The following is a 144,179-nucleotide window of genomic DNA, read 5'->3' as shown; positions in this document are numbered from 1 at the left end:
TAAATAGCCTCTGTGTATGTCTGTATATGTTTGTATGTCAAAAATTGGCATTGAATGTTTGCCATATATGTGTACACTGTAATCCATCCTGAGTCCCCTGCGGGTGAGAAGGGCGGAATATAAAAGCTGTAAATAGATAAATAAATAAATATGGCTCTAATTAAAAAATGGGACATGGAACTAATAAAGTTCATTTGGAGGGGGAAGAAAGCAAGAATAAAATTTACCAATTTGACGGATGATAAAAGCAGACTGGGGTTGGGGCTACCAGGCTATGGGCTGGCTTAAAGTCTGGATATTCTTAAACAAAACCAGAATATTAACACTGGAAGGCTTTGATCTCAGACTAGGGTGGCATGCATATCTTTGGCATAATCAAAAGGAATCAGAGAAAAACTTCGGAAATCATTTTATTTGTTGTTGTTCATTCGTTCAGTCGTCTCCGACTCTTCGTGACCTCATGGACCAGCCCACGCCAGAGCTCCCTGTCGGCCATCACCACCCCCAGCTCCTTCAAGGTCAGTCCAGTCACTTCATCCATCTTGCCCTTGGTCGGCCCCTCTTCCTTTTGCCTTCCACTTTCCCCAGCATAATTGTCTTCTCTAGGCTTTGCTGTCTCCTCCTGATGTGGCCAAAGTACTTCAGCTTTGTCTCTAGTACCCTTCCCTCCAGTGAGCAGTCGGGCTTTATTTCCTGGAGGATGGACTGGTTGGATCTTCTCGCAGTCCAAGGCACTCTCAGGACTTTCCTCCAACACCACAGTTCAAAAGCACCTATCTTCCTTCGCTCAGCCTTCCCTAAGGTCCAGCTCTCACATCCGTAGGTGACTACAGGGAATACCATGGCTTTGACTAGGCGGATCTTTGTTGTCAGTGTGATGTCTCTACTCTTTACTATTTTATCGAGACTGGACATTGCTCTCCTCCCAAGAAGTAAGCGTCTTCTGATTTCCTTCATTTTATTAGGGCTGCCCTAATTAAAATCTGGAAAAAAATATAAAAATAATTTTATTCAACCCCCCCCCCCTCTGGATTTTCCCTATGGAAGCCTGTCAAATAAGAGAATTGGGAGGAGAGAAGTGGCCCACCTATAAAGAAAAAAGATGGAATTGTTATAATGAAAACACAAGAAGAATTACATCAAATAAATAAGAATATCTCGTGGTACCGATACTTACAAATAAGGGAACAATTTAAGAAAGACAAAGAGTTGGGCTTTATGGGAAAAGATTCCTCTTAGGACAAATCTCTACAATTACAAAATAAATTTATTACAAGAATATGTAAGGAATTATTAGAATGGGAAAATAGAAAAAGAAATTATGAAAGATTAGATGGCAAAATGGGCGGCAAATATATATTGGGACACTCCTGGGACAAGAACATTGGAGGAGCACTAGCATAAAATTATGTGGCTACTCTTCTAAATCGCGACGGCAGAGCCAGGTATTTTTAAAAGTTTCCAAAGTACGGCCTTTCCTAATCTCTCCGGGCAGTGAATTCCAGAGTCGGGGGGGGGGGGGGGGCACAGAGGAGAAGGCTCTCTTCCTTGTACCCGCAAGGCAAATCTGAGAGACTGGCAAGGGCGAAAGGAGGGCCTCGCTCGAAGATTGAAGGGTACGAAGGCTACGGGTTGGTTCATGGAGAGATATACGGTCATGAAGGTAGGTGGGTCCCAAACCGTTTAGGGCTTTATAGGTAAGAACCTGAACCTTGTATTGGGACCGGAAGATGAACGGCAGCCAATGGAGCTCCTTAAACAGGGGGGTTGACCTCTCCCTGTAAGTTGCCCCAGTTATTAATCTGGCTGCAGACCGTTGGACAAGTTGTAATTTCTGGGCTGTCTTCAAGGGTAGCCCCACGTAGAGAGCATTGCAATAGTCCAGTCTAGAGGTAACTAAGGCATGGACCACCATGGTCAAGTCTGACTTCACGAGGTATGTTCGTAGTTGGCGCACGAGTTTTAATTGTGCAAAGGTTCTCCCGGCCACTGCCGACACCTGCGCATCAAGCAACAGCGCTGAGTCCAGGAGAACCCCCAAACTGCAATGAGTTATACCCTTGTGCCGTGCAGGACTATTGACTGAAAGGTTGGTGGTTCAAACCCGGGTGAACTCCTGTCTGTCAGACTCAGCTTCCCATGTGGGGACATGAGCATAACCTCCCATAAGATGGTAACATATCCGGGCAATGTCCACTGGGCAATGTCCTTGTAGATGGCTAATTCTCTCTTACTTACTTAGGCGATCCCTCGTTGGACGAGTAAGATGGTCTTCCATTATGGATTTCTCTGTGGGTCAGTATGTGGCTGTGGAGCCCGTCGCTCCTGACATGGAAAAAAAATGAAAGCACTCCCTCCACTGACATTGCAGGTTATAGTGAGCACCACATCCCAGTGTTCCTTTCTCTCTCCATTTGTGTGGAATTTGCATGACCCCACCCACTGCCTACCCTGAACCCTTTCCTACCCTTTTCTATGGTACAAAGCAACCAGAGTGGAATTGATCAGTAACTGAACATACTGGAGGAATTTGGGGGATTGACTCAACAGGAACAAAGTTGTAGTTCACCCCGCATCAAGACACAGCACTGTGACCCCCACCGACAATGTCAGATGTCGACCAAGTGTGGCACACAGACGCAACATGGCCCACTGTGCATACAGGTGGGGTTTGGGGTGATTGAGCTTGGCATTTGGGAGTTGTAGTTCACCCTTATCCAGACAGCACTGAACTCAGCCGACGTTGGATCTGGACCAAACTTGGCAAACAAACCCAACATGGCCAACTTTGAATACTGGTGGGGTTTGGGTTGATCAGCCCAAGATTTTGGGAATTGCAGTTCACCCACATCCTTATGCATTTTCTAATGGGAGCATTAAAACGACAGGAAAGACTGCCTTTTTTCTAATATGTAGCGTTACACATTACTAAACGGGTATCACCAAACTTTGCAAAACAAACAGTGCCTTTCTCAAATAACCCGGGCACTGCTGTGTCCCCAAGCTAGTAAATAAATCAATGTAAATCAACGAAAAAGAGGCTAATCCTCAGGCTGGGCCGGCGGTGGTTTCGCGGGTGGAGGCGCAACTCACCTGTTAATCCCATGGATCCATCGCTGAAACGCCTTCACTCATCTTTCGCAACAAAATGATCAGTACTTTCCTATGTATCCATTCAGATCCATTGTGGATTAAAATGACAGGTTGCCCTAGAGAGAATAATGTTAATCCGTCATTAGGTTTCTGCTGTATCGATAGCACAGTGAAAGACTGATATGTATGTCATGAACATAGATATACCGTAAATTATATATATATGAGAGATAAATATAATCAACCAAAGGCCATCTGGTCCAGCCCTGTTCTTAAGTGTGAGTCATTTGTAAATCGGATGTGTGTAACCCAGGGATGACCCGTGTATGTGTTTGTAACTAAGGGGTGGGTTGTGTATGTATATGTATGTGTGTGTGTGTGTATGTGTGTGTGTATATATCCTAGATTTGGAAGGAGCCCCCAAAGGCCGTCCAGTCCAGCTCCCTTCTTAACTGTGAACTGTTTGCAAGTCAGATGTTTCTACCTCAGGGATGGCCTGTATATATACATATACAGATATACATATACATATATTATTATTACTAGATATACATATATTTTTATTACTAGATGAGATATATATAATATAATATAATAATCCCAAATAAACAGCTCAGGGGAAGATCTCAGGGGCTCACATGTCTTTACACCAATGCACAGAGCATGGGAAATAAACAAGACGAAATCCAACTTTTAGAACAACACCACAATTATGATGTCATAGGCATCACTGAAACCTGGTGGGATGACTCCTATCACTGGAATGTGGACCCAAACAGGCACAAAGAAGAGATATAGTAGTCATGGGTGATTTCAACTATCCCAATATTTGCTGGAAAATAAACTCGGCCAAGAGTACAAAGTCCAACAAATTTACTGCTTGCCTTGCAGACAATTTCATGGTCCAGAAGGTAGAAGAGGCAAAAAGGGGATGGGCTACTCTTGATCTCATCCTAACAAATGCGGAGGACCTGATCGATGCAGTCAAAGTGGTCGGAGCCTTAGGGGCAAGTGACCATGTACTCCTGCAGTTTACGATACGAAGGAAGGCCAAAACTAAAACAAGTCACACCAGCATTGTGGAAGTTAGGAGAGCTGACTTCCAAAAACTGAAGGAACTACTGAGCGGCATTCTGTGGACACAGATACTAAAAGACAAGGGAGTTTTCCAAGAGTGAAATGCTCAAGGCACAATTGCAAACAGTGCCAACAAAGAATAAAAATAGGACAAGTGCAAAGATGTCTAAAGAACTTCTAACTGGGCTAAGACTCAAAAGAGACACGCAGAAGAAGTGGAAAAAGGGAGAAATCACCAAAAAAGAATTCAAACAAATAACCAAGTCGAGGAGGAGGACAACACTTTACACCTACACAATTCACATCAACAGGATTACTTTTCTGGGGACCTACACACTACATTGCACAAAAGGGACCTTGTCAATCCTGAAAGTAAACAGGTCTTGGTAGTAGGCGACTCCCTCCTTAGAGGAATGGAAGCCATCATTTCCAGACCAGATAGGATGGCTCGAGAAATATGCTGCCTACTGGGGGCAAAAATACACCATATCACTCAGAGGCTAAAGCACAAAACGAGCTCAGGCTTGCCAGGGACATTAAAAACAGTAGAAAAAGGAAGAACAAGGAGGCAATAGGGCCTCTGCGAGAAGAAGATGGGGCAATGCTGACAGGGGGTAGGGAAAAGGCAGAACTACTTAATGCCTTCTTTGCCTCGGTCTTCTCACAAAAAGAAAGTCATCCTCAACCTCAGCATGATGGAGTGGATGGGGGATTAGAGGACATCCAACCCCAAATAAGGAAGCAAGTCATCCAGGAATACCTGATCACTCTAAATGAGTTCAAGTCCACAGGACCAGATCAACTACATCCAAGAGTATTGAAGGAACGAACGGAAGTCATTTTGGAACCATTGACAATAATCTTTGAGAGTTCTTGGAGAACGGGAGAAGTTCCAGCAGATTGGAGGAGGGCAAACGTGGTCCCAATCTTCAAGAAGGGAAAAAAGGACAACCCAAACAATTACTGTCCGATCAGCCTCACATCAATACCAGGCAAGATTCTGGAAAAGATTGTTAAGGAAGTGGTCTGCAAACACTTAGAAACAAATGCGGTCATTGCTAATAGTCAACATGGATTTATCAAAAACAAGTCATGCCAGACTAATATGATCTCTTTTTTCAATAGAGTTACAAGCTGGATAGATGCGGGGAATGCCGTGGATGTAGCGTACCTGGATTTCAGTAAGGCCTTCGACAAGGTCCCCCACGACCTTCTGGCAAACAAACTAGTTCAATGTGGGCTAGGCAAAACTACAGTGAGGTGGATCTGTAATTGGTTAAGCGAACGAACCCAGAGGGTGCTCACCAATGCTTCCTCTTCATCCTGGAAAGAAGTGACGAGTGGAGTGCCACAGGGTTCCGTCCTGGGCCCGGTCCTGTTCAACATCTTTATTAATGACTTAGATGAAGGGCTAGAAGGCATGATCATCAAGTTTGCAGACAACACCAAATTGGGAGGGATAGCAAATACTCCAGAGGACAGGAGCAGAATTCAAAACGATCTTGACAGATTAGAGAGATGAATGGCCAAAACGAACAAAATGAAGTTCAACAGTGACAGGAAAAACAATATGCAAAGATACAAAATGGGGGACAATGCCTGGCTCAAGAGCAGTACGTGTGAAAAAGATCTTGGAGTCCTCGTGGACAACAAGTTAAACATGAGCCAACAATGTGATGTGGCGGCAAAAAAAGCCAATGGGATTTAGGCCTGCATCAATAGGAGCATAGTGTCTAGGGAAGTCATAGCATCTAGGGAAGTCATGCTACCCCTCTATTCTGTCTTGGTTAGACCACACCTGGAATATTGTGTCCAATTCTGGGCACCACAGTTCAAGAGAGATATTGACAAGCTGGAACGTGTCCAGAGGAGGGCGACTAAAATGATCAAGGGTCCCTATGAGGAACGGCTTAAGGAGCTGGGCATGTTTAGCCTGAAGAAGAGAAGGCTGAGAGGAGATATGATAGCCATGTATAAATATGTGAGAGGAAGCCACAGGGAGGAGGGGGCAAGCTTGTTTTCTGCTTCCTTGGAGACTAGGACGCGGAACAATGGCTTCAAACTACAAGAGAGGAGATTCCATCTGAACACGAGGAAGAACTTCCTGACTGTGAGAGCCGTTCAGCAGTGGAACTCTCTGCCCCAGAGTGTGGTGGAGGCTCCTTCTTTGGAAGCTTTTAAACAGAGGCTGGATGGCCATCTGTCAGGCGTGATGTGATTGCAATATTCCTGCTTCTTGGCAGGGGGTTGGACTGGATGGCCCATGAGGTCTCCTCCAACTCTTTGATTCTATGATTCAGGGGGAGTGTAACCCCATTCAACACAGGCTGTAACCCTATGCCCTGTTCGGCCTTTCGACTGACCAGGAGGACCTCTGTCTTGTCTGGATTCAATTTCAATTCATTAGCCCTCATACAGTCTGACACAGCAACCAAGCACTGGTTCAAGTCTGAACAGCCTCCTTGGTCACAGGTGGGAAGGAGTGACAGATTTGGACATCATCTGCGTACAGATAACATCTTACTCCAAAACTCCGGATGATCTCTCCCAGTGTAGATCATCCACTGGGGGTGATCATCGGGGACAATACTGAGCCCTGAGGAACCCCACGAACCAACGGTTGTGGAATTGAACAGGTGTCACCCAATAACACCTTCTGGGACCATCCCTCCAGGAAGGATTGGAGCCACTGCAAAGCAATACCTACAAGGCCCATCTCTGCGAAGCATCCCAGAAGGATACTGTGGTCAACGGTATCGAAGACCACTGAGAGGTCCAGCAGAACCAACAGGGACACACTCTCCCTGTCTAGCTCCCAGCGTAGATCATCTACCAAGGTGACAAAGGCTGTTTCAGTTCCATGTCCCGGCCTGAAGCCAGACTGTGCCGGATCTAGATAATCAGTGTCTATAAGGAACACCTGGAATTGTGAAGCCACCACACGCTCCATGACTTTGCCCAGGTAGGAGAGACTGGACACTGGCCGATAGTTAACTAATTGAGTGGGGTCCAGTGATGGTTTTTTCAACAGCGGTTTTATAACTGACTGTTTTAGGCTTGCTGGAATCTTACCCTCCCGTAGGGAGGCATTAACCACCACCTTAACACATTCTGCCAAACCTCCTCTGGCTTCTTTTAACAGCCAAGGTGGACAGGGGTCTAGGATGCATGTGGTTGGCCTTGCCTCTCCAAGGATCCTGTCCACATCCTTGAGCTGTGGACAGGATCCTTGGAGAGGCGAGGCCAACTACAAGTTAAACATGAGCCAACAATGTGATGTGGCGGCAAAAAAAGCCAACGGGATTTTGGCCTGCATCAATAGGAGTATAGTGTCTAGAGCCAGGGAAGTCATGCTACCCCTCTATTCTGCTCTGGTCAGACCACACCTGGAATATTGTGTCCAATTCTGGGCACCACAATTGAAGAGAAATATTGACAAGCTGGAATGTGTCCAGAAGAGGGCGACTAAAATGATCAAGGGTCTGGAGAACAAGCCCTATGAGGAGCAGCTTAAGGAGCTGGGCATGTTTAGCCTGAAGAAGAGAAGGCTGCAAGGAGACATGATAGCCATATATAAATATGTGAGGGGAAGTCATAGGGAGGAGGGAGCAAACATGTTTTCTGCTGCCCTGGAGACTAGGACGCGGAGCAATGGCTTCAAACTACAAGAGAGGAGATTCCATCTGAACATTAGGAAGAACTTCCTAACTGTGAGAGCTATTCAGCAGTGGAACTCTCTGTCCCGGACTGTGGTGGAGGCTCCTTCCTTGGAGGCTTTTAAACAGAGGCTGGATGGCCATCTGTCAGGGGTGATTTGAATGCAATTTTCCTGCTTCTTGGCAGGGGGTTGGACTGGATGGCCCATGAGGTCTCTTCCAACTCTTTGATTCTATTCTATGATTCTATATATACATGAGATAATATTAGAATCATAGAATCATAGAATCAAAGAGTTGGAAGAGACCTCATGGGCCATCCAGTCCAACCCCCTGCCAAGAAGCAGGAATATTGCATTCAAATCACCCCTGACAGATGGCCATCCAGCTTCTGTTTAAAAGCTTCCAAAGAAGGAGCCTCCACCACACTCCGGGGCAGAGAGTTCCACTGCTGAACGGCTCTCACAGTCCGGAAGTTCTTCCTAATGTTCAGATGGAATCTCCTCTCTTGTAGTTTGAAGCCATTGTTCCGCCTCCTAGTCTCCAAGGAAGCAGAAAACAAGCTTGCTCCCTCCTCCCTGTGACTTCTTCTCACATATTTATACATGGCTATCATATCTCCTCGCAGCCTTCTCTTCTTCAGGCTAAACATGCCCAGTTCCCTAAGCCGCTCCTCGTAGGACTTGTTCTCCAGACCCTTGGTCATATTGATTTTGAAGATGTCCCCAAAGGCCATCCAATCCAGCCTTCTTACCTAGGAGTCATTTCTCAGTCAGATCATAGAATCATTGAGTTGGAAGAGACCTCGTGGGCCATCCAGTCCACCCCTATTCTGCCAAGAAGCAGGAAATGTTTGTAACTTGTGGATGGTCTGTATATTCTTATATATGAATGAGATAGACATAGTAACCTAGGCTTGGAAGGGTCCTCCAAAGGCCATCCAGTCCAGCCCTATTCTTAACTAGAAGTCATTTGTAAGTCAGATGTGTGTAAGTCAGGGACAACTAGTATCTTTCTGTCTCTTTATGAGATATCTATGATACTGTAGACTTGGGAGGGGTTCTCTCCATTGCAAGGAGGCGTTCTCTCTCCCTCAGGCCTGGGAAGGAAGAAAGGTGATGTCGAGGCCAGGAATCCCCAAAGCGTTTCCTGAAAGGTATTGCACAGAGGAATTGCCCAACCTTGCTTCCGCCACTGTTGTATGCAAAAGACATGCCTGAGTGTCATAAAGCATAATCCAGTGATAAGAGGTGGCGAATCTCTGCGTCAAAAATGTCCTTCTCTCTTTCTCTCTATTGATCTTGGCCTCCAATCAATGACTCGGTTGAGGAGGAAGTGGCCCAGTGCCTTCTCTCTCCCCTTTCCTTCTCTTCTTCCCCAGTTTCCCCTGAATTTTCTATGATTCAGCCACTTTTAGGACTTTCCACAGAAAGGCAAGGGCCAGGCTAGGTGGCCTCTGAGGGACCCTTCCCTCCCTCCCAGGGAAAGGAAGGAAGGAAGGAAGGAAGGAAGGAAGGAAGGAAGGAAGGAAGGAAGGAAGGAAGGAAGGAAGGGCCAGGAAGACAGAGGAAAGGGCCTGGCAGTAACCATCACTAGGAGACAGATGTAATTCAACCCACTTTGAATGCAAACTGGAGAGATAGGTAGAGGTAGAGGTAGTGTTAGAGTTAGAGGGAGAGAGAGGGGGAGAGAATAGTGATAGATAGATAGATAGATAGATAGATAGATAGATAGATAGATAGATAGATAGATATCACTGTGACAGTAGCAATAGATAGATCATAGTGATAGATGGATAGATAGAAAGTAAATAGATGAGTACATACATAATAGTGATGGATGGCAATAGATAATATAGATAATCATAATATATGGATAGAGATAGATAGAGAGATAATAGTGGTAGATGGACGGTGAGATGGCAATAGATAGACAGACAGATAGAGATAATAGTGATAGGTGGACGAATAGAAAGTAGATAGATGAGTACATACATAATAGTGATCATAGAATCATAGAATCATAGAATCAAAGAGTTGGAAGAGACCTCATGGGCCATCCAGTCCAACCCCCTGCCAAGAAGCAGGAGTATTGCATTCAAATCACCCCTGACAGATGGCCATCCAGCCTCTGCTTAAAAGCTTCCAAAGAAGGAGCCGCCACCACACTCCCAGGCAGAGAGTTCCACTGCTGAACGGCTCTCACAGTCAGGAAGTTCTTCCTCATGTTCAGATGGAATCTCCTCTCTTGTAGTTTGAAGCCATTGTTCCATGTCCTAGTCTCCAGGGAAGCAGAAAACAAGCTTGCTCCCTCCTCCCTGTGGCTTCCTCTCACATATTTATACATGGCTATCATATCCCCTCTCAGCCTTCTCTTCTTCAGGCTAAACATGCCCAGCTCCTTAAGCCGCTCCTCATAGGGCTTGTTCTCCAGACCTTTTATCATTTTAGAAGCTCTCCTCTGGACACATTCCAGCTTGTCAATATCTCTCTTGAATTGTGGTGCCCAGAATTGGACACAATATTCCAGATGTGGTCTAACCAAAACAGAATAGAGGGGGAGCATTACTTCCTTAGATCTAGACACTATGCTCCTATTGATGCAGGCCAAAATCCCATTGGCTTTTTTTGCCGCCACATCACATTGTTGGCTCATGTTTAACTTGTTGTCCACGAGGACTCCAAGATCTTTTTCACACGAACTGCTCTCGAGCCAGGCATCCCCCATTCTGTATCTTTGCATTTCGTTTTTCCTGCCAAAGTGGAGTATCTTGCATTTGTCACTGTTGAACTTCATTTTGTTAGTTTTGGCCCATCTCTCTAATCTGTCAAGATCGTTTTGAATTCTGCTCCTGTCCTCTGGAGTATTGGCTATCCCTCCCAATTTGGTGTCGTCTGCAAACTTGATGATCCTGCCTTCTAGCCCTTCATTTAAGTCATTAATAAAGATGTTGAACAGGACCGGGCCCAGGATGGAAACCTGCAGCACTCCGCTCGCCACTTCTTTCTTGATGGATGGATAGCAATAGATACAACGAGATAGAGATAGATAGATAATAGCGATGGATGGGTGGAGAGATAGCAATACATAGATAGACAAATAGATAGAGAGATCATAGTGATAGATGGATAGAAAGAAAATGAATAGATAAATAAGTATAGATAATAGTGATGGATGGAGAGCAATACATGGATAGATAGAGAGATAACATAGTGATAGATGGATGGATAGCAATAGATAGATAGAGAAAAATAGTAATGGATAATAAAAATAATATTAACATTTTTTTTTGTACGCGGCCACTATCTCCCCAAAGGGACTCCAGGCAGCATACAGACCGCACCAAAGTGCCTAAAAACAGAGCATAAAAATGAAGCACAATACAATAAAATACAATAAAATGAGACACATGCGCATATAAAAACATTACCTTGGGAAGTCTGACTTGGCCACGGTAGTCCACGCTCTGGTTACATCCCGTTTAGACTACTGCAGCGCTCTCTACGTGGGATTGCCTTTGAAGACAGCTCGGAAGCTCCAACTAGTCCAACGCTCGGCAGCCATGATTTTAACAGGAGCGGAGCGCAGGGAGCATACAACCCCCCTGGTTGCGTCAACTCCACTGGCTACCGATCTGCTACCGGGCTGAATTCAAAGTGCTGGCGTTGGCCTTTAAAGCTCTAAACGGTTCGGGCCCAAGCTACCTATCCGACCGCATCTCTGCCTATGAACCCACCAGGACTTTGAGATCTTCCGAGGACACCCTGCTCTCGATCCCGCCTGCTTCTCAAGCTCGGCTGGCGGGGACGAGAGATAGGGCCTTCTCGGCTGTGGAACGCCCTTCCTACGGACATTAGGCTAGCACCATCTCTAATGGTATTCCGCAAAAAAGTGAAGACCTGGCTGTTTAAGCAGGCGTTCGAATAATTAGTGCAATGATTGGTTAATGAACACTGGAATGGAACAATGGATGACGAATCTGGAACATGTTTTTGATGACGAGACGACAGTGAATGGGTATTGTAGTAACTGTTTATTAATTGTGTAATGTGTTAGGTTGTTAACTGTTTCTATACTGTAGCACTGAATTTTTGCTGTTCGTATTTGTTGTGAACCGCTGTGAGTCGCCTTCGGGCTGAGAACAGCGGTATATAAGTAAGGTAAATAAATAAATAAATAAATAAATAAAGTGAGGTCATCGACCAGTGGCAGAAGCCGCTGTAAATATGTCCATGCTGTAAACAACAGGCGTCGGATAAGTACCCGCTGCAACAATGAACAGAGGAGGGCGTGGGATAAAGCACAAGGGTGTGCGACTAGGGACTAGGCATTCTCAAAGGTCTATTTGAAGGGCCACGTCTTCAGGTCCCTATAGAAGGAGGACCGTGTGGGGCCTGCCTAGCATTCCAAAGTCAGGGGACCACCACCAAGGAGGAAGGAAGACCCTCTCTTTCTCTCCCTCGTTTCCACCAACCGGAGGCAGAACTAAGCGGGGGGGGGGGGGGGGCCTTCCCCGGCAGATCTTAGAGCCCGTGCCAGTTCATAGGGGAAGATGTGATCACGAAGATAGGCAGGGCCCGAACCATGTAGGGCTTTGCAGGTCATGACCTGCACTGTGAATTGGGACGTATCGGCAGCCAGTGGAGCTGCTTTAGTAGGGGTGTTGTGCACTCTCTATAGCCAGCTCCACTTCGTAGCCTGGCTGCTAACTGGAGCTAGCTATAGATAGTAGATAGCTAATAACAATAGTTGGCTAGATTATAGTGATAGATAGATGGATGGATGAAAGGATGGATGGATGAGTAGACAGGCAGAAAATATATATTAACAAAGAGCGTGAGATAAAGGGGTAAAACTAATTGTAGGGAGAACTCATGGAGAGATGGGATAATAAACCTACGTATAAGGGGGGGGGGGGGGAGAAGAAACTCCTGGGACAAGAACGCTGAGGGAGCGTTCATGCTATTCATGTTATTGCATGAGCGTTCATGCTTTTGCATGAAGTTGTGTTACTACTCTCCAAAGGCGATAGATAAGTAGGTGGATGAAAGAATGGATTGGTGGATGAGTAGATAGACAAGATACATAATAACAAGAAGTTAGATAAAGATAGATGATAGAGAGAGGGAGAGAAGAGAGAGAGATGATGGATGGATGAATAGACAGACAGAGGATATATAATAACAAAAGATGGATGGATGGTAGGATAGATAGATAGATAGATAGATAGATAGATAGATAGATAGATAGATAGATAGATGGATGGATGATCTAGGGACAGATAGTAGAAAATAACTATAGTTGACTTGATTATATTGATAGACAGATAGATGGATGAAAGGCTATATGGATGAATAGATAGAAGATCCATCCATCTATCTATACATCCATCACTATTATCCATCAGAAAACTCTTTCCATCTATTACTATTGTCTGTCTACCTATCCATCCATCCGTCCATCCATCTTTTATTATTTTATTATAGATAATAGGGATGGATGGATGGATGAATAGACAGAAAATATATAGTAGCAAAAGATGGATGGATGGATAGATAGATGATAGAGATAGATCGATAGGTTGAGGGTGGTGCTGTTGAATGCCAGGTCTGTCAATGGAAAAACATCAATTATACAGAAGAGCAGGCAGACCTGGCATGCATAACTGAGACTTGGTTGGATGAGGCTGGTAGGGTCAATCTCACCCAGCTTTGTCCTCCAGCCAAGATCAGGCAGGCGGGGAGGTGGGGTAGCAGTGGTCTATAGGGACACCATCTCCCTGACCAGGTGTCCCATTCCGCAGTCAACCTTGTTTGAATGTGTCCAACTGAGGATAGGAGACTGGAACAGAATAGGGATTCTGTTAGTGTACCGTCCACCCCGCTGCCCTACAGTCTCCCTACCTGAACTAGCAGGGGTGGTCTCAGGCCTGGCATTGGAGTCCCAACGGCTTGTGGTGCTGGGGGCTTCAACATTAATGCAGAGACCTCCCTTTTTTGGGAGCGGCTCAGGACTTCATGTCTTCCATGGTGACCATGGGGCTGTCCCAACTAGTAACTGGCCCTACCCACAGTGCTGGACACACATTAGACTTGGTTTTCTCCCAGGGATGGGATGAAGGTGGTGGTGTCAAGGAGCTGACCATCGCTCTGTTGCCATCGACCGACCACCACCTGATCAGGTTTAGACTCACTGCGCCCCCTAACCTCTGCAGGGGTGGAGGACCCATTAAGATGGTCCGCCCCAGGAGGCTTATGGAACCGGATGGATTCCTGATGGCTCTTGGGGAATTTCCCGCCGCCTCAGTTCGTGATCCTGTTGACACTCTAGTCACCCTCTGGAATGGGGAGTTGGCCAGGGCAATAGACATGTCCAGAACGTCCCCTCTTAAATAGCTGAGCTAAACCTTCTCCTTGGTTTATTGAGGAGTTGGCAGCGATTAAGCGAACAAAGACTAGAGTGCGTGTGGCGGAAAAAGCCTAGCGAGTCTAACTGAACATGCCTATGCCTTTATTTAAGGGCATATGACGTGGCAATAGAGGCTGCAAAAAACTCTTTCTATTTGGCCAATATTGCATCTGCAAAGAACCGTCCGGATGAGCTGTTTCAAGTAGTCAGAGGGTTGTTGAACCCCGTTTCACAAGACGGGTCCCCTGTCGACTCAGCAGCCCGCTGTGAAGCATTTGCTCAGTTCTTTGCAGACAAAGTCGCTTCGATCCGCTCAGGTTTTGACACCATGTTAACGGCAGTCTCTGAGGATGTAACGAGAGCACCTGCTTGTCCAGTTTTGATGGATTAGTTTCACTTGGTTCAGCTTGAGAATGTCGACAGGATTCTCCAAGGAGCGAGAGCAACCACATGCGTCCTAGACCCCTGCCCATCCTGGCTTCTAAAGGAGGCCAGAGGGGGATTGGCCGAGTGGGTAAAGGTGGTGGTTAATGCCTCCCTGTGGGAAGACAAGATTCCAGCAAGCTTAAACAAGCTATAATCAAACCGCTGTTGAAAAAAACCATCACTGGACCCTACTCAATTTGACAACTTTCGGCCTGTTTCCAATCTTCCCTCCTTAAGCAAAGTCTTGGAACGTTTGGTGGCCTTGCAACTCCAAGTATTCTTGGAAGACACAGCTTATTTAGATCCGGCGCAGTCTGGCTTTAGGCCGGGACATGGTACTGAGACAGCCTTGGTTACCTTAGTGGATGATCTACGCTGGGAGCTCGACAGGGGGAGTGTGTCCCTGTTGGTTCTGCTGTACCTCTCAGCGGACTTCAATACCGTCAACCACGGTATCCTTCTGGGACACCTCGCAGGAATGGGCCTTGGAGGTACTGTTTTACAGTGGCTCCGGTCTTTCCTCGAGGGTCGCTCTCAGAAGGTGTTGCTAGGGGACACTTGCTTGACCCCATGGCCATTGTACTGTGGAGTCCCGCAGGGTTCAGTATTGTCCCCTATGTTATTTAACATCTACATGAGGCGGTTGGGGGAGATCATCCGGAGTTTCGGGGTGCGGTGTCATTTGTACGCAAATGATGTCCAGCTCTGTCACTCCTTTCCACCTGCTACTAAGGAGGCTGTTCATGTCCTAAGCCGGTGCTTGGCCGCTGTAATGGACTGGATGAGAGCGAATAAATTGAAACTTAATCCAGACAAGACAAAGGTTCTCCTGGTCAGTCGCAAGGGCGAACAGGGCATAAGGTTACAGCCTGTGCTTGACGGGGTTACACTCCCCCTGAAGGCGCAGGTTTGCAGGTTGGGAGTGGACTCATTGCTGAGTCTGGAACCCCAGGTCTCGGCAGTGGCCGGGAGAGCTTTTGCACAGTTAAAACTTGTGCGCCAGCTGCACCCGTACCTTGGGAAGCCTGACTTGGCCACGGTGGTCCACGCTCTTGTTACATCTCAAATAGACTACTGCAACGTACTCTACGTGGGGTTGCCTCTGAAGACTGCCCGGAAGCTTCAACTAGTCCAACGTTTGGCAGCCAGGCTGCTCACTAGGGCTGGGTACAGGGAACGCACAACGCCCTTGTTACGCCAGCTCCACTGGCTGCCTATCAGCCTCCAAGCACAATTCAAAGTGCTGGCTTTGGCCTATAAAGCTCTTAACAGTTCTGGCCCAGTTTACTTGTCCGAATGTATCTCTCGCTACAATCTACCTAGGGCCGTAAGATCATCTGAGGAGACTCTGCTCATTGTCCCCCCATTGTCACAATCGCGTCTGGCAGGGACAAAGGACAGGGCCTTTTCTGTGGTGGCCCCGTGGCTATGGAACTCCCTCCCGAGTGAAATTAGATCTGCTGCATCCCTCTTGACCTTCTGGAAACAAGTAAAATCCTGGCTATGGGATAAGGCCTTTGGAGAACAGGCTGACCTACTGACATGTTGACTTATTTAGAACTGATGGACTGCCCTTGGATAATGATTTAAATTGGTGATCGCTGACTATTTGTTGTCTGTTTTTATATTGTTTTTATATTGTTTAAACGGTTTTATACTGTTTATACTGTTTTATATTGTTGTTATTATCATATTGCTGTTAATTGTATATTTATGTTTTGATGTGGGCGCCATGGGATGCCACTTCATTAGCCGTCCTGAGTCCCTCTGCGGAGGTTGAGAAAGGATGGGATATAAAAGCCCTAAATAAATAATGACAGGATGGATAGACTGATTGAGAGACAGACATCGAACAGGATGAAGGGAGAGAACATAATTCCAATAAACAATAAACAATACTGCAGCCTCAAGGCAGAGGGAAGATAGAAACACCTAATGGCGGTGGCAGCAGAGGGCTCCTCGAGTCTGGGAGGCAAGAAGGAGAGCCTGGGCTTGGGCCTGGGTGGCTTTCTGGCTAAAGAGGACAAAGAGGAGGAGTACAAAGGCCTCTCCCCGGATGACCAGGAGAGCCTAGAAGCCGAGACTGGGCTAAACAACTCAGAAAGAGACGGACAAAGGAAAAGGAGCAGGAGTAGGAACAGGAAAGAAGAAGGAGATGTGGGATTAATACATCTCCTACTTATGGAGTATGATCAGCTGGTGTGGCGCTTTGGACGTTTTGGCAAATTGCTGAGTCGGCTAAGCAGTCTGCCGTTGCTGCACCCTGATTGGCTACAGGAGATGACCCCTAGAGACACCCCAGACCTTGGCCAAGGGTGCGTGTTTGGTGATTGTCCCTTCGGCTCTGATTTGGCTAGTCCTTGCCATGGTCTGTGAGGAGGGGCGATGGGACTGCGGTGCGCGGTGTGTGTCAATGAGCCTGAGAGGGAGGTGTTAAACATCTGAGATCTTGGGTGGATGTCTTGATCGGCCCGGAGTCTCGCATGGTGGAGAGCATCATAGACGGCGGCGATGTTTGTCCCTTTCTGGCCGACGGGCATTGGAAGGTATGCCCAAGATGGTGGCTGGGCTGGAAAAGGGAGAAACTTGGATCCAAGAGGGGGATGAGATCCTACTCCAGGAAATAACATCTCCAGGTTATGTAATCACTCACCAGATGCAGACTGGGGGGTGGCCATGCTCTCCCGAGAAAGCTTCTCTCTTAGGGCAGTTCCTGTGCTGAACATTTCTGGCATGGAAAGTGTTGGCCTAGTGTGGGATTCCTCTGAGAGTATAGCCTTTCTGCTGGTGTACCGTGCGCCTAACGCACCAGCGAACAGTCTATCCCAGCTATCCCAGCTCAAGGAGTGGTCATTGAGGTTCCCCAGACTTATTGTCTTGGGGGAATTCAACGTCCACGCTTGTTCATCAGCAGAGACTAATGGAACCCAGTAGGTTACGGAATGCTCTGAGGGATCTGGAGCCTGCCAGTGACTCGATCGATGTGCAGGTGGACACATGGAACATTAGGCTATCCAATGCACTCGACGAGATTGCCCCTAGACGTCCTCTCCGACCCCACCGAAATCGGTCTCCTTGCTTCACCGAGGAACTTCTACTGATGAAGCGGAAAACTCCATGACGGAGCATCGAGATCAGCTTATGAGTAATTTAGGGAGTCCCATGAGCATGCTATCACCGAGGCAAAGCGAGTATATTATGCTTCTTTGATAGCGTCTGCTAGCTCACGCCCGGCAAAATTATTCAAAATAATTCAATCTCTAACGACGGTGCCTACTGTCCCAAAAAGTGGTAATCAGGCCCCTTCAGCCGAGGTTTTTCAGAGCTATTTTGCAGACAAGATCTTGCTACTTCGCCGGGACCTCCCCACCACAATTGATACAGTGAGAGAACTTGAGACTCTGTGGCCACTTGCTGGGCCCATACTCGACCGGTTCCTTCCGCTGGACGCAGAGGCTGTCGATAGGCTCACAGCTGCAGCTAGACCGACCACTTGCTCCCTCGATCCGTGTCACTCTTGGTTGGTGAAATCCTGCTTAGAGGGATTACATGACCCTCTGTTGAAGATTATAAACAGCTCCCTTGAGCAAGGAGTTTTTCCAGAGGGTTTAAAAGAGGCGGTGGTCTCTCCCCTGCTGAAGAAACCAGACTTAGATCCCTCGGTTCCCTCCAGTTACCGCCCAGTTTTGAATCTCTCTTTCCTGGGCAAGGTGATTGAAAGGGCAGCAGGAAAGCAGTTGCAGCAATTCCATTTGACACAGTCAACCACAATCTTTTGACCTACCGCCTTGCTGTTGCTGGAGTCCGGGGGACAGCTTTAAATTGGCTGTCCTCCTTTCTTCACAACCGTGGACAGCGAGTGGAGAGGGGAGGCCTGGTCTCTGAGAGGTCCCTTCTATCTTGTGGGGTTCCTCAGGGGGCTATTCTTTCCCCTCTGTTGTTTAACATCTATATGTGACCACTTGCTCAGCTGGTTCGAGGTTTTGGGCTTGAGTGTTACCAGTACGCTGATGACACTCAGCTGGTGCTGAAGATGGAAGGCCGACCGGACTCTGTACCCAATTATTTCCATCAGTGCCTCGAGGCCGTGACTGGATGGCTGCGTGCCAGCAGGTTGAGGGTGAATCCAGCAAAGATGGAGATCCTATGGCTGGGTCAACCAGGCAGTGGGGATATCCAGCTGCCTACCCTGGATGGCGAGGCACTACGCCCGTCATCATTGGTAAAGAGTCTGGGAGTCCTTTTGGACCCTCTGCTGATGATGGAGGCCCTGATCTCCGCCGTTAGTAGAACCGCCTTCTTTCATCTGCGGCAGGCTAGACGGCTGGCCCCCTACCTGTCCAGGGACGACCTAGCTACGGTGATCCAGGCTACGGACATCTCAAGACTGGACTACTGTAACGCCCTCTACATTGGCCTTCCTCTGTTAGTGATCCGGAAGCTCAAGTTGGTACAAAATGCAGTTGCTCGGCTTCTTGCGGGAATTCCGATGAGATGTCACATAACACCAATCTTACTACAGCTGCATTGGTTACCACTTTCAAAGTGATGGTACTCACCTTTAAGGCCTTGCATGGTCTGGGGCCGATGTACCTGAGGGACTGCCTCACCCCCTACCAACCCCAGAGATCCCTCCGTTCTGAGGACCAAGATCTATTGGAAATTCCCAGTGTCAAGACCTTGCGTCTAACAGCAACCAGGCACAGAGCCTTCACAGCAGTGGCACCATCACTCTGGAATACTCTGCCACCTGAAGTCCATGCCTTGTGGGACTTATCAGCTTTCTGCAGGGCATGTAAGACATATCTGTTTTGACAGGACTTTGATCTTTGATATTGCTGTTTTTAAATTGTTTTTAATTGTTTTAAAATTGTGTTAGATTTTAGCCTGTTCTTGTAAGCCGCTCCGAGCCCCAGGGGAGTGGCGGCATATAAGTTTGAATAATAAATAAATAAATAATAACTAAAGATGGATGACTGGATAGGTAGACACAGAGAGAGAGATACATGATAGAGAGAGGGAGAAAAGTGAAGGAGATGATGGATGGATGGACAGACAATATGTAATAGCAACAAATGGATTGATGGATGAATGGATAGAGAGATAGACAGATGATATAGACAGTAGATAGATAATAACAATAGTTGGCTAATTATAGAAATTGATAGATGGATGACGGGGGGATAAATGGATCGATGAATAGACAGATCAATAATATATAATAACAAAAGATGGATGGATGAATAGATAAATAGATGATAGAGATGGATGGACGGACGGATGGACAGACAGACAGACAAATGACAGGATGGTTGAATAGACAGACAGATGGTATATAATAACAAAAGATGGATGGATGGACAGACAGATAGATTGAGATAGACAGACAGACGATAGTGATAGATGGGAAGAGTTGTTGGATAGATAATAGTGATGGATGGATGGATGGATGGATGGATGACACGATGGATGGATGACAGGATGGATGGATGAATAGACAGACAGAAGATATATAATAACAAGAGATGAATGGATGGGTTGGTTTGGATGGCCTTGTGGCACCCTGCCCCCACATGCGACCTTTGACCCCCCAGCCTGTCTTCCTCCACTCTCTGCCTTTTGACCTGTTTCCCAAGTCAGTGAGTGAGTGAGTGAGTGAGTGAGAGGCTTTGATTCCCGCAATTTTTATTGTTTGCCTAATAAAACAATAAAGCAAACCACTGTAGATGATGACGGGCCAGCTGGGTGGAGGTGTGTTTTCCCTCTCAGCCGCAGAATAATTAGGGAAACAGGAAGCTGAGTAGAGAGGAGAGAACAGAGGAGAAAGAACACTCTGGGATCTGTAGTTTGGAGCATGCACTTAAAAGTCCTATGGAGAGAGAGGGTCAGACTAGATGCCCTTTGGGGGATCCCACTCTCAATACAGTCCCCCCTTTTGGGGGGAACTCCACTCTTAAAATCCTATGAATATAAATATATAGGGTCAGACTAGATGCCCTTTGGGAGTCCCACCCTTAAAAGAGCCTATGGATAGAAATGTAAAGGAACAGACTAGATGCCCTTTTGGATTATATATATATGTGTGTGTGTGTGCGTGTGCATAGTATATTATATTTATATTATATTATATTATATGAAGTAGAGAGTCAAGCTAGATGCCCTTTTTGGCATATATATATATCTATATATATGTATATATATATAATTTATTTACTTTACTTATATACCGCTGTTCTCAGCCTGAAGGCGACTCACAGCGGTTCACAACCAACAAGAACAGCAGAAATTCAATGCCAGATATAAAACAGTTAACAATCCACACAATTAATAAACACTTACTACAATAACTAATCACTATCATCTCATCTACAAAAACATAATCCAGACTCGTCAACCATTTGCCATTCCTATGTTCATTACCAATTATTGCTCTAATTATTCGAACGCCTGCTCAAACAACCAGGTCTTATTTTTTTTACGGAATACCATTAGCTAGCCTAATGTCCGTGCGAAGGGCGTTCCACAGCCGAGGGGCCACCACCGAGAAGGTCCTATCTCTCGTTCCCGCCAACCGTGCTTGAGAAGCAGGCGGGATCGAGAGCAGGGCCTCCCCGGAAGATCTCAAAGCCCTGGTGGGTTCATAGGCAGAGATGCGGTCAGATAGGTAACTTGGGCCGGAACCGTTTAGGGCTTTAAAGGCCAACGCCAGCACTTTGAATTGAGCCCAGTAGCAGATCGGTAGCCAGTGGAGTTGGCGCAGCAGGGGGGTTGTATGCTCCCTGCGCTCCGCTCCTGTTAGAATCATGGCTGCCGAGCGTTGGATTAGTTGGAGCTTCCGAGCCATCTTCAAAGGCAACCCCACGTAGAGAGCATTGCAGTAGTCTAAACGGTATGTAACCAGAGCGTGGACTACCGTGGCCAAGTCAGACTTCCCAAGGTACGGGTGCAGCTGGCGCACAAGCTTTAACTGTGGAAATGCTCCCCTGGTCACCGCCGAAACCTGGGGTTCCAGGCTCAGCGATGAGTCCAGGGTCACACCCAAGCTGCGAACCTGAGTCTTCAGGGGGAGTGCGGCCCCATCCAACACAGGCTGTAACCCTATGCCCTGTTCGGCCTTGCGACTGACCAGGAGTACCTCTGTCTTGTCTGGATTCAATTTCAATTTGTTCGCCCACATCCAGACCGTCACAGCAGCCAAGCATAGCGGCCAAGCACCGGTTATTACTAAATATAATATTTAGTAATAATAAATAATACACTTTAATTATACCCCACCACCATCTCCCCAACAGGGACTTGGAGCGGCTTAGATGGGGCCAAGCCTGAACAACAAACTACAATATAACAATACAAATTGCAGTAAAATAAACAACATAACATTAAAATGTAAAACATCAAAACATATAAAACAATATACACAGAACATAGGAACCAAACGTAATGACAGAGAGTGGGCCGCATGCACATAGAATGATTTATCCAGGTGAGATAAGGGGGCAGAACTAATTGTAAGGGAGAACTCAGAGAGAGATAGGAAAATAAACCCTCGTACATGGGGGGACGGGACGGGGGGACTCCTGGTACAAGAACGTTGAGGGAGCACTAGTATAAAGTTATGTGGCTACTCTCCGAAAGCGCAATGGAAAAGCCAGGTGTTAAGATTCTTTTTAAAGGTTTCTAACGTAGGGGCTTTCCTAATCTCTCCGGGCAATGAATTCCAGAGTCAGGGGGCCACAAAGGAGAAGGTTCTCTCCCTTGTACCCACAAGGCGAGTCTGAGAGACTGGCAAGGGCAAAAGGAGGGCCTCACCCAAAGATCGAAGGGTTCGGGCTGATTCATGGAGAGAGATACGATCACGAAGATAGGTGGGTCCCAAACCTATTTATAGGGAAGAACCTGTACCTTGAATTGGGACCGGAAGGTAAACGGAAGCCAACGGAGCTCCTTAAACAGGGCGGTTGACAGCTCCCTGTAAGAAGCTCCAGTTATTAATCTGGCTGCCGACCGTTGAACAAGTTGTAATTTCTGGGCGGTCTTCAAGGGTAGAGAGCATTGCAATAGTCCAGTCTAGAGGTAACTAAAGCATGGACCACCATGGTCAAGTCAAACATCACAAGGTATGGTCGCAGTTGGCACACGAGTTTTAATTGTGCAAAGGTTCTCCCGGCCACCGCCGACACCTGTGCTTCAAGCATCAGTGCTGAGTCCAGGAGAACTCCCAAACTGTGACTTCAGGGGGAGTGCAACCCCGTCCTTGACAGGTTGCCATCCGATACCCCGATCAGATGGGCAACTGACCTGGAGGATCTCTGTCTTATCAGGATTGATCTTCAGCTTGTTCCTCCTCATCCAGTTCATCACAGCAGCCAGGCACTGGTCCAGTATCCTCGGGGCTTCCTTGGAGTCTGGTGGAAACGAGTAGTGGAGTTGGGTGTCATCTGCATAGAGATGGCATCGTACTCCAAAACTCCGGATGACCGTACTCCAAAACTCCGGATGACCTCTCCCAGCGGTTTCATGTAGATGTTAAAAAGCATGAGGGACAGAATGGATCCTTGCGGGACCCCACAGGTCAATGGCCAGGGGTCCGAGCAGGAGTCTCCCAGCTTCACCGACTGGGAACGCCTTCCAGGAAGGACCGGAGTCACAGGAGAACTGTGCCCCTGAGTCCCATCCCAGCGAGCCTCCGCGGAAGGGTACCATGGTCGATGGTATCGAAAGCTGCTGAGATGTCCAAGAGAACCAGCAGGGTCACACTCCCCCTGTCCAGTTCTCTGCAGAGGTCATCCACCAAGGCGACCAAAGCCGTCTCGGTACTGTGCCCAGGCTGAAAGCCAGACTGCGAATGATCTAGAAAATTGGTTTCATCGAGGAATCCCTGGAGCTGCGAGGCAACCACCCGCTCCAGAACCTTGCCCAGAAAAGGGAGGTTGGAAATTGGTCTATAGTTGTCAAATATAGTTGGGTCAAGGGAGGACTTCTTCAGCAGTATATTATATTTATATTATATGAAGTAGAGGGTCAGGCTAGATGCCCTTTGTGTGTGTGCGCGCGTGTGTAATATTTATATTATAGTAAGTATATTATATAACAGTATATGAATCATTATATTTATTTTTTGTTTAGTATATTATATTTATATTATACTAGCTGTCCCCTTCCACGCGTTGCTGTGGCCCAGTCTGGTGATCTGGAAAATAAAGTAATGAGAGAAAGTGTTGGTTTCTAATATATGTAATTCCTTTTTGCTTGTGGGTAAACAGTATTTCTTGTTGTTTCTTTGTCAGTGTTGATGTGGAGAGTGTCTGGTTTGCCTACTCTGGAACATGCAACATATCATTGCCCTTCTTTAGGGGTCCCTTTCAAATCTTTGATACTGCATCTGTCATATACATATATATGTGTGTGTGTGAATGGCTGGATGGCCCTTTGTCAGGAGGGCTTTGATTATGTTTTCTTGCCCTGGTGAAGGGAGTTGGACTGGATGGCCTTAAGGCAGCATTTCCCAACTTGGAGTTTGTGACCCCTGGGGGAGGGTTGCGAGGGAGTGTCAGAAGGGTCGCCAAAGACCACCAGAAAACACAGTATTTTCTGTTGGTCATGAGGGTTCTGTGTGGGAAGTTTGCCCCAATTCTGACATTGGTGGGGTTCAGAATGCTCCTTGATTGTAGGTGAACTATAAATCCCAGTAACTACAACTCCCTAATGTCAAGGTCTATTTCCCCCAAACTCCATCTGTGTTTATATTTGAGCATATTGAATATTCGTGCCAAGTTTGGTCTAGATCCATCATTGTTTGAGTCCACAGTGCTCTCTAGATGTAGGTGAACTACAACTCCAAACTTAAGGTCAATGCCCACCAAACCCTTATAGCAGTGTTTCTCAACTGGGGGTCGGGACCCCTGGAGGGGTCACGAGAGAGTTTCAGAGGGGTCGCCAAAGACCATTAGAAAACACATATTTCTGATGGTCTTAAGAATCCCTTTGGCATAGTTGTTTGGGTTCACAGTGCTCTCTAGATGTAGGTGAACTATATCTCCCCTAAATCACCGTCAATTCATCCAAAATCCCTCCAGTATTTTCTGTTGGTTATGGGGGTTCTGTGTGGGACATTTGGCCCATTTCTATCGGTGGTCTGATTCAGAGCGCTCTTTGATTTTAGGTGAACTATAAATCCCAGCAATTAGTACAACTCCCAAATGTCATGATCTATTTTCCCCAAACTCCACCAGTGTTCACATTTGGGCATATTGAGGATTTGTGCTCCAGATCCATCACTGTTTGAGTCCACAGTGCTCTCCAGATGTAGGTGAACTACAACTCCAGAACTCAAGATCATTGCCCACCAAACTCTTCCAGTATTTTCTCTTGGTCATGGGAGTTAAGTGTGGCAAGTTTGGTTTAATTCCATCATTGGTGGAGTTCAGAATGATTGCAGGTGAGCTATAAATCCCAGTAACTACAACTCCCAAATGACAAAATCAATCCACCCCAACTCCACTAGTATTCAAATGTGGGCGTATTGGGTATTTGTGCCAAATTTGGTCCAGTTAATGAAATTACATCCTGCATATCAGATCTTTACATCACGATTCATAACAGTAGCAAAACAGTAGTACAGTTCTGAAGTAGCAGCGAAAATAATGTTATGGTTGGGGGAGTCACCACAACATGAGGAATTGAATCAAGGGGTCACAGCATCCGGAAGGTTGAGAACCACTGCCTTATAGTGTTTTCTGTTGGTCAGGGGAGTTCTGTGTGCCAAGTTTGATTCAATTCTATCGTTGGTGGAGTTCAGGGTGGCGCAGTGGGTTAAAGCACTGAGCTGCTGAGCTTGTTGATCGAAAGGTTGCAGGTTCGATTCCGGGGAGCGGCGTGAGCTTCCGCTGTCAGCCCTAGCTTCTGCCAACCTAGCAGTTCGAAAACATGCAAATGTGAGTAGATCAATAGGTACCGCTCCGGCGGGAAGGTAACGGCGCTCCATGCAGTCATGCCGGCCACATGACCTTGGAGGTGTCTATGGACAACGCTGGCTCTTTGGCTTAGAAATGGAGATGAGCACCACACCCCAGAGTCAGACATGACTGGACTTGATGTCAGGGGACTACCTTTACCTTTTATAAATCCCAGCAACTACAACTCCTAAAGGACAAAATCATAGTTTTTTGAGTGAAGGTCACTCCTTGTGTTGTGAGACGTTTTGTTGCCAAATTTGGTGTGATTTCGTTCGTTGGTTCTTTTGTTTTTAAGGTACTCAATATGCACAGAGCATTTTATATATATCATATAAAAGTATATACATTATTATATTCTATTTAGCATATTGTATATTGTATTTATATTACTTATATGAAGTAGAGGGTCAGGCTAGATGCCCTTTGGGGCTCCCCACCCTGAAGACTTCCATCTACCTGCCAAGGTGTGCAGGGATGGGAAACAGAAGGTGTTTCTCCAAGGTGGGGAACCTTGGAGTTTGTGCAACAAAGCTTACGTTCATGTGCTTTCCTTTTGGCAGAGAGAGAAAGAAGAAAAAAAACCCTAGAGGCTCACCTGTTTCCTGATGGATCTCAATCTCTTTCTTTCTCTCTTTCTTTCTCACTCCTCCTCTTTCTTTGGGCCAGCCTTCTTAAAAGCAGCCCTGCCAGGCGGGACAGCCCAGAACTCAATTTGGGATTGAAGCAGAAAAGTCTGGAGACCACCTTGGCATAGGTACAGCACTATTATATTATATACTACATTCTTATATTTAGCATATTTATGCTATTTAGTTTATTCTATTAATATTATATTATATTTAGTATATTTAAGTATACAAATTATTCCATTTAGTATACTATATTAAGTATATTATATGTATTCTATTCTATTTAGTTATATTATATTAAAGTATATACATTATTATATTTTGTATATTATATATTTAGCATAGTATATTAAAGAATGTACATTATTTAGAATATTCTATTTAGTATATTAAAGTATGTAAATTATTATATGTGGTATATTTCAAATATTATATTCACATATTATTGTATTGTATTAAATATATGTATTGTACTAAATTAATTATATTATTGTATTATATTTGTATATTATATTTATATTATATTATATTTATTATACTATGATAGTATAATAGTCACCTTTGTGCTGAGAAAGTGTAATAGTAAAATAATATTAATATAAATTATATTAACATGCATTATAAACAGTAATTATTATTATTATTATTATAAATTATAACTGATATTAATAAATTATAAATTATATTAATATATATTATATAATTATATTAATGTATATTATATAATTATACATATTTATGGAGCCCCCAGTGGCACAGTGGGTTTCTTTTTCTTTGGTTGTGTCAGGAGCAACTTGAGAAACTGCAAGTTGCTTCTGGTGTGAGAGAATTGGCCGTCTGCAAGGATGTTGCCCAGGGGACGCCCGGATGATTTATGTTTTTATCATCCTTGTGGGAGGCTTCTCTCATGTCCCCGCATGAGGAGCTGGAGCTGATAGAGGGAGCTCATCCGCCTCTCCTCGGATTCGAACCTGCGACCTGTCGGTCTTCAGTCCTGCCGGCACAGGGGTTTAACCCACTGCGCCACCGGGGGCTAAATTATATTAATATTATAATTAATATAATATATTAATAATTAATATAATATATTAATATTATATAATTTATACATATTTATGGAGCCCCCAGTGGCAGAGTGGGTTAAACTGCTGAGCTGTTGAGTTTGTTGACCAAAAGGTCACAGGTTGGAATCTGGGGAGCGGCATGAGCTTCTGCTGTCAGCCCCAGCTTCTGCCAACCGAGCAGTTCAAAAACATGTAAGTAGATCAATGGTACCGCTCCAGCGGGAAGGTAACGGCACTCCATACACTCATGCTGGCCACATGACCTTGGAGGTGTCTACAGACAACTCCAGCTCTTCGGCTTAGAAATGAAGATGAGCACCAATCTCCAGAGTCAGACATGACTGTACTTAATATCAGGGGAAAACCTTTACTTTTAACTTTATACATATTTATACTATATTATATAAATTAAATTATAGATTAAATTATTTTTATTAAATTATATAATAAAATAATATTATATTATTTCATATATTTATATAATATAGTACAAATAGTACAAATATATGCTATAATTATATTATATTATATAATTAATACAATTTAATATATAATATTAATAGAATTTATATAATTATATTAATCACATTATATTATGAAATTGTATTAATTATATTAAATTAAAACAATACTATGATTATATTCTATCTATTTGCCGCTTTCTCTCTCTCTCCATATTTCCTACTCTTCTTCACTTCTTCCCATCCTTTCTCCATGGCTTTGGACCCAAGCAATGATCTGATCCTTCTTGTATTAATTCCAGGCATTAATCTTCTATTGATTCAGGGTGTTGCTTTTATCTTATTTGCTCTTGATTTGGGGCCTTGTGTTCACCTGGCTTTACTTCACCCGACATGCCTTCTTTCCTGGTTTTATCTTATTTTATTATTGATCCAAGTTATCGCTTGATTTGGTATCAATTACTTTATCTCAGCTCAATTTGAGGCAATATTATTATCTCAATTTATCTTATAAGAGCCTTTATCGCAATGCAGGGCAGGATGATCTCCATCTAGGACATGGCTTCCTTTTCTTCAGCGCATTACAGATAAGAAGGGCTAAACATCCCATGAGTTTCCCAGACTTGCAGGATTCATATTTTGTTTTATAAGGTCAATCTCTTTGGCTTGTTTGCCCTCCAATAAAACTATATTGTTTTAAAGCAACGAGAAAAATTTCCCTGCGGGAAGGAAATGTTTGTTTGCTTTTCCAGCACTGATTTGCTTCCATTTTTAACTTCGAATGGAAAGGATGGGATTTATCGTTCAGCCAGAGGCTTCCACACTGGGGAACTAATGCAGTTTAGAACTGGAACTGCTATAGCATCCCGGGAGGTGTAGTTTGACATAGCCTTTTCTGCAAGAGTGCAAACTACAAGTCGCATAGCATTGAGACGTGCTCACTTCAAGGGCTGCCATTGTTTTCTACTAAATTTATATTATAATATTATATGTATTATTGACCTTGAAGGAGCTGGGGGTGGTGACGGCCGACAGGGAGCTCTGGCGTGGGCTGGTCCATGAGGTCACGAAGACTCGGAGACGACTGAACGAATGAACAACAACATATGTATTATATTATACTACATTATATTAATTATATTGTTTTATACTATACTATCTTGGGGACCCGACGCTGCCCGGGTTATTAGAGAAAGTGGGTAATGGTGGTTCTGTATGCCAATTTTGGTCTTTATTGGTCATTGGATAATGGCTGTATTGTTTTCAAGAAGTGAGTGAAGGTCCCATCATCCATGGTCCACACTCCTCCAAACAGCAGCAGGATATAGAGTGGGCCATGAGGGCTCTGTGTGCCAAGTTTGGTCTTTATCAGTCATCAGATGAGGGTGGCAGTGGTTTCAGTAAGTGAGTGAAGGTACTGCAAGTCCCATCATCCAAAGTCCACCCTCCTTCAAACTGCAGCAAGATGTAGAGTGGATCATGGGGGCTCTGTGTGCCAAGTTTGGTCTTGATTGGTCATTTGATGAGGTTTGCAGCAATCTTGGGAAGGGAGTGGAGGTACTTGAAGTCCCATCATCCATGGTCTGTCCTCCTCCAAACTGCACCAGGATGTAGAGTGGGATGTAGAGTTTTGTTCTTGATCAATCATTGGATGAGAGTTGCAGTGGTCTCAGAAAGTGAGCAAAGGTACTGCAAGTCCCATAATCCATGGTCCATCCCCGGCCAAACCACACCAGGATGTAAAGTGGGTCATGAGAGGTCTATGTGCCAAGTTTGGTCCTGATCAGTCATTGGATGAGGTTAACAGCGGTCTCAGAATGTGAGTGATGGTACTGCAAGTCCCATCATCCATGGTTCATCCTCCTCCAAACTGCAGTAGGATGTAGAGTGGGTCTTGCGGGCTCTGTGTGCCAAGTTTGGTCTGTATTGGTAATTTTCTGACGCAGCTCCTGGCCTTTTCCTTTCCTCTCTTTGTCATCTCGGAATCTTGGAATTGTGGCTGGCCAATCAGAGACCATATGTAAATTTCTTTCTCTCATGTTTCTGTTTCTGTCATGAACCCTTTTCTCCACCAGGGCTCCTGTTGTAGCTGGCCAATCAGAGACCATATGCAAATCGTACCACAGTGGCAGCCAATTGGAATCTTGGAACTTTCAGGCTGGCCAATCAGAGACCATATCCAAATAGCACCACAGTGGCAGCCAATCAGAAAGCTGGCACATACCCTATCGCACCGCCACACTTCCGTCCACCGCATACAAACTTTGACTTTTATTATATACATAGATTACATTGGATTATATGCCATATTATATTATACTATACTATATTATATTATTATTTACATTATATTATTAAGTATAATAATAAATTATTGTTCTTACCATTTCCTGCAGGCTTGACCTCTTGACCGGGGCGATGTCCAGTGGGGCTGAGAATGTGCTGCTGCCCTTCCCAGGGGAGCCCCTGTCCTTTGGGGCGGGGGACTATGGGGTCTTTGGCCTGATGCTGGCGGTCTCCACAGCTATTGGCCTCTTCCAGGCCCTGCGCAAGGGGGGCCGCAAGGGGGCCAAGGGCCAAGATCAGGCCACCACCGAGGAGTTCTTCACGGGGGGCCGCCGCATGCCCGCCCTCCCCGTGGGCCTCTCCCTCTCTGCCAGCTTCATGTCCGCCATCCAGGTGCTGGGTGTCCCCGCCGAGGCCCACCGCTATGGCCTCAAGTTCCTCTGGATGTGCCTGGCCCAGGCCATCAACACCCTCCTCACCGCCACACTCTTCCTCCCCGCCTTCTACCGACTGGGACTCACCAGCACATACGAGGTGAGTAGGCACAACATCCACGCATTCCTTCTAGCCATCCATTCATGTCTCTCTCTCTCCCCCCCCCCCCCCCATCTATCTATCTATCTATCTATCTATCTATCTATCTATCTATCTATCTATCTATCCATCCATCCATCCATCCATCCATCCATCCATCCATTTGGCTATCTATCTATCTATCTATCTATCTATCTATCTATCTATCTATCTATCTATCGGGTAGATACCAGGTCAGTCCATTCATCCATTCATCTATCTAGTCTTTCATCTATTTATCTACTTATCAATTTATCTATCTCTATCTATGTATCCTCCCTTTTATCCAACCATTCATCCATCTATCTATCTTCTCTATCTATCTTTCACTCTCTCTATTCATCCATCCATCCCTCTATCCATCCATCCACCCATCGTCTCATCCATCCATCCATCCAGTCTCTCATCTATTCATCTATCTATCTATCTATCTATCTATCTATCTATCTATCTATCTATCTATCTATCCATCCATCCATCCATCCATCCATCCATCCATCCTCTCATCTATGTATATATGTATGTATGTATGTATGTATGTATGTATGTATGTGTCTGTCTGTCTGTCTATCTATCTATCTATCTATCTATCTGTCTGTCTGTCTGTCTATCTATCTATCTATCTATCTATCTATCTATCTAGCCAAGTCTCTCACTCATCCTTCCACCTATCTATCTGCATACCCCTCCTCTATATCCCTTCTCCAATGCCTTTGGGGTCTCCTCGGTATTGCAGGGCTGGCCAGGCAGGAAGGAAGGACACCCCAATACCTCCCAACAGATGGCCAGCCAGGCTCTTCAAGGCAGGTGGATCTTCTCTGCCCTCCGGCTTGGAGGGTCTGAAGAGGACTCTCTGACCAATGGAGCGTGGCCTTGGCTCCTCTCCTTAGGTCAGTGAAGCATCTGCCTCATGCTCGCTTGGAGTGACCCTCAAGGGCTTCCAGAGAAGGCACTGGCTCAGAGCCCAGCAGGGAGGAGAGGGCCAACTCCAGCCCTCCCTCCAAGGGTTTTGGACCCCAACTCCCACCATTCCTAAGAGCCAGTATTATATTATTATTGTTGTTGTTGTTGTTATTTTATTATTATTGTTATATATTATTATATTATAATAGTAATAATATTTTTTATTTTATTTTATTATTTTATTATTAGTATAATATAATATTATTTTAAAAATATTTTTATTATTTTACTATTACTACTATTATCATATTTTATTGTGCGTATTACTAGCTTGGATACCAGGCAATGCATGAGTTATTTATTAGGAAAAAAGCCAGTTTTTGATGGTTTTTTAATGAATGTTCCCATTAGAAAATGCATAAGGATGTGGGTGAATTAAAATTCCCAGAATCGTGGGTCAATCCTCACCAAACTAGGCCTGTATGCACAGTCGGCCATGTTTCATCTATGTGTCAAGTTTGGTCCAGATCCGACGCTGGCTGGGTTCAGTTCTCTCTGGATGGAGGTGAACTACAACTCCCAGATTCCCAGGGCAATCACCCCTAAACTCCGCCTGGATTCACAGTTGGGCATTGGATCTGTGTGCCATGTTTGGTCCAGATCCATCATTGGTGGGGTTCAGAGCGCTCTGGGTGCAGGCTGAACTACAACTCCCATGTGGGTAGGTCGGACCTCCACAAACACCTCCAGTATGTTCTGTTGGTCACTAGGGTTCTGTGTTTGAGGTGTGGTCCAGACTCATCATTGGTGTGGTTCAAAGTGGTCTGGATGCAGGGTGAACTAGAACTCCCACGCGGGTGGGTCAGTTCCCCAAATCCCATCAGTATGTTCTGTTGGTCATGGGAGTTTTGTGTCCCAAGTTTGGTCCAGGCCTGTCATTTGTGGGGGCCACAGTTCTCAGTGGATGAAGGTACTGCAAATCCCATCGTCTGTGGTCCATCCTCCCCCAACCCTCACCAGGACATAAAGTGCATCATAGGGAGTCTGTGTGGCAAGTTTGGTCCAGGTTTGTCATTCATGGAGCTTGTAGTAGTCTCTGGATATAGATGAAGGTACTGCAAATCCCATCATCCACAGTAAGTGTGGTCTAGATCCATCATTGGTTAGGTTCACAGGGCTCTCTGGATGTAGGTGAACGACAACTCCTATAAATCATGGTGAATTCTCCCCAAAGCTCTTGTTCAGTTGCTGATCAATTCCTGTTTGCTGTGTGCCATAGGAAAGGGTAGGAAAGGATTAAGGGAAAGGCAATGGGCAGGGTCATGCAAATTCCACACCTATGGAGAGAAAGGAACCCTGAGATGTCCATTCTGGAGGAAAAACAGAATATTTAGGATGAAATTGTCCCTGAATGAAAGCATTTCTTGGGTGCTGGGCAGTATGGTGTTTGGGGAGGACATTGGCAGGGTTTGGGAGACATATTCATGGTGGAAAGGAGTGGTAGAGTTGGACATCATCTGTGTACTCCAGATTATCTCCCCTAGCAGCTACATGTAGATGTTAAACAACATGGGGGACAATAATGGACCCTGCAAGACACCACAGAACAAAAGCTGAGGGGTCAATAAGGGGTCCCTCAGCAACACCTTCTGGGAATGACCCTCCAGGAAAGAACAGTGCCTCCTACCCCCATTCCCATGAGGGATCCCAGAAGGATACCATGGTGGATGGTTTCGAAAACTGCTGAGGGGTCCAAGAGAACCAGAAGGATCACACTCCTCCTGTTGAGCTCTCTTTGTAAATCATCCACCAATTATTATTATTATTATTATTATTATTATTATTATTATTATTACCAGCTGTTACGAATTGTCAGGGGCGGCTCGTCCATTACGCGAAGTAAGCGGTCGCAGAACACTTTTTTTGCCAGGGGTGCCGAGGCGCCTCTGTAAATGCCCCTCGACCGCCACTTGAGGAGCGTCCCCTCAGCTCACAACAGCCCTAGCAGTCTGGGGGGAGCCTCGGCTTTCTTGCCTCGCTGCTGGGCGATCCTCTTCCCAAAGGGGCCTCTTCTCCATGACCGGCTCCCTTTCCTGATCCCCCGCGCTCCACCCGCCTCCTCTCCTCTCCCCAATCCACAGGTGGGCCAAGGGGCGGAGCCGCCGCGTCTGCCCCGCTTTGGGTCCGGAGGCGTGTCTGAAGACCCCAGCGTGCGCACCAAAAGTCGCCTCTTCTCCTGACTTTCTCTTCAGCCATTGGGACCAAGAGAGAGAGAGAGAGAGTCCCTCCGGCTGGAGGTATCTCCCACCTCCGCTCCCTCCTTTGTTTTTGCACCTACCTTCAGGAAAGGTGGGCATCTCCACCTCTCTCTCTCTCTCTCTTGGTCCCAATGGCTGAGGAGAAAGTCAGGAGAAGAGGTGACTTTTGGTGCACATGCCGGGGTCTTCAGGCACACCTCCAGACCCAAAGCGGGCCAGGCAAGGGAGCAAGTGCGGCAAGTGTAGTTACTGGGATGTATAGTTCACCTACAATCAATGAGCATTCTGAACTCCACCAATGATGGAACTGAACCAAATATGGCACACAGAACTCCCACGACAAACAGATAATATATATCAATGATTGGTTGGGGGGGTGCCAAAATACTGTTTGCTTACCGTTGAAAATTACCTAGGGCCGCCTCTGCGAATTGTGGAAGTCCAAAATACCTGGAGGGAGGGCTGAAGTCTGTCTGTCTGCCTGACTGTCCATTTCTCCATCCATCCATCCATCCATCATATCATATCATTTCTTTCTTTCTTTCTTTCTCTCTCTATCCATCTCTCTCTTTCTCCATCTTTCTATCTATCCACCACTCTACCTATCTATCCATCTATCTGTCTGTCTGTCTGACCGTTCTGTTTTATCTGTCTCTCTCCCCCCGTCCTCCCCAATCTCTCTCTTTCCGGCCTGAAATGTGCCGGACCCCCTTTGGGGAAGAACGAGAGGCCAAGGCGTCTGTTTTCCTGCTCTGGCCTTTTGCTGTGATTGTGAGCAGGACACAAACAAACAAAACCCTCAAGGGGTCAAAGGCCAAGGGCTGGCCAACAGGCACCAGCTGGGTCCCCTGTGGCCATTTTTCCATTCATTCCATTCCTAGGGAAGAACAACACAAGCCGGAGTCCACTCCTCATGTCTTCTTTCTTTCTCTTTCTCCACAGTACCTGGAGATGAGGTTCTCCAAAAAGGTCCGTCTCTGTGGGACCATCCAGTACATCCTGGCCACAGTGAGTCCAGCAGCCCATTTGGATGCTGCTTGATGGCCTCAAGGGGCCCCAAAGCACTCCAGTTTGAACGGAATTATTATTATTATTATTATTATTATTATTATTATTATTATTATTACACAAAAGCACAGTATGTCACAGCAAACGAGATCTATATGCTGGATTTCGTATCAAAAAATCACAAGTCGAACACTTCCCAAGCGTCTAGGACTGTGTGATGTATTTTCGAATGATGAACGCAGATCCAAGTAAGGTGGCCTTTTGCAGTTGACAGATTGTGATTTTGTCGATGTTTATTGTTTCCAAATGCCATCTGAGATATTTTGGCATGGCACCCAGTGCGCAAATGACCACTGAGACTACCTGTACTGGTTTATGCCAGAGCCTCTGCAGTTCGATTTTGAGGTCTTGATAGCGGCTGAGTTTTTCCTGTTGTTTTTCCTCAATGCGGCTGTCACCTAGTATGGCGACATCAATAATCCAGACTTTTTTCTTTTCCACAATTGTGAGGTTGAGTGTATTGCGTTCCAAAACTTTGTCAGTCTGGATTCGAAAGTCCCACAGTATTTTTGCATGTTCATTTTCCATGAGTTGTGTCTTTGTTTGTAGTCCATCTGTGCGACTTTCTTGCAACAGCTTAGGATATGGTCCATGGTTTCCTCAGCTTCCTTGCACAGTCTGCATTTTGGGTCATCAGCTGATTTTTCAATACTGTCCTTAATGCCACTTGTTCTGATGGCTTGCTCCTGGGCTGCAAGAATCAGGCCTTCTGTCTCCTTCTTCAGGGTTCCATTCATGAGCCTGGCAAAATTGTTCAAAATAATTCGATCTCTAACGACGGTTCCTACCGTCCCAAAAAGTGGTGATCAGGCCCCTTCAGCCGAGGATTTTCAGAGCTATTTTGCAGACAAGATCACGCTACTTCGCCGGGACCTCCCCGCCACAATTGATACAGTGAGAGAACTTGAGACTTCGTGGCCACTTGCTGGGCCCGTCCTCAACCGGTTCATCCCGCTGGACGCAGGGGCTGTTGATAGGCTCATAGCTGCAGCTAGACCGACCACTTGCTCCCTCGATCCGTGTCCCTCTTGGTTGGTGAAATCCTGCTTGGAGGGATTACGTGACCCTCTGCTGAAGATCATAAACAGCTCCCTTGAGCAAGGAGTTTTTCCAGAGGGTTTAAAAGAGGCGGTGGTCTCTCCCCTGCTGAAGAAACCAGACTTAGATTGTTCGGTTCCCTCCAGTTACCGCCCAGTTTTGAATCTCTCGTTCCTGGGCAAGGTGATTGAGAGGGCAGCAGCGGAGCAGTTGCAACAATTCCTAGACGACACAGCTGGACTAGATCCCTTCCAGTCCGGCTTCCATGCAGGGCACAGGACAGAGACTGTGCTGGTCTCCATCACGGATCACCTTCGATGCCAGCTTGACCAGAGCGGGTCAGTGCTGCTTGTGTTATTGGATCTCACAGCAGCATTTGACACAGTCGACGACAATCTTTTGTCCCACCTCCTTGCTGCTGTTGGAGTCAGGGGGACAGCTTTAAACTGGCTGTCCTCCTTTCTTCACAACCATGGACAGCGAGTGGAGAGGGGAGGCCTGGTCTCTGAGAGGTCCCCTCTATCTTGTGGGGTTCCTCGGGGGCCATTCTCTCCCCTCTGTTGTTTAACATCTATATGCGACCACTTGCTCAGCTGGTTCGAGGTTTTGGGCTTGAGTGTTATCAGTACGCCGATGACACTCAGCTGGTGCTGAAGATGGAAGGCCAACCGGACTCTGTACCCGATTGTTTCCATCAGTGCCTCGAGGCCGTTACTGGATGGCTGCGTGCCAGCAGGTTGAGGGTGAATCCAGCAAAGACGGAGATCCTATGGCTGGGTCGACCGGGCAGTGGGGATATCCAGCTGCCTACCCTGGATGGCGAGGCGCTACGCCCGTCATCATTGGTCAAGAGTCTGGGAGTCCTTTTGGACCCTCTGCTGACGATGGAGGCCCAGGTCTCCGTCGTTAGCAGAACCGCCTTTTTTCATCTGCGGCAGGCTAGACGGCTGGCCCCCTACCTGTCCAGGGACGACCTAGCTACGGTGATCCAGGCTACGGTCATCTCAAGACTGGACTACTGTAACGCCCTCTACATTGGCCTTCCTCTGTTGGTGATCCAGAAGCTCAAGTTGGGACAAAACTGCTCGGCTTCTTGCGGGAATTCTGATGAGATGCCACATAACACCAATCTTACTACAGCTGCATTGCTTACCAATTGAGCACCGGATCACTTTCAAAGTGATGGTACTCACCTTTAAGGCCTTGCATGGTCTGGGGCCAATGTACCTGAGGGACCGCCTCACCCCCTACCAACCCCAGAGACCCCTCCGTTCTGAGGACTAAGATCTCTTGGAAATTCCCAGTGTCAAGACCTTGCATCTAAGAGCAACCAGACGCAGAGCCTTTACAGCAGTGGCACCATCAGTCTGGAACACTCTGCCACCTGAAGTCCGTGCCTTGCGGGACTTATCAGCTTTCCGCAGGGCATGTAAGACATACCTGTTTCGACAGGCTTTTAATGTTTGATATTGCTGTTTTTAAATTGTTTTAAATTGTTTTTAAATTGTGTTAGATTTTAGCCATTCGTGTAAGCCGCTCCGAGCCCCAGGGGAGTGGCGGCATATAAGTTCAAATAATAAATAAATAAATAAATAAATAAATAAATAAATAATCAGGTCTTCTCCCAACCTTTCCTTTAATTTTGTCATGGAACTGCCCATGCAATGCTTTGTTGTGCCAGCTGGTTTGTAGTGCAGTTTTCTTGTACTTGTATCATCATCTTGTTGTTATCAAGGCCTCTTTGAAGACGTAAAAGGGTCAAAGGTGGAGCTCTTTCTTTCTCTTTGGCCCAAACAGATGCTGTACACGGGGATTGTCATCTATGCTCCGGCCCTGATCCTCAACCAAGGTACCTTCAATCAAGTTCTCCTTGTTAGGGATCTTTCCCCATTTAATGCATTTCATTAAACAAATTACATTAAATTAAATGCATTTCCATGCTTCCTTCCTAGTGACGGGTCTGGATATCTGGGCCTCCCTGCTCTCCACTGGCATTATCTGCACCTTTTATACCACCATAGTGAGTCCATTTTACTCATTATTGTTGTTGTTGTTGTTATTCTGACATAAAAACATAGTATGACACAGCAAACGAGATCTATATGCTGAATTTCGTATCACAAAATCACAAGTCAAACACTTCCCAAGCATCTAGGACTGTGTGATGTATTTTCGAATGATGCGTGCAGATCCAAGTAAGGTGGTCTTTTGCAGTTGACAGATCATGTCATGATTTAGTCAATGTTTGGTGTTTCCAAATGTTGATATCTTTTGGCACAGCACCCAGTGTGCCGATTACCACTGGGACCGCCTGTACTGGTTTATGCCAGAGTCTTTGCAGTTTGATTTTGGTCCTGATAATGGCCAAGTTTTTCCTCAATGCAACTGTCACCTGGTATGGTGACATCAACAATCCAAACTTTTTTCTTTTTCACAATCGTGATGTCTGGTATATTGTGTTCCAAAACTTTGTCAGTCTGGATTCGAAAAGTCCCACAGTATTTTTCCGTGTCCATTTTCCACTACCTTTGCAGGTTTATCATCCCTTTACAAGTTCTTTACTACTGACAGGTGGTACTTGTGACATAAGTCCCAATGAATCATTTGGGCAACAGAGTTTTTCTTCTGTTTGTAGTCTGTGCGATTTTCTTGCAGCAGCTGAGGATATAATCAATGGTTTCATCAGCTTTCTTGACCAGTCTGCAATTTAGGTCATCTGATTTTTCAATCCTGGCCTTAATTGCATTTGTTCTGATGGCTTTTTCATAGGCTGAAATAATAATAATAATAATAATAATTATTATTATTATTATTATTATTATTATTATTATTAGTCCACAGCAAACAAGGTCACTCTGCTGGCTGCTGTATTGGATCACATGTCAGACACTTCCCAATAATAATAATAATAATAATAATAATAATAATAAAAACAACAACAACAACAAGCTGGAAAAAGTTGTGATGTATCGGCAAATAATGCGTGCAGATCCCAGTAAGGTGGCCTTCTGCAGCTGGCCAATGGTAATTTTGTCAGCGCCGATTGTGTTTAAGTGCAGGCCAAGGTCTTTAGGCACTGCACCCAGTGTGCCGATCACAACTGGGACCACCTTGACTGACTTGTGCCAGGGTCTTTGCAGTTCGGTCTTTAAATCCTCATATCGTGTCAGCTTTTCCAGTTGTTTCTCTTCAATCCTGCTGTCACCTGGGATTGCAACATTGACGATCCATACTTTTTTTTTTAACATGATAGTGAGGTCAGGAGTATTGTGCTCCAAAATTCTGTCTGTCTGAATTCGGAAGTCCCAGAGGAGTTTGATGTGTTCATTTTCTGTAACTTTTTCCAGCTTGTTGTTGTTGTTATAATAATAATAATAATAATAATTATTATTATTATTATTATTATTATTATTATTATTATTTTCTCTGCACAAAGGAGACCCAAAGTGGCATTATGAAATTATTATTATTATTATTATTATTATTATTATTATTATTATTTTCTCTGCACAAAGGAGACCCAAAGTGGCATTATGAAATTATTATTATTATTATTATTATTATTATTATTATTATTATTATTTTCTCTGCACAAAGGAGACTCAAAGTGGCATTATGAAATTATTATTATTATTATTATTATTATTATTATTATTATTATTATGGCTATTTATTCCTCTCCGTCAGGGCGGGATGAAGGCGGTGATCTGGACTGACGTCTTCCAGGTGCTGGTGATGCTATCAGGCTTTGTGGCCATCCTCATCCGCGGGACCATCCTGGTCGGCGGTCCCAAGCGTGTCCTGGACATCGCCTACAATGGCTCCCGAGTCAACCCCGCCGAGTACGCAGGCAGGGCAGGGCAGTGCGGAGGGAGGGCACCCCAAAGGACATCAAGTCCACCCCCTTTTGCTAGAATAGAATTAATATGTTATTATTATTATTGTTGTTGTTGTTGTTGTTGTTGTTATTCTGCTAGAGTTGGAAGGGGCCCTCAAAGGGAATACAGTCCAACCTCCTTCTATCTAAACTGGGTGCCTCCCCTTGGATTTCTGCGTGTGTCCTGGACTGACCCCTGTCCGCTCTCGTTTCCAGTTTCGACCTGGACCCGCGCAGCCGCTACACCTTCTGGACGTTCCTCCTTGGGGGGACCCTGGTCTGGCTCTCCATGTATGGCGTGAACCAGGCCCAAGTCCAGCGCTATGTGGCCTGCAAGACAGAGAGGCAGGCACAGCTGTGAGTAGAGGAAGGAGGAAGGAAGGGGATGGAGGAGGGGGGGGGGGGGAGAGGAGAAGGGAGGGAGGGAGGAGAGGAAAAAGAGGGAGGGAAGGAAGGAAACAAAACAAGAAAGCGGGAGACAGGAAGGAAGGAAGGAAGGAAGGAAGGAAGGAAGGAAGGAAGGAAGGAAGGAAGGAAAGAAGGGAGTGAACCAGGCTCAAGTCTAGCTATATGGCTTGCAGGACACAGGAGCAGGCCCAGCTGTGAGGAGAGGAAGGAAGAAGACGGGAAAGAAGGAAGGAGGGAAGGAAAGAAGGAAAAAAAATGAGAGACAAAGAGAGAGGGGGGAAGAAAGAAGGGAGGAAAGGTGGGGGGAAGGAGAAAAGGAGAGAAGGAGAGGGAGAAGAGGGAGGAGAGAGGGAAGGAAAGAAGGAAGGAAAGAAAATGAGAAAGGAAGAAAGGAGATTCCATCTGAACATGAGGAAGAACTTCCTGACTGCGAGAGCTGTTCAGCAGTGGAACTCTCTGCCCCGCAGTGTGGTGGAGGCTCCTTCTTTGGAAGCTTTTAAACAGAAGCTGCATGGCCATCTGTCAGGGGTGATTTGAATGCAATATTCCTGCTTCTTGGCAGGGGGTTGGACTGGATGGCCCATGAGGTCTCTTCCAACTCTTTGATTCTATGATTCTATGGATGGAAGAATGAGAGAGGAAGGATGGAGAGGAGGGAAGGAGAGAGAGAGAAGAGGGAGGGAAGGAGGGAAGGAAAGGAAGGAAGGAAGGAAGGAAGGAAGGAAGGAAGGAAGGAAGGAAGGAAGGAAGGAAAGGAAGGAAGGAAGGAAAGGAAGGAAGGGAGTGAACCAAGACCAAGTCCAGCACTAAGTGACCTGCAAGACAGAGAGGAAGAAGGAATTGAGAGAGAGAAGGAGAGGGGGAAAGGAAGGAGGGAAAGAGGGAAAGAATGAATGAAAGAGGGAGGGAGGGAAGGAGGGAAGGAAGGAAAAAAATTGAGAGAGGAAGAGGGGGGGGAGTGAGAAAGGGAAGAAAATGAGAGAAAGAGAAAGAGAGGGAGAGGGAAGGAAGAAAGGAATGAAAGAAAGAAAGAAATTGAGCAGGAGAGAGAGGGAGGGAGGAAGGACGGAGGGAGGAAAGAAAGAACTGAAAATTGAAAGGACAGAAGGAAGAACTGAAAGAAAGAAATTGAGAGAAAGAGAGAGGGGGGGGAAAGAAGGAAATAAAGAAGAGGGGGAGAGGGAGAGAAGGGAGTAAAGAAATTGATAGAGGAAGAGAGAGAAGGAAGGAAGGAAGGAAGGAAGGAAGGAAGGAAGGAAGGAAGGAAGGAAGGAAGGAAGGCTGGGAGAGAGAGAAAAGAAAAAAGGGAGGAAGGGAGGAAAGAAGGAATGAAAGAGGGAAGAAATTAAGAGGAAGAGGAAGGAAGGAGGAAAGAAAGGGAGGGAGGGAGGGAAGGAAGGAATAAAAGGAACTGAGAGGAAGAGAGAGAAGGAGGAAAGAAGGAAGGAGAGAAGAAGGGAAGGAAGGAAATTTACAGAGGCCTTGCCTTCCCATGCAGATGCAAGGTGCTTTAAAGTGAGCCTTTGGCCCATCCTGGAGGCCCAGGGCATTGCTTTGAGCCAGCAGTTGCTTCTATGTCTCCTTCCTTGGCTCTCTATCTCTCCTTCTCTCCTTCCTTCCTTTCTTGCAATCTGGGTGGCCTCCTCCCTCTCTCTTATAGACTTAAGCCCTGTCCTCCTCACCCTTCACATGCATCCTTCTATAATATAATCACATAAAATAATATACATAATATAATATTAATGTATAATAATAATAATAGAATAATAATAGAATAATAGTATCACATAATAATATAAAATAATATACATAATATAATGATTTATAATAATGATACATTGATGTATAATAGTATAATATAATATAAAAATATAAATTATATAATATTTTATTATAATAATCACGAATGCATAATAAATTATAATAATCAATTAATGTATATATTAATGTATAATAACAATACTATATATATATATATATATATATATATATATATATATACTAGCCGTACCCTGCCACGCATTGCTGTGGCACACATGGGGGTTCTGTGTGGGAGGTTTGGCCCAATTCTATCATTGGTGGGGTTCAGAATGCTCTGTGATTGTAGGTGAACTATAAATCCCAGCAACTACAATTCCCGAATGTCAAGATTCTATTTTCCCTAAACTCCACCAGTGTTCACATTTGGGTATATGGAGTATTCGTGCCAATATCCATCATTGTTTGAGTCCACAGTGATCTCTGGATATAGGTGAACTACAACTCCAAAACCAAAGGACACTGCCCACCAAGCCCTTCCAGTATTTTCTGTTGGTCAGGGGAGTTCTGTGTGCCAAGTTTGGTTCAATTTCATTGTTGGTGGAGTCCAGAATGCTCTTTGATTATAGGTGAACTATAAATCCCAGCAACTGCAACTCCCAAATGACAAAAATCATAATTTTTTGAGTGATGGTCACTCCTTGTGCTGTGAGACGTTTTGTTGCCAAATTTGCTGTGATTTTGTTTGTTGGTTCTTTTGTTTTTAAGGTACTCATTATGCACAGAACATTTATATATATATATATATATATATATATATATATATATATGAGTAATAATACAATAGAGTCTTGCTCATCCAACATAAACGGGCCGGCAGACTATTGGATAAGCGGAAATGTTGGATAATAAAGAGGAATTAAGGAAAAGCCTATTTAACGTCAAATTATGTTATGATTTTGCAAATAGAAGCACCAAAACATCATGTTTTACAACAAATGGACAGAAAAAGCAGTTCAGTACACAGTAACGTTATGTAGTATCATTTTATATGTATATTAATATATTATTCTTGTAATATACATTAATTCATTATAATAAATTATTATATTGTGTATATTATTTTATATTTAATTTTACTTATTATTTAATGTATTATTATACATTAATGTATTAATATTATAAAGTATTTTATTTTGTATATTATTTTATCTTAAATTATATTACAGTAGAGACTTGCTTATCCAACCTTTAATATATTTACAAATTTAGCACCAAAACATCACAGTGTATTGAAACATCTGTGGATCTTGGCGGGAGGCAGACTGCGTTGGATAATACAGAATGTCGGATGAGCGATGGTTGGATAAGCGAGACTCTACTGTAATATAATTTAAGATAAAATAATATACAAAATAAAATACTTTATAATATTAATACATTAATGTATAATAATACATTAAATAATAAGTAAAATTAAATATAAAATAATATACATAATATAATCATTTATTATAATGAATTAATGTATATTATAAGAATAATGTATTAATATACATATAAAATGATTTATTATAATACGTGAATGTATAATATTTATAATATTAGAATTATAGCAGTATGATATAATAATATAAAATAATATACATATAATGGTCCAACTTACCTGTCCAACCGCATGAGCCAAGAAGAGCTTTAGTTTGCAGACGCGACTGGCCAGGAGGAGGGGCAGGGTCTTCCTTCCTTCCTCCTTTGTGGTAGCCCCTCAGTTGTGGGTCTCCCTCCCCAGCGACACATCAGACAGGCCCCCTCCCTCCCTTCCTTCTGGTCTTCAGGAAAAGACTAAAGACTAGGCTTTGCACACAAGTGTTTGAAGAATGCTATGACGGATTTTGACATAGGCTGAAGAAGGACTTGTAGCATGGATGATGGGTGAATGGTCTCATGCACTTTATATGTTCTTGATCGGTTATTATTCTACGTGTTTATTGGATTAACTGTTTTAATTGTTTAATTGATGAGGCTTGTTTTAAATGGCATTGAATCTGGCTGGAGTTGTGAGCCTCCTTGAGTCCCTCTTGGGAGGGGGTGGTGGTGAGAAAACCAGGGTAGACCTGGAGCAAATAAATAAATAAATAATCACATCCTAAATGACGGGATCAAGGGACTCACGCAGAGGGAGGACACCACCCAACCCCTCTCGACAGAGGGCCATCTTTCTCAATTCCCCCCCCCCCCCCCTTTCTCTCCCAGTGCCCTCCTGCTCAACCAGCTCAGCCTCTTTGTCATTGTGGGCTGCGCCGTCGGCTGCGGCATCGTCATGTTCGCCCTCTACAAGGACTGCGATCCACTGCTGGCCGGCCTCATCTCCGCACCTGACCAGGTACTATTATTATTATTATTATTATTATTATTATTATTAAGCAGGGGCTGGGGGGACATCTGTTGGGAGGGATCGGATGGTTCTTTTCCTATATATTTACCTATCCATCCATCTCTCCTATCTATCTATCTATCTATCTATCCATCCATCCATCCATCCATCCATCCATCTATCTATCTATCCATCCATCCATCCATTCCTCTCATCTACCTATCCTCTCATCTGTCTGTCTATCTATCTATCTATCTATCTATCTATCATCTATCTATCTATCTATCTATCTATCTATCTATCTATCTATCCTCTCATGTATCTGTCTGTCCATCCATCCATCCAATCTGGTTGTCCGTCTGTCCGTCCGTCCATCCTATCTATCCATCCATCCATCCATTCCTCTCATATACCTATCCTCTCATCTGTCTATCTATCTCTATCTATCTATCTATCTATCTATCTATCTATCTATCTATCTATCCTCTCATGTATCTGTCTGTCTGTCCATCCATCCATCTAATCTGGTTGTCCGTCCGTCCGTCCATCCTATCTATCCATCCATCCATCCATCCATCCATCCCTCTCATCTACCTATCCTCTCATCTGTCTATCTATCTATCTATCTATCTATCTATCTATCTATCTATCTATCTATCTATCCTCTCATGTATCTGTCTGTCTGTCCATCCATCCATCCAATCTGGTTGTCTGTCCGTCCGTCCGTCCATCCTACCATCCATCCATCCATCCATTCCTCTCATATACCTATCCTCTCATCTGTCTATCTATCTATCTATCTATCTATCTATCTATCTATCTATCTATCTATCTATCTATCTATCTATCCTCTCATGTATCTGTCTGTCCATCCGTCCATCCATCCTATCTGCTTGTCCGTCCGTCCGTCCATCCATCCTATCTATTTATCTATCCATCCACCCATCCCTCTCTTCTATCTTCTCTTCTATCCCTCCCTCTCATCTATCTATCTATCTATCTATCTATCTATCTATCTATCTATCCTATCTTCTATCTATCTCTCCATCCATCCATCCATCCATCCATCCATCTCTCCACTTCTCCATCCTCTCATCTACCCATCCTCTAGCCAAGGGGCTAGAAACTGGATCCCATTAACTTCCTGCTCCTCCTTGCAGTACATGCCATACTTGGTGCTGGACATCTTTGAGCAATACCCGGGCGTGCCGGGCCTCTTCCTGGCCTGCGCCTACAGCGGGACCCTCAGGTCAGTGCAAAGCTTCCCCTACTCCTTTCCATCCCTGCGAGGGAGACACGCCTGGTGGGAGCCAGGCTTGGAAGTGGATCTAAAGGTCCTTGGGTGGCCTGGATGGAGGTCATTGTCTTCAGCTGGGCTCCGTGGGGTCTTCCTGGGGCCCACTAACCCTTTGGCGGGCTCTGTGACCCTAACAGCACGGCCTCCACCAGCATCAACGCCATGGCTGCCGTCACCGTGGAGGACCTCATCAAGCCCAACCTGCCCAACCTCTCGCCGCGCAAACTCACCCTCGTCTCTAAAGGCCTCTGTGAGTATCTCCTTGGCATCTCCAGCCACATCCATTACTTCTTTGTGCCTCCCATGGACCATTTTGGTTGCTCTGTCAGAAAACAGTGGAAGTGGTGCACAATTTGAAGTTTTCTCCTTCTTCCACCATGCCCTCTCTAAATACACTGCTGCGCACCAGACAGATGGTCACCAGGGCAAGCTAAGAAAATCAATCCAAACATTGCAGTGTCTTTATCAGTAGTTAGCAGCATTTTTACTGCACAGCTTCTGACCTTGTTGCCGCTCCCTGTTTAAGTCAGGCCTGAGGCAACTATGTCCTCCCTCCCTCCAGGTGTTTTGGACTTTGACTCTCACAATTCCTAACAGACAGTATTTTATTATTATTATATTTTATTATTATATATTATTATTATTTTATTACAACATTAATTATTTTTAAATATTGTTGTTGTATTATATTATTTAATTAACATAATTTTATTTTTTATTTTAAAATATTTATCATTATTGAATTATCAATCTATATTATTATGTAATTGTATTATTTTTAAATATTTTATTATATTATTTTTGTTTTATATTATTATATTATTTATATTATATATTATTATTATTATTATTATTATTATTATTATTTATATTATTTTCCCCCTCCTCCTTGCAGTACATGTTTTAAATATTTTAATACTTAAATATTATTATAATATTATTGGGGAAAGTGGAAGGTAAAAGGAAGAGGGGCTGACCAAGGGCAAGATGGATGGATGGCATCCTTGAAGTGACTGGACTGACCTTGAAGGAGCTGGGGGTGGTGACGGCTGACAGGGAGCTCTGGAGTGGGCTGGTCCATGAGGTCACGAAGAGTCGGAGACGACTGAACGAATGAACAACATAATATTATTATTACCAGCTATTAAGAATTGTGGTAGTTGAAGTCCAAATCACCTGGAGGGAGGGCCAAAGTGAGAGAACTCTTTAAGAGAACTCTTTAACTCTGGTTTCCATCCACACTCACAATAGAGGCTTTCAATCTTGATGTATAGCTTTATGTACAGCTATATACACACATATCAAAATCCCCCGATCTCCTATCGGTATGCACAGAGATAGAGGCGGCCCTATCTAATTTTCAACGGTAAGCAACGGTATTTGGTTCAATTCCATCATTGGTGGAGTTCAGAATGCTCTTTGATTGTAGGTGAACTATACATCCCAGTAACTACACTTGCCACACTTGCTCCCTTGCCTGGCCCGCTTTGGGTCCGGAGGCGTGCCTGAAGACTCCGGCGTGTGCACCAAAAGTCACCTCTTCTCCTGACTTTCTCCTCAGCCATTGGGACCAAGAGAGAGAGAGACAGAGGTGGAGATGCCCACCTTTCCTGAAGGTAGGCGCAAAAACAAAGAAGGGAGCGGAGGTGGGAGATACCTCCAGCCGGAGGGGCACTCTCTCTTTCTCTCTCTCTTGGTCCCAATGGCTGAAGAGAAAGTCAGGAGAAGAGGCGACTTTTGGTGCGCACGCTGGGGTCTTCAGGCATGCCTCCGGACCCGAAGCGGGCCAGGTGCGGCAGCTCCGCCCCTTGGCCCACCCGCGGATTGGGGAGAGGAGAGGACGCGGGTGGAGCGCCGGGGGATCGGGAAAGGGAGCCAGTCATGGGGAAGGGATCGAACACGGAGAACGATTGAGTGCCGGCTCTGCTCGCGCACCTGGTGGCCGGGTGGAGCAGGAATGAGAGGGGCTAGGTGAGGCTCAAGGGCCCGGCCCCTTTGGGAAGAGGATCGCCCGGCAGCGAGGCAAGAAAGCCGAGGCTCTCCCCGGACTGCTAGGGCTGTTGTGAGCTGAGGGGGCACTCCTCAAGTGGCAGTCGAGGGGCATTTACAGAGGCGCCTCTGCGCCCCTGGCAAAAAAAAGCGTTCTGCGACTGCTTTACTTTGCGTAATGGATGAGCCGCCCCTGCACAGAGATATACTCATGAGAGATACAGATATCAACTACGGATATATGACAAGAAGTGAGATAATCATGCGGAGAGAGAGAGAGAGAGAGCACATGCTTGCTGTCCATTTGGATACACATTGCTTTTAATCTTCAAACAGAGACAATAGTTAATGATGCAACCCTCATCATGCCTGTCACATGGTCAAGACAGTGAATGATGTATTACTTGTCATGCCACTTACATGGTCACGACTCAGCTTCTTTGCCTTTCCCTCCAGTTCCACATCACCCACTTAACCCTTCAGTAGGTGTGTGTCCACATGTCCCTTAGAACTGTATTTTTCCAACCAGTTTTGCACAATGGTTTTACAGCCAAAGCATTCCTATCTAACTGTGCATTATCTACCTAACATGCTCCATTGCAGCCCCACTTTCCCAGAAACTGTCAGGTAGATAGAAATGCATTGTCTGTAACATCAGTGTGTGAAAAAATACAGTTCTAATGGACCTGTGGTCACAGCACCTTCCACTGAAGGGTTAAGCAAACGGAGATGTCGACCTAGAGGGACAGCTGAGCCATGACCGTGTCACAGGCACAACAAGAATCATATCATTTCCTGCAGTCCCTATGGGTATAAAAGGAAGTGGCAGGCATGTGCATGTTCTCTTTGCCATGATGATGTATTGCCTTGTGCGTGTCTTGCTTTATAGGATGGTTTTTATTGCTTTTTATAAATATTTGTTTTACACAATTTAAATTGTATTTTATTTAAACTGTACTCCTTAAATTGTACAAGGCATTGAATATTTGCCTTTTTATGCCTGGGAACCACTTTGGGTCCCCACGGGGAGATGGGGTGGGATTTCAATAAAGTTTTGTTGTCATTTGTTGCTGTTGGCATGGTCGTCGCTTCTCGTTTATATATATACTAGCTGTCCCCTGCCACGCATTGTTGTGGCCCAGTCTGTTGATCTGGAAAATAAAGTAATGAGAAAGTCTTGGTCTCTAATATATGTAATTTCTTTATGCTTGTGGGTAAATAGTATTTCTTGCTGTTTCTTTGTCAGTGTTGATGTGGAAAGTGTCTGGTTTGCCTACTCTGGAACATGCAACACATAAGGGGTCCCTTTCAAACGTATGATACTATATCTGTGTGTGAATCATATATATCTATCTATATCTATGGCTGGATGACTTTGTCAGGAGGGCTTTGATTACGTTTTCTTGCCCTGATGAAGGGAGTTGGATTGGATGGCCTTAAGTATTTTCTGTTGGTCATGAGGGTTCTGTGTGAGAGTTTGCCCCAGTTCTGTCATTCGTGGAGTTCAGAATGCTCTTTGATTGTAGGTGAACTGTGAATCCCAGTGACTACAACTCCCAAATGTCAAGGTCTCCCCCCCCCTCCCGCCCCCCAAACTCCATCTGTGTTCATATTTGGGCGTATTGAGTGCTTGTGCCAAGTTTGGTCCAGATCCATCATTGTTTGAGTCCACAGTGATTTCTTGATGTAAGTGAACTACAACTCCCAAACTCAAGGTCAATGCCCACCAAACTCTTCCAGTATTTTCTGTTGGTCATGGGAGTTCTGTGTGGCAAGTTTGGTTCAGTTCCATTGTTGATGGAGTTCAGAATGCTCTTTGATTATAGTTGAACTATAAATCCCAACAACTACAACTCCCAAATGACAAAATCATAATTTTTGAGTGATGGTCACTCCTTGTGATGTGAGGCGTTTTGTTGTCAAATTTGGTGTGATTTCATTCATTGGTTCTTTTGTTTTTAAGGTACTCATTATGCACAGAGCATTTATATATATATAGATAGATAGCATATACCAATAGCAGACCCAATGTGTAAACAGCTGCATATATAATCCAGCGAGTGAATATTTAAGCCTCCAAGAGGGGTTTGCCTGAAAGCCAGAGCTTGAGTGCCTTATTGAACAAGGCCAGAGGGTGTGCAGTAAATCTCTGCTAACTACAGATAAAGACTCTGCACTGTTTAGGTTGGATCTAACAGCCTGCTGTGAAACAATCAGTCCTATGTGTGGTTCGAAGAGGATGTGAGAAAAGGAATTAATCCATGTACCTGTCTAGCAGGTGTTTCATTTGTTTGTTGTTTCCCTATCGGTCCAAGGCAAAAGCAAACCTCTGCAGCTCATCCTAGGTTGTAACTTGGGCCTTTTTGACCCCAAAAAGCCCAATTTTTAAAACACTGAAAGGTATATTAAAAGGATAAACCATATCTCCTCTTTTATGTCTCTCTTCCAGCACTGATTTATGGCACGTCCTGCATCACGGTGGCAGCCCTGTCCTCCTTGCTGGGCGGAGGGGTGCTCCAGGTCAGTAGCATCATCATTGTCATCATCATCATCATCGGTAGTAGTAGTAGTAGTAAAACTGTTGACACAACTGTTGTATCATTCCTTATATATTGAAATCTTAAATATGTGGCAATGCAGTGTAGTTATCATGATGATCTGTCTCCTACTGCAAGGGATGCTTTTCAAGGGCTGCCTATGGCAGTCTCCAAGGGCCGTGCCACAGACAGTGCACAGCAGTAATCAATCCCGAGTGATTTCCAGCCCTGGTGCTATCTCTGGGCGTTTTCCCGGTCCCAGACGAGTGAAATGCGAACCCGTTGTACACAAAAGGGGAGAGAGAGAGAGGGCACAAACTCTTTTAACTGATGAAATTGTGCAAACAGGAGGTGCCCAGTTCACACACAAACGTTGCACGCCTTCCTTAACTTGTGCAAATGGGCTGCTTATCGCTTCCCCTCAATTCCCACTATCATACCCGGGTGGCTCAGTCACTGATAATAATAACAATAATAATAATACAGCCATAGTGTCCTAGTGTTGGAAGGGACCCCAAAGGCCATCCAGTCCAACCCATATTATATGTCGGTAAGGCAGCATTAAAGCTCCCCCAACAGATGGTTATCTAGCCTCTTAATAATAATAATAATAATAATAATAATAATAATAATAATAATATACCAAAGTACCCCTCTAATAATAATAATAATAATAATAATAATAATAATAATAATATATTGAATAAATAAAAATTATGTTGGAGCTCTTGGCCAGGTTAGCTTGCAGTTCCAATCTTGCACTTCCCTTGCTAAGCTCTAATAATAATGATAACAACAACAACAACACTGGAGCTCTTTGCCAGGTTGTCTTGCAATTCCCTTGCTTAGCTCTAATGATACTGATAGTACTAATAATACTACGAATGTGTTTTGACTGCCTTCTCCTCCTTGCAGGGCTCTTTCACGGTCATGGGGGTCATCAGTGGGCCGCTGTTGGGCGCCTTTGTCCTGGGGATGTTTGTCCCCGTTTGCAACACCCTGGTAAGGCTAAGCGCGATGTAAACACGAAGAAAAACAATGAAACGATAATAATAATAATAATAATAATAATAATAATAATAATAATAATAATACACTTTATTTATATTCCGCTCTATCTCCCTGAGGTGACTCAGAGCGGATTACAACATACACAGATAGGCAAACATTCAATGCCTTTGTTACCTTACTGCCAAAGCGGTATCTATTGATCTACTCACATTTGCATGTTTTCGAATTGCTAGGTCGGCAGAAACTGTGGCTAACAGTGAGAGCTCACCCCGACCCATGGCTTTGAATTGCCAGCTTTTAGGTCAGCACATTCAGCAGTTCAACGGTTTAACCCATTGTGCCACCCGCCCGTTGTGGGTTAAGGCAAAAAAAAAAAAAGCCAGATTCAAATATAATAAATATTATTATTAATATTATTTTTACAATATTATTATTAGACCTTATTGTGTTGTCATTAATATTTCAAATTCAAATATAATAAATCCACTTGACATAGACTGTAAGCACATTGGGCGACAAGAGAGCGATTGTGCAGTGGGGTTGTGTGTTGGGCACGCACTTCCTCCTTTCCTTCCTTCTTGCTTCTAGGGGGTCTTTTGCGGCCTGGGGGCCGGCTTCGGCCTGTCCTTGTGGGTGGCGGTGGGGGGCACCCTCTACCCACCCAGCCCAGCCACCATGGGTGTCCTGCCTTCCTACGGACACTTCTGCCCACTCTACAATGCCTCCGAGGGCGCCAATGCCACCCTCCACTTTGGACCGCTACCCAACACAGACACCCCGGAAGACCCCCTCGAGAGGTGAGTGGTGGGCCATGGCCTGGTGGGCCCCCACTGTGCCCCTTCCTTCCTTCCTTCCTTCCTGACCTCGCTTCCTCCCACCCTCCCACTGCAGGCTGGCACTGGTGGACGACTTCTATGCCATCTCCTACCTCTACTACGGGGCCCTGGGCACCCTCTCCACCATCATCATCGGCGCCCTGACCAGCCTCCTCAAAGGTCAGCAAACTGTGCTGCATTTCATCCTTATCATATTACGTAATTATTACTATTATTGTATTATTATTACACATTCACGTATTATTAAAATATATTATCATACGCTATTATATTATTATGCAGTAATGTATTATTATAATAAAGTATATAAAATTTATTATTATATATTATATACTATTATTATAATAAAGTAATTTATTAAATTATACTATTATTATTCTAAAATTATACATGAATGTATTATTTTAAATTATATTACGTATATTATTTTATATTATTCTATTACTATCATACATCAATGCATTATTATAAAGCATTATATTATTTTATATTATTATATTATTCTAATATAATTATCATACATTAGTGTATTATTGTACATTATTATATTATTTTATGTTATGATATTATACTATTATTGTTCTAATATGATACCTTCATGCATTATTATAAATTATATTATTCATATTAATTTATATTATACTATTATTCTAAGATTAGTATACATTCATCTTATTATTTTATATTATTCTATTATACTGTTATTATTCAAATATTATTATACATTCATGTGTTATTATATATTATATTTTATATTATTATACAGGGTTAGTCAAAATGCATAGGCCAAACATACATACAATTGTATGTATGTTTGGCCTATGCAGTTTGACTAACCCTGTATTATACTATTCTAACATAATTAACATAATTATGTAATAGTATGTTATTGTATTAGATTATTTATGTTATTATTATTATTATTATATTACAATTCATATATTATTATTATATTATTTAGATTATTTTATATTATACTATGGAGCCCCCGGTGGCGCAGTGGGTTAAAGCCCTGTGCCGGCAGGACTGAAGACCGACAGGTCACAGGTTTGAATCTGGGGAGGGGCGGATGAGCTCCCTCTATCAGCTCCAGCTCCTCATGCGGGGACATGAGAAACCTCCCACAAGGATGATAAAACATCAAAATCATCCGGGCGTCCCCTGGGCAACGTCCTTGCAGACGGCCAATTCTCTCACAACAGGATACTCCTGACATGACAAAAAAAATTATACTATTATTCCAATATCATTATACATTCATGTCTTATTATTTTATATAATTACATTAAACAATTATTCTAATATCATTATACATTCCTGTCTTATCATTGTAATTATTATATTTTATATTATTACATAATATTCTCATGTATATTCATGTATTATTATAAATTATAAAATATATTTATTATTGCTATCGTTATTACTATTATTATTTCCCAAGTAGAGGACTCAGAGCAGCTTTTAATGTTATTGTTCTATTAGTACAAATTAGCATATTATTATTTACAATATTATTATTAGACCTTATTGTATTGTCATTAATATTATAAATTATTACCAATACTTATATTAGCCTGAAGAAGAGAAGGCTGAGAGGAGATATGATAGCCATGTATAAATATGTGAGAGGAAGCCACAGGAAGGAGGGAGCAAGCTTGTTTTCTGCTTCCTTGGAGACTAGGACGCGAAACAATGGCTTCAAACTACAAGAGAGGAGATTCCATCTGAACATTAGGAAGAACTTCCTGACTGTGAGAGCCGTTCAGCAGTGGAACTCTCTGCCGCGGAGTGTGGTGGAGGCTCCTTCTTTGGAAGCTTTTAAGCAGAGGCTGGATGGCCATCTGTCAGGGGTGATTTGAATGCAATATTCCTGCTTCTTGGCAGGGGGTTGGACTGGATGGCCCATGAGGTCTCTTCCAACTCTTTGATTCTATGATTCTATGATTCTATTCTGGTCTCAGAGATCCCAAATCTATACTCTCCTTAACTCCTGTTATATTGCAGGGTCAGCCTCTATCACTCTTCTGCCTATTATAAATACTTGTATTTCAGTGTCAGTCTGTCCCTAAACCAGACTTTTCGTACTTTCAGGCCCTGCAAAAGGCAGCGAGAAGCGACCTGGAATGCTCTGGTGGGACATCATGAAGAGGCAGGCCTCCTCTTCCACTTCCGTCTTCCCTGATGAACTCAAGCAGACCTTGCACAAGGTAAGAGGTCTACCAAAGCAAAGGAACCATCACCATGAATATGATTAATAATAATAATAATAATAATAATAATAATAATAATAATAATAGACAGATGGGCTTGATCTGTTTTCCTCCCAGGCATTATTTTGAGATGAAAGTCCCAGGTGTCAGGAAGGACATAATAATAATAATAATAATAATAATAATAATAATAACTACTACTGCTTAAAGTGCAAAAAAGAAAGAGGGAATACCGTAAAAATCCAATGCAGTGCAGAAGAGAAAACTTGCCAAAGAACGCTCTCCATGGACAGTTCTTGGGAAAAACGGAGAGCAAAACTGAGAAGGAAAAGACATGGATGTGGCTCATAAATGAAACTCCGAAAAAGTAGACGGAGGGCCTGATTCTTGCAGCCCAAAAACAAGCCATTAGAACCAATGCCATCCAAGCCAGGATTGAGAAGTCAACGACAGATTCCAAGCGTAGACTCTGCCAGGAAGCAGGCGAAAGAATGGATCACATCTTCAGCTGCTGCAAGAAAATCATGCAGACAGACTACAAGCAGAGGCACAACGCCGTTGCTCAGATGATCCATTGCCACAAATACCATCTGCCTGCAACAGAGAACTGGTGGGATCACAAGCTGGGAAAAGTTACAGAAAATGAACACGTCAAACCCGTCTGGGACTTCTGAATTTATACTGACAGTTTCGGAGCACAAGACTCCTGACCTCACAATTGTGGGGGAAAAACAAGTATGGATCATCTATGTTTCAATCCCAGGCAACAGCAGGATTGATGAGAAGCTGACACAATATGAGCATGTAAAAGCCAAACTGCAAAGACTCTGGCACAAGCCAGTCAAGCGGGTCCCAGTGGTGATTGGCACATTGGGTGCAGTGCCTGAAGACCTTGGCCTGCACTTAAACACAATCAGTGCTGACAAAATTACCATCTGCCAGCTGCAAAAGGCCACCTTACTGGGATCTGCATACATTATTTGCCAATACATCACAAAGTCTTAGACACTTGGGAATGGTTCGACGTGTGATCCAATACAACAGCCAGCAGAGTGACCTTGTTTGCTGTGGACTCATCTTGTTGTGTATCAAATTCTTAATGAGCTTGCTTTCCTCTATAGACGTAATTTTGAGATGCGATTCCCAGGCGTCAGGAGGGACATAATAATATAATTTTGTTTATTCGTTCAGTGGCTTCCGCCTCTTAAAGAATACCATCCATCCACCTTGCCTTTACTAGTTGGTCCCTTTTCCTTTTTCCTTCCCATTTCCCCAGCATCATTCTTTTCTCCAAGCTTTCCTGCCTTCTCATGATGTGGCCAAAGTGCTTCATCTTTGCCTCTAATCTTCTTCCCTGTAGAGGGCAGTCGGGCTTTCTTTCTTGGAGGATGGACTGGTTGGGTCTCCTTGCGGTCCAAGGAACATGCCTTGGTCACCTCTAGATTGGACTACTGTAATGTGCTCTGCGTGGGGCTGCCCTTGAAAATGGCTCGGAAATTTCAGTTAGTTCAACGGGCGGCGGCCAGGATGTTAACTGGTGCCCCTTACAGAGAGAGGTCAACCCTCCTGTTCAAGGAGCTCCATTGGCTACCGTTCATTTTCCGGTCCCAATTCAAGGTGCAGGTGCTTACCTACAAAGCCCTAAACGTTTTGGGACCTGCCTACCTGCGTGACCGCATCTCCGTTTATGAACCCACGCGTTCTCTTCATTCATCCAAAGAGGCCCTGCTCGCGATCCCACATGCGTCACAGGCACGTCTGGTGGGGATGAGGGACAGGGCCTTTTCTGTGGTGGCCCCCCGACTTTGGAATACCCTCCTCAAGGATATCAGACAAGCCCCTACACTGGCAGTCTTTAGGAAGAGTTTGAAGACCTGGTATGCCTTTCCAGAATAGGAAACTCCAGCAATATGTCCCAGAAGCACTTTACCAGAAATTTAAGATTGTCTGCACATTGCACTTACCCCAAAATCCTATATTCCACCTGTCATACTCAGCACTTTTTAACCTGTACCCATTACATTCGGCCAGCCCTAGTTTTATTGTGTCATGGTGTATTGTTTTTATCATTTACTGTTATTGCTTGTTGTTTGACTTGCTTTATAATTCTATATGTGTTGTTATGTTGTTGTTTTTATTGAGGCCTTGGCCTTTGTAAGCCGCATCGAGTCCTTCGGGAGATGTTAGCGGGGTACAAATAAAGTTAATAATGAATAACTTGACAGCATCCTCTTTCAAGATTGTAAACATTTCAGCTGGGATCTCGTCATCACCTGCTACCTTGTTATGAGCAATGCTTCTTAAGACCCATTCAACCTCACTCCTCAGGATGTCTGGTTCTAATTCACTCACTACATCATCAAAGCTATCTTTGATATTATTTTCCTATACAGATCTTCTGTGTAGTCTTGCCATGTTCTCTTGATCTCTTCAACTTCTGTTAGGTCCTTGCCATCTTTGGTTTTGCCTGAAATTTACCTCAGATGTTTCTAATTTTCTGGAAGAGGTCTCTTGTCCTTCCTCTTCTATTGTCTTATTCCAATTCCATGCATTGCTTGTTTTAAAATAGTTCCTTCTCTCTTCTGGTTAACCTCTGGAATTGTGCATTTAATTGGGCATATCTCCACCTATCACTGTTTCAATGTATTGTCAAAGGTTTTCATGGCCAGAATCACTGGAAGGAAGAAACCATGAAAATGAACAAAATCTGGTTACTGGTATTTTAAAACTCTAAAATCAGGACAGTAAATAAAAAACAACACTCAAAAACAGGGGGACTCCAGACAAGAAACAATCAGAGATAGGTAATCACCTCTCAACAAAGGATTTCCCCAGGCAGTAAGCAGCGACACCTTGAAGCTGTAAGGTCTTCTTTGTTTTCTTTTTCTTTGGGACATACTTTGTTGCTGCCTCCTGAACAGTGTTGCGGACTGCTTTCCATAGTTCTTTTGGGACTATTATCTATTAAATCTAGTCCCTTAAATCTCTTCTTCACCTCCACTGCATATTCACTAGGAATATTAGTGAGATCGTATCTAACTGATCTTTGTGTCTTCCCTAATCTCTTTAGTCTGATTCTAAATAATAATGATGATGATAATTATTATTTTGAAAATAAATTTTCAGCGAACAAAATGAGAACCTTGGAAATAACAACAGAAATGATCACTGAAAGAGTGAAGAAAGTCAAGAACTGGACATCACCTGGCAATGATCAACTGCATGGATTTTGGCTTAAGTATCTGATTAGCCTGCACTCAAAAATGGCCGAACAATTCAATGAGATGCTGCAAACTGGAAACATCAGCAAATGGATAACAACTGGGAAGACATATTTGATACAGAAAGATCCAGAAAAAGGGATAATACCAGGAAGCTACAGGCCAATAACATGTCTGCCTACAATGTTCAAACTGCTCACAGGCATAATAGCTGATCAAATCCAGGATTACTTGGAGGAAAATAACATCTTGCCAGTAGAACAAAAAGGCAATAAAAGAAGAAGTAGAGGCACGAAAGATCAGCTTCTGATTGACAAAATGATACTGGAGAATTGCAAAAGCTGAAAAACAAACCTCTATACAACTTGGATTGATTACAAAAAAGCATTTGACTCACTGCCACATTGTTGGATTATCAAATGTCTAGATGTCATCGGGGTTTGTGAAAATATTAGAAAGTTCACTGAAAATGCAATGAAACAATGGAAAACTGTGTTGTTTGTGGGCAATGAAAGCTATGGAACTGTTAACATCAAGAGAGGAATTTTCCAAGGCGACTCACTGTCACTACTGCTGTTCGTCATTGCAATGATCCCACTGTCAGTGATTCTACAGAAAACAAACCTAGGCTACCAAACAGCAAGACATTCTCCTAAAATTTCCCACTTACTGTACATGGATGATCTAAAGCTTTACGGAAAATCAGAAACTGAAATCCAGTCACTGACCAACACAGTCGGAATCTTCAGCACTGACATCAGTATGGAGTTCGGCCTAGAGGAATGTGCCACAGTGGCATTAAAGAAAGGGAAAATTGTATTGTCGAAGGCTTTCATGGCTGGAATCACTAGGTTCTTGTGGGTTTTTTCGGGCTATAGAGCCATGTTCTAGAGGCATTTCTCTAGAAAGGGAAAATTACTCACAGCGAGGGCATAGAGATGCCAAATGGACAAACCATAAAATGCAATCAGCCTGAAGCCTATAAATATCTGGGCATACTACAGCTGGACAATATCAAGCATGGGCATGTGAAAAGTGTGGTCAACAAAGAATATGTCCAAAGAGTCAGAAAGGTTTTGAAGAGCAAATTAAATGGTGGAAATACGATCAAGGCTATCAACACCTGAGCCATCCCCATCACTAGATACACTGCTGGAATTGTGAACTGGACACAGGCAAAGCTGGATGATCTGGACAGAAAAACAAGAAAACTGATGACAATCCACTACTCATGACACCCATGTAGTGATGTCGACAGACTTTACCTGCCCAGAAAATTAGTAGGCAGAGAGCTTCTGCAAGTGAAACAAATGGTAGAAGAAGAGAAACATGCACTGGCAGATTATGTGAAAGGCAGTCAAGAACCAACATTGAGGAAGTAAATAGTAGTAAACTGCTTCAAGTGCAAAAGACAAAGAGGAAATACCGTAATGCAGAGCAGAAGAGAAAACTGGCAAAAGAAGGCTGTCCATGGACAGTTCCTGGGAAAAACTGAGAGCCAAATTGACAAAGAAGAAACATGGCTGTGGTTCACAAATAGAACTTTGAAAAAGAGACAAAGGGCCTGATTCTGGCAGCCCAAGAACAAGCCATTAGAACCAATGCCATCAAAGCCAGAATTGAAAAGTCGATGACAGATCTCAAATGTAGACTCTGCAAGGAAGCAGATGAAACAATAGATCACATCCTCAGTTGCTACAAGAAGATCTCGCAGACAGACTACAAGCAGAGGCATAACAGTGTTGCTCAGATGATTCATTGGAACTTGTGCCACAAATATCATCTGCCTGCCACAAGCTTGTAGGATCACAAGCTGGAAAAAGTTACAGAGAATGAACATGTCAAGCTACTCTGGGACTTCCGGATTCAGACAGACAGTGTTTTGCAGCACAACACTCCCGACCTCACGATCGTGTTAAAAAACAAAGTATGGATTGTTGATGTTGCAATCCCAGGTGATAGCAGAATTGAGGAGAAATAACTGGGGAAGCTGACACAATATGAGGATCGAACTGCAAAGACTCTGGCACAAGCCAGGCAAGGTGGTCCCAGTGGTGATTGGCACATTGGGTGCAGTGCCTAAAGACCTAGGCCTGCACTTAAACACAATCAGTGCTGACAAAATTACCATCTGCCAGTTGCAAAAGGCCACCTTACTGGTATCTGCACGCATTATTTGCCAATACATCACACAGTCCTGGACACTTGGGAAGTGTCCAACATGTGTTCCAATATAACAGCCAGCGGAGTGTCTGCTGTGGATTCATCTTGTTGTGTTTCAAATAATAATAAAGATAATAATAATGAGTGGGCTTGATGCTGTGGGCCTGTTTTCCTCCCAGGTGCTACTTTGAGATGCGATTTCCAGGCACCAGGAGGGACGTAGAAAACATAATAAATACAACTAGAAGTCCCCTGCCACGCATTGCTGTGGCCCAGTCTGTTCATCTGGAAAATAAAGTAATGAGAAAGTGTTGGTTTCTAATATATGTAATTTCTTTATACTTGTGGGTAAACAGTATTTCTTGTTGTTTCTTTGTCAGCGTTGATGTAGAAAGTGTCTGGTTTGCCTACTCTGGAACATGCAACATATCATTGTCCTTCTTTAAGAGTCCCTTTCAAATCTATGATACTATATCTCTGTGTGTGTAAATCATATCTCTATCTATCTATCTATCTATGGCTGGATTGCTCTTTGTCAGGAGGACTTTGATTACGTTTTCTTGCCCTTATGAAGGGAGTTGGATTGGATGGCTTTAAGTATTTTCTGATGGTCATGGGAGTTCTGTGTAGGAAGTTTGTCCTGATTCTGTAGTTCGTGGGGTTCAGAATGCTCTTTGATTGTAGGTGAACTGTGAATCCCAGTGACTACAACTCCTAAATGTCAAGGTCTATTTTCCCCAAACCCCATCTGTGTTCATATTTAGGCGTATTGAGTGCTTGTCCCAAGTTTGGTCCAGATCCATCACTGTTTTGAGTCCACAGTGCTCTCTGGATGTAGGTGAACTGCAACTCCCAAACTCAAGGTCAATGCCCACCAAACCCTCCCAGTATTTTCTTTTGGTCATGGGAGTTCTGTGTGCCAAGTTTGGTTCAATTCCATCGTTATGGAGTTCAGAATGCTCTTTGATTGTAGGTGAACTATAAATCACAGCAACTACAACTCCCAAATGACAAAATCATAATTTTTTGAGTGATGGTCACTCCTTGTATTGTGAGACGTTTTGTTGCCAAATTGGGTGTGATTTCGTTCATTGGTTCTTTTGTTTTTAAGGTACTCATTATGCACAGAGCATTTATATATAGATAGATAGTAAATATAATAATGATGATGTTGATGCTATTGAACTGAGATAGCCCTTTCCTCAAGTGGCTTGCTTCCCTCCCCTCTTTCCTGTCCTTGCAGGACCCCTACATGTGTGTGCAGGCGGCCCCCATGGAGGAGGACAATGGGGCGTCTTCTCCCCCGGCCACTGAGAGCAGGCAGACTCTCATTCGGGGCGAAGAAGGTGAGGAGGAGACCCTCTGCGCTTGTGCCTTGGACCCTGGCTGCTTCCACCGGCTCAGGGAGACTGACGTCTAGGACGCCCCACCTTGTGTCCCAATGGGATCGTCGCATTTTGGGGAGAGGCACAAATGGGGAAGCCTCCTTAAGCAAGTAGCCATTGCCATAGTCTACCTAGGATGCTGCAAACCTCTCCTGTGATGTCTTCCCAATGGGGTGCTAAGGGGCTGAGTGAGCATATTAGGCTTGGGACTACCAGGCTCATCATCACCCCTTAAGGGCGTTGGGGGCACAGAGCTGTCAAGGCACATCTCACGCACCATCAACCCTCATGACGTGCATCTAATGCACAACCTAATTCTTGCCTTAGAAAAGGTGAGCATTAGATTCAAGTCCATAGGTTATTTGGAGAGGGATGCCAGGAATGGGATCCAACCTCTCCCCCCTTTCTGATGCTGAGGGAGATGAGATTTGTAATCCAGGTTTCCAAAGCAAGCCCTTTTCCCACTAAGTTTCCCTATTTGTTTATATTTATAGTTCATCTTATTATATTATACAAGGGTGGCTCAAAATGATTTGCCTCCTGTGCCATAAATATGTGTGTGTGTGTGTATGTGTATAGGTGTACTAGCTTGGGTCCTTGGCCTTGCCCGGGTTATTTGAAAAATTCATTTTAATTGTCCAAATGCATAAGGTTGTGGGTGAACTACAACTCGCCTCATGCCTAGTTAACCCTGAGAAACTCAATCAATACTCAAAGTTTGTGATATTGGGCAAGTTTGCTCCAGATGCATCATTGGGGTAAACTACAACTCCCACTACAAACCTCTCCAGTAGGTTGAGTGAGTCATGGGGGTTCTGTGTGCCAAGTTCCATCTTTGGTGGAATTCAGGGTGCCGTTCTTAGATTGCAGATGAACTATACATCCCAGTCCCTACAACTCCTATAAATCATGGTGAAATCTTTCCAAACCTCTCTAGTATGTTCCATTGCTGATCAATTCCTCTCTTTGCTGCGTGCCATAGAAAAGAATAGGAAAGGGTTAAGGGAGAGGCAGTGGGCGGACTCATGCTAATTCCACATCAATGGAGAGAGTCAGAAACACTGGGATGCCTGTGGTGGAGGAAACACACGAAATCTAGGATGGAATGGTCCCCATGTGAAAGCCTATGGTGTTTGTGGAGGACACAGGCAGGACATGTTCATGGTGCTTTCTATAACTTGCAATGCCATTGGAGGGAGGGCCATTGGTGTCTCCTGAGTGTTTCGAGATATAGCTATTTGTGGAGGCCGGAGCCTGTGTAAGTGCCCCTTCCCCCACATACATACACACACACACATATATATATTCACTTTTATTATGTATATAGATATAAGTCTCTTGGATTTGGAAGGCCTGCCCACAAACTTCCTTTTTTTAGGACTGAGAACAGGGTATGTTGTTGTTTTTTTAAATATATATATATAAATAAATATTAATAAAATAAGACAACTTTGTCTCGGGAAATTCCATCCGGTCCGATGTAGACATTACGCATTGAAAGTATTTGGTTTTATGGGTAGAAAAACATGCTCATTTGCACTAAACGCACCGTGCTGGCTTTTGGGTCGAGAGCGGGCCGAGTCCGTCACACAGGTGGGGAGGCAGTGATGCCGTGACTTGACTCGGCCGCTGAGAAGGAAGTCCTTTCCGATTTCCAGGAATAATCAATCACGGGGCAAACGGTCCTCTTCTTGTGGAGCCAGCCTTGAGCAAACAGGCACCGAGTGTCAACATCAAGGCGGAAAGAGATTCTGATCCGGCGTCAGGAAAACCCCCGTCATCGAAGATTAGGACAAACACTCCTGCGTTTTTGTGCCTGCCTTTTCCTTGTGGGTTTCTGGGCGGAGGAGAGGCTGGCAGCAGGCTGGGAGCGTCCCATTCATCTATAGAAAAGCCAAAGTATTCATGTCTGTATGTATCACCAAGGTGGAGTGGCCCTCTGGGATGCCACTGGGAAAGGAAGTTACCCTATGCAGGAGGGGAAGGGAGGAAGGAGGTAGGTCTTCTCCAGAGGCGGCCCTAGGTAATTTTCAAAGGTAAGCAAACAGTATTTTGCCCCCCCCCCCCCCCCAACCAATCATTGATATATATTTTCTGTTCGTTGTGGGAGTTCTGTGTGCCATATTTGGTTCAATTCCATGATTGGTGGAGTTCGGAATGCTCTTTGATTGTAGGTGAACTATACATCCCAGTAACTACACTTGCCGCACTTGCCCCCTTGCCTGGCCCGCTTTGGGTCCGGAGGCGTGACTGAAGACCCCAGCATGTGCACCAAAAGTCACCTCTTCTCCTGACTTTCTCCTCAGCCATTAGGACCAAGAGAGAGAGAGACAGAGGTGGAGATGCCCACCTTTCCTGAAGGTAGGCGCAAAAACAAAGGAGGGAGCGGAGGTGGGAGATACCTCCAGCCGGAGGGGCTCTCTCTCTCTCTCTCTTGGTCCCAATGACTGAAGAGAAAGTCGGGAGAAGAGGGGACTTTTGGTGCACATGCTGGGGTCTTCAAACACGCCTCCGGACCCGAAGTGGGCCAGGCGCGGTGGCTCCGCCCCTTGGCCCACCCACGAATTGGGGAGAGGAGAGGAGGCGGGTGGAGCGCCGGGGGATCGGGAAAGGGAGCTGGTCATGGGGAAGGGATCGAATGCGGAGAATGATTGAGCAGCGTCTCTGCTCGCGCACCCGGTGGCCGTGTGGAGCAGGAACGAGAGGGGCTAGGCGAGGCTCAAGGGCCCGGCCCCTTTGGGAAGAGGATTGCCCAGCAGCGAGGCAAGAAAGCCGAGGCTCCCCCCGGACTGCTAGGGCTGTTGTGATCTGAGGGGGCGCTCCTCAAGTGGCGGTCGAGGGGCATTTACAGAGGCGCCTCTGCGCCCCTGGCAAAAAAAAAAAGTGTTCTGTGACCGCTTACTTCGCGTAATGGACGAGCCGCCCCTGGTCATCTCATAATCGGAGATGGGAGAAAATGGGACTTCCTTCTTAGAGGCAAATAAGGGGGAAAGGATTCTCCCTCCTTCGCAGAGCCGGAGGAGGGAGAATGTAGACATTCACAGAGCTGGAGAATGGGGAAAGCAGGACTTCAGAGCTGGAAGAAAACAGGACTCCTTTGCAGAGCCACAGAAGGGTGAAATTTAGGTCTTCTTTTCAGAGCTGTAGAAGGGGAAATGCAGGCCTTTATTTCAAGAGCTGAAAAAGAGAGGAAGCAGGACTTCTTCTCAGAGCTGGAGAGGGGAGAAAGTGTTGGAAACAGCAACCTTCTACAAGCCTCCTATGTTGGAGCATGGAGAAATCACTTGGTGAGCGTGTTAACTGAAAAATGCAAAGCATGAAGCTGATTCATTGGACCACATCCCGAAGCTAGCTGAGCCTGGGAGTTTTGGCCATTTACATGTTTTAAGTTTTCTGTGCAGGAGCTTGCCAAGACAGTGTTAGTATTTTTGCTTCTTGGCTGCTGGAAGATCTCTCATATGGACACCTAAGGAACATCTGAATCTCTCTCAAAGGACAGTGTGAGCCAATGCAACAGTTCACATGACTGTATATATGTTGCTCTGCGTAACAAAAACACCTTGTTCTTTACTGATCATCTGCATGGCATATCTTTTCTCTAGCAAGACTGGTAAGGACGTGAACTACATGTGATTTTCATTCCATCACATCCTCCACTAGTTATTTGTTATGTATATAATTTGCTTACTGTATTGTATATGTGTGTATTGGTATGAAGTTTTCCTTAACTCCATGTTGTGGGAGGGGCTGCAGACCATATGATCTGCTCTGAGATCAGCTCAACAAAAGATTGCCCCAAGCACCGCCAGGCCATCAAATGCTAATCAAGGTGGTCAGGTGAAACATTCACACCTAGCTCCAGCAGACAAGAGTCCTTTGCCCCATCCTGGTCATCCCACAGATATATAAACCCTTTTTCCTAGTTCCAACAGACCTCACTACCTCTGAGGATGCTTGACATAGATGCAGGCGAAACGTCAGGAGAGAATGCCTCTAGAACATGGCCATATAGCCCGAAAAAACCTAAAACAACCCAGCTCTGAGATTGTTCAGGACTCCACTTTTGAAACTTTTGAAAGGGACTCTATTCGACTCTCAGACGGGAGAGATGCTTTATATTTTGAACCGTAACAATTCTAAGAAAGATGCCCTGTGTTATCTCCACAGAGAAACTACTTCAAAACCTATATTTAACTGGATTGATAAGCAATGTACCTCTATGCTGAATACATGATGTGTTTGAGTAAACCAACTATGTTACTTTTGACAAAGACTTATTTTTGTCTGTTGAGAGTATGATTAAAAACCAAGAGGTTTTAAGGGAGAGTTGTTTTTTGGGCAACAGAAAGAACATTACTTAAAATGTGCTCTCTTTCTCTCTCTATATATATGTGTGTGTGTGTGTGTATATGTTTTTTGTGCATTGGCATATCTTTGTCTCTAATAGTTCAAAGAGACGTCTAGGTATATCAGTCTAACAACTGAGAAACTGAATGGCCTTGCATGAATGCTAGTGGGTATATTTACCACTAAGGAGAAGGTTGACTCAAGCAAGTTTTTAACTCTTCTCTGGGAGATTCCAGATTTTCCCAAATGGTAATGAATGCCATTTCCCCAAAAGGTTATGACTTCTAACTTTGCAAAGATCATAATTTCTCCAAAAGATTATGGAGATTTCCATTTTCCAAAAGGAAGCAGGACTTCTTCACAGAGCTGGAGAAGGTGGGCCTTCTCAGAGCTGGGAATGGGGAAAACAAGACTTCTTATCTGAGCCGGAGAAGGGAACATGCAATATTCCCAGGGGAAAGCGGGCCTCCTATCAGAGTTGCAGAAGGCCTTCTTCTCAAAGCTGGAGAAGAGGGGTAAGCAGGCCTCCTTACAGCCAGAAAAGGGGAAATAGAGTATATAAATATAGTAAATAAATAAATAAAAGTAGACCTCCTTCTCAGAGCCGGAGAAAGGGGAAAGTAGACCTTCACAGAGTTGGAGAAGGGGGAAAGCAGGAATTCTTAACTGATCCGGAGAAGGGAGAAAGCGGGCTCACGAGTCAGGGAAGGAAGCAGGACTTCTTCTCAGAGCCGGAGAAGGTGGAAAGCAAGGCTTCTTACCTGAGCTGGAGAAGGGAGGAAGCCCACCCCGCCCCCCTCCCACCAAGTGCATTCAAGGGCAGCGGAGACGTCTGGGTAGCAGCAGCATCATACTTTATTGAAGAAAAAAAAATAAGTAAATCCCCAGGCTTAAAAACAAAGTCCGAGACGGAAAAGAAAAAGTCCAAAGATGTGGTCCCTGAAAAATAAATTATCTCGGTAGGTAGGTAGGTATAAAATGAAACCAATAACTTAAAAACACACTCAATATATATACAAAAATTATATGTCTTAAGCATATGGGACTGTACATTTTGAGAGAAGGGGAGGAGTGCGAGGGAGGCTTTCTTCCTTCTGTGGCACAGGCAGATGGGGGGAGGGGGCTTGACGAAAAGGGAAACTGGCCCAACGCCCCCATCTTGAATGGTTTCACGGGAAAAGGGAACTTGGTGTGTATTTTGTACCTTCATCTCAAAAAACGGAATGATGATTCTCACGGAGAGTCAATGTCCAGCCGACAGAAAAACAAAGTGACTGGAACCAAAACAAGCCAAGCAAACGAACAGAAAAATGCCCAATATGATAAACCCATGGTATGGCCTCAATATGTGTGTGTGTGTGTGTGTGTGTATAGATATTCACCCAGAGTTTGGGTGTTGCTGTGACTCATCGGTGGGTTATTATAACGCTATACAGATAAGCAGGGAGGAGGGGATATGGCAGAGCTGGCTCTAAAAAAGGAGCTCGTTTTGCAGATTGACATCCTATACAAAGTTTGGTCCAGGTCCTTAGAAACAATAGTAATAATAACAATAATAATAACAATAATAATAAACACAGAGGAAGAACAGGGCAGGAAATGTTTGCAATGGAATGAAAAGGGAGGAAGAATCTGTTGTATTATCCAAGTTCTGCCCTACAAAACTGGATCGAGCAGCAAAATCTTCAGAGCAAAATCCATTCCTGGAAATGGTTGTAATATAAGATCCTTTTTCCCATTTTGGGTAACGCTGCGTGTATATATCTATATTATATATAGATGTAAATATATACTGGCACATGATGGGTGGATGAACAGGGAGCCTCCAAATGGCAGTCAAACGCTCTGGGAATACATACCAACCTTTGTCTGAGCATCGCTTTTTCTGCAACAGTGAAAGGAGGGATGTGCAAAGGATGAGGAATGAAGAACGAAAGAAACAGTCTCTCCGTAAACCGACAAAAAAGTTGGGCGTCCCTCTTCGTCAGAAAAGGGAAAATTTGGCATTTATAGTTTTGCAAGGGCTGTCGGCTGCTGGGCAGAATGGATTTCCCGACTTTATAAAATATTCCTTAGGGTGAGAACCAAGGATGCATTGCAAGCATCTCCAAAAGAAAGGTGTTTCCCTGCAAATAATATGCTTGCGTTCACTCTCAAGGCATTGCTTACATTGGACACTGAAGCTGGGTCCGTCTCTGGGCCATAAACAGCCCGTCTGCATTCCTTGTTCATCTGTAATTCCATGGAATGGTAGATCCATCACAAACGGAAAAGAAGGTGAGGCAGAAACACAAGGCTCCTTCCCTGTGTTTTCAGGATGCATTCTTGCAGCATTTTCTTCCAGAGTCCTGGCTCTTTAATCACTCGTATCAAAGGTTCTTCTGTGTAGACGAAGGCTTTCCCAGCTGGAATATGCAGCGAGTATTTCAGGCTATACAGCCAGTGTGTTCCAACAGCATTCCCTCCTGACATTTTGCCTGCGTTTGTGGCTCAAGGCATCTTCAGAGGTATGTTGTAAGTGAAGCAAGTTCTCTCCCCCACCTTGGAATAATGTCCAGGGTGGGAGGAAGAACCCTGGTCTGTTTGAAGCAAGTGTGGATGTTGCAATGTGCAAGCTTGAATAGCACTGAGTAGCCATGAAGTTTGCAAAGTCAATCAGTGAGGGTTGAAATAGCAAGCAGCTTATTGAAGATAGTAAAAGACAAAGCAATAAAAGTAATCCACAGTAAAAAGGCAATACATCCAAAGAGAAACAGTCCAAGAAAGTCTATTAACCAAAGGTTTGATTTCATAGGCATGGAGGTAGCCTGGCCTTTGTTGCCTGGAGGCATCCTGTTAGTGTGGGTTTCACTGGCCCTTGGTTGCTTGCCATCTGGACACCTCCCAAACAGAGGGTGCCTCCAGGAAACAGAGGCCAGGCTACCTCTATGCAGATACTCTCACAGATTGACTTTACAGCTTCATGGCTACTGAATGCGAATTCAAGCTTGCCAATCGCAACATTCACACTTGCTTCAAACCAAGAACGGTTCTTTCTCCCACCCTGGACATCATTCCACAGGGATATATACACTCCACTTGCTTCAATACCTCTATGAAGAGACCCTCGTCAATTGGCTTTCCAGCTGCAAGTCTACTCCAATGCTATTCAAACTTAATATTTGCAACACCCACAATTGCTGTAAACAGACAAGGGGCTGTGGAATGATGTCCATGGTTTGAAGCAAGCGTGGATGTTGCAGTGAGCAAGCTTGAACAGCATTGCAAAGTCAATCAGTGAGGGCATCTGCATAGATGTAGCCCAACCATTTCAACAGAAAGGAGGAAACCATGAAAATGAACAAAATCTGGTCACCAGTATTAAACACCAGATTCAAGACGGTAAATAAGAAACACAGGGGACTCAGGGGAACTCCAGACAGCAAGCAATCAAGTGCCAGTGAACACCTCCCAAATAGAGGGTGCCTTCAGGCAACAGAAGCCAGGCTACCTCTATGCAGACACCCTCACTGGTTGACTTTGCAGCTTAAAGGCTACTCAATGCTAATCAAGCTTCATTCTTGTGGGTTTTTTCGGGCTATATGGCCATGTTCTAGAGGCATTTCTCCTGACGTTTCGCCTGCATCTATGGCAAGCATCCTCAGAGGTGACCTCACCTCTGAGGATGCTTGCCATAGATGCAGGGGAAACGTCAGGAGAAATGCCTCTAGAACATGGCCATATAGCCCGAAAAAACCCACAAGAACTGAGTGATTCCAGCCATGAAAACCTTCGACAATACTAATCAAGCTTGTTAATGGCAACATCCACACTTGCTTCAGACAGACAAGGGTTCTTCCTCCAACCCTGGACATTATTCCACAGATATATATACACCCCACTTGCTTCACTGCCAACAGAACCTCTGAAGATGGCAGTAGCCACAGATGCAGGTGAAAGGTCAGGGGAAAATGTTGCTGGAATAGGGCCAGACAGCCTGAAGAACTCACTGCAAGACAGTGATGATTTTTCATGTCAAGCAGCACTAGTGGGTGCGAAGGCTCAAGACGAGGTTGCCTCCGCTGTTTGGCGAGTGATTTGCTCTAAAAGGCCAACTCAAAAGAGATCCTAAAGTTGAGATCAAGGCCCTAAAACGGATGCATCTCCTTGTTCTATAGGAAAGTCTGCGCTTTGTCAACGAAGGCCTCTCGTTTCACAGAAAAGTGGTAAAGACAAAGCAGGTGGAGCTACAGAAGAGTGAGATACTCAAAGGACTTTGTTACGTTTGTCCAGGTCACTTCTAAGAAACCTCTGGCTCTTACCAGGTCTCTTCAGGAAGCCATTCGAGTCAAAGGCCGGACTCTGGAATAGCTCAAGGCACAAATGAAGCAGGATTTGGGGGAAAGTAATGCAAAGTCAATGGGAGAAGGAGGGAACAAAGGCAGGGTTGAGGGAGGGATTACATTGTAGTGTAATGCTTTTCATGTTAACCGCTTTTGAGTCTCCTTATGGAGAAAACGCATAATAATAGATATATAGCTGCTTCAAGTCTCCTTATGGAGAGAAAAAGTGGGATATAAATAAACACAATAGTAGTAGTAGTAGTAGTAATAGTAGTAATAGTAATAAAGGCCTGGCTCAGAAGCCAAAGCAAAGTGGCTCCTTCCTACGGAGGAATGAATGGGAGAAGCCTGGCTTGTTCTCTCAGCTCAAGTCTGAAAAGTCCATATTCATTCAAAGAGGAAATGTTCTGGGAATGGATGCTTTGAGAAAAGGCAATGGAATAATAATAAGAGGTTGCAGAGAGGACAAGCAAAAAGCCAGGAAGAAAAGCAAGCTAAAGAAGAGCCTGCAAGATGGGCTTGGGATCCAGAGAGCAGCAGTTGTGCCATTCAATGGTGCATCTAGCTTCCTTGCCCAGAAGAGTTCAGTTTGCTTTTTAGGAAAGGTTTCTTCTCTCCTAAATGGTTGGATGCAAGAGAAGGAAGCCTTCCTTTTCTGTGGCGGCCCCCAAGGCTTCCTCTTTGCGCTCAGAAGCCCTGCCTCTTCCTGTCTGGAACGCCAGGCCTTTTTGTGTTGTGTGCATGCGTTGGGAAAGAGAGGTGGGTCGGGAGAGAGAAAATTAAAATAACAAACAAAACAAAACAAAACTCGAGCAAAACCAAAATCAAATTTAATTGGGTCTTCAAATGCAAAAGTAAAAACAAACAAACAAACCAAAAAACACCAAAAAATAAAAGCAAAAGAACAAATTAACAGGAAACAAGAACTTTTTTTAAAAAAAAGGTTTCAAGGCAGCCTGACGATAATAACCTGTTTGCTTTTGTTAAGGGGAGGGCTGAATTCAATTCAAACAAAATCATCAACGTTGGCTTTCTTCCAGTCTCCGAACTCGTTCAATATGTAACGCTACTCTATTATTATCAGATTCGGTATTATTAAAATAAGAGAAGAAGAAGAAAAAAAAAAAGAACAACAATGTTAGGAGGGATGCCAAAAAAAAAAAAAAAAAACAAAACCCCAAGGAGAGTGAACGATGCTCAAATGCTCAGAATGGATTCTGATAAAAAAGAAAGTGGCGCAACAAAGCGAAGGTCAATCGATCTGGCCAAAAATCGACGTGCTGCAAAAAAGGGCAAATTGTGGGTTCCGAGTTTCGCTTTTTGTTTTAAAATAAAGGCTCCGGAACCTTCCCAGAGCTCCTTGGAAGCACTTTGGTCCTTTGACATGGTAAATATAAACTAAAAACCATTGCAGGATTATGGGATTTTGACCTATAAAGTCAACGGAACGCCGTGCGGCACAACTGTCTTCGCTAGAAGGAAGCCTCCCGACCAATGCAAACGAAGGGCAAATGTTTGGCCCCCAATTTTGCAAGGAAAGATATCCACCATTGCAACTTTGGGGAAGTGTTGTTGTTGTCTCGGGAGGAATAATTATAATAATAGTAATAAAATAATAGAATAAAACATAAAAATAAAAAATAAAATAATCATAATTGAATAGAACACTTCGAAAACATTTGAACATGTTGGCATCCCAGAATGCAACCCCCCCACCACCACCATTTTTAGATCTAAAGACAAACAACTTGGCGCAAAAAAAAAAAGGCAGAAAAAAGGAAGGGAGGAAGGAAGACTGATAGTAAACTAATAAAAAGGTTTTTGTTTTTTTTATCTTCCTCCAAACTTTTTTCTGTCACTCTCGATATCTATATTCCATACAAAACAAAACAAAAATTAATATTAATCATTATCATCGTCATCCAAAATAAAAATAAAAATGAAATGGAGGAAGCCAGTTATTTGTGGGACTTGTTGGTTTTGAAGGAAACCTGTAAGATTTTGTCCCCCAGCTGGTAGCCATTAAGACTGGCAATGGCCATGGCGGCCTCTTCATAGTTTGTCATGGTCACAAAGCCAAAACCTTTGCACTTGTTGGTGTTGAAGTCGCGGATGACTTTGACATTAGTCACCGCCCCAAAGGGCCCAAACATCTGCCAGAGGATTCCCTCATCGGCATCTTGGCCCAGGTTGTAGATGAAGATACACCAGCCCGAGGAGGAGTTCCCCGGGACATTTACACCGGAGAGCCCACTCATGTGATCTACACCCATGGGGGAGAACCTAGCAAATAAAAAGCACACAAGAGTGGTTCAGGGACACGGCAAAAACAACAAAACAACAAACAAACAAACAAAACAAAAAAGAGAGGCAGTTCAATCAACCCGCCCACCGCACCAGCCCCCTCCCAATGGTGTTCTAGGGTTCCAGGTCAAGGGGGAGGAGCGCTCTTTGCCCCCCATGTAGGGTACATGGCCAGCCATGGCTTCTGGCGGGAGGGATCAGATTGTGCTTTTCCTACTAGACACAAACAGGGTTGGACTGAAGGGGTCTTGGGGTCCCTTTTCACTATAGGATTCTATGAGAAGGGATACTCGTCAAGTAAAGTGCCTGGCCATCTATTAGGAACGATCAGATTGTACCTTTTCTGCTTGACACTAATACGTTCCAACTGCAGGACCCATGAGGTCCCTTCTAAGTATAGGATTCTATGAAAGGGAAGACTTATCAAGTAAAGCATCTGGATGGCCATCTGTTGGGAGGGATCGTATTGTGCCTTCTGGCTTTACACAAACAAGGTCGGACTGGACGGCCCTGAGATCCCTTTTCACTACAGGATTATATGAAAGGGGAGACTTGTCAAAGCGTCTGGATGGCCATTTGTCAGGAGGGATCAAATTGTGCCTTTCCTGCTTGACTCTAATATGGTAAGACTGGAGGACCCCTGGGGTTTCTTCTAACTATTGGATTTTATGAAAGGGGAAACTTCTTAAGTAAAGTATGAAGAGCCATCTGTTGGGGGGGAATTAATTGTGCATTTCCTGCTTGACATCTTTCAATTCTATCTATGGTCAGGCGGCCATCTGTCAGGAGGGATTAGATTGTGCTTTTCCTGCTTGACACTATTTACACCTATTTATTTATTTATTTATTTACTTACTATGCTTTTATATACCACCCCTCTCAGATAGATATACACAACCATAACTATGGTTGGGTGGCCACCTGTAGAGAGAGATCAGATTGTGCGTCTCCTGCTCAACATGAACAGGGTTGGACCAAAGGACCCTTGGGGTCTCAGATTTGGATGAGATTTTATGGTATTCCTATCACACACACATACACACACACATACAGAGCAATCTTATATATCTTATCTATAGCGGGATGGCTATCTGTGGGGAGGGCTTGGATGGTGTCCTCCTGCCTGGCTGAAAGGGGTTGGACTGGAAGGCCCATGGGGTCTTATCCATCTCTAAGATTCTATGGTAGACCTATCACACACACACACACACACATATACATACATACAGTATGTATTATACACACACACAAGAGCCATCTAGCCATGTCTCAGAGTAGCTGCTTTGAGTCTCCTTATGTATGTGTGTGTGTGTGTGTGTATCAACCATACGAAATGGGGCTACAAAGTGGAATCCACGACATGCGAGTGTGGAGAAGAGCAAACTACAGATCACCTGTTGCAATGCAACCTGAGCCCTGCCACATGCACAATGGAGGACCTTCTTGCGCCAACACCAGAAGCACTCCAAGTGGCCAGATACTGGTCAAAGGACATTTAATCAACTACCAAGCTTGAAAACTCTGTGTCTTTTGTATGTTTGTTCTGTCAAAAATGTAATACAACTGTTCGGTTGCCTGACACAATAAATAAATAACCATATGTATCCATCTTTAGCTCTGAATCCTATGTATGGCTGGGTGGCCATCTGTTAGAGGGCTTGGATTGTGCTTTTCCTGCCTGGCAGAAAGGGGTTGGGCTGGATGACCCTTAGGGTCTTGTCAAAATCTAAGACCAATCACACACACACATATATAGCTATATAATATGTATGCATCTTTAGCTCTAAATTCTATGTATGGCAGGGTGGCCATCTATTGGGTGGGATTAGAAGGGAGACACTACAGAGGACCTTCGCTGGACTGTGAGGCAGGGAAAGGAACTGCTTCCTGCTGAGGTTGGTGGGCTTCCTGCTTGTGGAAGAGTGGGAACAGACCCTGGAAAGGCCCAGGTCCCTCCCACATCCCATATGAACCCAAGGTCGGCTTCCGGGATGGGAAACAAGAGAGAAAGTTGGGATACCACAGGCTTCCCCCTGGATACCTGGGACGATGAGAAAACACACTGGGAATGGGCAGGCCAAGGGCAGGCCTGAGTATCGTCTGGCATGGAAGAGGCGGAGGACAGGCAGATAGAGAAGAACGTGTATTTATTTCACACAAGTGACAAGAATTCCCAAGGCAAGATAATGGGAGAAACAAAGAGCCCTTTCCCGGCCCCATGCTCACTTTGGAGAGAATGGAAATTATCATCATCATCATCGTCATCATCATCATCAAAACATGCAAGAGGTCGTCCTGTCCCCCCCAACTAGAAGGAGGTTACAACAAGCGTGTGGAAATGAGAGAGAAGACTTGGAAATAAAAAAGGAACTAGAATAATAATAATAATAAAAAGACACATAAGCAAGTGAGATAAGAAATCCCAAACCCAGGTGAATAAGGAAGGGAGTAGTGCTATGTTTCCCTGGGCGAACTATGGTGGGTCTGTCCGGGAAGGACGAGGCTTTAAATTATGGGAGGAAGAGGCCCATTAATTCAAGGTTGCAAAAAAAGAGTCCTTAAATCAATAAGAAAAGATGGCTCAGTCCATCCCAGCTCCTCCCATTGAAAAGTTTAACAATCCCAATCTAATTACATTCCCCATATTAGATATAGAAGGAAGGCCTAGCTTTCTGAGTTAACTACACTTACCCCATTGTTTTAGGTCATTTGGCGAGGAGTGTTATAGGTCCCTTACTGTTGCGATTAATTACTGTGTTATTCTCCATTATATCTAAAAGCAGACACGAATGGAGTTCCTGTTCAACTGAGGCCTATCTCCTCCACCTTTCATTTGTATTTGCTTTGTTTTGGGTGAGAGAAGCCAAGAAGCAGCATTCAAAGTGATAGCAGAGAAGAACCTTTCTACAAAAAATAAACAAACAGACCCCTTTGGCAGGTTTGGGAAGAAAACAAGTCTTACAAGGTATATTACATTGGGCTGCTGTGAATTTTCTGGGCTGACTGGCCATGTTCCAGAAGCATTCTCCCCTGACGTTTCACCCACATCTATGACAGGCATCCTCAGAGGTTGTGAGGTCTGTTGGAAACTAGGAAAGTGGTGTTTATATATATCCCTGTGGAATGGTGTCCAGGGTGGGAAGAAAGAACCCTTGTCTGTTGGAGTGGGAATGTTGCGATTGACCAGCTTGATTAGCATTGCAAAGTACAATCAAAGTCCTGGCAGATCGTGCAAAAAGAATCTGTGAAGCCCATCTAAACTGGGTTCTCCAGGCCTATGGAGACTCCACTACAGGCATCAGAAGAGCTGCAAGGCCAAGAACAAGCCATAGGAGTCAAGACAAAGACCCACCCAGAGGAAAAGTGTTCTTACCAGACATCAAGGGAATCACTGACTGCAGCGGGAAGCTGAGGAATAAACACAACCTACAAACTATCTCCAGACCCACTAAGAACATTCAACAAATGCTCCATTCAGCTAAGAACAAGAGGGATCCTCCCACCTCTGCAGGAGTCTACCATATGCACTCCACTTGCTTCACTACCTCTATGCAGAGACCTTCACTGACTCTGCAGACTTCATGGCTACTCAGTAAAGCAGTGGTTCAACCTTCCTAATGCCGTGACCCCTTAATACAGTTCCTCATGTGTTGGTGACCCCCAACCATAACATTATTTCCGCTGGTACTATGTAACTGTAATTTTGCTACTGTTATGAATCGTAATGTAAATAACTGATATGCAGGATGTATTTTCATTCACTGGACCAAATTTGACACAAATAGCTAATATGCCCAATTATGAAAACTGGTGGGGTTGGGGGGGATTCATATTGTCATTTGGGAGTTGTAGTTGTTGGGATTTATAGTTAACCTATAATCAAAGAGCATTCTGAACTCCACCAAATTTGGCACACAGAACTCCCAAGACCAAGAGAAAGTACTGGAAGGGTTTGTTGGGCATTGATCTTGAGTTTTGGAATTGTAGTTCACCTACATCCAGACAGCATTGTGGACTCAAACAATGATGGATCTGGACCAAACTTGGCATGAATACTCAATATGTCCAAATGCAAACACTGGTGGAGTTTGGGGGAAAATAGACCTTGACATTTGGGAGTTGTAGTTGCTGGGATTTATAGTTAACCTACAATCAAATAGCACTCTGAACCCAGCCCAAAATGGATCTGCACCAAACTTGGCACACTACTGACATGGACAACATTAACTACTGGTGGGGTTGGGGGGGCTGTGTTTGAATTCTGGGAGTTGTCATTCACCAACACCAAAAAGGATGAGGACAGGCGGAAAGATCTTCAGCCTTCTCTGCCAAAAGGGTTCCTAAGACCATCAGAAATATGTGTTTTCTGATGGTCTTTGGTGACCCCTCTGAAACCCCCTTACGACTCCCCCAGGGGTCCCGACCCGCAGGTTGAGAAACACTGCAGTAAAGTTTATTTATTAGTTCACTGACCATATCAATAGTATCAATAGTAAAAGACAAAAACAAAAAAAAAATACACAAACAGACACTAATCACTGCTCTAAAACTCCTGTAATAGTGAACATACTCCCCTCGTACATAAAAACACAATTAAAACTTGATTAAGTTAAGTTGAAGATAATTAAAAAATATCATAATTAAAGTGCCAAGGTAAAACTTCATACCACAGAAGTTAAGTACAGTGGTCCACGCTCTTGTTACATCCCGATTAGATTACTGCAACGCACTCTACGTGGGGTTGCCTTTGAAGACTGTTCGGAAACTTCAATTAGTCAAGCGGGAGGCAGCCAGAGTACTCACCGGAGCGTCATACAGGGAGCATACCACCCCTTTGTTATGTCAGCTCCACTGGCTGCCGATCCAATTCCGAGCACAATTCAAAATGCTGGTTTTGACCTACAAAACCCTATACGGTTCCGGCCCAGCGTATCTGTCCGAACGCATCTCCCTCTACATCCCACCTCGGAGTTTGACATCCTCTGGGGAGGCCCTGCTCTCGGCCCCGCCTCTGTCACAAGTGAGATTAGCGGGGACGAGGAGCAGGGCCTTCTCAGTGGTGGCCCCTCACCTATGGAATTCCCCGGGGAAATTAGATCAGCAACATCCCTCCTTTCCTTTAGAAAGAAATTAAAAACATGGATGTGGGACCAGGCGTTTGGGCAATTTGGCAGATAAATAAAGGACTGCAACGATGGATAGGAATAGACAATGTGGAACGAAGTATGGACTCTGAGTTGGCGAACGCTGTGCTTGAGATTGGCTATTGACTGTGATATATATTGTTGTTTTAATTGTTTAACCGTTTAACTGCTGTTTTTATACGTTTATTGTATTATTGTGTAGGCATCGAATTGTGCCATTTTGTAAGCCGCCCTGAGTCCCCCTTCGGGGGTTGAGAAGGGTGGGGTAGAAGTATACGAAATAAATAAATAAATATGCAGAGACCTTCACTGAATCTGAAGACTTCATGGCTACTCAGTAAAGTTTATTGATTAGTTCACTGACCATATCAATAGTATCAATAGTAAAAGACAAAAACAAAAAAAAAACACAAATAGACACTAATCACTGCTCTAAAACTCCTGTAGTACATAAAAACACAACTAAAACTTGATTAAGTTAAGTTAAAGATAATTAAAAATATCTTCATTAAAGTGCCAAGGTAAAACTTCATACCACAGAAGTTAAGGACAAAGGTTAAAATAGACCAGCTATTACACAATCCCAATCCAGTTCAGATATCTGCGTCACCACTACAGTTTACCCCAATCACCTCCAAATACGCAGTTCTCAGCTGCATTGCTTTATGTAGAAAAGGGGCCATTTGGTGTGTTATCTTAGCATTCTGCCCAGCCATTAAAATTTAGTTTTGATATGGGGATAAAATGAGTCTTCTGTGTAATGAATGGTCCGAGGTATTGATTTCTCTCTTTCTTGTACAATATACAACTAAACAGTACATGTGTAACATCTTCTACCTCTGTCGCCCCACAGATACAGAAACGTTCGTTATATGGAACCTGGTTAAACCCTCCATGTTTAACCATTGTATCCGTCTGTTCAAATCTGGTTCTAGTGAATACCCTCCTGAGATGTAGAGGTTGACTTTACTGAGGGTAGCAATGTCTTTCTGAGCCTCTATATCCTGTATTCGTTGTGCCACTATATTTGGATCTAGTTCTTTTAGGAGATTTGGGTATAGGATTGGAAGTCCACAACTCCTAATGGATTTTGTCAGTTGAGCTAGCCAAGAGGACTAATGTTGGCTTTAGGTCTGCTCTAACAAGCACAGTTTTGGTAGTCTATCATTTGCCATGGCATTTAGTTTTAACGAATATTTATATACCCTAATCTGTATAAATAAAAATGTAATGTTTGTTTGTGGGATTAACAGAACTCAAAAACCACTGGACGAATTGACACCACATTTGGACCCAAGATACCTAACAACCCAATGTATGTCCTTCACTCAAAAAATGATTTTGTCATTTGGGAGTTGTAGTTGCAGGGATTTATAGTTCACCTTCAATCAAAGAGTATTCTGAACTCCACCAATGATGGAATTGAACCAAATGTGGTACACAGGAATCCCATAACCAACAGAATACACGAGAAGGGTTTGGTGGGCATTGACCTTGAGTTTGGGAGTTGTAGTTCACCTACATCCAGAGACTACCATGGACTCAAACAATGATGGATCAGGACCAAACTTGGCACGAATATTCCATATGCTCAAATATGAACAGATGGAGTTTGGGGGAAATAGACCTTGACATTTGGGAGTTGTAGTTACTGGGATTTATAGTTCACCTACAATCAAAGAGCGTTCTGAACCCCACAAATGAGAGAATTGGGACAAAATTCCCACACACAACCCCCATGACCAACAGAAAATACTTAAGGCCATCCAGTCCAACTCCCTTTACCAGGGCAAGAAAACGTAATCAAAGCCCTCCTGACAAAGAGCCATCCAGCCATAGATATAGAGAGATATGACTAACACAGAGATATAGTATCATAGATTTGAAAGGGACCCCTAAAGAAGGACAATTCTATGTTGCATGCTCCAGAGTAGGCCAACCAGACAATCTCTACATCAACACAAGCATAAAGAAATTACATATATTAGAAACCAACACTTTCCCATTACTTTATTTTCCAGATCACCGGACTGGGCCACAGCAACGCGTGGCAGGGGACAGCTAGTATTGGATAAACCATCAACTGTGTGTACTCCCATTTCTGCTCTCATTGCCCTAGACTTCCACTCCGTATAGGGTCATATGTGGGGGGGAGGGGGTAACCTTTGCTTTATATATTTTAAGAAGCAGGTCTAAAGACCCTGGTTGGCTATAATTTGTTAATTTAAGCAGTTGATTTGCCTATACTCTCGCTCTGGCTGAGCTCCATTGATGGTGTGGGAGCCAGGAACCGGTCTCGGAAATAACGACTCCTAGGTACGTTAAAATGCAAACTTGCTCTATTGGTTCACCATCCATCTATGACTATTATGTTGTTTGCCAAATACCATTATTTTTTACTTCGATTTATTGATAGTTAGGGAGTACTTATGACAATACGAGTTAAATCTTCTCAACAACCTACGTAGCCCAACTTACGAGTATGACGATAATATCATTTCATCAGCATATAACAGGATGTTAATGTGTTTTAAGCACCTGAGGCATATGTACCTCTGGGTCCTTCAACTGTTCAGGTAGGTCATTTACATATAAGCTAAATAACAGTGGTGCTAATATACAGCCTTGTCTGACCCCTTTGTGTGTTTCAACACTGTTTGTCATGGCTCCTTGCAACCCAAATCACACTTTCAGATAGGTGTTTGTGTAAAGTGCTTTGATCAGTGCCAGTAGGGTTCCACATTGAGATCAGTTAATTTCATCCAGAACATCTATTTACAGTATAGAATGCTGTACTAAGGTCTATAAAGGCAGCAGACAGTTGTTTCCCTTTGTTGGCAGAGTTTGTAGTTATGTGTTTTAGCACAAAGCTATTGTCAATGGTTGATCTACTCTGCCTGAAGCCGGCCTGTTCTTCAACGAGGATGAGTTTTTCTTTTTCCCAGCCCTCAACTTTGCTCAGGAGGTATCTGGCATATATTTTGGGCATTATATCAATAAAACTAATCGACCGATAAGAACCAGGATCTTTTTTCTTTCTTTTTTTGTATATGGGAACAACTATTGCCATCTTCCAACCAACTGGGATCTGGCAGGTGTTATTTATGATTGTAAATAGGCCTTCTAATAGAAGGCCCTACCAGTCCAGGTATTTTTTGAATAGCTCAGCAGGTAGACTCCCCTCGGACTTTATTGGTCTTTAGGTCCTTTATGATACATCTGATCTCATATTGTTCCTGAGCACGCCTCATTGCTGTCCTCATCTTTGTTCTCAGAAGCTGGCATTCTTTGTCAAACCAGGGTGCTCTGCTCATGTGAGGACCTTTAGGAAAGGCTTTTGTTACAAGATGTTCCTTTAGGCTACCTCAAATATTTGTGAATGCATTAGAGACTGTCTGCCACTCAGCCGAGGGTGACTGTATTAGTAAGGCCCACTTTGCTATATCTTCTGATTCGAGGGTGTTCGCTATTACCAGCATGTCTATTTTGGTCCAAGCAGTCTTTTACTTTCTATCACCTCTGTGTTGGCCGTAATCCATTTATCATTCCTATTGTTTGGCCTTAAATCTGAAGGGCCCAAAAAAATTACACTTTCTTCCCTCAAAAGCACATTGAACTGTGAGAAAAGATCGGCAGTATCTGATGAAACACATATGAAATCTAAGGCACCGCTTGTGTGCCTGGAATGAAATGTGTATACATAGTCCTGATAGAATTATTTTTACCTCCTAGGATTTGTAAATGTTTGTTTGTCGTGTCAGGACAACCAGTCAAATTATATTACATTTCTAACAGAACAAAGCAAACAAACAGACAAAATACAAAACTTGTGGGTTTGGTAGTTGATTAAATGTCCTTTGACCAGTATTTGGCCACTTGGAGTGCTTCTGGTGTTGCTGCAAGAAGGTCCTCCATTGTGCATGTGGCAGGGCTCAGGTTGCATTGCAGCAGGTGGTCAGTGGTTTGCTCCTCTCCACACTCGCATGTCGAGGATTCCACTTTGTAGCCCCATTTCTGAATGTTGGCTCTGCATCTTGTGGTGCCAGAGCGCAGTCTGTTCAGCGCCTTCCAAGTCGCCCAGTCCTCTGTGTGCCCAGGGGGGAGTCTCTCATTTGGTATCAGCCATTGGTTGAGTTTCTGGGTTTGAGCCTGCCACTTTTGGACTCTCGCGTGCTGAGGTGTTCCAGCGAGTGTCTCTGTAGATCTTAGAAAACTATTTCTTGATTTAAGTTGTTGGCGTGCTGGCTGATACCCAAACAGGGGATGAGCTGAAGATGTCTCTGCCTTGGTCCTTTCACGATTGGCTGCTACTTCCCGGCGGATGTCAGGTGGTGCAATACCGGCTAAGCACTGTAATTTCTCCAGAAATCAATGAAAGCAGACTTATACCAGCCCTACTGAACCATTTGTCTCTGGAATACCATTGAGGATGGTTGTTAATAAAATCACGTGGGAGACCACCATATTGAACTAGTTCATTAATGGATGGCCCTAATTTAGCATTAAAGTTTCCCATTAAAGTAATTGTTGCTTGTATATACATCACTGTTAATTCTTCCACCATTATTTCTAACTGTACCCAGGTATTAGGACTATAGTAAGAGGATGTGACTGGTGGGATGTAAACATTTATCAGTATAAGCTTCATTTCTTTATGACTGAACTTAATAGCCAATGTTTTGTGGTTATGAGTCGCCCTAATGGGCTGAGAATGGCGGTTAATAAGTGCATCAAATAAATAAATAAATAAATAAATAATCATCCCCCATGACCAATCCTTCCCCTTGCCACTGTAATTCCTCCTTAAAACATATACATAGCCCACCCATCCCCGAGGCACGCCTTTTATTCCCTCTTTTATAAGCAGGTGTGTACCAACATTGAAACCCGGGTAATTGTATTGAGTCATCCACTTCTACTAACCAGGATTCTTGTAATGCTAATATCTCAAAATCAGATAGGAATCTCACCAGTTCACAATCGCCAGTCTCTTTCCAGCCAGGTACATTCCAGGTTACAATCTGAATAGGTCTTACTGTATCTAAATGTTCTAGTTGACCTGGTTGAATTAGTATTGAAGATTCTAATAGTCAGTTTGTACCTGGGGCTGGTACAATGTCATCAGTATGCCCAGTGAAAACACAGTTGCTACAGGTCACTCTTTTCTCTTCTCTGTTGCTGCCATTTATCATTGCCTTTGTCCTTCTAGCATTTGCACTAACTTTGGTCATTGTTGCTTTCACCAGCATAGTGTCTGTGGTCATGTCTGGGTAATTAGTGCTCGTTCTATTGCAAAATGAGTTTGGGGTTGCACACATTTCCCTGTTTTTGCTTATCTGACCATCTTGGACCCATCTGTGAAAGGTGGTGCTACCTTGGATTGGTGCGTCCTCCTGATTTAAGTCCTTGCAGCTTGATGTTGAATTTAGCTGTTTCATTCCAGTTTGTAGTTTAGCTGAAACTCTGTCCCAGGCCATCAGGGAGAGTTTGTGGAAGTTCTCATCAATAACTATTCTGTGTTATCTGTGCTCAGTTGTCTCCTTGAAAGCAGCGGTATAAAACAAACGTCCTTGTAATAACGTGTGGGGACAATTCCCAGAGTGCTTAGCAATTACTTCTTCCTCATTAATAATAATAATAATAATCATCATCATCATCATCATCATCATCATAATCATCATCATCTTTAATTACTTATTAATCGCCCTCCATCCAAGATGCTCTAGGCGATTTACATAGCAGAAATTATACAGGATAAAACACATACATACAAATATTAAAAAATTAACATGAGTCAAATGCTCTAGTAAAAAGCCAGGTCTTAAGTGTTAGAATAAAAGGCCCTAAGTCACGCATGGCTCTGAAATAGGGAGGCAAGGAATTCCATAAGGCAGGGACAGAAATAGAAAAAGCCCTGTGTCTGGTGCTTTCCAAGTGCACTTCTCTGGGACCCGGTATATAAAGCAAATCACGTTGATTGTTATGGCGAGAATGATGGGAGAAGGAGAGACAGTCTCTAAGATACAATGGACCCTGGCCATATAAAGTTTTAAAGGTCAGGACCAGCATCTTATACAAACCACAATAATCAATTGGAAGCCAGTGTAGACGCTGCACCACTGGTGTTATATGGCATTTCATGGGTGTTTTTGTGAGTAACCTGGCTGCAGTATTCTGAACAATACGGAACTTTCGGGTCATAGACATCGGAAGGCCAACATATAAGGCGTTGCAATAGTCCAGCCTAGATGTGACCGTGGCATGGATGACTGTTGCCAGAGCCTCATCCGACAGGTAAGGTGCCAATTGCCTCGCTTGTCGTAGAGGGAAAAAGGCCTGTTTGCTGGGAGCAGCGACCTGAGCTTCCATTGTCAGCTGCAAATCCAAAACGACACCTAGGCTCTTAATGGTCGGCGATGGAGATAGAGCAGCGCCATCAAAGGTAGGTAATGGATGGGTCAGACCTATCGGGCGGCCATGCCATAGGATTTCAGTCTTCGCCGGATTCACCATCTAGCACGTAGCCAGTTTGATAGAGCCTCCAGGCATAAGGTGAAATTGTCTGGTATTGACGTTATTCCAGACTCCAAGCGCAACAGGAGTTGGGTGTCATCCGCATAATCCAGGAATATAGCTATGTTTGAAATGGAGAGACACCCTTGTGAATTCCAGAGTACCCATCAGAGGCTTGACTGCTTTCATTGACTCCTGCATTGCAAAATCTCTCTGATATGGTTGTTAGCTTTGGGTACAGAATTCCAGTTGGGCAGTGATCCATTAAATGGGTAAATATCTAATACTAGTACAAAGTTTTGTATCATCAAACTGTTGCCATGTTCCTCCAGGGCCTGTTCATTTATGTTCGTAGCCTGGTAAGGGTTTTCCCCATTTTTGGCTTTCCCTCCTGCAGTCTCTGCTGAGGGGAGTCGCTGATTCCCTGCACTGCATAAGGCCTCTAGTATCTGTGATTGCTTCTCAGATTGCTTTGTAAGTAAATCCAGAATCTCTATTGCTTTGGAGCTCAGGAGTTCAAGCATCTTTGCCATTAGAAGACATTGCTCAGCAAGCAGTGATATATCAATTCTGTCTTCTATGCATTTTGGTGCTTTTGACATCTCCTCTTCCTCAACCCCCGCATTCAGGGAAGTGGTGTCAGCTCCCCCTCCATCAAAGGCTCGAATCTGTTGGTTAAAGTAACAGCTGTCTCCTCAGGCGTCCTTGGGGCCTGGACTTGGTGTGCAATCGCAAAAGCCTCAAAGTACCTTTGTTTTAGTCAAACGGATTCACCCACTAGCATTGGAGATATTTTCCTTCTTGTCGATTTGAGAGCTTTGGACAGTTGATGAGGCAAGTCTTTTCTGTCTTTTGGGAATGTGCCTCACGCCTCTCCTTGTTTTGTCTTTATACAGTTCTGAAGGGTTATCAGCAGCCTAATTAATTTCACTTTCCTCTCCCGGCTTCCACAGATATAATCTAAAATAGCTGATAAAATGCTAGTATACGATAATATAGGTAATTAAAACACTAGATAAAACATATAAACAGACCGGGGAGTTTTGCTACACAGCTGACCTCGGTGCCATCTTCGGTCCTAGACCTCTGCTCTCCTCCTTTCCAAATGTAATCACTATGACATCCAGGGGAGATAAGAGCCATAGGCTACTCAAATGCTAACTGCAACATTCACACTTGCCCCCAACAGACACCTGGACAGACAGCTCCCACCCTGGACATCATTCCACAGGGAGTTATACATACCACTTGCTTCACTACCTCTATGCAAAGACCTTCACTGACTGACTTTGCAGCTGTAAGGCTATTTAATGCTAATCAAGCTTGCTAATTGCAACATTCAAAATGTTTTAATCTCAGAAAGGTTCTTCTTTCCTCCCTGGACATCATTCCACAGGGATATATACTGTCCACTTGCTTAACTACCTCTACGCAGATGCCCTCACTGATGGACTCTGCAGCTGCAAATAAATAGCTCCAGGTCCCACCCTGACCATTAAGTAAGTCATGTTTGCACTTTACCCACCCCCTGGGCCCTAGCCTACTTCACCGTACTAACCCAGTCCTCTCATAGTTGTCGAGGCCCACTTTGGAATCTTGGCCATTGGAAGCTGAACTGCCTGATGTAATTAGTACTGAACTGTTTTTTTAATTTTAAATATGTAAAAGGCGAAAGAAACCCTCAGTACATTTCGCTCTAAACAGATTTCTCTATTTTTCTCTTTTTATATCATTAGCCAATACGAGAAGATCACAGATGGAATAAACTCTAAACCACAAAGGATTAGATAGAAGTCACAATTTTATATGTTATTCATTTTTTCATCTTTTTTATCTTTTCAGTTTCAATTTTTCAAATTTATTCAAACTTATTTTTCAATTTTTTTAATTTGTTTTAATTTTGTTCTCTCTAACCTTCTTTGTCTATATTTGTACTGGATACCCCCCCCCCTCTACTTTCTTTACTTTTCTTTTATACAATTGTTCCCCCACTTTACATGGAATTCTATACTCTCTCTTTCCCGTTCCCTCATTATTATTAATAAAAATGTACTTGAATTTTTAAACAATATGTACAATTATTATAATATACTGTTTATACTTTTTATAATGACTTTTTGTACGTTTTTATGTCAGTAATTGCAATGTTTTACCATGCTGGAAACCACCCTGAGTCCCCTCGGGGAGATGGACAAATAAAGGTTTTTTTATTAAGGCTATTCAATGCTAATCAAGCTGGCCAATTGCAACATTCCCACTTGCCTCCAACAGACAAGAGTTCTTTCTTCCTCCCTGGACATTACAGAAATACATAAAACCCCACTTGCCTCATTTCCAACAGACCTCTATGTAGAGACCCTCAGTGATGGACTTTGCAGCTGCAAGGCTACTCAATGCTATTCAAGTTTGCTCACTGCAACGTTCCCACTTGCCTCCAACAGACAAGGGTTCCAGACACCATTCCACAGGGATATATATACAGTCCACTTGCTTCACTACCTCTATGCAGAGACCCTCACTGATTGACTTTGCAGCTGGTATTATTCCACAATATAGAAACCCCACTTTACTAGTTTTCAACAGACCTTTCAACCTCTGAGGATGCCTGCCATAGATGTGGGCAAAACGTCAGGAGAGCATGCTTCTGGAACATGGCCAGGCAGCCCAGAAAACTCATAGCAACCCAAACATTCTGGCCTTGAAAGACTTCCTTTGACAACACATTTTTAAATTTGTGGCTTTTTTGCTGACTGAGGAAGCATGCCTTGCAATGAACACCACATGATCATCACCACCACCTCCCCTTCCACGCAATTTCTAAATGAAATGTTTGACAATCTGGTCGTGAAGCATCAGAGCAGACAGAGACAGTTTCAATCTTTATTCACAGGGAAAAGCGGGCCTGGAGGGCAATGTTTAATCCACTATTTAAATGAAAATCTAATAAAAAGGGGGGGGGGAGAAGAGAAAGGAGGCTCAGAGAGAGAGATTGGGGGGGGGGAGAGAGAAAGGTCTGTAGAACGGAAATAAAATAATAATCAGAAACAGAAATGGACATCAACAATGTTCACTGACATCGCTTGGGGTACAGAAATCGTTTGGAGGAGGGGGACAGAAGCACTCCGCTGTGGGTTTTCAAGAGGAAAAGGAGAACGGAACTCTCTCTCTCTCTCTCTCTGTGGTTACACAGAATTTTTAAAAAAGAAGAGGAGAAAAATAAGAATAAGAATAATAATCTAATGGAAGAAGTTGGAGGTGCAATTGGGACCAAGCGGATGGACTCCACGCGAACTGTCAAGAAACATGGGGAAAGAGTTGGTTAAAGGCATCGCAGAAATCCGCGGACACAGATTTACATTGAGCCCTAAACCAGGAGGAGGAAGTGAAGGCGCTCCTGGCAGTGCAAGCACACCAATATGGCAGCCACAAGGGACACGGGCCCGAGGAGAGGAAGGAGGGCAAGGGGCCTGCAAGACTTCCCAGAGAGCAAACACTAACATTGAGGAACAGGGGAGGATATACTGAAGGATTAGGAGGGGGGGGGGTCCTAGTCTCTCTTCATCTAGTGCAGGCTTGGGCAAACTTTGGTCCTTCCTCCAGGTGTTTTGGATTTCAACTTCCACCATTCCTAACAACCTCAGACCTTTTCCTTTTCTCCTTTAGTAGAAAAGAAAAGAATACTGGGAGCTGAAGGCCAAAATACTTGGAGGGAGGGCCAAAGTTGCCCATGCCTGATCTAGTGACTGGAAGGTGGTGGCGTAGTCGTCGGTGTATAGGGTCTGATGATGGACGGCAATGAGCAAAGGAAGAGACAGAGAGAGGGACACAAAGAGAGGAAGCGTGGTGGCACTGCAGACCTCCTGGGGCCACTCGGAGACCTACCTGAACCTCTGTGCCTGGTGGTGGACGGGGCCCCCGAACCGCCGGGCCGGAGAGTGGTACAGCTGGGAGAGCAGCGCCACATTCTTGTTCTGGTTGGGGTTGGCGGCAAACTTGACGGTGATTGGCTCGGAGGAGCCAGGGGGCTTGTGGCCGTTGTAGCTGGAGATGGCTTCCTCGGCTTCGGAGCGCTTGTCGAAACGGATGAAGGCCACCCCACGGGACAGGCCTGGCAGGGGAGGAGGAGGAAGAATAATAATAGAATCATCGAGTTGGAAGAGACCCCATGGACCATCTAGTCACAAAGGATCACCACCTCACCTGCTTCATAGGAAATCTGCTACAAAACAGGAGCTTTTTTGTTGAAGAAGCAGATGGCAAAAAAGGGAGTGTGCTTGCTCCATCAATGTTCAGCATTTACACAAATGACCAGCCACTGCCAGAAGGGAAACAGAGTTTCATCTATGCGGATGATTGTGCCATCACTGCACAAGCAGGGAGCTTTGAAATAGTTGAACATAAGCTCTCCAAAGCTTTAGGTCAGTGGTTCCTAACCTTTGGGCATCCAGGTGTTTTGGACTTCAACTCCCAGAAATCCCAGGCAGTTTACCAGGTGTTACAAAGTGTGGGAGCTGAAGCCCAAAACACCTGGAGGCCCAAAGGTTGGGAACCACTGATTTAGGTGCTCTTCCTGCCTATTACAGAGAAACCCACTTGATTCCTAATCCATCTAAAATGCAGACGTGTGCTTTCCATCTTAAGAACAGACAAGCATCTCAAGCACCAAGGATGACCTGGGAAGGAATCCCACTGGAGCATTGCAGCACACCCAAATACCTGGAGTCACCCTGGACCATTCTCTGGCTTACAAGAAGAGCTGCTTGAATATCAAGCAAAAAGTGAGTGTTAGAAACAACATCATACGAAAGCTGGCTGGCACAACCTGGGGAGCACAACCAGACACAGTGAAGACATTTGCCCTTGCGCTTTGATACTCTGCTGCTGAGTACGCATGCCCAGTGTGGAACACCTCTCATCACGCTGAAACAATGGATGTGGCTCTTAATGAGACATGCCGCATTATCACAGGATGTCTACGCCCCACACTGCTGGAGAAATTACACTGTTTAGCCGGTATTGCACCACCTGACATATGTTAGGAAGTAGTAGCAGCAATGAAAGGACCAAGGCAGTGACATCTCCTGTTCGGATATCAGCCAGCAAGCTAACGCCCTAAATCAAGAAACAGCTTCCTAAGATCTACAGAGACACTTGAAAGAACACCTTAACAAGTGAGAGTCCAAAAGTGGCAGGCAAAACCTCAGTCAGTGGCTGAGACCAGATGAGAGACTCCCTCCTGAGCACACAGAAGACTGGGCGACTTGGAAGGTACCGACCAGACTGCGCTCTGGCACCATGAGCTGCAGATCCTCTTCACAAGGATCAACGAAACGGGGTACATGCCAAAGGCATGGACCTCCTCTATAATGGTCCCAATATTCAAAAAAGGAGACCAAAACGATCCAACGAACTATCGGCCCATTAGCCTGCTCTCCATAATAGGGAAGATGTATGCCAAGCTCCTGAAAACTAAGCTAGAATCATGGGTCAACCAAAACAACATAATTGGCCCAGAACAAGCAGGATTCTCTAAGGGGAAATCAACATTAGATCAGACTCACATCTTGGCCCACCTAGCCAACAAATACTCAAAAAATTGCCCTAATAAGCTAAACGTGGCCTTCTTGGACCTGAAGGGGGCATTTGACTCTGTGAACAGAGAAAAGTTGTGGGAAAAACTAGCAGCCCTCAACATAGACCCAAGACTCCTCTTCTTGATTAAGAAATTGCATAACCAAAACCTCTGCCAGGTGAAAGACCACAGGGGATGTCTGTCAAACCTGATCCTGGTTCAAAAGGGAGTCAAACAAGGGTGCGTACTAGCCCCACTCCTCTTCAACATCTTTCTGCATGATCTCCCTACTGCCCTGGCTCAAGTTGACGGGCATAGCCCCAAGATTGGCCCAAAGCATGTCCCCCTTTTGCTATTTGCGGATGACGCAGCCCTATTATCCCTCTCTCATGTGGGCTTAAAAAGACTCCTGCATAAATTTGTTGATTTTTGCGAGGCGAACGAACTGCAGGTGAACTACGACAAAACCAAAATCTTGGCATTTGGGAAAAGCAACAAAAGACAAGTCTGGAAGATAAAGGGCCACTATATTGAGCAAGTAAAACATTTCAAATACCTAGGTCTCTGGTTTAGCAACAACTTGTCATGGTCCACCCACTTAAAATATACACTGGCCCGGGCCAAATCGAGTGGCAGTGCGACCAGGAGGTTCTTCCACTCCAGGGGTAATCAATATATCCCCCTAGCTCTGCAAGTCTTCAAAGCAAAGGTGATGTCACAACTTCTCTATGGAGCACCCATCTGGTTAACCCCCAATAACAGCGCCATCAGATCTTTTCATTCGAAATTCCTCCACAAACTATATGGTGCCCCCAACTGTGTCCCGTATGCAGTTCTTTGTCTTGAATCTGGGCAATATTCTATTGAGGCTACTACCTGGCTAATCGTCATTAAATTTTGGCTATCTATACACTATCAAAGTCCCAGCGACTCTCTGACTCAACTCACCTTGAGCGAACTCCACCACTCCAAATGGTGCTCAACTGTCCTAGCAAAGATCGGGGAATTGGGCTACGACAGCGATTTCCTTACTCTACTATCTTTTTCCGAGATTTTTACCCTCATCAAAAGGAGGCTGCTAGAAAGAGACCACAACCAATTGTTGAGCTTGGCAAACAAATCCTGCTCACCTATTAACTTGGCAATTCCATACACACAGAGAAATCCAGCCTTTTACATCACAGAGCTCACCAACCCCTCTTACAGAAGAGCCTACATGCTGGCTAGATTTAACATCATGCCATCGCCGCTCCATAGAGGAAGACTCAATGGCCTCCCGAGCGACAAGAGGGTCTGCCTCTGCAGCACAGGACAGCTAGACTCCATACCGCATAGTCTCCTGCACTGTCCACTCTACCAGGAGCTAAGATCCAGTCTGCTAACACAAGCTTTAGACTCACTGAAGAACCGCAGCGATTCTGACAAAGTGATCTTGCTTTTAAATTGCCAGGACTTTAGCTGCTGCCTTTCAGTGGCAAGATTCCTGAATGAAGTCTGCAAACTGAATGTGTAGCAAACGAGAAGCCCTTTTTTATTATGTGTACTATGTTTTATACTCTCTGCCATCTTATGCCAATAAAGGCTTATTGTATTGTATTGTATTGTACCATGAGCTGCAGAGCCAATCTTAAGAAATGGGGCCACAAAGTGGTGTCCACAACATGCAAGTGTGGAGAAGAGCAAATCACAGGCCACCTATTACAATGCAGTCTGAGCTCTGCCACATGAACAACGGAGGACCTTCTCACAGCCACACCAGAGGCACTCTACGTGGCCAGCTTCTGGTCAAAGGACATTTAGTATAATGCCAAGTTTTTAAACTTTGTTTGTGGGTTTTCTATACATTACAACAGTACTCACAAATTGCTTCTGACATGATAAATAAATAACTCTAGTCCCATCCCCTGCCATGCAGGAGAAGCACAATCAAAGTACCCCTGACAGATGGCCATCCAGTCTCTGTCTAAAAGTTACCAAGGAAGGAGCTTCCACCACTAGAGAAACCAGTAAGCAAACCCTGCCTTCCCAACCCCCCTCGCCTTTGCCAGTTAGAGCAACTTACATCTTTCTATCTATGCATTTCCTCTACTCCTGGCACGGGCAAACTTCAGCCCTCGGGGTGTTTTGGACTTCTACACATTATCGTCATCACTATTATATATTATTAAACACATAAATTTTAGACAACACAGATCACCAATCAGACTGTGAAGGAAGAATGGGCAAACTTCAGCCCTCCAGTTTTTATTTATTTATTAATTAATTATTTGAACTTATATGCCGCCACTCCCCTGGGGCTCGGAGCGGCTTACAAGAAAGGCTAAAATCTAACAAAATTTAAAAGCAATTTAAAACAATTCAAAAACAGCAATATCAAACATTAAAAACCTGTCGAAACAGGTATGTCTTACATGCCCTGCGGAAAGCTGGTAAGTCCCGCAAGGCACGGACTTCAGGTGGCAGAGTATTCCAGAGTGATGGTGTCACTGCTGTGAAGGCTCTGCGTCTGGTTGCTGTTAAGACGCAAGGTCTTGACACTGGGAATTTCCAATAGAACTTGATCCTCAGAACGGAGGGATCTCTGGGGTTGGTAGGGGGTGAGGCGGTCCCTCAGAGTTGAAGTTTTGGACTTCAACTCCAATACTTACATTATTATTATTATTATTTAGATAAACAACAAGGTAAGAACACAGTAAACAGGATCACTATACTGTCTTTTGTTATTATAATTACGTATAATAGCGTGGAGCAGCAATCAGACAGACTGTAAAGGAGGCATGGGCAAACTTCGGCCCTCCGTGTGTTTTGGATTTCAACTCCCATAATTCCTAATCCCCAATACACATATATGCAGATTTACAAAACAAAACCCCTGTGAAGATGCTGGCCACAGATGCAAGCCAAACATTAATAGGGAATGCTACTGGAACATGGCCGTACAGCCCAAAAATTCACAGCAACCCAAAACACCCATCCTTCCGCATTCTACTCACTACTGCACAATCCCTATAATGCCCCATCAGTGTGAAACCAAAGTTCAATATGGGAGGAAAGTTCTCTCTTCTCCTTTGTCCTTGTTTTTACCATCCTGTGCCTTCTGCTAGGTAGTAGCAATTGAAAAAGAGAACACCCAGGGTGAAATGGATACTTAAAAATATTCTGAGTTTTCTAAAGGCAGCGGGAATTATACAAACCTTCCAAAGAGGAAAGAAAGAGGGCAACCCATAATTCTCTGGAGCGCCTTCCTATCTGCCTCTGTGGAATGAGCAAACCGTGTGCAGATGCAATGGGTTCAAACACTGTCTAAAGAACAGAGGGAGAACTTCAACAGCAGTTTTTCCTTCAACTGTTGGTTCCTTAAGTCACAGATCATGATACAATGTGTGCTGTGTCCTCTTCACCACCCACGCAGCCAGAGTATGAATGCTACCCTTTCATCATGTAGCATCGCTCCACTCATCTCCATATATAACCAAAGGCTGATTTTCTTGCTCTTCTAAAATCTCTGGCAATTAAATAAGCTGGCAAGAGGGGCTTCTGGGAGTTGGAGGTTCAAGTGCCTGAGACTATGTAACCAGGTCTGGGATTTTTCAGATTCAGACTCCATTTTAGAAGTCAGTCGAAACAGAATGCTCTACAAAGACAAGATACTCTATTAGACTCTCAGACTGGAGAGATGCTTTAGACTTTGGACTGTTACGACTACAAGAAAGATGCCCCGTGTTATCTGCACAGAGAAACGCCTTCAAATCTGACTGATAAGCAATGCACCTGTATGCTGAATACATGAAGTGTGTGAGTAACCAGGTATGTTATTTTAACAAAGTCTACTTATTTTGGTCTCTTGAGAGCATGATTAAAACCAAGATGTTTTAAGGAAGAGTAGATGTTTTTGGGCCCTGAAAAGAACACTTCTGAGACTCTGTTTTCTGTGTATTGGCATATCTTTGCTCTTAACAGTTCAGAGATAACCAGGTATATCAGTCTAACAGCTGAGGAACCGAATTGCCTTGAATGAATACTAGTGGATATATTTACCACTGATGAGAAGGTTGACTCAAGGGTGTTTTTAACTTTTCTCAGGAAGATCATATTTTACAAAAGGTTACGCTCTCTAACACAGTCATGTATTTCCCAAAACCACCATGGTATCTAGCCCCTGTTCTGGACTGGATCCAAGACTGTCCCAGAAGGGGGAATTCGGTCTCTGGGCTTTTCAAGCCAAAACGTAGGAGCCCCCGGTGGCACAGTGGGTTAAACCTCTGTGCCTGCAGGACTGAAGACTGACAGGTCGTAGGTTCGAATCCGGGGAAAGGAGGATGAGCTCCCTCTATCAGCTCCAGCTCCTCGTGAGGGGACATGAGAGAAGCCTCCCACAAGGATGATTTAAAAATCTAATCATCCGGGCGTCCCCTGGGCAACGTCCTTGCAGACTGCCAATTCTCTCACACCAGAAGCGACTTGCTGTTTCTCAGGTCGCTCCTGACACGACAAAAAAAAAAAAAAAAGCCAAAACATATGGAATTATGAACCCCAAGTGCCAAGCAGAGCTCCTCCTTAGAGCCCAGAAGAATTAAAGGAGAAGCTGACCTGGTCCCTTTGTCCATGGAAGCCATGGGACTGGGCTCCCTGGACTAAGTGGCTGTAAGAGGCGCCCCGTGGCGATGCTCCCGACGGCCCACTCCCCAAAGACAAGGCGAGAGCCCTCCTCCACCAGCCGTGCGCACCTGTGGTCTGGTCAACCAGGACACGGGAGTTGATGATGCGCCCAAACCGTGAGAACATGTCTTCCACATCTTTCTGCGTCATCGTTCGCGGCAGGCCGCTGATGTACAGGTTGGCGTCCTTGATCACCTCAGAGCTGGGCCGGGCATAGGACACCTTGGGTTGGAAAAGAAGACAACAATGCAAGAAATTAGAACCCCAAGGCATTCAGCAAGAGAAAGCAAAAAACCTTGAGATGCATCTCTGTTGTAGAATGAACCCACTTTAATTGCCTGATTATTTGGTTGCATACTTCAAGTCACTTCTGATGTTTGCTTGCTCCCATCAATGATCAATATTTCCACAAATGACCAGCAACTGCCAGAAGGGACAGAGAACTTCATCTATGCCGATGATCGTGCCATCTTTGCCCAAACAGGGAGCTTTGAAATGGCTGAACAGAAGCTCTCCAAACCTCTAGATCAGTGGTTCTCAACCTGTGGGTCCCCAGATGTTTTGACCTTCAACTCCCATAAATCCTAACAGTTAGTAAACTGGCTGGGATTTCTGGGAGTTGTAGGCCAAAACGCATGGGGACTCACAGGTTGAGAACCACTGCTCTAGATGCTCTTACTGCCTATTACAGGGAAAACCAGCTAATTCCTAATCCATCTAACATGCAGACGTGTGCTTTCTATCTTAAGAACAGACAAGCATCTCGAGTTCCGAGGATGACCTGGGAAGGAATCCCACTGGAGCATTGCAGCACACCCAAATACCTGGAGTCACCCTGGACCGTGCTCTGACTTACAAGAAGAGCTGCTTGAATATCAAGCAAAAAGTGAGTGTTAGAAACAACATCATACGAAAGCTGGCTGGAACAACCTGGGGATCACAACCAGGCACAGTGAAGACATCTGCCCTTGCGCTTTGATACTCTGCTGCTGAGTACGCATGCCCAGTGTGGAACACATCTCACCATATTAAAACAGTGTATGTGGCACTTAATGAGACGATGCATTATCACAGGATGTCTACACCGCTGGAGAATTTACACTATATTGCACCACCTGACATCCGCCGGGAAGTAGCAGCCAGCAATGAAAGAACTAAGACGGTAACATCTCCAGCCAATCCTCTGTTTGGATATCGGCCAGCAAGCCAATGCCTTAAATTAAGAAACAGTTTCCTAAGATCTACAGAGACACTTGCAGGAAACCGCGTTGAGTCGCCGGCTAGGCTGAGAAACGGCGGTATACAAGTATAGCAAATAAATAAATAAATAAATAAATACCCTCAGCAAGTAAGAGTCCAAAAGCGGCAGGCTAAAAATCTGGAGCCTCAGTCAGTGGCTGAGACTGGATGAGAGACTCCCTCCTGGGCACACAGAAGACTGGGTGACTTGGAAGACGCTGAACAGGTTGCGCTCTGGCACCACGAGGTATAGAGGCAATCTTAAGAAATGGGTCCGCGATGCAGAATCCATGACATGCGAGTGCGGAGAAGAGCAAACCAGAGACCACTTACAGAGCCCTGTCACATGCAGAATGGAGGACCTCCTAATAGCGACACCAGAGACACTCCAAGTAGGCAGCTTCTGGTCAAAGGACATTTAGCATCATGCCAAGTTCTTAACTTTGTGGTTTTCCTATACATTACAACTGTATTCTCAATTTGCTTCCAACACAAAAAATAAATACGTTAATAGCCTTGTCATGCTTGTTCAACACAAAAAATAAATACGTTAAAAGCTGCATTTTTTAAAGAAGGAGGTGCTCATTGCAAGATGAGAACTGGCCTGAGAGTAGTCGAAAAAACGTTCCGTGGTCAATGGCAGGAGAAATTCACAAATCCGAAGGCTTTCCGAGTCCAAAAGAGAGAAAAAACGGTCCGCTAGTAAACTCGCTAGAGGTTCCAAACGCTGCTGATCGCGGAAAAGGAACTGAGCCGAGGTTTCCCGCCTTGGGCATTTATAGTATGGGGAGTTTGGGCAGGGCGTCCGCCAATTAAAAGTTTCTATTTGAAAATTCTAGAAGGTTCCGAACGGCTGCGCATGCGCAGAACAAAACCCATTATGTGCGTTTTTCACAGACTACACGAAGGGGAAAATGCAAGTCACTTCTGATGTGAGAGAATTGGCCGTCTGCAAGGACACTGCCCAGATGTTTGATGTTTTACCATCCTTGTGGGAGGCTTCTCTCACATCCCCGCATGGGGAGCTGGAGCTGACAGAGGGAGCTCAACCTGCTCTCCCTGGATTCGAACTGCTGACCTGTCAGTCCTGTCAGCACAAGGTTTTAACCCACTACGCCACCGGGGACACCTTTGCCAAGGAATGAGGATGCCTAACCAAACTACAACTCCCAGCACTGCATAGCATTAAATGAGAGATGGCGCCCCTCACATTCCTTGCTAAAAGCTTTGGGGCTCTAACATTTTTGTGTTTTAAAGACTGAATCCTAAACATGCAGCAACTGTAATGGACACCCTTTTGGGCCAAATGACAAAGAGTGCATTCTTCTTGCCACTGCATATTACCTCCGCCAGCAAATGTTTGTTTTGGTTTCAGGTTTGTGAAAATGGAAGTGTACATTATATTCAATGGCACATTAGACTTGAATAAATACTGGTAATAAGTACATGCTTGGAAAACAAATCAGGCAAAAGTGCCCACAAGGAAGTGCAAGGACCAGTGAGCCCAAGCAATCTCTTCGGACTTGCTCATTTAGCCCCGGGTGGCACTTTTTTGCACTCAGATGCCAGGGCACATGTGCTATGTCTTTAAGAAAGGAAATGAATATAGAATCCTAGAGTTGGAAGAGACCGCATGGGTCATCTAAGCCATACAGGAAAAGCACAATCAAAGCTCTCCTGACAGATGGCCATCCAGACTCTGTTTCAAAGCCTTCAAGAAAGGAGCGTCCACCAGACTCCAAGGCAGAGAGTTCCACTGTTAAACAGCTCGTACAGTCAGGAAGTTCTTCCTAATGTTCAGGTGGAATCTCCTTTCTTGCCATTTGAACCACTACTCCTATTCCTAGTTTCAAGGGCAGCAGAAAACAAGGTTGCTCCCTCTTCCTTAGGACACCCTTTCACATATTTATACATGGCTCTCATGTCTCTTCTCAACCTTCTCTTCTGAGGCTAAACATTCCCAGTTCTTTGAGATGCTCCTCATAGGGATTCATGGTCTCCAGACCTTTGATCCTTTTAGCCGTCCTCCTATGGACACCTTCCAGAGTCAATATAATAATGATGATAATAATAATTATAATAATAACTTTATGTATATCCCACCACAACCTACCATAATAATTATAATTATTATAATTATTATTATTATTATTTATATCCCGCCACCATCATCCCGAAGGGGACTCGGGGCGGCTAACATGAGGCCAAGCCCAAAGATACAATACAGCAAAATAAAGCGCAAAATACAACAACAAAAATTACATCACAATAAAGTACATACAGTGGCAAAATAAAGTAAACAAAGCAAAATAGCATAGTACAGTGATGGGCAAGCTTTTGAGCTTGGTGTGTCAACATTTGCCAAAAACCTGAGCATAACTTGAGTGGGGGTGTCACTTCGAGAGAGAAAAACCCATAATTTTGCTATATTTATAGTTTAAATAAGAAAATGTATAATCCATGCTGAGTTATGGAGTGAACAATGCTCAAACGTGCAGATGTTAAATTTGTAGAGCCTTTTACAAATTTAAGGATGGAATTAGATTGGTTCTTATAAGGTGTACTTCTTTGTATGCGGCTGCATGTGTCTGCGTGCCATCAAAAATAGCCATGCGTGTCAGTGCTGACACGCGTGTCATAGATTCACCATCATGGGCATATTAGGAAATCGAACACAACGAGCAGCACAAATAGACAAGATAAAATGATGAAGCCCTGGATGAGGTAGGAGTAAAAAAAGTGTATTTGAGAGGAGCCCAAAAAGGACAAACAGTACGGTTAGGCTTTCAAATTAGGATAGGGGAATGTGCATCACAAGGACAACACTGTAGATGGAACGGAGAGAAATGGGATGAATAGTCACTCTCCAAAGGCACAACGGAAGAGCCAGGTTTTCAGATCTTTCTTAAAGGCTGTTAGGGTGGGGGCTTGCCTAATCTCACCAGGTAGTGAGTTCCAAAAGGGACTTGGGATGGCTTAGAAAAGGCACATAATAGTGCTGTAAGAACATATAAAATACAGTAAAATGCATAAACATTTATAAAACAATAACAATATCAACTGACAAAAAACAGATATATATATATATATATATATATATATATATATATGCTTACAAAAACACCACTCAAATTAAATAAGACTCAATAAAACGCAGCAATAGCTGCAGATTAAAATGGGCAGTATCAATTACAAGTCACATTAAAGAGCCAGTCAATAATTTGTTTGGTCCTCAATTTTTGCTGATGTTTTAGTTTTCAAAATATCTCTGTGATGCCCAGAATTGGACACAGTGTGATTCCAAATAAAGAAGTCTCACCTAAGAGAGGGACAATTGCTTCCTTCAATCAATACACTATTATATACTGTGTATAACGCAGGACATGCGGTTCCATACCACGTTCAGTAGAAGTAGTAGTAATAATAATAATACAGTAGAGCCTAGGGTAATCCGACCACCATTTATCCGACACTCCATATTATCTGACACCCTTGGCAGCAAAGGCTGCGGCCACTGCCTTTGCCACCCTCCCTCGCTCACCCGTCCTCTGAGCTGAGTCCTGGCTCTGTGCAAGTGAGGGAGAGCAGGTGGCAAAGGCAACAGTGGCAGCAGAAGCAGGAGCCTGGCCTCCACTGGGCCCCAGTTCCCTCCCTTCCTCTCCTACTGGGCTGGGTCCTGGTTCTACTGCCAGGACCAGGCCCAATAAGTGAGGGAGGGCAGTGGCAGAAGCAGGAGCTTGGAAGAGGCGGCCAGGCTTCTGCAGCCACTGTCGCCTTTGCCACCCTTCTCGCTCGCTTGTTCACCCACCCCCCTCACTCGCTACTCACTGGGCCAAGTCCTGGTTCTGCTGCCAGGATCCGGCCCAGTGAGTGAGCAAGCGAGGGAGGGTGGGTGAGTGAGCGAGGCAGCAGTGGACAGCAGTGGAGGCAGAAGCAGGAGCCTGGCTGCCTCTTCCAGGCTTCTGCCGCCGCTGCCACCTTTGCTGCCCTCCCTCCCTCACCCGCCCTTCCGCATTCGCTTGCTACCTGGCCGGGTGAGTAGCAAGAGAGCCAGGGCGGGTGAGTGACCGAGGCAGTAGTGGAGGCAGAAGCTGGAGCCTGGCTGCCTCTTCCAGGCTTCTGCCGCTGCTGCCACCTTTGCTTCCCTCCCTCCTTTGCTTGCTCACCCGCCCGCCCTTTCGTGTTCACTCGCTTCTCACCGGGCAGAGTCCTGGTTCTGCTGCCGGGACCTGGCCTGGTGAGTAGCAAGTAAGCGATGGCGGGTGAGTGCGTGAGGGAGGGTGGCAAAGGCAGCATCAGTGGCAGGAGGAGGAGACTGGAAGAGGCGGCTTAACTCTTTAGCTATTCTAGTAGAGTCTCGGTTATCTGACATTTTCCCTTATCCAACATTCTGACGGCCTGTTTATGATGGATAACTGAGACTCTACTGTACTTTATTTATATGCTGCCCTATATCCACAAAAAGACTCAGGGCGGTTTACAACAAAAGTAATAGAGTGGCAAACATTCAATACCAAAACAAACAACCAACCAATCAACTGGAGCCATGGCCTGCCTGGAAGAGGGCAATGACGAAGCCCTCCTGGGACATTCGGACATCGACAAACAGCCCATTCAGAGGCCCCGGGCAACCAGTCATGTGAGACCACTCACAAAGCCACAAGGGGTTCCTTAGAGACCACCTGCCTCTTTGTCTTGCCACCCATGTGTCCGGCAGAAGGTCCGTTCTAAACAAACCCCTGTAGACATGAAAGCCATAATTGTTGTTGTTCATTCGTTCAGTCGTCTCCGACTCTTCGTGACCTCATGGACCAGCCCACACCAGAGCTCCCTGTCGGCCGTCACCACCCCCAGCTCTTTCAAGGTTATACTACGTTGGGTTATTTACTAACTGAGCGCACTTCTGTGCCATTTGTTGGACCGCGAGGGACACAAATCAGCTTATGGATGGACTAACAAAAACAATGCAGTCTGGCTCAGAGAACAAGACACAGAAAGCAAAAGCAATGGGAAGGGAAACTACTAACGTCACTCTTACCTTGATGGTTTTAGACTGGAGCCTCAGGCCATTCAGCGTGTTAATGGCTCTTTCGGCATCTTTAGCTGTCACATAGTTCACAAAGCCGTAGCCCAAGCTGTGTCCTATGAAGAGAGAGAGATGGGGTCAACGCATGGACGCCATATGGAGCCATTACATTTGTATTATGGCCTCCACAGAAGCCCCTCCTTTCCTCTGTCCGCTGCTTTACCTGCAACTTTGTCCCGAATGAGCTTAGCGGACTCCACTTCCCCGATGCTGCTGAACAAGCTCCGCAACTCATCCTGGGTCATGTTCTGGGGAAGATAGTTCACAATCAAGTTCGTCCGGCCAATGTCGTCCTTGAGGTCCTCAGCCATGTGATCCTCGTAACCATTCGACATTTTTACCAGAAAAAGACCCTGTTGGAAAACACAAACAAACGGCTGTTTAGTTCTAAGATATTCATGCCACCAAAAAAAGTAATAATAACAGGCTGGAAAAACCAAGACAAACCACTGAAAGCATGGAAGGGACCAGGCTTCCCTTTCACTGAGTTACACGCATCAAAAGCTAGGTGGTGAAAGTTTCACCACACTTTCTAGAATTTGACTATAAAGTCCAATGAGACAAGACCTGCTTTTCATAATCACCTCTATTGTTATTACAGTAGATTAAATAGGTCGGCAGAACAATGGATATGTGAAAATGTTGGATAATAAGGAGTGATTAAGGAAAAGCGTATTAAATGTCAAATTACCTTATTTTTACAAATTAAGCACAAAAGCATCATGTTTTACAACAATTGGATAGATAAAGCAGTTCAGTACACAGTAACGTTATGTAGTAATTACTGTATTTACAAATTTAGCACCAAAATATTGCAATGTATTAAAACAGAGGTGGATCCAGGCCAGAGGCAGATTGCGTTGGATAATACAGATAATACAGCAAAGCTTGGATAAGCAAGAGTCTACTGTATTCTATTGCTATTATTATAAATCATTGTTATGTATAATCCCACCAGGTTTGGACTGCCTGACCACTATAATTAATTATTATTAATTAATTATTGTTATTACTAATCCCTCCAGGCTTGGATGGTTTGACTGCTTAAGTGATAATAAAAATAATCATTATAACACTACAATAGTAACCCTCTATTATTATTATTTGTATCCACTTTCTCCATAAACCTTTTTTAATTACTAGTATATTATGCTAACACTACTAACATTATTACTATGTATGTCCATTTTTTCCATTTACCCTTCAATTACTATATTTTATACTACCACTACTATAATTATGATGTGTTCACTTTCTACATAACCCCCCCCCCCCCCCCGGCCCCAATTATTATCATTCTATTATTAATCAGGCTTGAACTGCTTTTCAGAATCATATTGAACGTAATAAACACACGGGCACTGTTCTGGCAATGACCTATATAAAAGATGAAGCATATCTAGATCTATCTGTATATATATGTGCACAAGATCTAGTAATGGTAGGAGACAACAGACAAGACAAGACCAGCCCAGCTGAGTGAATGAATGAAACTGCATGGAAAGAGGCCAGATGACTGCCATCTCCATTTAGCCCACATCTATCCCGCAGAGCCAACGCTGCCCAACATCCATCTTCCTGTGCACAAAAGCTTGCTTCATGCGCAATAGGGAGGAAGAGGAACCCGAAGCAGGGCAAAACGCATGACCAGCCGAGACAGAAGGCGCCTTTCAGCTGCTCGCTGCCTGTTGAGACGTTTCAATCCCCATTGTCCAGCCATCCTGCCTTTTTCTGCCTTGACGTTCCTGATCTCCTCCCTTTTGCTCAGGGATTCCAGGAGGCTTCCGAGGAAAGGTGGCACTGTCCTCCTGACCCATTCCCCCAGAACACCTTGCGCTAGAAACCCACTTGAGGACTCAAACCGCAACTCCCTTAGGGTTGCCTTCCCATTAGGATCCTCAGTAATTGTTCTGAACAACTGCAGAATGGACCCCAGATAGAAACGCTGCTGGTCAGATGGCCATCTGTTGGGGGTGCTTTGATGGTGCCCTTTCTGCCCGGCAGGAGGCTGGACTTGGGGGGGCTCTAAAGGCCTCGTTCAAATTTAGGGTTCTGCATCTACTATATCTACTATAGCTATCGATCATATCTATGGGTGAGTAGCCATCTGACTGGACTACTGTAATGCGCTCTACGTGGGGCTGCCCTTGAAAACAGCTCGGAAATTACAACTGGTCCAACGGGCAGCGGCCAGGATGTTAACTGGTGCTCCCTACAGAGAGGTCGACCTTCCTGTTCAAGGAGCTCCACTGGCTGCCGTTTTATCTTCCGAGCCCAATTTAAGGTGCAGGTGCTTCCCTACAAAGCCCTAAACGATTTTGGGACCATCCTACCTGCGTGACCGCATCTCCGTTTATGAACCGATGCGCTCACTTCGTTCATCCGGAGAAGCCCTGCTCACGATCCCGACTGCGTCACAGGCGCGTTTGGTGGGGACGAGGGACAGGGCCTTTTCTGTGGTGGCCCCCCCGACTCTGGAATACCCTCCCCAAAGATCTTAGTCAGGCCCCTACGTTGGCAGTCTTTAGAAAGAACTTGAAGACCTGGCTATTCCGATGTGCCTTTCCAGAATAGGAAAACTCCAATAACAAGTCCGAGAAGCACTTTATTACAAATTAAGATTGCTGGCACACTGCACTTACCCCATAATCCTTACATACCACCTATCACATCAGCACTTTTAATCTGTACCCTTTACTCTGGCCCGGCCCAGTTTTATTGTGTCCTGGTGTATTGTTTTATTGCTGTTGTTTAATATTGCTTTAACTGTTTTTAATTTGCTTTAGGTTATGTATTGTTATGTTGTGTTTTGAGGCCTTGGCCTTTGTAAGCCGCATCGAATCCTTCGGGAGATGCTAGCGGGGTACAAATAAAGTTTAATAATAATAATAATAATCTGTCTGGAAGGCTTTGATAGTGCCTTGCTGTTTGAAATAAATAGGGTTGTTTGCAGGGCTCTTCCAACTCTAGGATCCTATGAGACATACATCTCATCCATCTCCACGTCTCTGGCTGGGTGGCCATATATCCAAGGACTGCCATTGGATAACGATTTAAATCAGTGACCACTGACTATCTGTTGTCTGTTTTTATATTGTTTATATGGTTTTATACTGTTTATACTGTTTTACATTGCTGTTATTATTACATTGCTGTTAATTGTATATTTATGTTTTGATGTGGGTGCCATGGGGTGCCACTTTGTTAGCCGTCCTGAGTCCCTCTGCGGAGGTTGAGAAAGGCCAGGATATAAAAGCCCTAAATAAATAAATAAATAAAATATGTCGGTGATGCTTTGATGGTGCTCTTCCTGCCTGGCCGAATGGGGCTTAGGTGGACGGCACTTGGGGTTCCCTTCCGACCCTAGGATTCTATGATCATAGTATCCTTCTGGGACGACTCTCTGGGATGGGTCTCGGCGGCGCGGTTCTGTTGTGGCTTCGGTCCTTCCTGGAGGGTCGATCCCAGATGGTGAAGCTGGGAGATGCCTGCTCGGACCCCTGGTCTTTGACCTGTGGGGTCCCGCAAGGCTCTATTCTGTCTCCCATGCTTTTTAACATCTACATGAAACCCCTGGGAGAGGTCATCCGGAGTTTTGGAGTTGGGTGCTATCTCTACGCAGATGACACACAACTCTACTACTCTTTTCCACCTCATTCCAAGGAGGCCCCTCGTGTGCTGGACGAGTGCCTGGCCGCTGTGTCCACCTGGATGAGGAAGAACAAGCTGAAGATCAATCCCGACAAGACAGAGGTCCTCCTGGTCAATTGTAAACCGGATCGGGGTATAGGGTGGCAACCTGTGCTGGACGGGGTTACACTCCCCCTGAAGTCACAGGCCCGCAGCTTGGGAGTCCTCTTGGATTCATCACTTACGCTTGAGGCTCAGGCGTCGGCGGTGCACGGGAGGGCTCTTGCACAACTAAGACTTGTGCGCCAGCTACGACCGTACCTCGCGAAGGCTGATCTGGCCGGGGTGGTCCATGCCTTGGTCGCCTCTAGATTGGATTATTGTAATGCGCTCTACGTGGGGCTGCCCTTGAAAACAGCTCGGAAATTCCAACTGGTCCAACGGGCGAAGGCCAGGATGTTAACTGGTGCTCCTTACAGAGAGAGGTCAACCCTCCTGATTAAGGAGCTCCATTGGCTGCCGTTTACCTACCAAACCCAATTCAAGGTGCAGGTGCTTACCTACAAAGCCCTAAACGGTTTGGGACCTGCCTACCTGAGTGACCACATCTCCGTTTATGAACCCACGTGCTCCCTTCGTTCATGCGGAGAGGCCCTGCTCGCGATCCCACCTGCGTCGCAGGCTCGTTTGGTGGGGACGACGGACAGGGCCTTCTCTGTGGTTGCCCCCCGACTTTGGAACACCCTCCCCAAAGACATTAGACTAGCACCCACGTTGGCAGTCTTCAGGAAGAACTTGAAGACCTGGCTATTCCGATGTGCCTTTCCTGAATAGGATAAGCCCAGCACTTCAGAGAGGCACTTTATTAGAGTTTAAGACTCTCTGCACATTGCACTTGCCCAGAATTCCAACATACCACCTGTCACACCCAGCACTTTTTTAATCCGTACCCATCACTGGCCCGGCCCTAGTTTTTATTGCGTAATAGTGTAATGTTTTGTTATTGCTTATGTTTTTAATTTGCTTTGTATTGTATTGTTATTGTCTGCTGTTGTTGTGTTGAGGCCTTGGCCTTTGTAAGCCGCATCAAGTCCTTCGGGAGATACTAGCGGGGTACAAATAAAGTTTAATAATAACAATAATAATAATATGAGACACACATCTTAACCCTACCTACCAGGCCCGTAGCCAGGATTTCGTTTTGGGGGGGGTAATTTTTTTTCAGGGGGGGCTGAGTTTCGGGGGGGGGGTGAGTCTGAGTGAAAGAGGGTCTAGCCTAGCAAACCTTTTGTATCATTACCCCAATGCCCCCATGCATATGGGAGCACAATTCAAAGTGCTGGTGTTGACCTATAAAGCCCTAAACGACTCCGGCCCTGTTTACCTCTCTGAACGTATTCTCCCCTATGTACTATCAAGACTACTAAGATCGTCTGGAGAGGCCCTGCTCTCGGTCCCACCGGCCTCGCAAGCGCGCCTGGTGGGGACGAGGTACAGGGCCTCCTCGGTGGTGGCCCCACGACTTTGGAACTCTCTCCCTCTGGAGGCCAGAACCGCCCCATCCATCCTAACATTTAGGAAACGGGTGAAGACGTGGCTGTGGAGTCAGGCCTTCGATGAATGAGACAACACCATAGGACCCTGGATGGAAGTTGATGTAGATCCATCTTAATAGGACGACTGACCACTGTAGTTTTATATATAATGTTTTTAAAGTTGTTTTTGTAATTGTGATATATGATATTTTAATGAGTGTATATGTTTTTTATGGCTGGAAACCGGGCTGAGTCCCTCAATGAGGTTGAGAAGCTCGGTATAGAAAACTGTGAAATAAATAAATAAATAAATTGAGTATGGTGATCAGATCATGATATGAATAAACATAACAGTCTAAATAATGCACCAGTAAGGCCTTTTCGCGAATCACCATGAGAATTTCGGGGGGGGGGGGCTGAAGCCCCTCAAGCCCCCCCCCCCCGCTACATGCCTGCTACCTACCTCTCTACCTGTCCATCTCAACCTTATCCATCCATGTCTCTGGCTGCGTGGCCCTCTGTCGAGTGGGAGGGCTCGAAGTAAAGGCCCCTGCGAGGAAGGCCTCGATGCCTTCCCATGAACATACCGGCAACCAAGGGGGAAGAAAGGACCTCCCAACGGCGAGGGATCCCAATCCTCTGACGACGAGGCCTACGTCACCCCGGAGGACGGCGCCTGCTGATGACGTAGGCGCCCCCCCTCCCACACCCCTTTCAGGCCTAGCCCTCTCCCGCAGGACCCACCCACTCTCGCTCTGGCCACGCCCCTCGGCCTACGTCACCGACAAGGCCGCACGGTCCTTGCGGCCTCATCCTTTTCCTTCGTTCACCCGAGGCAGCCTTACCTGACAAATGGGGAAAGCAGGCCAGGAAGACTCAACCGAAGCGAAGCGGCGAGGAAGACAAGAGGAGGAGGAGGAAGCGCCGCAACGTCCGCTCCCTCAGCCAGCAGCCAAAAAAAGGCGGAGGGAAGGCGGAGCCAAGCGGGGGGCACGCCCTCTCCCACGTCCGCCGACACTCATTGGCTGTCTCGCGGGCGAACTGCCACTCCCATTGGGCGGTCCGCGCGTCTGTTAAGAGGTGGGCGGAGAAAACGTTCTCCCTCCCTCTTCCCAAACGCCCGCCTCCCCTTCCGAAGCTGCTCATTGGCTGACTCGCGGGCCATCCTCGCGTCTGTTAAGGGGTGGAAGGAGATAGAACTCTCCCGCCCTCTCCTCAGCGCCCGCCTCCCCTTCCAACGCCGCTCATTGGCTGCCTCGCTGGCCAACCGCGGCTCCTATTGGGCGGCCTGCGCGTCTGTTAAGGGGTTGGAAGAGAAAGAACTCTCCGGAGGGGAGCGGGCCGGTTCTTTGCGGTAGCGGCGGCGCATGCGCAGCGGGCGCGCTGCTCTTTTTTGACCCTGACTGCTTAAAACGCGTCGAAGGGCGTGGCCTCATTTTCCTCGCTTTTGGGCCTTTTTCGTCGACACTCTTTAACTGAACATATAATATGCAAGGACGATGTAATAATATAGTGATAACATAATAGCCTTATATTATAATATGTCTATGATTCGTTGGATTGCAGCCATTTTGTAAAATAACACACAACAAAAAAAATGTTAAAATACCTCACCTCTGAGGATGCTTGCCATAGATGCAGGCGAAACGTCAGGAGAAATGCCTCAAGAACATAGCCATATAGCCCGAAAAAACCCACAAGAACTGAGTGATTCCAGCCATGAAAGCTTTCGACAATACAATGTTAAAATAGTTAGGAAGATGTAGCAGGGGTTTCAGTCACAGAAATGGCCTCTGAAAATGCCCAGAGAGAGCGTGAAGGCAGCCATCTTGAATCAGGCCCGGGCAGGCCTCCCCAGTTTAACACAGCCTTCCCAATTTCCCCAGTTGAGATAGTACTGGGAGGACAAGGCCTCAATGGCCGCTTGATCCTTGACTTATTATTATTAACTTTATTTGTACCCCGCTAACATCTCCCGAAGGACTCGATGCGGCTTACAAAGGCCAAGGCCTCAAAACATATCATAAACAATACATAACTTAAAGCAAATCAAAACAATTAAAGCAATATTAAAACAACAAAAAATAAATAAAAGCAATACACCAAAACACAGTAAAAACTAGGGCCGGGCCAAAGTGATGGGTGCAGAGTAAAAGTGCTGATGTGACAGGTGGTATATCGGATTTCAGGGCAAGTGCAGTGTGCCAGCAATCTTAAGTTCTACTAAAGTGCTTCTGGGACTTCTTGTTGGAGTTTTCCTATTCTGGAAAGGCGCATCGGAACAGCCAGGTCTTCAAGTTCTTCCTATTTATTTGTCGTGTCAAATAAATCTACTTAAATCGACTTAAATCTAGACATAGTTTTCTAAGATCTACAGAGAAACTCGCTGGAACACCTCAGAAAGCGAGAGTCCAAAAGTGGCAGGCTCAAACCCAGCACCTCAACAAATGGCTGATACCCAATGAGAGACTCCCTCCTGGGCACACAGAAGACTGGGCGACTTGGAAGGCATTGAACAGACTGCGCTCTGGCACCACAAGATGCAGAGACAACCTTCAGAAATGGGGCCACAAAGTAGAATCCCCGACATGCGAGTGTGGAGAAGAGCAAACCACTGACCACCTGCTGCAATGCACCCTGAGCCCTGCCACATGCACAATGGAGGACCTTCTTGCAGCAACACCAGAGGCACTCCAAGTGGCCAGATACTGGTCAAAGGACATTTAATCAGCTACCAAACTCACAAGTTGTGTATTTTTCTGTTTGTTTGCTTTGTTCTGTTAGAAATGTAATATAATGGACTGGTTGCTCTGACACGACAAATAAATAGTTCTTCCTGAAGACTGCCAACGTAGGGGCCTGTCTAATATCTTTGGGGAGGGTGTTCCAGAGTCGGGGGGGCACCACAGAAAAGGCCCTGTCTCGCGTCCCCACCAGATGCGCCTGCGACGCAGGCAGAATCACGAGCAGGGCCTCTCCAGATGAACGAAGCGAGCGTGTGGGTTCATAAATGGAGATGCGGTCACGCAGGTAGGATGGTCCCAAACCGTTTAGGGCTTTGTAGGTAAGCACCTGCACCTTGAATTGGGCTCGGAAGATGAACGGTAGCCAGTGGAGCTCCCTGAACAGGAGGGTTGACCTCTCTCTGTAAGGAGCACCAGTTAACATCCTGGCCGCTGCCCGTTGGACCAATTGCAATTTCCGAGCCATTTTCAAGGGCAGCCCCACGTAGAGCGCATTACAGTAGTCCAATCTAGAGGTGACCAAGGCATGGACCACCCCGGCCAGATCAGCCTTTGCGAGGTACGGTCACAGTTGGCGCACAAGTCTCAGTTGTGCAAAAGCCCTCCCGGACACCGCCGACGCCTGAGCCTCAAGTGTAAGTGATGAATCCAAGAGGACTCCCAAAGTGAAGATCTGTGGCTTCAAGGGGAGTGTAACCCCTTCCAGCACAGGTTGCCACCCTATATCCCGATCAGGTTTGCGATCGACCAGGAGGACCTCTGTCTTGTCAAGATTGATCTTCAGCTTGTTCCTCCTCATCCAGATAGCCACAGTGGCCAGGCACTCGTCCAGCACCTGAGAGGCCTCCTTGGAGTTGGGTGGAAATGAGTACTAGAGTTGTGTGTCATCTGCATAGAGGTGGCACCTAACTCCAAAACTCCAGATGACCTCTCCCAGCGGTTTCATGTAGATGTTAAAGAGCATGGGAGACAGAATAGAGCCTTGCGGGACCCCACAGGTCAAAGGCCAGGGGTCTGAGCAGGCATCTCCCAGCTTCACCATCTGGGATCGACCCTCCAGGAAGGATCGGAGCCATGACAAAACCGTGCCCCCGAGACCCATCCCAGAGAGTCGACCCAGAAGGATACCATGATCGATGGTATCGAAAGCTGCTGAGATGTCCAAGAGAACCAACAAGGTCACACTCCCCCTGTCCAGCTCTCTATGGAGGTCATCCACCAAGGCGACCAAGGCTGTCTCAGTGCCATGACCAGGCCTGAAACCAGATTGTGACTGATCTAGGTAGTTGATGTCATCTAGAAAGCCCTGGAGCTGGGAGGCAACCACCCGCTCCAGCACCTTACCCAAGAAAGGGAGGTTGGAGATTGGTCTAAAATTGTTCAGCGCCGAGGAGTCAAGGGAGACCTTTTTAAGGAGTGGCCGAACTACAGCCTGTTTCAGTCGAGAGCATGAGTGTGGCCATCTTGGATCAGGCCAATTCAAACATGGTATTCCCAACTCTATGGTAGGCCTGGGCCTACTTCAGCCCTCCCTCCAGGTGTTTTGAATTAGACCTAGGCCTGTGGTGAGGAATTATTATTATTATTATTATTATTATTAACTTTATTTGTACCCTGCTAGCATCTCCCGAAGGACTCGATGTGGCTTACAAAGGCCAAGGCCTCAAAACACAACATAACAATATACATCCTAAAGCAAATTAAATCAGTTAAAGCAATATTAAACAACAAGAAATAAAACAAAACACCAAAACACAATAAAACTGGGCCGGGCCAGAGTAATGGGTACAGATTAAAAGTGCTGACGTGACAAGTGGTATGTAAGGATTTTGGGGTAAGTGCAGTGTGCCAGCAATCTTAATTTCTAATAAAGTGCTTCTGGGACTTGTTGGAGTTTTCCTATTCTGGGAAGGCGCATCGGAACAGCCAAGTCTTCAGGTTATTTCTAAAGACTGCCAACGTAGGGGCCTGTCTAAGATCCTTGGGGAGGGTGTTCCAGAGTCGGGGGGCCACCACGGAAAAGGCCCTGTCTCGCGTCCCCACCAAACGCGCCTGCAATGCAGGCGGAATCGCGAGCAGGGCCTCTCCGGATGAATGAAGTGAGCGTGTGGTATCGTACACGGAGATCCTTGGCACAATGGCTGCCCACAGAGGGTGTCAGGATGGCCATCTTGGATCAGGCCCATTCAGGCGGTGCATTTCTGACTCTACACTCAGCCCGGGCCTGCTGAAATCCTTGGCACAATGGCCTCCCACAGAGGGCATGAGGACGGCCATCTTGAACCAGGCCCACTCAGGCAGGGCATTCCCTAGTCTACGCTGGTCCTGGGCTTGCAGTATGGAATCCTTGGCACAATGGCCGACCACAGAGGGTGCATGGGTGGCCATTTTGGATCAGGCCCAAACAGATCTCTCCCCTCAAACCACAGAGGGTGTGAAGGTGGCCATCTTGGATCAAGCCCAAAACAGGCCTTCCCCTTGGGCCAACCATAGGATGTAGATAGATATACATATAACCAGGTTTAGAATATCAGCAATCTTGAGAGAAAGTGGGGGGGGGGGGGACCTCTGTGTGAGATGACGTCACGAAAAGCCTCTCCTCACCCCCTCAGGGCCTTTTTTAAAAAGCCACGCCCCTTCCTCCTTGACTGACAACAGGGTAGAAGGAGAAAGGGCGTGGGCGGGGTCTGTTGCCATGGGGAGAGCACGCCGTGCGTGGCTTCCAGCGTGCCCCACGCACGTCCCCTCCTGATGGGAGAGGGGGGGGACAAGATGGTGGCCGACTGCTATTCCTGCTATTTACAGGGCCTCAATAAAGGTAATATTGAATACCGTTATTATTATTATCTTTATTAAACACCAATATTGTCATTATGATTATTATTAAGCTCTATTGTTGCTATATTATTATTGTTCTCTATTATTATATGTTAATAGTTCAATTATTGCCTATTATGAAGGGCCATTGTTACTATCTCCATTATTAAATACTCCCCCGGCAAGCAGGCCCCCTTGCCCTCCCCACAACCTCTCCTGAGCTTCCCTCACACGACAGCCCTGCCAGGTAAGCCATCTCAGCCAGACAACCTCCAATGCAGGCAAACCCACATTATCACTGTTATTACGCTCCATTATTACATACCATTGAGATGATAGAACAGAAGCTTTCCGAAGCTCTAGGTGCTCTTACTGCCTATTACAGGGAAAACCAGCTAATCCCCAACCCATCTAAAACACAGACATTTGCCTTTCATCTCAAGAACAGAGAAGCATCACGAGCTTTGAAGATCACCTGGGAAGTAATCCCACTGGAGCATTGCAGTGCACCCAAATACCTGGGAGTCACTCTGGACCGTGCTCTGACCTACAAGAAGCACTGCCTGAACATCAAGCAAAAGGTGGGTGCTAGAAACAATATCATATGAAAGCTGACTGGCACAACCTGGGGATCACAACCAGATACAGTGAAGAGATCTGCCCTTGCGCTGTGCTACTCTACTGCTGAGTATGCATGCCCAGTGTGGAACACATCTCACCACACTAAAACAGTGGATGTGGCTCTTAATGAAACATGCCGCATTATCACGGGGTGTTTGCGCCCCACACCACTGGAGATATTACACTGCTTAGCCGGTATTGCACCACCTGACATCCGCTGGGAAGTAGCCAATAGTGAAAAGACCAAAGCAGAGACATCTCCAGCTCATCCCCTGTTTGGGTATCAGCCAGCACGTCAACGACTTCAATCTAGAAATCGTTTTCTAAGATCTACAGAGACACTCGCTGGAACACCTCAGCAAGCGAGAGTCCAAAAGTGGCAGGCTCAAACCCAGAACCTCAAGTAATGGCTGATACCAAAGGAGAGACTCCCCCCTGGGCACACAGAGGACTGGGCGACTTGGAAGGCGCTGAAGAGACTGCGCTCTGGCACCACGAGATGCAGAGCCAACCTCAAGAAATGGGGCTACAAAGTGGAATCCTTGACATGTGAGTGTGGAGAAGAGCAAACTACAGACCACCTGCTGCAATGCAACCTGAGCCCTGCCACATGCACAGTGGAGGACCTTCTTGCAGCAACACCAGAAGCACTCTAACTTCAATCACTGGATGAGGGCCAAAGTGGTCTCAGGAAGTGAGTAAAGGTACTGCAAGTCCCATCATCCATGTTCAATTCTCCTCTGAACTATACCAGAAGTAGGTCATGGGGGCTGTGTGTGCCAAGTTTAGTCTTGAGCAGTCATATGTGAGGGTCGCAGTGTTCTCAGGAAGTGAGTTAAGGTAGTGCAATTCCCATCATCCATGGTGCATCCTCCTCCAAACCACACCAGGATGTAGAGTGGCTGATGGAGGCTCTGTGTGCCAAGTTTGGTCCTGATCCATCATTTTTGGGGCTCGCAGTGGATTCAGGAAGTGAATGAAGGTACTGCATCTCCCATGATCCATTGTCCATCATCCCCCAACCCTCACCAAGACATAAAGATAGTCAATGGGAGGGGGGTCTGTGTGGCAAGTATGGTCCAAGTCTGAGATTTGTGGGGGCCACAGTGTTCTGTGGGAAGTGAATTGGGTAAAGGTACTGCAAATCCCATTGTTCATGGTCCATCCTTCCCCAAAGTTTATCAGGGTGTGTGGTGGGTCATGGGGGGCTGTGCCAAGTTTAGTCCAGGTTTGTTATTCATGGGGGTCATTGTGGACTCCTGAATTGAGTAAAGATACTGCAAATTCCATCATCTATGATCCATCCTCCCTCTAATTGCACCAGGATGTAAAGTGGATAATGGGGTTCTGTGCGCCAAGTTTGGTCATGATCTGTCATTGGTGGGGGCCGCAGTGGTCTGTGGGAACTGAAGTGATTAAAAGTACAGCAAATCCCATCATCCATTGTCCATCCTCCCCTAAACCACACCAGGATATAAAGTAAGCAATGGGGTGTCTGTTTGCCGAGTTTGGTCCAGGTCTGTGAATTGTGGGGGAAGCAGTGTTCTGTGGAAGCGATTCAGGTGAAGTTACTGCATATCCCATTGTCTGTGTTCCATCCTCTCCCAAACTTTACTAGGGAGTGAGATGGGTCATGGGGGGGGGGGGGGGGGAGGTTGTGTGCCAAGTTTGGTCTTGATCAGTCATCGGTGTGGGTTACAGTGTCCTCTGGAAATTAGTGAAGGTACCGCAAGTCCCATCATTCTGATCCATCCTCCCCCAAACCACACCAGGATGTAAAGTGGGTCATGGGAGGTCCGTGTGCCAAGTTTGGTAATGATCTGTCATTGGTGGGGGTCACATTGGTCTGTGGGAGCCAAAGCATTAGAAAGTACTGCACATCCCATCGTCTGTTGTCTATCCTCCCCCAAACCGCATCAGGACGTAAAGGGTGTCGTGGGGGTTATATGTGCCAAGTTTGGTCCAGGTCCATCACCCGTGCAGGTCGCCGTGGCCTGTGGAAGTGGGAGCCTTTCAGAAAGCTGCCACATATCCACACCTCCACATACATACATACATACAAACATTCACTTTTACTGTATACTAGCTTGGGGACCTGGCGGTACCCGGATTATTTGGGAAAGGCATTGTTTGTCTTTGCTCCAAGTTTAGTCTAACTCAGTGGTTCTCAACCTTCCTAATGCCGTGACCCTTAATACAGTCCCTCATGTTGTGGTGACCCCCAACCATAACATTGTTTTTGTTGCTACTTCATAACTGTCATTTTACTACTGTTATAAATCATAATGTAAATATCAGATTGGCAAGATGTATTTTCATTCACTGGACCAAACTGGGCACAAATACCCAATGCACCCACATATAAATGCTAGTGGAGTTGGGGGAGGATTGATTTTGTAATTTGGGAATTGTAGTTGCTGGGATTTATAGTTCACCTACAATCAAAGAGCATTCTGAACTCCACCAGCGATGGATTTGAACCTAATTTGCCACACAGAACTCTCATGACCAACAGAAAACACTGGGTTTGGTGGACATTGACCTTGAGTTTGGGAGTTGTAGTTCACCTATATCCAGAGAGCACTGTGGACTCACGCAATGGTGGATCTGGACCAAACTTGGCACAAATACTCAATATGCCCAAATGTGAACACTGGTGGAGTCTGGGGAAAATAGACCTTGACTTTCGGGAGTTGTAGTTGTTGGGATTTATAGTTCACTACAATCAAAGAACATTCTGAACTCCACCAACAATAGAAATGACTCAAACTTCCCACATGGAATCCCCATTACCATCACAAAATACTGTGTTTTCTGATGGTCTTTGGCGACCCCTCTGACACCCCTTTGCGACCCCCTCAGGGGTCCCGACCCCCAGGTTGAGAAACAGTGGTCTAGATCAAGTGTCAGCTGGGTTCATTGGGTGTGGGTGAACTACAACTCCCAAATGTATATCCCATTGTCCATGGTCCGTCCTCTTCCAAACCACACCAGGATGTAGAGTGGGTCATGAGGGCTCTGTGTACCAAGTTTAGTCTTGATCAGTCATTGGTGTGCATTGCAGTGGTCTCAAGAAGTGAGTGAACGTACTGCAAGTCCCATCATCCATGGTCCATCATACCACAGAGCATACCAGGATGTAGAGTGGGTCATGGGGACTCTGTGTGCCATGTTTGGTCTTGATCAGTCATTGCTGTGAGTCACAGTGGTCTCTGCCTCCTCCAAACCACAACAGGATGTAAAGTGGGTTATGGAGTGTTTTGTGTGTCAAGTTTGGTCCAGTTTTGTCATTTGTGGGTATCGCAATGGTGTGTGGGATGTACATTGGATGAAAATACTGCAAATTCCATCATCCGTGTTTGAGCCCCCACCAAACTGCACCTGGATATTAAGTGGGCCACACTGGGTCTGTGTGTCAAGTTTAGTCCAGGCTCGTCATTCATGGGGGTTGTAGTGTTCTCTGGAAGTGAGTGAAGGTACTGCAAATCCCATCATCCATGGCCTATCCTCCCTCAAACCGCACCAAGATGTAAAGTGGGTCATGGGGGTTCTGTGTGCCAGGTTTGGTCCAGTTCCGTCATTGGTGGGCATTGCAGTGGTCTGTGGGAGCTGAAGCAATTGTAAGTACTGCAAATCCCATAATCCATGGTCCATCCTCCCCCAACCCGCACCAGGATGTAAAGGGGGTCATGGGTTATGTATGCCAAGTTTGGTCCAGGTCAGTTATTTGTGGAGGTTCTAGCGGCCTGTGGAAGTGGCAGCCAATCAGAAAGGTGCCACATACACCGCCCGCCACACACATACAAACACTGACTTTTGTTATATACATAGAAAGATATAGATATGATAGATATAGATATGTATACATATATATCCCTGTTGAATGATGTCCAGTGTGGGAGAAAGAACTCTTGTTTATTGGAGGCAAGTGTGAATGTTGCAGTTGGCCACCTTGATTAGCATTCAAAACTACCCAGAGGAAAAGTGTTCTTACCATTCATCAGGTGAACCACTGACCACAGAGCGAAGCTGTTGAAGAAACACAACCTACTAACTATCTCCAGACCCTGTAAGAAAATCCAAAAAATGTTCTGTTCAGCAAAAGACAGGCATTCTCTCACCTCCGCAGGAGTCTACTGTATGCCATGCAGCTGTCAATAAGAAGTCTGCATACGGACCACCAAACATAGACATGAATCAAAGAACATAAACGGCACTGCAGACTAACTCAACCTGAGAAGTCAACCATAGCAGATCACTTGATGAGCCAACCTGGACACCACATATTATTTGAGAACACAAAAATCCTGGGCCACTCTCACAACCATCATATCGACTACACAGAAAAGCCATTTTAAATCCACAAGAAGCAGGTGGACCATTTCAACATAAAGGAGGTAACTATGAAAATGAACACAATCTGGCGGCCACTATTTAAAAACTCTAAAATCAGGACAGTAAATAAAGAACAACACGCAAAAAACAGAGGAATTCCAGACAAGAATCAATCAGGACCAGCTCATGCAACAAGGGATTCCCCCAGGAAGGAAGCAGCCAGGCTTTTAAGCTGCAAGGCAATTCAATACTCATCAAGATGGCCATTTGCAACATTCACACTTGTCTCCAACAGACAAGAGTTCTTTCTCCCACCCTGAACACTATTCCACAGGGATATATATATAAACCCAATTTTCCTAGTTTCCAGCAGATCTCACAACCTCTGAGGATGCCTGCCATAGATGCAGGAAAACGTCAGGAGAGAATGCTTTTGAAACATGGCCATACAGCCTGAAAAACTTACAGCAACCCAGTGATTCTGGCCATGAAAGCCTTCGACAACATAATATTATTTTGTTATTATTTTTTTTATTTTATTTTTTTTATTAGGAGCCCCTGGTGGCACAATGGGTTAAACCCTTGTGCTGGCAGGACTGCTGACTGACAGGCCAGCAGTTCGAATCCAGGGAGGGTGAGTAAGCTCCCTCTGTCAGCTCCAGCTCCCCAATTGGGGACATGAGAGAAGCCTCCCACCAGGATAGTAAAACATCAAACATGCTTAGGGTGTCCCCTGGACAACATCCTTGCAGATGGCCAATTCTCTCACACCAGAAGCTACTACTCAAGTTGCTCCTGACATGAAAAAAATAGTTTTATCATCATACTTTATATATTTTATTATATGACTTGTTTTATATTAATATATTTTATTATTATATATTATATTTTACTTGTTTTATTATATTGTTATGTTATATTCTATTATATATTATTGGTTCTATGATACTGTATACACACACACACATATACAGGCAGTCCCCGAGTGATAAATACATACACCACACATACATACAGGCAGTCCCAAAGTTACAAATATCCGACTTACAAATGACTTATATTATTAGTATGCGTATTTGTGTGTGTATGTACACACAAACACAGACACTATTTATTTACTATGTTTGTATACCGCTCTTCTCAGCCCTGGGGCGACTCAGAGCGGTTAACAACAGCAAAATTCAATGCTCAAAAACATCATAAAACGGTTAAAAAACAATTAAAAATAGCATAATAAACAGTCAATATAACTTAATAAATATCTCATTAACGTCTCATAGTTAAAATCAAGATCCAGTCTCATCATCCAATTGTTCCATATTCCTATGTTCATTACACTGCCTATTCAAATGCCTGCTCGAACAACCAGGTCTTCATTTTCCTATATATATATACACACACAAACATACACATAGTTGCACATATAGAGGCCGTTACTGGATGGCTGCGACTGGAGGCCGACCGGACTCTGTACCCGATTATTTCCATCAGTGCCTCGAGGCTGTTACTGGATGGCTGCGTGCCAGCAGGTTGAGGGTGAATCCAGCAAAGACGGAGATCCTATGGCTGGGTCAACCGGGCAGTGGGGATATCCAGCTGCCTACCCTGGACGGCGAGGCACTATGTCTGTCATCATTGGTAAAGGGTCTGGGAGTCCTTTTGGACCCTCTGCTGACGATGGAGGCCCAGGTCTCCGCCGTTAGCAGAACCGCTTTTTTTCATCTGCGGCAGACTAGACGGCTGGAACCCTACCTGTCCAGGGACGACCTAGCTACGGTGATCCAGGCTACGGTCATCTCAAGACTGGACTACTGTAACGCCCTCTACATTGGCCTTCCTCTGTCGGTGATCCGGAAGCTCAAATTGGTACAAAATGCAGCTGCTCGGCTTCTTGCGGGAATTCCGATGAGATGCCACATAACACCAATCTTACTGCAGCTGCATTGGTTACCAATTGAGCACCGGATCACTTTCAAAGTGATGATACTCACCTTTAAGGCCTTGCATGGTCTGGGGCCAATGTACCTGAGGGACCGCCTCACCCCCTACCAACCCCAGAGATCCCTCCGTTCTGAGGACCAAGAACTATTGGAAATTCCCAGTTTCAAGACCTTGCGTCTAACAGCAACCAGACGCAGAGCCTTTACAGCAGTGGCACCATCACTCTGGAATACTCTGCCACCTGAAGTCTGTGCCTTGCGGGACTTATCAGCTTTCCGCAGGGCTTGTAAGACATACGTGTTTCGACAGGCCTTTGATTTTTGATATTGCTGTTTTAAAATTGTTTAAAATTGTTTTTAAATTGTGTTAGATTTTAGCCGTTCTTGTAAGCTGCTCCGAGCCCCAGGGGAGTGGCGGCATATAAGTTCGAATAATAAACAAATACATACAGACAGGCAGGCAGTCCCAGAGTGACAAAGTATATATATGTAGTCTCTGGGTATGTGTGCACGCACGCATCTGGAGTTACATTTACAACAAAATGCACGTGTTGCAGTATATATACAAATTGAACTTAAGTGGTAACCTACAGAACCGATCTTGTTCGTAGCATGGAGGCTGCCTATATTGCTCCTTGCCACAAGCCTGCTTTCCGAGGGATGTTTCTCCCTCCTTGATTTTGGCCAATGGACCAAATTTTCTCTCCATTTAGCTGCAAAGAAGCCCCAGGCCCCGAGCTCCAAGCCAGAGGAGGCCAAAGGGCCACAGCTGACCAAAGAGGCCCCACCGGGGGAGCCACCGCCTCCGCTGCTTGAAAACCCCAGGGAGGGCCTAGGGGACCTCCTGGATGTACAGCTGGTGGGCCAGGACTATGTGGAGGAGGTGAGGCCCTGAAAGACGGAGGGAGCGAAGGTTGGTATGGGGCTGGAGATGCTGGATCTGAAGAGAGTCTTCTCTCCTCTGCAGGTCCTCAACAACAAATACAATATGGTGTGCTTCCACTGCAAGCTGTGCGAGTGCAGCTTCAACGATCCTAAGGCCAAAGACATGCACCTGAAGGGGCGTCAGCACCACCTGCAGTACAAAGGATTTCCAGCCGAGCTCCAGAAACACTCCTCCTCTTCTGTCGATGCAATGGTCCCCAGGGGATTTGGGGAGATTGGGAGAGATCAAGCCCAGCAACCAGACTCGGATGTTGCAGGAGGTCCACTGGCGCCGGGAGGAAGAGCAGCGCTGGCACCTGGAAATGAGGCAAGGCCCACCCCTGTCCCCCTGGAGTGTCCTTGTGGAGTTGGTTCATTTCCTTCTCTCTGGTTCATTTCCTTCTTTCTTGACCCCTCTCCCCTGCAGGCGCTAAGAAGATGTACTGGTGGCAGGTGGAAAAGGAGCAGCTCTTCTGGGAGGAGCAGCAGCGGAGGAGGCTCCTGGCAGCTGACTGGCACCCCCCTCCCCTCATGGGCCGCCTCGGAGACCCCATCCCTCCCCTCCTGGTGAGTCTCCTTTCCTACCTTTCCTTCGCAGTGTTGTGGGGACAAGCTGTCGTATCCCTTTCTTACCAAAACCTCTACGGTCCTTTTAGACAATCAAACCCCGGAGGCAAGGAAAATGTTCAACAGATTTATTTGATCCAATCACCCTGCTGGGTAAACAAGAAAACATGTCATGCAAAACTAAGGTGCAGCTTGGATTTATAGTGACCGCCTTGAGCTGTCTTATCCGGTTTGTGCCTCATATCTAGCACTTCCTTTTGTTCCCTTCTGGTGCCAGCAAGTATCTCTGTAGATCTTAGAGAACTATTTCTTGATTTAAGGCCTTGGCATGCTGGCTGATATCTGAACAGAGGATGAGTTGGAGATGTCACTGCCTTGGTCATTTAAATCGTGTGGGGTGTAGACATCCTGAGATAATGAGGCATGTCTCATTAAGAGCCACATCCATTGTTATAATGTGTGATGTGTTTCACACTGGGCATGCATATTCAGCAGCAGAATAGCAATGCGCAAGGGCAGATCATAGAATCAAAGAGTTGGAAGAGACCTCATGGGCCATCCAGTCCAACCCCCTGCCAAGAAGCAGGAATATTGCATTCAAATCACCCCTGACAGATGGCCATCCAGCCTCTGTTTAAAAGCTTCCAAAGAAGGAGCCTCCACCACACTGTGGGGCAGAGAATTCCACTACTGAACGGCTCTCACAGTCAGGAAGTTCTTCCTCATGTTCAGATGGAATCTCTTTTCTTGTAGTTTGAAGCCATTCTTCCTTGTCCTAATCTCCATGGAAGCAGTAAATAAGCTTGCTCCCTCCTCCCTGTTGGCTTCCTCTCACATATTTATACATGGCTATCATATCTCCTCTCATCCTTCTCTTCTTCAGGCTAAACATGCCCAGCTCCTTAAGCCGCTCCTCATACGGCTTGTTCTCCAGACCCTTGATCATTTTAGTCGCCCTCCTCTGGACACATTCCAGCTTGTCAATATCTCTCTTGAATTGTAGTGCCCAGAATTGGACGCAATATTCCAGATGTGGTCTAACCAAAGCGGAATAGAGGGGTAGCATTACTTCCCTAGATCTAGACACTATGCTCCTATCGATGCAGGCCAAAATCCCATTGGCTTTTTTTGCCGCCACATCACATTGTTGGCTCATGTTTAGCTTGTTGTCCATGAGGATTCCAAGATCTTTTTCACACGTACTGCTCTCGAGCCAGGCATTGTCCCCCATTCTGTATCTTTGCATTTTGTTTTTTCTGCCTAAGTGGAGTATGTTGCATTTGTCACTGTTGAACTTCATTTTGTTAGTTTTGGCCCATCTCTCTAATCTGTCAAGATCGTTTTGAATTCTGCTTCTATCCCTTGATTCTTATCCAGATGCTTTCAAGCTGGTTTCCCGGATTGCAGTCTTGCATCTCTTCTGCAGCATAACAGTTTTTGACATACAAGGCTATTCCGCCTCCTCTCCCCTTTGTTCGGTTTTTGTGAAAGAGGTTATAGCCCTCGATGTCTACATTCCAGCGATAGGAGTCATCCCACCAGGTTTCAGTGATGCCGATGGCATCATAATTGTTGTGTTGTGCTAAAAGTCGGAGTTCGTCTTGCTTATTTCCCATGCTCTGTGTATTAGTGTAAAGACATTTGAGCCCCTGAGACCTTCCCCTGAGCTGTTTATTTGGGATTATTGTGCTTTCGGTACTTGGTCCTCGTTGTGTTTGTGCAGCCCTCTGTTTGCAAGGCTATTGTCCCCCTCCCCCAGTGGACCTAGTTTAAAGTGCGTCTATTGAGGTTTGCGAGTCTATGAGCAAAAAGGTGTTTTCCTACTTGTGTGAGATGCACCCCATCCCTTGCCAGTAGGCCATCCTCCTGGAAAAGCAGGCCATGGTCGAGGAAGCCAAAGCGTTCCTCCTGACACCATTTTCTAAGCCAGTTATTGACCTGTATATATTTCTGGCTCTTTACTTGTGCTCTCACATCACCCTCAGGTCTGCTCATCGCTCCTCCCAACTGCCGCAGTCTTTGGGGTCACAGGAATGGGGTTTGAACTGCTGTGGGCCAAGGCCACCCACTGTGGGCTGCAGCCTTCCTATGTGACTGTAGCACAGGCATGGGCAAAGGAGAGCTGAGGCAGCTGTTTGTTTTCTTTTCCCTCACATGGATGGGGGAGGGGGGAGGGAGTCATTTTTATGCATGTGCTGTGTCGTCATGTTGCTTTTGGGGGGTTTTAAGTCCTTTCCACTGCTTTTTTGGGGTGTTTATGAGTTATGGTCACTTGTTGGTCTGTTAGGGATATAGTGTCCAAATTTGGTGTCAATTCATTCAATGGTTTTTGAGTTATGTTAATCCCACAAATGAACATTACATTTATTATACTGTATGTGTGTGTGTGTACACACATACACATGTACATCCCTCCTTGCCTGTCTCCTTTCCCCAGAAGGTGATGAGCAAGGGCTACGAGGTGGTCTACAAGGCAGAGGAGGCCAGCATCGTCATTGCCTCCCGCAAGTGGCCCCAAATGCAAGTGACGGTGTCACTGACCTCTCTGCTGCTGTGTGAGGAGCCCCACAAGGAGACCGGTCATTGGCCAGGGAAGGGTTCCCTGAAGCTCCCTGGCCGGTAGTCAGAGGCACAACATTCTGACTTGGGGTCCCCTTTAGAGGTGCCTGTGGACGCATGGCTGGACCCCGGCGAGGTCCTGGACCCGGAGAAGTGCCTGGAGTCCCCGACTGCCCTCCGACACACCAAGTGGTTCCAGGTGAGAGAGAGAGAGGTGGCAGGTGGGAGGACGGGCGGCGAAATCCCAGGGCAGGAAGACGAGGAAGGAGACCTTGTTAACCTCTTCCCTCCTCTGGTCTTCCCTTCTCCTGCTCCTTTTGTGCCCATGGCCCATGCCAACAGCCTGCACTCCTGCCTCGTCATCATCCGGCTCTTGCAGGATCTTTGCCAGTGGGTGACAACCTGGAAGACCCTCTCGGAATGGGTAAGGAGGGGAAGGAAGGGGCCCCAAAGGCATGCACCCCTGGGCTCATTGAAAGGCACATCCCGCCTCCCTAAGATCAGGAGGGATAGGCAGAGAGGGAGGGAGGGAGATAAATAGAAGATATTTATTTATTTATTTATTTATTTGCTTTATTTCTATACCGCTTTTCTCAGCTCTTAGGTGACTCAAAGCGGTTTACACAACAATGCAAAATATCACAAAACCACCACCTTTACCCACTCGGCCAATCCCCCTCTGGCTTCCTTCAAAAGCCAGGATGGGCAGGGGTCTAGGATGCATGTGGTAGGCCTCATTCCTCCAAGTATCTTGTCCACATCCTTGGGTTTTACCAATTGAAATGAATCCATTAAAAGCGGACAAGCAGATGTTCCAGCTACATCCTCAGATGCTGCCGTTAATATGGTATCCAGACCAGAACGGATCAAAGCGACTTTGTCTGCAAAGAACTGAGCAAAAGCTTCACAGCGGGCTGCCGAGTTGTCAGGGCTCCCATCCTGAGCGGTGGGATTTAAAAGGCCTCTGACAACTCGAAACAGCTCAGCCGGACGGTTCTTTGCAGACGCAAAAGTGGCCGCAAAGAAAGATTTCTTTGCAGCCTTTATTGCCGCAGCATATACCCTTAAAAAGGACACAAACTGTGTTCGATTTGGCTTGCTCAGATCCGAACGCCACACGCTCTCTAGTTCCCTCTTCCTTTGCTTCATCGCTGCGAACTCCTCGTTGAATCAAGGAGCTGGTTTAGCTCGGCTACTTGAGAGGGGATGTTCTGGAGCAATCGTGTCTATTGCCCTAGTCATCTCCCCGTTCCAGAGAGTGACCAAGGCATCAACAGGATCACCTACCGAGGAGGCGGGAAACTCCCCAAGAGCCATCCGGATCCATAAGCCTCTTGGGGCGGACCAACTTAATGGGTCCCCTACCTCTGCGGAGATTAGGAGGTGCAGTGAGTCTAAATCTGACCAGGTAGTGGTCGGTCCATGGCAACGGAGAGATGGACAACTCCTCAACCCCGCCACCATGCTCCCATCCCTGGCAGAAAACCAAATCCAACGTGTGTCCAGCACTGTGAGTGGGGCCAGATACCCGTTGGGACAGCCCCATGGTTGCCATGGAAGACATGAAGTCCTGAGCCGCTCCTACTAGGGTAGCCTCAGCGTGTACATTGAAGTCCCCCAGCACTAGGAGCCGTTGGGACTCCAAGGCCAAGCTCGAGACCACACCTGCTAGCTCAGGTAGGGAGACTGTAGTGCAGCAAGGTGGGCGGTACACTAACAGAATCCCTATTCTGTCCCGGTCACCCACCCTCAGATGGACACATTCAAAATTTGTTGACTGTGGGATGGGGCCCCTAGTCAGAGAAATGGTATTTCTATAGACCACCGCCACCCCGCCCTCCGGATCTCGGTTGGTGCTGCACGGAGAAACCTGGTGGACAGAGCTGGGTCAAATTCACGCCTCCCGCTTCATCCAACCAGGTCTCCGTAATGCACGCCAGATCTGCCCGCTCATCCAGGATTAAATCCTGGATGAAAGTTGTTTTACCGTTGACAGATCTGGCGTTCAACAGCACCACCTTCGATCCAGAGGGACCGCCATCCTGGGTACACCAACTTACCACGTCAGGAGACCAATTTAGAGTTGCTAAATTTCCACGATCCCTAGGCCGAATTAACGCTCTCCCTTTCCTGCATCTCCCCCTCCCCGTTATAGTTTCTATGGGGGCCCCTTGGCTGACAGAACTTCCCCCCTCCTCCATGTCGCACTCAACTTTCATAGCATCAACCCATGATTTCCTCCTGGTTGCTTGACAATCAGTAGTAAGGGCAAATATATATACACGTGTGCATGCAAATTGCTCAGTTAGATTGTTTATTGCAGATTTACTTCTTTCACTTCTGATTCAGGAGGTCTGATGTGCCAGGATTTGCTCTGCAAGTTTCTAGAAACTTTGACACTGGCCTCACTTCGATGATGAGCGTCCGGAGAGAGGGCTCCTACGCGCAGGTTCCTTGAGGCTCGATGATGTGCGTCCGGAGAGAGGGCTCCTCCGCGCAGGTTCCTTGTGGCTCGATGATGTGCGTCCGGAGAGAGGGCTCCTCCGCGCAGGTTCCTTGTGGCTCGATGATGTGCGTCCGGAGAGAGGGCTCCTCCGCGCAGGTTCCTTGTGGCTCGATGATGTGCGACCGGAGAGAGGGCTCCTCCGCACAGGTTCCTTGTCGCTCGATGATGTGCCAATGGAGAGAGGGCTCCTCCGCGCAGGTTACTTGTGGCTCGATGATGTGCGAACGGAGAGAGGGCTCCTCCGTGCAGGTTCCTTATGGCTTGATAATGTGCGACTGGAGAGAGGGCTCCTCCGCAAAGGTTGCTTGTGGCTCGATGATGTGCAACCGGAGAGAGGGCTCCTCCGCGCAGGTTCCTTGTGGCTTGATGATGTGCAACCGGAGAGAGGGCTCCTCCGCGCAGGTTCCTTGTGGTTCGATGATGTGCGACCGGAGAGAGGGCTCCTCCATGCAGGTTCCTTGTGGTTCGGGAGGTTTATCTGCCCACACCTCCTCATACCAACCAGTTTGCTCTTTAAGATCTTGAGGGGAAGCTCTACTCTCACTTCCACCACAGTCGCAAATGTGGCTGACAGCAATGAGGGAGAATGCATAGATAGGATGATAGATGAGATGGATGGAAAGAAGGACAGAAGGAAAGAAAGAAAGAAAGAAAGAAAGAAAGAAAGGATAGATAGATAGATAGATAGATAGATAGATAGATAGATAGATAGATGAGAGAGAGAGATGAGAGAGATGGAATGATAATAATGGATGGATGGCTGAAAGATGGATGAATAATATGATGATATTACAGATAGATGAGAGAGATATAATTATGTTTGATGGATGGTTGATAGATAGATGAATGATAGGTGATGATAATAGAGAATGAGAGAGATGGATGGATGATAGATGAAAGATGATAATGATTGATTGCTTGACTGACTGACGAATAGATGATAATGATTTATAGATATAGATCATGCATTGCCAAACTTCAGCACTCCAGGTGTTTTGGACTTAACTCCCACAATTCATAACAGCCAGTAGGCTGTTAGGAATAGTGGGAGTTGAAGTCCAAAACACATGGAGGAAGGACAGTTTGCCCATGCCTGATATAGCTAGATAGATGGATGGATGATAGTGATGGATGGATAGAGAGATAGATGATAGCTGGCTAGATTTATAATTATAAATAGATGATAGATACATGAGAGAAAAGATAAGGATAAACATGAGCCAACAATGTGATGTGGCGGCAAAAAAAGCCAATGGGATTTTGGCCTGCATCAATAGGAGCATAGTGTCTAGATCTAAGGAAGTAATGCTACCCCTCTATTCTGCTTTGGTTAGACCACATCTGGAATATTGTGTCCAATTCTGGGCACCACAATTCAAGAGAGATATTGACAAGCTGGAATGTGTCCAGAGGAGGGCGACTAAAATGATCAAGGGTCTGGAGAACAAGCCCTATGAGGAGCGGCTTAGGGAACTGGGCATGTTTAGCCTGAAGAAGAGAAGGCTGAAAGGAGATATGATAGCCATGTATAAATATGTGAGAGGAAGCCACAGGGAGGAGGGAGCAAGCTTGTTTTCTGCTTCCTTGGAGACTAGGACGCGGAACAATGGCTTCAAACTACAAGAGAGGAGATTCCATCTGAATATTAGGAAGAACTTCCTGACTGTGAGAGCCGTTCAGCAGTGGAACTCTCTGCCCCGGAGTGTGGTGGAGGCTCCTTTGGAAGCTTTTAAGTAGAGGCTGGATGGCCATTTGTCAGGGGTGATTTGAATGCAATATTCCTGCTTCTTGGCAGGGGGTTGGACTGGATGGCCCATGAGGTCTCTTCCAACTCTTTGATTCTATGATTCTAGGATGGATGGATCGATGGAGATAGGTAGTTGATAGGTAGAAGATAGATAAAAAAGAAAGGTAGGTAATAGATGGATAGATGTACAATGATAGATGATAGTTAGATGGTAGATGATAATGATAGATGATAGAGAGATGAGAGATGTCCTGTTCCCTTTAGAAGATAGAGCTCTTCTATTGCAGGCACTGGAGCTGCTGATGGAGCAGGTGCTGAGCAGCGCTGCAGGGCTTTTGGGCCCCAGAGAGGCCATGCGGAGGGTCCTGGAGTGCATCGCCACCAGTCTGCTCCTCCAAGGTGAGAGCTTTTCCCATATATAGGACTAGCGGTCCCCTGCCACGTATTGCAGTGGCCCAGTCTGGTGGCCTGGAAAATAAAGTAATGAGAAAGTATTGGTTTCTAATATATGTAATGCATTTTTTACTTGTGGGTGAACAGTATTTCTTGCTGTTTCTTTGCCAGTGTTGATGTGGAGATTGTCTGGTTTGCCTACTCTGGAACATGCAACATAGAATTATCCTCCTTTAGGGGTCCCTTTCAAATCTTTGATACTGCATCTGTCATATACATATGTGTGTGTGTGAATGGCTGGATGGCCCTTTGTCAGGAGGGCTTTGATTATGTTTTCTTGCCCTGGTGAAGGGAGTTGGACTGGATGGCCTTAAGGCAGCATTTCTCAACCTGGGAAGTCATGGGGGTTCTGTGTGGGAAGTTTGCCCCAATTCTGTCGTTGGTGGGGTTCAGAATGCTTCTTGATTGTAGGTGAGCTATAAATCCCAGTAGCTACAACTCCCTAGTGTCAAGGTCTATTTCCCCCAAGCTCCATCTGTGTTTATATTTGGGCATATTGAGTATTTGTGCCAAGTTTGGTCCAGATCCATCATTGTTTGAGTCCACAGTGCTCTCTAGATGTAGGTGAACTACAACTCCAAAACTCAAGGTCAATGCCACCAAACCCTTCCAGAGTTTTCTGTTGGTCGGGGGAGTCCTGTGTGCCAAGTTTGGTTCAATTCCATCGTTGGTGGAGTTGAGAATGCCTTTTGATTATAAGTGAAATATAAATCCCAGCAACTACAACTCCCAAATGACAAAATCATGTTTTGAGTGATGGTTACTCCTTGTGTTGTGAGACATTTTGTTGCCAAATATGGTGTGATTTCGTTCATTGGTTCTTTTGTTTTTAAGGTACTCATTACGCACAGAGCATTTTATATATGTATGCATGTATGAGGCAGGAAGGCCTCATTAAGCAAGCAAGCAAGCAAAAGGTACATACAGTCACTCAAAGAAAGCTTGGATCCACATCCTTCTGTCCTGATGCTTGCATCATAGAATCCTGGAGTTGGGAGGGACTCCCAAAAGCCACGCAGTCCCACCTTCTTGGTCCAGGCAGGAAGACATCCTCCAAGCCCACCCAATGTCATAGATATTTGCAGTTTTATGGAGAAGTGAGTTCTATGGAGTCATCAGATGCTAGAGATGGAAGGGGTCCCCAAACGCCATCCAGTCCAATCCCGTTGGCCCATAAAAGAATACATTCAATCATAGAATCCTAGTTTAAAGCCCGCCCCCCTCCCAAAGGCCAGTCAGTCAGCTGGGAATATGCAAGCAAAGCCCTCCCAACCCATGATGATGATGATAGAACCATAGAATGCTAGAATTGGAAAGGAGTCCAAAGGGCCATTCCAGCCCAACCCCCTTCTTCCTGCCAGGCAGGAAAAACACAATAATGATGATGATGATTATAGAATCCTAGAGTTGCAAGGGACCCCTAAAGGCCATCCAGCCCAACCCTCTTCTTTCTGCCAGACATGAAAAGCACAATCAAAGCCACTCTGACAGATGGCCATCCAACCTATGCTTAATTAGCAATAATAATAATAATAATCCCAGGCAACAGCAGGATTGAAGAGAAACAACTGGAAAAGCTGACACGATGTGAGGATTTAAAGATCAAACAACAAAGATTCTGGTATAAGCCAGTAAAGGTGGTACCAGCGGTGATTGGCACACTGGGTGCAGTGCCTAAAGACCTTGGCCTGCACTTAAACGCAATCGGCACTGACAAAATTACCATCTGCCAGCTGCAAAAAGCCACCTCACTGGGATCTGCACACTTTATTTCCCGATGCATCACACAGTCCTAGACACTTGGGAAGCGTCCGACATGTGATCCAGTACAACAGCCAGCAGAGTGATCTTGTTTGCTGTGGACTCATCTTGTTGTGTTTCAAATAACAACAACAAGAACAACAATAGAATTGGAAGAGACCACATGGGCCATCAATTCCAAGCCTTTTCTTCAGGAAAAAAAACGATCAAACCCACCTCAACAGATGGCCATCCCGCCTCTGTTTCAAAGCCTCCAAGAAGGAGTCTGAGGTTAGAGGAGAAATGTCCCAAGAGAGGCCAGGCCTGGTTGGTTTTGCTAATGAGGAGGTTTGACTGAGCCCCTCCTTATTTTAATCCCTGTGAAAGGCCGAGTTGGAGTATCCCTTTGACCACTGGGGGGCGACGGCATCATTTCTTCATTTGCTTCTGGGTCGAAGCACTTCCTCTGGGCGCAGGCTTTGGTTCCCCACGGGGAGGATCTGAGAAGAAAAACAAGAGAAAAGCAAGTCCCCGCCAGATCCTGCTCGACTCCCAATGGCAGTTCCAACACTAGGATTCTCTCTATCTATCTATCTATCTATCTATCTATCTCCATCTTAAGGAGTTGGGCTGGATGGCCTTTAGGGATCCCTTCCAACTCTAGGATTCTATCTGTCTGTCTCTGTTTATCTATTTTTTGTGCCTTGCAGATGGGCCGAGCCTCCAGGACTCATGCGAGAAGGAGCATGGACTCCCAGCACCACAACTGTACCAACATAGTGGGGAAGACAAGAATGGCTTAGATACCGATCAGTGGCTCGTCCTTGATAAGTGTGCGGGGGATAGCCCTGACTGGGACAACACTTCACAATATTCACACTTACACAATCATGCAGGTGTACCATCCCCAACCATAGACCAGGTGCAACAGGAACACATACAGGTGAACGATAGGCTCTTGGACGAATCTCAGTAGATTGTCCTTGACGAATGCACCGGGGATGTCGAGGAGGAGGACAACACTTACACAATTCACATCGACAGGATCACTTTTCTGGGGACCTACACACTACATTGCACAAAAGGGACCCTGTCAATCCTGAAAGTAAACAGGATTTGTAGTAGGCGACTCCCTCCTTGGAGGAACGGAAGCCGTTATTTCCAGACCAGATGGGATGGCTCGAGAAATATGCTGCCTACCGGGGGCAAAAATACACCATATCACTCAGAGGCTCACCAGGCTCCTCAAGCTCCATCACCGTCCTGCCCTCATGTTGATAAATGTAGGAACCAATGATACTGCTAGGCATACTTTTCAAAAGATCATAAATAATTTTCGAGCTCTCGGAACAAAGCTAAAACAATGTAATGTACAGGTGGTCTTTTCATCCCTCCTCCCAGTTGTAAGACACGCCCCTACAAGGGCCAGAAAACTAGTACAGGTCAGTGACTGGCTTAGAAAATGGTGTCAGGAGGAACGCTTTGGCTTCCTTGACCATGGCCTGCTTTTCCAGGAGGATGGCCTACTGGCAAGGGATGGGGTGCATCTCACACAAGTAGGAAAACACCTTTTTGCTCACAGACTCGCAAACCTCATTAGGTGCACTTTAAACTAGGTCCACCGGGGGAGGGTGACAACAGCCTTGCGAACACTACTTTACCCACAATATCAGGGAACCGCCAGAAGGCTAAACGGAGGGCTGCACAAACACGAGGACCAAGTACCAAAAGCACAATAGTCTTACAACTGGGAGGAGGGATGAAAAGACCACCTGTACATTACATTGTTTTAGCTTTGTTCCAAGAGCTCGAAAATCATTTATGATCATTTGAAAAGTATGCCTAGCAGTATCATTGGTTCCTACATGAATCAACATGAAGGGAGGACGGTGATGGGGCTTGAGGAGCCTGGTGAGCCTCTGAGTGATATGGTGTATTTTTGCCCCCGGTAGGCAGCATATTTCTCGAGCCATCCCATCTGGTCTGGAAATGACGGCTTCGTTCCTCTAAGGAAGGAGTCACCTACTATCAAGACCTATTTGCTTTCAGGATTGACAGGGTCCCCTTTGTGCAATGTAGTGTGTAGGTCCCCAGAAAAGTGATCCTGTTGATGTGAATTGTGTAGGTGTAAAGTGTTGTTCTCCTCGATATCCCCGGTGCATTCGTCAAGGACAATCCATTGAGATTCGTCCAAGAGCCTGTCGTTCTCCTGTATGTGTTCCTGTTGCACCTGGTCTATGGTTGGGGATGGTACACCGGCGTGATTGTGTAAGGGTGAATGTTGTGAAGTGTTGTCCCAGTCAGTCAGGATGAGCCATTGATCAGTATCCAAGCCATTCTGGCCTTCCCCACTATGTTGTATTTCTTGGTCAAGTGATAGTTGTGTGAGAATTTGGAATCTATTTTGTAACTGCAGCTGGGCAGAAGTATTCTGAGGAGGCTTCCAGGTCCTATGTCTCTTTCTAAGGGTGACATTCCTCCAAGCCTGAGGGTTGTCCACATCTGAGGTGATCTCCTCTTGAGCCTCCCCATATTGTTGGTGTGATTTGGGCTGCGTGTCTAGGATAGTGTGCTGTGTGGTGTGTAAGAACAGTTCAAGTTCCTGAATGTCCTTAAGGGTCTTAATACGGTCCTCGAGTTGTTGGATCCTCTGTTCCATGTGAGTGATCTGTTTACACTTGGGGCAGATGTAATTGAGTAATTGTTGCGTGAAAAAGCTGAACATGCCACAGCTTGTGCATGAGACAGGAAGATTTCGTGTTTTTTCCATCTGCAGGTTGCTAATTACCTCCTTTTGGTGTGTGTTTTATGTTGTTGTCTGTATGCAGGGGGGAAAGTGTAGGTTAGTGAGTGTGTGGCTTATATAGCGCAAACAGGAAACAGAACAATGAGCCACTAATTGCTGGCCTGCACTGCTGGCTAAAAGAATGTAACCTCGCCCCGCCTCTCAAGAAAAGCAACACTCAAAGCAGCTAATTTTAAACACTCACTCAGATCCCTAGTGCCCTCTAAGACAAGGCTTACCTGAAGCAGAAGGGAACAAAATGGCTTCTTGCCTCCTCACTTCTGTGGGAGCACGACTCCCCCCAGGCACACAGAAGACGAGGCAATTTGGAAGGTGCTGAACAGACTGTGTTCTGGCACCACGAGGTGCAGAGCCAACCTTCAGAAATGGGGCCTCAAAGCAGAGTCCACAACATGTGAGTGCCAAGAAGAACAAACCACAGGCCACCTATCACAATGCAGCCTGAGCCCTGGCACATGCACAATGGAGGACCTTCTCACAGCAACATCAGTGGCACTCCCAAGTGGCAAGCTTATGGTCAAAGGACATTTAGTACAATGCCAAGTTTTTTAACTTTGTGGTTTTTCTATTCATTATAACTGTATTCTTAATTTGTTTCTGACACGATAAATAAAAATGGGTGGATGGATGTAGACATTGATGGATAGGAAGGTAGGAAGAAAGATAGTGGACTGGTGTATAGGTAGGTAGGTAGGTAGGAAGATCATGGATGGATAGATGTAGAAATGGGTGGATAGGCAGGTAGGAAGAAAGATGGCGGACTGTTGGATGGATGGATAGATAGATAGATAGATAGATAGAAAGGAAGGTGATGGATGGATAGGTAGGAAGGTAGGAAGATCATAGATGGATGTAGAAATGGATGAATAGGAGGTAGGAAGAAAGATAGTGGACTGTTGGATAGATAGATAGATAGATAGATAGATAGATAGATAGATAGATAGATAAGAGGGATGGATGGATGGATGGATGGATGGATGGATGGATGGATGGATGGATAGATAGATAGATAGATAGATAGATAGATAGATAGACAGACACACAGACAGACAGACAGACAGACAGACAGAAGAATAGGTAGGTAGAAAGGAAGGTGATGGATGGATGGGTAGGAAGGTAGGAAGATCATGGATGGATAGATGTATAAATGGGTGGATAGACAGGTAGGAAGAAAGATAGTGGACTGTTGGATAGATAGATAGGTAGGTAGGTAGGTAGGTAGGTAGAAAGAAGGTGATGGATGGATAGGTAGGAAGGTAGGAAGATCGTGGATGAATGAATGAATAGGCTGGTAGAAAGGAAGATGGATAGATAGATGGATAGGAAGGAAAGGAGGAAGATCATGGATGGGTAGTAGGTAAGTAGGTAAATGATTGTTGGATGGCTAGACAGATATATAGTTAGATAAATACATGTATAAATGGATACCAGCTGTTCGGAATTGTCCAAAACACCTGGAGCGAGGGCCGAAGTTGGCCCAGGGCTGGTTTGGACTGTGGGCTCTCTATTCATTTCTCTCTTTCCTTCCCTTCTTTCCCAGCATGCCTTGCGGCTGCTTGCTTTCCACCAAATCCACAGGGTCCTGGGCATGGATCTGTTGGCGCCAGCAAAGCACCGGATAGGGATGCCCAGCTGGAAAAGGCAGCAGAAGGTGGAAGAAGAAGAGGAGGAAGAGGAAGGGAGTGAAGGGAACAACAGCAAGAAAGACAGGATGGAGGAAGAGGAGGAGGAAACAGAAGAGAGCAACGCGGTGGCCAAGAAGGGAGCTTGACCCACCTGGCAGCCGTCATACACTGCTATGTTTTCTTTTATATATAGAGAGAGAGAGAGCGCATATAAATATGTGTGTGTACATGCATTGATTTGCTGTTTGAGTTTCACATTCAGGTTGTTTTTGTGTATTTCTTTTCCTTCCCTTTTTTGTTTTGTTTTTTTGAGAAGGACGAACTGTACATGGTTTTAATGCTGTTTGGCGGATTAAAGGGATGCTATTCCTTCCACCAGCCTCGCCTGTCCTTCTGCGAACTGGAAAAGAGCGAAAGAGAAAGACAGGTAGACAGACAGATAGAGAGATAGAAAAGAAAGAGAAAGAGGTGGAAAGATAGAAAGAGATGGAAAGAAAGCTACCGGTTGTTAGGAATTGTGGGAGTTGCAATCCAAACACATGGAGGGCCCAAGCTTGCTCATGCCTGGTCTAGGTGGCCTCTGCAGGCCCCCACTGTGCCCCTTTGGAGGTTTCAAGGTGAGCGTGCACCAACGCCAACCGTGCGAGGTGGACCGGCTGATGGACAGCAGCTTAAGACCTATTTCCGTGGAGGCCGGCCTAATCCCTGGATCTTCTCTCCTCAGTGGCGCTAAGCCCGGGCAACCCTTTTAAATTACACTGCGGATTGGATTCGAGGGCAGCAAACAAGAAGAGAGACCGTGCTGCGACTTGCAATTAACGCTCCCAAGTCACACCTGGAAAGGGGAGAGGGCAGGGGTCACATGCTCTTGGTTTCGCTGCAAAGGGGAAGCAATAGGTTGGGGCTGCAAGAGACCTGGGTTCCGAACTCCATTGCATAGCCCTTGGGTCACATGCTCTCAGCCTCAGAGGAAGGTCAAAGGCTTCCCTCCCCAAAACAAGGCTCCCCATTGAACCAGAGTTGAATTGGAGGCCTGTAGTACGTTTGTTCTCCAGCTTAAGTAACTTCCAAAGCTGTTTTCTCATATGGAGTCTCTTGGGGCAGAGGAGAGAAGTCCCATGTTTTTCTCATCTCAATGTTTTATTCCTCCTTTCCTTCCTTTCTCCCTCTTTTTTCTTTCCTCCTTTCTTCCTCTTCCCTCCCTTTCTTCCACACTTCTGTTCTTCCACTCTTCTTCCCCTCCTTCCTTCCTCTTTCCTCCCTTCTTCCTTCTGTCCTTCCTTCCTGTCCTTCCTCCTGTATTTCCTTCTTCCTCCTTCTACCTTCCCTCCCTCCCCCCCCCATTTTCCTTCCTCTTTCTTTCCTCTTCCCTCCCTCCTTCCTTCTGTCCATCCTTCCTGTCCTTTCCTCCCCCTTTTTCCTTCCTTCCACTCCCTTCTTTCTTCCCCTATTTCCTTCTTCCTCCTTCCTTCTTCTACCCTCTCCTTTCTCTTCCCTTCCTCCCTTCCTCCTTCCTTCCTCCCTTCCTCCTTCCTTCCTCTTCTTTTGTCCCTTATTTATTTCCTTCCTTCCTTCCATCACCTCTCTTCTTCCTTCCCCTATTTCCTTCCTCTCCTTTCCCCTTCCTTCCTTTCTGTTGCCCTATTCTAAATCTCTTCTTTCCCCCTCCTGGCAACCCCATAGAGCAGGGGTCCTCAAACTAAGGCCCGGGGGCCGGATGCGGCCCTCCAAGGTCATTTACCCGGCCCTCGCTCAGGGTCAACCTAAGTCTGAAACGACTTGAAAGCACACAACAATAACAACAATCCTATCTCATCAGCTCAAAAATAGGCCCACACTTCTCATTGAAATACTAATCATTTTATGTTTGTTGAAATTGTTCTTCATTTTAATTATTGTATTGTTTGTAAGTGTTTTTTGCACTACAAAAAATATATGTGCAGTGTGCACTGGAATTCATTCATGTTTTTTCCCAATTACAATCCGGCCCTCCAACAGTTTGAGGGACTGTGACCTGGCCCTCTGTTTAAAAAGTTTGAGGACCCCTGCCATAGAGTGAGCTTCCCTTGGCCGGCTTTGAGGCTTAGACTGTGTGCCATTCATGTTGGGCTACCTGGCGCCGTTATTGCCACCCGTTGGCCCCACTGCTCTCCTTGGGAAATTGCTTAATGAAACAACAAGCTAATTAATAGGGCCTGATGGGATTGATTACGGCCAGCCAGGCAGAACTGGAGGCCCTTTTGTCCTCTTTCCTTCCTTCCTCCTCCGAAGGGGCCCCATTCCTCACTCGCTTGCTTTCCAGCTCAGGCAGAGGCAGAATGGAGAAGAAGAAGAAAGAGAAGGAGGATGCTTGAATGCTGCAGCCCTTTGGCCAGGAAGGGCCACCCCAGAGAAGGCCCTGCCCAAGGACAACACCAGCCCAAAGCGTTGCTGTATGTCGCCCGAAGGATTACGACCACTGAGCACCACAGATGGGCCAAGGAAGGAAGGCGCAGGACGTAAGCAAAGCCATTGGGGGAAGCACGCCCTGCTGTTTCCAGGGCATCACAACTATTATTATTATTATTATTATTATTATTATTCTATATTTATTTATACTCCACCTTATTTCTCCCCAAGGGGATTCAAAGTGTCTTGACATAAAAGTATTAGCATACCATTTTAATAATAATAATAATAATAATAATAATAATAATATACTATTATTATATATTATTATATATTTTATTATTATTATTATATTTATTTATATCCCGCTTTATCTCCCCAAGGGGACTCGAAAGTAGCTTGACATAAAAACTTCTCAAATCCCCCTTTTTCTGGGTTTGGCAGGGCCAACATTTGGGGGTTTCTTCTTCCCAGTCAACTTTCAGTCCTGAGTTTTGCTTTGCATTTTATTCCCACAATGCAGGCCATCTCTAAGTTACAAACATCCAACTTGCAAATGACTCCTAGTTAAGAACGCAGGCGCTAAGGCCACAGGAAGGTAGAGGAATTTTATATATTATTATTAGTAGTAGTAGTACTGTAGAGTCTTGCTTATCCAATCTTCGCTCGTCCAACGTTCTGCATGATCCAACGTTGTCTGCCTCCCGCCCGGATCAAAAGCTGTTTCAATACATTGCGATGTTCTGGTGTTAAATTTATAAATACAGTAATTACTACATAACGTTACTGTGTATTGAACTGCTTTTTCTGTTGATTTGTTGTAAAACATGTTTTGGTGCTTAATTTGTAAAATCATAACGTAATTTGACGTTTAATAGGCATTTCCTTCATCCCTCATTATTATTCAACATTTTCGCTCATCCAATGTTCTGCTGGCACATTTATGTTGGATAAGCAAGCCTTAGTAGTTTTCCAATGAATCATAGAGTCTGGACCAGTTGCAACAAAGTTCATGGCAGCCACAAAAACAACTAACTTTCTGGAGTAGAATAACTACTTTCAAAACAGGAACAGATTTATTTTAAAATTGTTACATAGTGTAATTATGATATAATAATAATAATAATAATAATAATAATAATAATAATACAATGGTGATGGTGATGATTATATAATGATGACAATAATATAATGATGAGGATGGGGATGATAATAATACGATGATGTTGATATAATGGTGATGATAATATAATGATGATGATAATATGATAATATAATGATGAAAATAATAGTAAAGGTAAAGGTTTTCCCCTGACATTAAGTCCAGTCGTGTTCGACTCTGGGGGGTTGGTGCTCATATCCATTTCTAAGCCAAAGAGCCGGTGTTGTTCGTAGATACCTCCAAGGTCATGCTTTCCTTGCAGACAATTTTATGGTCCAGAAGGTAGAAGGGGCAACAAGGGGATCGGCTACTTTCAATCTCATCCTAACAAACGCGAAGGACCTAATCAATGCAGTTGAAGTGGTTGGATCCTTAGGGGCAAGTGACCATGTGCTCCTGCAGTTTGAGATACAAGGGAAGGCCGAAACTAAAACAAGTCAAACCTGCATTTTGGACTTTAGTAGAGCTGACTTCCGAAAAATGAAGGAAATACTTAGCAGCATTACATGGACACAGATACTAAAAGACAAGGGAGTTACGGATGAATGGGGGTTATTCAAGAGTGAAATACTCAAGGCACAATTGCAAACAGTGCCAACAAAGATTAAAAATAGGACAAGTGCAAAGAAGCCAGAATGGATGTCCAAAGAACTTCTAACTGTGCTAAGACTTAAAAGAGACTTGCACAAGAAGTGGAAAAAGGGAGAAATCACCAAAGAAGAATTCAAACGAATAGCCAATTCCTGTAGGAAAAAGGTTTGTAAGGCTAAAGATCAAAATGAGCTCAGGCTTGCCAGGGACATTAAAAATAATAAAATGGGCTTCTTTGCTTATGGAACGCTGTTATCCACTATGATAATAATAATAATATAATGATGATGATGTAATGATGGCAATAAGATGATAATAATAATAATAATAATAATAATAATATGATGATGATGATGATGATGATATAATGATAATAATTATGATGATATAATAATATATTGATGGTGATAGTGATATAATGAGGAGGAGGATGACAATATAATGGTGATGATGATGATGATGATGATGATACAGTGATGATTGTGCTGATGCTGCCTCTGTCTCTCTCTGTCTCTCTCTCCTTGCAGGAAAGGCCTCCTCCTTCTCCTCCCCCTCCTCGCCTTCTCTTTCTCTCTCTCTCTCTCTCTTCTCTGGACGTGCCGCCCTGATCGGCTTTGGGGTGCCTAAGGCGCTTATTCCCGGGTAAAACTGTCATCGGCGTGAAGCAAAGCCCTGTGATACTGGGGCCTGGCACCTCTTGAGCCAATTTGCCTTCAATTAGGGTAATTGAGAAACGAGCAAAGGAGGGTAGCATTAATATTTTAAAGTGATGAAGTGATTATCATCCTCGGGAACAGGCTCAAGCACCCACAACAAGGCAAGAGAACGGGGACCGCCCTCGCCACCTCCAAAAGCCATTATCCTAATTTGTTAAGTAATCACTCCTCCCGCCCCCACCCTCCCTCCCTTCTTCTAGCCATCCGTTTTATTCTTCCTTCCTTCTGCCCATCAGCACTTTTCTCCATCCTTCTTTCTTCCTGCTCCCCTTCCTTCCTTCCATTTATCCATCCATCCATCGCCAATTTTGTTTCTTTCAGTCATCATAAATTTTATCCTTCCTTCTTTCCTTCAGTTGTAACCTATCGGTCATTTTGTCTTTCTGTTCTTCCTTCATGAATTGTATCCTTCCTTCTATCCATCATCAGTTTTACCCTTCCTTCCTTCCTTCCTTCCTTCCTTCCTTCCAGTCCCCTTTCCTTCTTCCTTTCTTCTCCTTATTCTTCTTCCATCTATCCATCGTCCATATTTTCCTTCCTTCCATCTTTCTCCTCCAGGCTCCGATCTTCTCTCCTTTCTTCTCCTCCTTCTTTCCATCCAACATCTATTTTATCCTTCCTTCCATCCATCCTTCCATTCATCCATCATCCATGTCTTCCTTCCTACCTACCTACCATCCATTATCCATTTCATCCTTCCTTCCTTCCAGTCCCCTATTCTTTCTTTTGCCTTATTCTTCTTCCTTCCATCAATTCATCAATTTTTCCTTCCTTCCTTCCTTCCTTCCTTCCTTCCTTCCTTCTATCCATCATACATTTTATCCTTCCTTCTTTCCCTCCCCCCTTCTAGCCATCTCTTCATCCATCCTCCCATTCATTTAATCCTTCCTTCCTTCTATCCATCATCCATTTTATCCTGCCTTCCTTCCTTCCTTCCTTTTATTTATTTATTTATTTACCTCCTTTATACTCCGCCCTTCTCAACCCCGAAGGGAAGACAGGGCGGCCTTACAAAGGCAACAATTCAATGCCGCATGTCCACATACATCGATCAATAAACAAAAACATTAAAAACCAAACAAATTAAAACATAACATTACAACATCAAATGAAATCACATCATCCAGGTCATATTCCAGGGCCAGTCCGAGTTATCATTATGTTAATGTATAGTCTCTTACTGCCCTGCTCCCATTCCTGACCAAAGGCCTGATCCCAGAGCCATGTTTTCGGTTTTTTCCTGAAGGTCAGGAGGGAGGGGGTCAATCTGATTTCCCTGGGGAGGGAGATCCACAACCGAGGGGGGGGGCGCCACCGAGAAGACCTCCAAGCCAGGCTGAAGAACTTGATGAAGTCTTCTGCCAACAGTTGACAAAACAGGCACAGAGAAGAGATGTAGTAGTCATGGACGACTACAACTATCCCAATATTTGCTGGAAAACAAACTCGGCCAAGGTTACAAAGTCCAGCAAATTCATTGCTTGCCTTGCAGACAATTTTATGGTCCAGAAGGTAGAAGGGGCAACAAGGGGATCGGCTACTCTCAATCATCCTAACATATGCGAAGGACCTAATCAATGCAGTTGAAGTGGTTGGATCCTTAGGGGCAAGTGACCATGTGCTCCTGCAGTTTGAGATACAAGGGAAGGCCGAAACTAAAACAAGTCAAACCTGCATTTTGGACTTTAGGAGAGCTAACTTCCAAAAAATGAAGGAAATACTGAGCAGCATTCCATGGACACAGATACTAAAAGACAAGGGAGTTGTGGATGGATGGGAGTTTTTCAAGAGTGAAATACTCAAGGCACAATTGCAAACAGTGTCAACATAGATTAAAAATAGGACAAGTGCAAAGAAGCCAGAATGGATGTCCAAAGAACTTCTAACTGTGCTAAGACTTAAAAGAGACATGCACAGGAAGTGGAAAAAGGGAGAAATCACCAAAGAAGAATTCAAACGAATAGCCAACTCCTGTAGGGAAAAGGTTTGTAAGGCTAAAGAGCAAAATGAGCTCAGGCTTGGCAGGGACATTAAAAACAATAAAAAGGGCTTCTTTGCTTATGTCAGTAGAAAAAGGAAGAACAATGAGACAATAGGGCCTCTTCGAGGAGAAGATGGGGCAATGCTGACAGGGGATAGGGAAAAGGCAGAACTGGTTAATGCCTTCTTTGCCTCAGTCTTCTCACAAAAAGAAAGTCATCCTTAACCTCAGCAAGATGGAGTGGATGAGGGATTAGAGGACATCTATCCCGCGCTGAGTCCCCGATTCCTCCTTGTGAGGAGAAGGGCGGGATATAAATATATGAAATAAAATAAATAAATTGGGAAGCATGTCATCCAGGAACACCTGGCCACTCTAAACGAGTTCAGGTTCTCAGGGCCAGATCAACGACACCCAAGAGTATTGAAGGAACTAGCAGAAGTCATCTGGAACCATTGGCAGTCATCTTTGAGAGTTCTTGGAGAACGGGAGAAGTCCCAGCAAATTGGAAGAGGGCCAATGTGGTCCCAATCTTCAAGAAGGGAAAAAAGGATGACCCAAACAATTACTGTCCGGTCAGCCTCACGTCGATACCAGGCAAGATTCTGGAAAAGATTGTTAAGGAAGTGGTCCGCAAACACTTAGAAACGAATGTGGTCATCGCTAATAGGCAACACAGATTTATCAAAAACAAGTCATGCCAGACTAATCTGATCTCTTTTTTCAATAGAGTTACAGGATGGGTAGATGTGGGGAATGCCGTGTATGATAGCGTATTTGGATTTCAGTAAGGCCTTTGACAAGGTTCCCCATGACCTTCTGGCAAACAAACTAGTCAAATATGGGCTAGGCAAAACTACAGTTAGGGAGATCCATAACTGGTTAAGCGAATGAACCCAGAGGGTGCTCAGCAATGCTTCCTCTCCATCCTGGAAAGAAGTGACGACCGAAGTGCCATAAGCAGGGTTCTGTCCTGGGCACGGTCCTGTTCAGGATCTTGATTAATGACTTAGATGAAGAGTTAGAAGGCATGATCATTAATATTGCAAACGACATCAAATTGGGAGGGATAGCCAATACCCCAGAGAACAGGAGCAGGATTCAAAACGATCTTAACAGATTAGAGAGATGGGCCAAAACTAACAAAATGAAGTTCAACAGTGACAAATGCAAGATACTTCACCTAAGCAGAAAAAATGAAATGCAAAGATACAGAATGGGGGATGATGCCGGGCTCAAGAGCAGTATGTATGAAAAAGATCAGAGTCCTCGTGGACAACAAGTTAAACATGAGCCAGCAATGTGATGGTGAAGCTAAAAAAGCCAATGGGATTTTGGCCTGCATCAATAGGAGTCTAGTGTCTAGATCCAGGGAAGTCATGCTACCCCTTTATTCTGCCTTGGTTAGACCACACCTGGAATTGTTGTTGTTGTTCATTTGTTCGGTCATTTCCGACTCTTCATGACTTCATGGACCAGTCCACGCCAGAGCTCCCTGTTGGCCGCCACCACCCCCAGCTCCTTCAAGGTCAATCCAGTCACTTCAAGAATACCATCCATCCATCTTGTCCTTGGTCGGCCCCTCTTCCTTTTTCCTGGAATACCGTGTCCAATTCTGGGCACCACAACTGAAGGGAGATGTTGGCAAGCTGGAATGTGTCCAGAGGAGGGCGACTAAAATGATCAAGGGTCTGGAGAACAAGCCCTACGAGGAGCGGCTTAAAAAACTGGGCAGTTTTGCCTGAAGAAAAGAAGGCTGAGAGGAGACATGATAGCCATGTATAAATATGTGAGAGGAAGTCATGGGGTGGGGTGGGGGTGGGGAGGAGCAAGCTTGTTTTCTGTTGCCTGGAGACTAGGACGCAGAGCAATGGCTTCAAACTACAAGAAAGGAGATTCCATCTGAACATTAGGAAGAATTTCCTGACGGTGAGAGCTGTTCAGCAGTGGAACTCTCTGCCCTGGTGGAGGCTCCTTATTTGGAGGCTTTCAAACAGAGGCTGGATGGCCATCTGTCCGGGGCGTGCTTTGAATGCGATTTTCCTACTTGTCAGGGGGTTGGACTGGATGGCCCACGAAGTCTCTTCCAACTCTATGATTCTATGAGAAGGAAGGCCCTGTCCCTCATCCCCGTCAGTTGTTCCTGCGACCGGGGTGGGACCAAGAGCAGGGCCTTCCCAAACGATCTTCGCCTCCGAGGTGGATCATAGGGGGAGATATGTTCAGACAGGTAAGCTGTCCAAATGTATCTTCCTCCCTCCCTCCCTCAACTTTATCCTTCTTTCCTCCCATCCTCCCTTTTGTTTTTTCCTTCCTTCTTTCCTTCTTCCCTTTTCTCTAGAGAAGAAGAGGAAGAACAACAACTACTACTACTTCATTTTTCTACCCCGTCTCCATCTCCTCGAAGGGACTCGGGGTGGCTTACATGGGCCCAACCCCAGGCAGAATACAATTTAAATAAAGTTAGAACAATTAAAACAGCATAAAACAACATAACAAAAATAGCTAACAACAATAACAGCAGACTAATTTTGGAGGGGGGGGGAGGGTTAACACATGCAAACTCCTTCCCCTCCCAGGAACGGATCGGAATTAAAGTGTATTTTGAAAGAGGAAAGAAGCACTATCCATAATTTCGGTGTCTTTTTCAATATGAGTAAATCAATGTTTAAATATGTATTTGGGGATAGATAGATGGATGGATGGATGGATAGATAGATCTATGAATAGATGGATGGATAGATAGATCTGTGGATAAATATGGATGGATGGATGGATAGATAGATAGGTAGATCAATGAATGGATAGACGGAGGGATGGTGGATGGATGGATGGATGGATGGCAGGATGCTCCTCCCGCACCCCCCTCCCCCCTCCTCCCCAGTGGCTTTGCGGGGGGGAGGCTTATTATGCCTAAATAGTTAATATAATTGAAGCGTAATTCAATTAATGAAATTAATTTAAAAAGAGCCCTTGGGACAGATGGCCTCAGAGCTGCTACAGCCCGCAGTCCGTCTGGCTCCGTCCGCCCCCCAAAAGCAGGCAGGAGGCAAGGCAAGGAAAGGGAGGGGGGGCGATGGGAAGGGAGGAAGCAAGAGGGGAACTCTGTGCGCTCTCAGAGGGGCTCTCGCACTTGCCCTTGCCTTTGCCTTGCAGGAATCCTGCCGGCGGGAATGGCCAAAGCCACGCTCAGTAGAAGGGGTCAGCACCAATCCACAGGTGGTTTGAAGGTATGCTCCCATCTGGTATAAATGACTTTTCAATAACTTTAAAGCATGTGTCCTTCTTACGGCCATTTTCCAGAGCGAGGAAGGGTGTCAGAACTTTTGCACTTTGACACCAAGAACAACATTATTAGATCTCACAGCAGCATTTGACACAGTCAACCACAATCTTTTGACCCACCACCTTGCTGTTGCTGGAGTCAGGGGGGCAGCTTTAAATTGGCTGTCCTCCTTTCTTCACAACCGTGGACAGCGAGTGGAGAGGGGAGGCCTGGTCTCTGAGAGGTCCCCTCTATCTTGTGGGGTTCCTCAGGGGGCCATTCTCTCCCCTCTGTTGTTTAACATCTATAAGCGACCACTTGCTCACCTGGTTTGAGGTTTTGGGCTTGAGTGTTACCAGTACGTTGATGACACTCAGCTTGTGCTGAAGATGAAAGGCCGACCGGACTCTGTACCCGATTGTTTCCATCAGTGCCTCGAGGCCGTTACTGGATGGCTGCGTGCCAGCAGGTTGAGGGTGAATCCAGCAAAGACCGAGATCCTATGGCTGGGTTGACCGGGCAGTGGGGATATCCAGCTGCCTACCATGGATGGCGAGGCGCTACGCCCCTCATCATTGGTAAAGAGTCTGGGAATAATTTTGGACCGTCTGCTGACGATAGAGGCCCAGGTCTCCGCCGCTAGCAGAACCGCCTTTTTTCATCTGCAGCATGCTAGACGGCTGGCCCCCTACCTGTCCAGGGACGACCTAGCTACGGTGATCCAGGCCAAGGTCATCTCAAGACTGGACTACTGTAACGCCCTCTACTTTGGCCTTCCTCTGTTGGTGATCCGGAAGCTCAAGTTGGTGCAAAATGCAGCTGCTCGGCTTCTTACGGGAATTCCCATGAGATGCCACATAACACCCATCTTACTGCAGCTGCACTGGTTACCAATTGAGCACCGGATCACTTTCAAAGTGATGGTACTCACCTTTAAGGACTTGCATGGTCTGGGGCCGATGTACCTGAGGGACCGCCTCACCCCCTACCAACCCCAGAGATCCCTCCGTTCTGAGGACCAAGATCTCTTGGAAATTCCCAGTGTCAAGACCTTGCGTCTAAAAGCAACCAGACGCAGAGCCTTTACAGCAGTGGCACCATCACTCTGGAACACTCTGCCACCTGAAGTCTGTGCCTTGCGGGATTTATCAGCTTTCCACAGGGCATGTAAGACATATCTATTTCGACGGGCCTTTGATCTCTGATTGTTTTTAAATTGTTTTAAATTGTTTTTAAATTGCGTTAGATTTTAGCCTGTTCTTGTAAGCCGCTCCGAGCCCCAGGAGAGTGGTGGCATATAAGTTCGAATAATAAATAAATAAATAAACATTGGACACACAGACATCCAGACTCTATGGAACTATATTAGATACACAA

The 144,179-nt window shown here is 45.2% G+C and overlaps 3 protein-coding genes across 4 annotated transcripts; 2 read left to right on the top strand and 1 right to left on the bottom strand.

Moving 5' to 3' along the window:
• The first annotated feature begins 26,211 nt into the window (after positions 1 to 26,211).
• On the top strand, positions 26,212 to 60,999 carry SLC5A5 (solute carrier family 5 member 5). Its single transcript, XM_067473620.1, has 16 exons — positions 26,212 to 26,369; positions 30,166 to 30,589; positions 34,732 to 34,797; positions 37,693 to 37,744; positions 37,848 to 37,915; positions 39,583 to 39,737; positions 39,989 to 40,129; positions 44,192 to 44,321; positions 45,473 to 45,561; positions 45,747 to 45,859; positions 50,048 to 50,118; positions 51,051 to 51,137; positions 51,735 to 51,943; positions 52,038 to 52,141; positions 54,077 to 54,192; positions 60,823 to 60,999. The coding sequence occupies exons 2-16, from the start codon at positions 30,188 to 30,190 to the stop codon at positions 60,997 to 60,999; spliced, it is 1,980 nt and encodes a 659-aa protein (XP_067329721.1). The 5' UTR covers positions 26,212 to 26,369; positions 30,166 to 30,187.
• A 9,442-nt stretch (positions 61,000 to 70,441) lies between these two features.
• Positions 70,442 to 106,289, bottom strand: LOC132780873 (ELAV-like protein 1). Of its 2 annotated transcripts, none has more exons than XM_060784727.2 (6): positions 106,161 to 106,289; positions 100,314 to 100,503; positions 100,103 to 100,206; positions 93,894 to 94,047; positions 87,477 to 87,702; positions 70,442 to 71,916 (listed from the first exon to the last, which is right to left on the bottom strand). In XM_060784727.2, exons 2-6 carry the CDS (start codon positions 100,483 to 100,485, stop codon positions 71,592 to 71,594), a joined length of 981 nt encoding a protein of 326 aa, XP_060640710.1. In that variant the 5' UTR covers positions 100,486 to 100,503; positions 106,161 to 106,289; the 3' UTR covers positions 70,442 to 71,591. The 2 variants fall into 2 exon arrangements, with proteins under 2 accessions (XP_060640710.1, XP_067329720.1); XM_067473619.1 differs by lacking the exon at positions 106,161 to 106,289 and adding an exon at positions 105,779 to 105,969.
• On the top strand, positions 105,883 to 133,074 carry LOC132780879 (uncharacterized). The gene is made up of 7 exons (XM_067460740.1): positions 105,883 to 106,002; positions 106,151 to 106,395; positions 106,535 to 106,655; positions 110,718 to 110,877; positions 118,486 to 118,655; positions 118,740 to 119,263; positions 132,615 to 133,074. The coding sequence occupies exons 1-7, from the start codon at positions 105,883 to 105,885 to the stop codon at positions 132,694 to 132,696; spliced, it is 1,422 nt and encodes a 473-aa protein (XP_067316841.1). The 3' UTR covers positions 132,697 to 133,074.
• Positions 133,075 to 144,179: the final 11,105 nt, after the last annotated feature.

The sequence above is a fragment of the Anolis sagrei genome, chromosome X (genome assembly GCF_037176765.1).
Source record: "Anolis sagrei isolate rAnoSag1 chromosome X, rAnoSag1.mat, whole genome shotgun sequence".
NCBI lineage: Eukaryota > Metazoa > Chordata > Lepidosauria > Squamata > Dactyloidae > Anolis > Anolis sagrei.
Note: the sequence above shows the minus strand (reverse complement) of the source record. Positions and strands in the feature narration are given on the sequence as shown.

Coding starts and splice junctions, on each gene's coding strand:
- SLC5A5 (XM_067473620.1), top strand. CDS start 30,188: ATGTCCAGTGGGGCTGAGAATGTGCTGCTGCCCTTCCCAGGGGAGCCC. Junction 44,322..45,472: donor TCATCTCCGCACCTGACCAG/GTACTATTATTA, acceptor TCCTCCTTGCAG/TACATGCCATACTTGGTGCT. Junction 45,562..45,746: donor GCCTACAGCGGGACCCTCAG/GTCAGTGCAAAG, acceptor TGACCCTAACAG/CACGGCCTCCACCAGCATCA.
- LOC132780873 (XM_060784727.2), bottom strand. CDS start 100,485: ATGTCGAATGGTTACGAGGATCACATGGCTGAGGACCTCAAGGACGAC. Junction 87,703..93,893: donor CCTGGTTGACCAGACCACAG/GTGCGCACGGCT, acceptor CTCCCCTGCCAG/GCCTGTCCCGTGGGGTGGCC. Junction 71,917..87,476: donor CACCAGGCACAGAGGTTCAG/GTAGGTCTCCGA, acceptor TTTATTTGCTAG/GTTCTCCCCCATGGGTGTAG.
- LOC132780879 (XM_067460740.1), top strand. CDS start 105,883: ATGCCTTCCCATGAACATACCGGCAACCAAGGGGGAAGAAAGGACCTC. Junction 106,396..106,534: donor GTCCGCGCGTCTGTTAAGAG/GTGGGCGGAGAA, acceptor CCCTCTCCTCAG/CGCCCGCCTCCCCTTCCAAC. Junction 119,264..132,614: donor ACCCCATCCCTCCCCTCCTG/GTGAGTCTCCTT, acceptor CTTCTTTCCCAG/CATGCCTTGCGGCTGCTTGC.